At 44.9% G+C, this 144,179-nt stretch overlaps 1 protein-coding gene across 2 annotated transcripts; it reads right to left on the reverse strand.

Moving 5' to 3' along the window:
* Nucleotides 1-30,792: 30,792 nt before the first annotated feature.
* ZNF831 (zinc finger protein 831) lies at nt 30,793-100,944 on the reverse strand. Of its 2 annotated transcripts, XM_087445053.1 has the most exons (7): nt 97,216-100,944; nt 95,901-96,040; nt 74,965-75,116; nt 74,734-74,735; nt 73,063-73,180; nt 32,400-32,545; nt 30,793-31,638 (listed from the first exon to the last, which is right to left on the reverse strand). In XM_087445053.1, the coding sequence occupies exons 1-7, from the start codon at nt 100,942-100,944 to the stop codon at nt 30,793-30,795; spliced, it is 5,133 nt and encodes a 1,710-aa protein (XP_087301179.1). The 2 variants fall into 2 exon arrangements, with proteins under 2 accessions (XP_087301179.1, XP_087301180.1); XM_087445054.1 differs by lacking the exons at nt 73,063-73,180; nt 74,734-74,735 and having other exon boundaries at nt 32,388-32,545.
* Between the last annotated feature and the right edge of the window lie 43,235 nt (nt 100,945-144,179).

Genomic DNA, 144,179 nt, shown 5'->3' on the forward strand with positions numbered 1-144,179 from the left:
GGTAGTGCTTTTTACCTCTGATGAGGTTATGTGGACTTGGTGACTTTGTTCTGTCTCACAAGAGAGTTATGAAGAAGATTTTATGATTCGCAGTAGCATCAGACACCCTGGGAAGGAAGGCTTGGGTCTCATGAGAAAATACTTATATAAACCGAAAGGGAGGCCAGAGGTTGTCTAAATAAGCTTTGAGAAATAATAATTCTGAAATAAGCTGAGACCAACTCTGTGGTGTAATGAATGTTCAAAGCTGTCCAGATTCAACAGAGGAGACGACTGTGTTGTAGGGGGCATCTGCGCAGCATCAAAAGCCAATTAAAAAACTGAGGTGCTGAAGCGTTGGCCTACAAGGTCTGGTCCCCTCAGGCTAAAGGGAGTGGAAGCTTTGCTTTGCAAGGCCATTTCTGAGATTTTTCACACATTCAAACTGAAGGAAAGGAAAGCATGCATTCTAGTGACAGAATCCAATTAATTACAGGATCCGTTATAAACATTCAGCTGCATAACTTTGGCAGAAAGCAAATTTGTCATCTCAAGAGGAATTCGACGTTCTAAATAAATAAGTGCGATGAGGATGATAAGCAAACTTCTACCTACTTGAAACCCCTTTTCATTAACAAGAGAGAGACAGGGTGCAAATTCGAGCAAGACGGGAAGTGTTCAGCAAGGAATGAAGTGACTCCAAAACAGACCAGCCGGAGAACGGTGACTGGCGGCCTCGGGTGAATGAAACCAACTTATCTCCCAGAAGCTCCTGGAAAGTGAATGGCTTGGATCAGCTTCAGCATCTGCCTCTGAAGATGGTAAACCTCTTCTAAACTAAAAGGAACACAAGAAGCAAGATCTTGACTTTCATTTCATTCCACCTTATCTTATTTTATTTTTTGGTGTTCTCATCCAATCCATGTGGTACTTTTTATAGGACATGTTCAATAAATTCTTCAAAATGAGGTATTGCAGGTTTGTTTACATCAGTGGTTCTCAATGGGGGTGATTCCCACCTCCCCCGCCCCGGGGGGACACTTGGCAATATCTGGAGACATTTTTGATTGTCACAAGTTTTGGGAGGGGTTCAGCTACTGGTGTCTTGTGAGTGGAGCCCAGGGGTGCTGCTGAACATCCTACAAGGCACAGGAGGGCCCCCGTAAAGGAGCACCTGGCCCTACATGCCAATGTGCCAAGGTTGGGAGCCCGGGTCCACTGGACTGTACATTTTAAAGCATTCAGTCACTAAGAAAACAACCCCTTAGTGAGCATACATTTGCACTCCAGGCTCTGTGTTTAGAAATCAGAGAGGACACTTTAGATGACAAGAGACAAAACCCAACTTAAATATAAGCTCAGGCAGAACAGGGAATCCATTAGCTCTAGTAATTAAAATCTACGACTGGAACCTTTAATGAACTGAGTACAGCTGGTACCCTCACACAAACTCTGCTCGGCTGGACCAACACGTCTGCAGACAAAAATTCAGATATGCATGCGCTGTGTGTGCTTTATCCTTCTGAGGCCAGTGCCTGATCCAGGCAGAGCTTCTGTTGCTCATCAGTGGAAGGTGGTAGAAAAAAGGAGCCTAGAGCCCTTTGGTTTTCTATTATCTTGAAGACTTACTCTAGGACTGGTTGATATTTCTCTGGAGTTTGAACTTTTCCCTGGAAAATAGTGGCAAAAATAAATGCAATTTATACGCAGCATAAATTTAAAATTGCTGGAGCTTAATCACATACATTGTGCAATATGATGCCACTTCAAGATGTTTTGTGCAGCCTTGCCCAGTAGCACTGTGCTGAGAGGGTTTCTGGTAAGCTCTGGAGCATTTTTAAGTCCTAAGTGGATGGGCAGAGCATAGTACAAAACTAGCATCTTTCCTTTGCCCTCAAAAATAAAAAATAATTGGTTTTCCCTAGTATCCATTTTCACCCGTAATCCCAAATGTGCTGTGAGCTCTTTAACAATTAGGAGGATATAATTAAAATATTTCAGTCATTGCAAAGAGCAAAATGCAGATCACACACATGCTTATCACTGTTTCTTCTTCAGCCAAAAAAAATAAAAAATGATTTGAGTTCAATCGGACATTCACTGCAACTTCAGAACCCAGGAAAACCAGTGCTGGGAACTTTTTAGATGCTTCTCTGAAAACCATAAAGTTTGCTGAATTGAAACAAAGTTGCTGAACTGTTTCCTTTGAGATGATGGATTTGAGTTTCAGGGAGTCACACTCACCCTGTAGTGTCTTGGTGGAAAGCTTGTCATTTCTTGTAAAAAATGGAGATTTTTCCTCGTTATGCATGGCCAGCCACTGAGAGGCAGGGGAGCCTCCGCAGCACTGTTTTTCATATTCAAAGGCGATATTGGCAATGAGACCACCATGCTGGGGAGAAAGAATGACTGGAAAGACAGATGAGGCCCTCTCACCCTTTTATTCAAAACATCTTCCATTTGTATTGCACTTCCTATTTTAAAGCACTTTTTACATGTTTTGTACCTTTTGAGTCACAATATTCTGAATGAGCTTTTTGAGGACTGGGACTTTTTTTCTCTCTGTATCTATGTGTACCTAAAGCCTAATCAACTTTAATCGAAGAGAACCTGGTGAGACAGGCCAGTCGACTATTGCTGTCCCCATTTTGCGTACAAGGAAACCAACAAGGGGCCATTTCATAGGGATTCCTCCGAGGTTACTCTGGAGGTTAGTGAAGGAGCCACAGAGGATGTTCCTCTTGGCCATATGGTTCTCCTGAGAACTGTTTGGAAAGAATCTTCTCCCTTTTTGTGGCTCACTGTCGCCACTGCATGCTGAGCTGTCCCTCTGTAAGTCTCCATCCTTTTGTTCAACTGGACTGTTCATCCTTGGCCAGAAGTTGCTCTGTGGATTCATATTCTGGTTCCCACCCACCCCAGCTGCCAGCAGCCACAGTCTTAACTTGGAGGCAGCTGAATGAAGAAAGTGAACTAAGCATTACAGATGGGAGGTGGAGGTGGCTTTCTACCCTCCAGACTTCAGGGTCCTGGGGAGCAGGAATCAGGGCTGATTCATCTTTGTCTGAAACATACACACAACCTGACAACGTGAAAAATCCTCAGTAACCACTTGCTCAGTCAATCCATTTGTCTAATCCTCATGGACCTGCTATGGGCCAGGGGCTCCTCCTAGCATCCTACAAGCATGATATCACTGAATCCTCAAAATGACCCTCTATGAACAAGGTAAGTGATGGCAGGGACCCTTGATATGGTATGATGAGAAGGGAACTTCGTCTTTGTGGTCTTCCTCCCCAAAACCAGTATCCCAGCCTAATCATGAAGAAAACATCAGACAAATCCAAATGGAGAGACATTCCACAAAACACTTGCCCAGTCCTCCTCCACACTGTTAAGGTCATCAAAACCAAGGAAAGTCTGAGACACTGTCACAGCCCAGAAGAGCCTAAGGAGACATGACTAAATGCAATGTGGTGTCCTGGATGGGGTCTTGGACCCGAAAAGGGACATTAGGAGAAAATGAGTAAAATCTGAATAAACTGTGGAGTTTAGTGAATAATGACATACCAATGTTGGCTCTGTAGTTGTGACAAATGTCCTATAGAAATATAAAATGTTAGGGGCCGGCCCCGTGGCGTAGCGGTTAAGCGTGTGCGCTCCGCTGCTGGCGGCCTGGGTTTGGATCCCAGGTGTGCACCAATGCACCACTTGTCAGGCCATGCTGTGGTGGCGTCCCACATAAAGTAGAGGAAGATGGGCACGGATGTTAGCCCAGGGCCAGTCTTCCTCAGCAAAAAGAGGAGGATTGGTATGGATGTTAGCTCAGGGCTGATCATTCTCACAAAAAAAAAAAGAAATATAAAATGTTAAAAATAGAGGAAACTGGACGAAGGTTTTACAGAAATTCTCTGTACTATCTTTGCAACTTTTCTGTAAATCTAAAAGTATTTTAAAATAGAAAATTTATTTCAATTGAAAAACTTGCCAAAAAATAGAACCCTCTGGGGCCAGCCCAGTGGCATACTGGTTAAGTTCATATGCTCCACTTCGGCAGCCCAGGTTCGAGTCTCGGGTGTGGACCGAGGCACCGCTCATCAAGCCATACTGTGGTGGCGTCCCATGTAAAGTAGAGGAAGATGGGCATGGATGTTAGCCCAGGGCAGACCTTCCTCAGCAAAAAAGAGGAGGATTGGCAACGCATGTTAGCTCAGTGCTAATCTTCCACACACACACACACACGCACAATGGAACCCTCTAAGGTAGGCACTTTTAATGCCCCAGTTTCGTGGGTGAGGGGACTGTCCAGAGGAGTTAAGTCGTTGTCTCCTGGCCTGGTTATCGTTCTAGCAACTTCTCAGATCCTGGGCTAAGGCTCCTGCTTACACCACGGAGACCTTCGCAGGGCTTCTGAGACTTAGGTCATGAGAGGAGATCTCGAAGGGGTAATTTCTCTGCCTGGAAGCATGAGTGACCAGTGGCTCTGAGGGGAAGACAGTGAATGAGTCTGCAAGGCCTGGGTACTGGGAGCTTGCACAGTAACTGAAGCGTTTGAGCACAGGGGAAAACATCACAAGACTGATTTAGAGGGATGTCTGGAGACTTCCTCAGAACCCCTGTAAGTCTCGGATGTCTGAGTAGGTTGAAAAATGGTTCCAATTCAGTGGGTGGCAGGAAATCATCCAGAGTACCCTCTAACACCAATAAGGCACCAAACTTTCTGCCTCTCTGCAAAGTCAAAGGCCCACAGCTGCTTCCAATCAGGGAAAGCAAACTTCCCATCCAGAGCACCACGCTCTCACACCCCCACTGCTGGCTCTTCAAAGCATAGCTCCCTCGCCCTGGTGTAAGGAAGAAAACACACACCCTTTCAAGGTCCGGACCCAAGGTTCTCTCCTTCTCTCATCACTAACCTTGTTGCTTTTCTGAGTCCTCAGTGACCTCCAGCATTACCCACAAGGAATTCTCAGAAGGTACCCCTTCTTCTAGGACTTGCATCTGCCCGCTGAATTTCCCCCATAGCGTTCAGATCTATAAACTTCCAGTGCTGCACAAATATGCATGGACTGCAACGGAACCTGTTGGTACTACGTTCCCAGCCTCCATGCTCCCTTCTTCCCATAATAGCTTGGGCAATGCTCCATCCCCAGGGGGTGGCTCTAGTCCCGAAGGTTCTAATAGAAGAGGCCCCACCTCCCTGGTCCAGACCTGGCTTCATCACAGTCCCGGTGAATGAGGGGCTCAGGGAAAGGGACTCAGAGACCAGTGGGTTTGACTTGGGTTTTGTCTCTAGCACACGAGAGTCCCGCGTGCTCCTCGACAAGAAGGGAAGGCCCCTGTGATGTGCCCTAGATGGCTTGCCTGGCTTCAGGTCAGCACCTGCGGTGCAGGTTTAGCAAAGTGCCCTGTCTCTTTTGCTCTCAAAAGTGCCACACATTGGCCAATTACCTATATGACCACCTTACTCAGGATACCTCTTTCCCCTGAGAAGTCACCATCAACTGTTTGATACATATTCCTTTTACCACTTTCTTCTAAGCTTAACTCCCACCTGTTTATTGCTTCTTGCTTATTTTTACAAAAACGCAGGCATCCTATAAATACGGTTGCACACTTTTCTTTTAGGACATGGTCGCCTCCTCCTATCAAACTTATCAATCTACTCATTCTTTTTAATGCTGCAGAATATCCATTGAATGGATGTACTGTGGTTTATTTAACATTGACCTGTTGATGGGCATTTCGGTTGTTCCCACTATGTCAGTGCGACAAACAGTGCTGCATTCTTATAAAAATGTCTTGGTGCACTTGTAAACGTGTTTTTGTAGGACAAATGTCTAGAAGTGGACATGTTACTTGAAAGAGGAAATGTGCAATGACCACACCATGGAAGGACCTTGATGGCTCTACTATCGCTCACCTTGACCTTGGCTCTCTGTAGCCACCCCCCAATGGGACCTTGTGGCTTGTTCTGTGAAAACTGAGCAAAGAACTCACATTTAGTGAGCACCTTGTGTGTGGGGGAGCTCTGATGTGCCTTTTAGCATCTAGAACTTTATGTGCATTTAACTCTGTGAGGCAGGTTAATTACTCTCCCCATTTTACAGGTGAGAAAACTGACGCTTGGGAAAAGTAAGTAGTTTGTCCCAAATCATATAACTGATACATGAAAAAATACAAGTTAGCTCCAGTCCTGCCTAACTCTGGAGGCTGTGCTTGTCACCCTTCCCCTCTCCTCCCAGTGGCTGTGTGGCTTGGAGCTGGGTGCATTTTCATAGTCCACTCTGCCTCCTGAACTCTGTTAATGCCATTTCCACGATAATCGATTAGAAATCAGAGCAATTGGTATGGGGTTGGATATGAAGTTCTCTTCATCTGGTTTGAATTATTATGAAATCAGGATTACACTGATGTTTTTCATGCTACATCCCAGAGGATAGTGTTTATTTTCTTTTATTCATTTATTTTCTTTTTCCATCAGCTTCAGCTACTAAATCCCCCTCAGTATAACCTTCCGGATCTTCCCGAAATTGCACAGGATGAGGAGGCTTTACTGTGTCCTGAGCAAGTCAGCTCTGTAGGTTGGGTCAGGCGGCCTCACAGGCAGAGGCCACATCCAAGGTCTCTGCCTTTGGGCCTATTTTGTTCATAAACTTCTGGCTTCCGCAGGGAAAAAGCATTTTTCAACATCCCCATCTACAAACCTACATGAACTCTTTCACAATCAAAACACATCTGAAGTCAAATAAAAGCAAGTTGTGTCCTCCAAGGCTGTGGCTGCCATGTTCCTCAGCCACTCGTTTGACATACACGATGGGAAGCAGTGAAAGACTCTACAGACAACCTTAGCTTTACTATCTGCTCACTCTTGCTTCCCTCCCTCTGGCTTCCTCTAAAGACTTCTCTTAGAATTTCTGGGCTGCTGAGTGGCAGGCAAGATGATTGGGCCTCCCAGGAGTGACTGTGAGCTCACCACAGTCACCAGTGTCCCCTTAGTACAGCTAAGAGGAGGAGGTGAGTCAAATTAGGGGAATGAGGAGAGGAAGGTTCTACATCAAGAAAGGATGGCCACGGGCCGGCCCTGTGGCTTGGTGGTTAAGTGCGCGCGCTGCGATGCTGGTGGCCCGGGTTCGGATCCCGGGTGCGCATCGAGGCACCACTTCTCCGTTCATCCTGAGGCCGAGTCCCGCATACAGCAACTAGAAGGATGTGCAGCTACGACATACAACTATCCACTGGGGCTTTGGGGGGAAAAATAAAATAAATAAAATCTTTAAAAAAAAAAAAAAAAAAAAAGAAAGGATGGCCACATCTCCCAACAAATCCCTTGTCTCTCAAGAGGGAGGTACTGACAGATTTAGCAAAAGCATCAAGGATGTAACACATATAAAAGGTTCACTGTGTAACCCCCCTCCCCTGCCCCAGGGTTTAAAACTTGACCTTCTGATGTGTCGACAAACTGAGAAATCCAGCAGATTCCCGTGCACAAGCACACTGGAGAGATTCCCAACGCCATCAGTGGGAGTGAGGCAACCCAGAGAGTGGGCAGGGGTAAGCAAGCAGGGCAGTCCCAGTAAGTGTGATATATGCATTAGAAGTGATGGACAACTAGCAACATGGACAGAGCTTAACAACACAGGACTTAATGAAAAAATTAAGAAACAGGACAAGAAATATAACAAGACCATTTATGTGAATTGAAAATACATGCACAAAATTTGTCTATGGTAATTGTGGGAGATCAAGATTTGGCCACTCTGAAATATGTCTCTTTACCTTGATTGTTTTCTCTGACGGACATTTGACCTCCCCACTAACTGCCTAAAGAATTTAACATAGAAGACCTGTTCCAGAAAGGAGTTACTATCTGATGGCTATAATATAATATAAAATAGATATTACAATAGGAAAGGCACCAACAAGCCCATCTTATCAAAAATTCTGTCTCTTCCTGGCCACATTCTCTAGGTGGCCCTGCAAGGAGTTGCCAGACAAACATTTACATTTATAAGGGAAATCTCCATTTGTAAAGCTATGTCCCTCTCTCGGGGGAAGGGGAGATGGCCTCTCTAGAAACTTATCAGTGTGGAGGATAAGGCCTTAAATCTACATACCCTTGATAACTGTGATTTCTGTCTCCCTCACCACCCCCAACATCCTCCTTTGTCTTTAGCTGAAGATGGTTTTTAAGATGAGAATCTCTGCCATTGTGTTGAGAAACTCAGTTTCCCTGGTTTCTCCCATGTATACATGTTATTAAACTTAGTATTATTTTCTCCTGCTAATCTGTCTTTTAATTATTTGGCCAGACAGAAGAAGCTTAAGAGAAAAGGCGGAGGGGGATTCTCCATCTTCCTTGACATAATAAAGTCAGAATAGTGGTTACCTTGGCAGGGAGGCCAGTAATTGACTGAGAGTGCCTTCTGGGTGCTGGAGATCTTCTGTATCTTGATCTGGTGGTGGCTATGAGTATAGACATATGTGAGGTCCATTAAGCAATAGACTTAAGATTTGTATGTATATGTGTATATGTATACAAAGCAATAATACATATTTTGCAAAAATACAAACAAAATCATTGATACATTTGTATGGTGGTCAGTCGGGCCAAGGGGAAAGGGAGTGGAGTAGGGTGGTAAAAGGATGAGTGGATGGATGGATGGATGGATGGATGCATGGATGCATGGATAGATGGATGATGGATATATGGATAGATGGATGGATGGGTGGATTGAGAGAGAGAGAAAGGGATGGATGGATGGATGGATAGAGAGATGGATAAATTGTTAGAGAAAGCAAGTTGGTGGGGATGGATAATGTTACCATTCTTGATCCACCATAGTAGGCACATTTTAAGTTGCAGACATCAGAAGCTGACTCCAGCTAGCTTAAAGCATTGAAGGATTGATCAGAAGGACATTGGTTAGCTCACAGAACTGGCAAGAATGTTGATGAATTGGGCTCAGAAAGTAGGCCAATACAAAGGGAGCTGAGAAGCCACTGAGGTCTAGCTGCAGAGACCATGATCTTGACGCCACAGCTGGCCCTGCCTCTGCACGCAGAACTCCACTGCCGGGTCGTGAGTGGGCTCTAATTGTCCCAAAGTCTTTCTGTGTCTCCCTCAAGATTCAAAGCCCTGGGTGAGAGCATATGATTGACCAAGCGAGGACACATGCCTGAGCCAGAGTCACAGCGGGTGGGGAGAAGGCACCAGCATCCCCATTGCCCTCCGGCCCCTGTAGTGATGGAGGAAGGCCACACTAAGGGGGTTTCCCCAAAGAGAATGAGTGTTCCCGTGCCGAACACCCAGTCCAGCCTCACTGCTCTGACACAGCAGAGGAGGGGAGAGAGGAGGAGAGCACATGTCTGGGTTCAGGCTGTGAGGCCAGTCCTGGCCAGCAAGACCAAATGTGCTTGTGAAGCATTAAGCTCCAAGCAAGCAGCAGCCAGGAGCAAAACTGCAGAGATGAAGAAAAGGATGGTAGTAGACTCAAAGTGTGTGATGTTATCAGGGATTGTCAAATATAGGGTGACCAACTGTCCTCATTCACTCAGGACCAAGGGGGATTCCGGGACACTGGGCTTTCAGCACTAAAACTGGGCAGGTCCCAGGCAAACCGGGATAAGTTGGTCACTCCAGCAAATGGCTCCATCCAGTTAGGGATGGGAGAATGGAGCTCACGGAAAGCTCAAACTCGATCACTCTCCAAAGCTGGGTCGGGCCTCTTGATTCTTGAAGGGAAGTTCTAAAAAATTTTGATTGAGTTTGGGAATGTAATAAAAAAATGTTAAATATTAATGACTTTTTTCCCCTAGATGCTTCTGAATGAATCTAGAGTGTTTATCCATGATTTGGGGCGCGATGGTAATGAAGTAAAATCCCTGTGCTATCCCGCTAGCTCCACACAGGGCAAAAACTCCATTCCATGCAGCTATCAAAGTTAAATCCGTGGGGTATGTGCCAGGGCCTTGTAAATTGTGAAGCATTATGCAAATGTAAGTAAGAAATTATTATCATCCTGGTTTGTGAAGGTCCCTGTGGTATTGATGATTTTTTATATGACAAAGACCTATGCCTTTTCTATGCTGAATTAATAATTCACTTATGCTAATAAAACAAAGAAATTCAGTTGCCAGTGTCTCAAAAACAATCTCCATTTCTTCCCATGAATTCTAATGTGGCTGGTTTTTTTTCTTCTTTCTAACTGGCAAATGGGAATGGGTGAGTTGCGAAGTCTGAGGAGTAATTTGAGCCAAGGAGTAAATGGTCCACGGATTTAAAAAAAAAGGGGTGGGAGGAGTGAGAAATATTCCTCTCCTTTACGTGGCCTCCAAGCACACTCCCAGCTGCAAGGCATGTGAATCAACTACCCATCTTTTTGGCCTGAGTGTGAGAGAGCTGCCCTGATGGGATGTATCCGCCCCCTCCCTTAAACATCCCTGCTTCCTTTGTTCCCCACAAATGTGCCCGGTGGGTCGGCCCCACCACCAGGCAAATCAGGGGGAGATGGCTGCTCTGATGGCTAAAGGATTTCTAAAGTTTTCCAGGTGATCAGACAGACAGACAGACTCCTCCTCTGTGAGCAACTTCTAGTCGCTGGAGATGTTCTAGAAGGAGGACTTGGGTGATTAAACACTGTTCAGAATCTTAATGACTATTTTCCAAAGCCTTGTATCTTGATTCCAATGGGCTCTCTCAGTCCATCCCTCCCTCCGTGCATTTCTCTGAGCACTGAGATGAACTGGCCCTGGGGGATGGAGTGGGATCATCTGCACAGCAGAAGGATGTCATACTATTCATGGCTGTCCCAGCTGCTCACATTTACCAAGAGCATCCCGTATCCAGCACCGTTCTGGGTTTTCTGCATGAGAGGTGGTAGTGGGAAGACCCTGGGGGCAAACAGCTGAGTTTAAATGCCAGCTCTGCTGCTCTTAATTGTGTGGCCTCAGGCAAGTTCCTTAACCTTTCTGTGCCTCAATTTCCTCATCTGTAAAATGGGAATGAAAATAGTACTTATCGTGGAGGGTTGTAGTGAAGAACAGTGACTACCACAGTGGTGCTCATGGTGTGATTGGGGCACCCCAGATCCTTTCAAGGGTTTGACACCATTTTCACAATAATACTAAGGTGTTATTGGCCTTCTACACTCAGATTCTCTTAGGAGCACACAGTGGAATTTTCCAGAGACTATATGGAGTGTGATATTGCAACAGACATTAAAAGAGATGTGCAAATATGGAAAACAATGCCTTCTTTTCACTACATTTTTGGTTTGGAAAATATCACTTTTTTCTATAAAAAATATGTAATGGGTTTATTATCACTCTTTTAAAATGAATTAATAAGTTATTTAAAATGGTTTCAGTGTTAATTTGTAATATGACAAATACCTATGTCAACTTTGTGATAGGGGTTTGGTAACAAAAGCTCTTTTGGGCTCTCCATCGTTTTTCAGGGTGTCAAGGAGTCCTGAGACCAGAGCTGCTGATGGATTGATGTATAGCACTCATTTAATGCAGTAAATCTGAGAGGCAGGTATAATTGGCCCCATTTTACAGAAGGAGAAACAGAGACATGGAGAAGGCTCAAAGCCAGACAGAGATTCAGAGCAAAGGCAAACTCAAGCCTGGGTTTATCTGGTCCAAAACCTGTGGGTTTAGCCAGACATTGAACTTATAATCTCATTCAATCCTTCATTTTGTCTGGTGACTGGTTGACTATAACTCTGCATATGTTAGGCAATCTGGAAAGGCTTGCTGAGTGAGTGAATAAATGAATGAGTGTTCCAGCTTACACGATGTAATTGAATGCATTTTCTTTTGAACCTACCACGGGACAGACCCTGTACTGAGGCTGACATACGCTTCCCAAGAGCAGGGACAAGTCTGTCTTGATTGCTGAGTTTCGCATGTCCAGCACAGGTGGACTCACAGTAGCTACTCAATATGCAAACCAGCAAGCCCAGGTGAGTGTCGGGGGGGGTCTCTTCTCCATGAAAGCAAAAGACTTGCTTGCTAAAGGAAACCATCATGCGTTCTTGTAATCAGCCCCATCACAAAAACCTTATGTTTTGTTTGAATACCAGAGAAAAACTCTGGAAGTTTAATGGAAGAAGATCTTCCTACCTTGGATGCAAAAGAATTCAGAAAAGCCTTCCTATGCTATCGCTCATCTTATCTCGACATTTAGTGGACTCCTGAAATATCATTTGAAGCCAGACACAATCTGCCTTCTGTCTCTCTGATTTTCAGGGTAGAAAATGGCCGAGTACATCCAGAAGTATTTCATATTCAAGGCAGATCTGAAATCTGTTCAGGCCAGGGCTATTGCAAGGGCTTTGCAGGACAGAGAAAAACCCCTGCTCTAACAGAGAGCTGACACGGTGGGGGCCTTCAGATTGGGGCTTTACACCCCCACGGTGCTCACCCCCAATACTCCCCAATTGCATTGTTTGATGGGGTCGTGTGGTTCTGCTCAAGCGCATACACACACGGGTTGCAGTTCACCATCCACACGAATTCTTCTCTCTGGTACACCAGCTAGTCACTTGAAATTCATGTGTATGTAATTGAAAGCTACATTTCCTCCTGCTGCGCATGAAACCACCAAGCAGTGACCACAGTGGTGATTAATAATATAGCTTCCCCCAGCCCCAGCTCCTAGGTTTAGGGTAGAAGTCAATTAGATTTCCACCTTTAAGTTCCCTGCTGCTCCAAAGCATATTATTTTATTCAATCTGTCAGTAATTTCCAACAATCTGGTTATAAAACCGGAGTACAATCTGTAGGGTTTTTTTTCTCCATCCATCCCCCTATAGGCTCTTTCTCCTCCAGATAAAGTACTGATGAAATCTGCACAATGAAGTTCTGATCCTTTGTCATACGTTGTCTTTGCACGTTCCCATGTTTATGGGCTTCTCCTCGCAGAGGACTGTTACTTCTCCAGCTCTGCTAATGTTTTGGGGCAGACATGTCCCACAGGAGGGGACTGAAGCTTTACTTTCTTTGCCACTTGTGAAAATTGAGTTGTCACAGTACGAGGAGTTGAGGATCATTTCTAATGCCCCTTGCTGGGAAGCATTTAGCTTTGGGTCAGCTGCACAGGCCAAGGCTAGTACCAGGACAGCTGGGACAACAAGCCCATCTTTGTTACCCAGGGCCTTCATGCCGCCTTGACGCCGTCGGTGGTTTAAGATGATAAATGTTCTTCATTCTCAACAGTTTCCTTAATTAAAGACCAATATGCACCTTCTGTTCCCAGGCTTCCAGTCCTGAAGTGTTATCTTTTGACACTTTGAAGACAGTGCATTTTGAAGTGCTTTTTCTGATGCACTCCTCGTCGGATGTGGACCATTTTTATAAGTACCAAAAATAAAAGACGACTCATTTACACTGACCCAGGAATTGGTTTTTTAATTGGAAGATCTCTATGGGGGAGAGGTCAGCTACTAATTGATAGGTTAAGCTTTGCAAACTTTGAATCTCTGTTAAATAAGTTCTGAGAGTACTGAAGAAAACAGAGCAGCCGGTGGGTGAGGCGTTCTGAGTGAATCTGGAGCAGACCACAAATTGTCACAGCCTGTTCCTCAAGCCAAAAATAGGCTTGTTTTTCAAATGCTTCTCCATCATTCTCTCCGAATGGAGAGAGAATGAGGGAGAGAGAAAGAAAGACTCCAAATATGAGTCTGAGCTTCTGGAATTTTACCAGATCCCAATTCATTTAAATTCTGTTCCTATGTAAATCGGAAGAGAGACTTCTTACTCCATGAGTCCCGTAAGACACAACACTGGACAGCAGACATTTGGAATCTTCTGGATGTTACAGTGACTTTTTTCTTACATCTTTTCGTCCAGATAAATGCAAAAATTGCAAGGCGATTCAAGCCATCTACTCCTTCATTAGAGGGTTTATGGACTGCAGTTCTCAAGTCTTGTGGTTGACTGACTCTTTAAGTATTTTGTTTTATAGTTTAGATTATTCTATTTAGATGAGCTGTTGTGAAAATTACGATGGTCAGGTTAAACGGGATGCTGAGACAAAAAGCTAAAGGGGTCTGTACGGAGTTGTGTGCAGCTCTGAACGGCTCTCCTTGAACCACATTGAAAGAAGCTATTTTAGTCTTAGGTCCCTCCCATTCTTAAGAATGCTACAAACCTTGCAGGAAGGAGTCCCCATTTACATTTTAAGCCAATTTTCAGGTTTCCAGTCCCAGAAGAATCTCCTTCCTAGGTCTCCAAGCATGGTGTGGATTTCTTGGTCATAATGTTTAGGATAAAAGCATACTCCTTAAGTCCATCCATAAAATCCTCCAGATCTGATCCTTGTCCCCTGCGGTCTCACTTCCTGCTTATCCCCAGCCCACGCGTCCCACACTGTACCCCAGGGGCCGCACCATTGTCCTTTTGGTTCCTCCATCTCAAAGCTCCCTCCACCTGGAACATCGGTTTCCCGCTCTTCCTAATTCATTCCTCAGAGTTCAGGCTGAAGATTCTCCATTCTGTTGGTTTCCCCAGTTATTTTCTCTTTTCTCACCTGGTATGATCCCTTTTTAGCATTTCTCAAATTGTAAGTAAATAATGTGTAATATTGTGTTTAATGACATCTTCTCTACCAGGCTGTGCCTGGCAGATGGCAGATGCTCAATAAATATTTGTTGGATGCATGGAAGTAAGACAGGAAGGAAGGAAGGGAGGGAGGGAGGATAGATGCACCACAGTGGAGCCTCACTGTAGTGGATACTGTGAAGTGCCACCCAGATCCCCCTTAGTGAAGGATTGCTACCCCAGCTGCTAGAAGTGCGGTCAGCAGGCACTGTTGGTCCTCAGGGACTTCTCAGCTGCAGAGAGCTGCCTCTAGGTCACATCCCTTCTCCAGAGCATCTCATGGGCTGGTCAAGGCTGTGGTTGTCTGTATTGGAGCTCAACTTCTCCCTCTGCCCATTCTGCTTCTCTATTCTCCTTTGCACAGGTGTGGATCCCAACAACACTCCCTGGTAAACCTCTGACACGCTGAACTCTGTTGCCAAGTCTGCTTCAGGAAAAGACAACCTGAGACTCTCCTAAACCTCTCCTTGCAGATGGATGCCCCCCAAAGCCTAGGATGAACCAACCCCTAAAACTCAGGTTCCCAGGCTGGAAAACACCAAGTGATAGTCCCAGCGGCACCTCATAAGTTGCACCATACAGTTTTGGCAAAAACATTAGAAGAAATGGCCTTTCTGGAACCACTGTTGGAATCAGCAATGAGGCATCTAGAAGTTTCTTTCACGTCATTGAAAGTAATTTTATTTTTCATTTTTATTTTTTTTTTAATTTTTTGTTTATTGCAGTAACATTGGTTTACAACATTGTAAAAATTTCAGGTGTACATCATTGCACCTCCACCTCTGCACAGACTACATCATGCTCACCACCAAAACACCAACTACAACCCATCACCACACACATGTACCCAACCATCCCCCCCACCCTCCTCCCTCCCCCCCTCCCCTCCGCCAACCACCAGTCCAATCCCCGTCCCTATGTGTCTGTCTATTGTTGCTACTATCCACCACTCAATGAAGGAAACTATATGGTACTCGACCTTCTCCCTCCGACCCATTCCACCCTGCATCATGCCCTCAATGTCCATCCATGTTGTCACAAATGGCTGGATTTCATCGTTTCTTATGGCTGAGTAGTATTCCATTGTGTATATATACCACAGCTTTTTTATCCATTCGTCCCTTGATGGGCACTTAGGTTGCTTCCAAGTCTTGGCTATTGTGAATAAGGCTGCAATGAACACAGGGGTGCATGTACCTTTGCAAATTGGTGTTTTCAAGTTCTTTGGATAAATACCCAACAGTGGAATAGCTGGATCATATGGTAGTTCTATCGTTGATTTTTTGAGGAATCTCCATACTGTTTTCCATAGTGGCTGCACCAGTTTGCACTCCCACCAGCAGTGTATGAGAGTTCCCTTCTCTCCACAACCTCTCCAACACATGTTGTTTCCTGTCTTGTTAATTATAGCCCTTCTGACGGGCGTGAGGTGATATCTCATTGTAGTTTTGATTTGCATTTCCCTGATATTTAGTGGTTTTGAACATCTTTTCATGTGTCTGTTGGCCATCTGTATATCTTCTTTGGAGAAATGTCTGTTCAGGTCTTTTGCCCATTTTTTAATTGGGTTGGTAGTTTTTTTGTTGTTGAGATGCATGAGTTCTTTATATATTTTGGAGATTAAGCCCTTATCAGATGTATGGTTTGCAAATATCTTCTCCCAATTGTTAGGTTGTCTTTTCGTTTTGTTGATGGTTTCCTTTGCTGTGCAGAAGCTTTTTAGTTTGATGTAGTCCCATTTGTTTATTTTTTCTATTGTTTCTCTTGCCCGGTCAGATGTGGTGTTTGAAAAGATGTTGCTAAGACCGATGTCGAAGAGCGTACTGCCTATGTTTTCTTCTAGAACTTTCACAGTTTCAGGTCTTACATTCAAGTCTTTAATCCATTTGGAGTTAATTTTTGTGTATGGTGTAAGGTAAGAGTCTACTTTCATTTTTGCATATGGCTATCCAGTTTTCCCAACACCATTTGTTGAAGAGACTTTCTTTTCCCCATTGTATGTGCTTGGCTCCTTTGTCAAAGATTAGCTGTCCATAGATGTGTGGGTTTATTTCTGGGCTTTCGATTCTATTCCATTGATCTGTGTGTCTGTTTTTGTGCCAGTACCATGCTGTTTTGGTTACTATAGCTTTGTAGTATATTTTGAAATCAGGGAGTGTGATACCTCCAGCTTTGTTCTTTTTTCTCAGGATTCCTTTAGCTATTCGGGGTCTTTTGTTGTTCCATATAAATTTTAGGATTCTTTGTTCTATTTCTGTGAAAAATGTTGTTGGAACTTTGATAGGGATTGCATTGAATCTATAGATGGCTTTAGGAACTATGGACATCTTAACTATGTTAATTCTTCCAATCCAAGAGCACGGAATATCTTTCCATTTCTTTGTGTCTTCTTCAATTTCTTTCAGAAATGTTTTATAGTTTTCGGTGTACAGATCTTTCACCTCTTTGGTTAAGTTTATTCCTAGGTATTTTATTCTTTTGTTGCAATTGTAAATGGGATGGTATTCTTAATTTCTCTTTCTGCTACTTCGTTGTTAGTGTACAGAAATGCAACTGATTTTTGTATGTTGATTTTGTATCCTGCAACTTTACCATATTCGTTTATTACTTCTAAAAGTTTTCTGGTGGATTCTTTAGGGTTTTCTATATATAAAATCATGTCATCTGCAAATAGTGACAGTTTCACTTCTTCCTTTCCAATTTGGATCCCTTTTATTTCTTTCTCTTGCCTGATTGCTCTGGCTAGGACTTCCAATACTATGTTAAATAGGAGTGGTGACAGTGGGCATCCTTGTCTGGTTCCTGTTCTTAGAGGGATAGCTTTCAGTTTTTCACCATTGAAGATGATATTAGCTGTGGGTTTCTCATATATGGTCTTTATTATGTTGAGGTACTTTCCTTCTATACCCATTTTATTCAGAGTTTTTATCATAAATGGATGCTGGATCTTGTCAAATGCTTTCTCTGCATCTATTGAGATGATCATGTGATTTTTGTTCTTCATTTTATTAATGTGGTGTATTACGTTGATTGATTTGCGAATGTTAAACCATCCCTGCATACCTGGAATAAATCCCACTTGATCATGGTGTATAATCTTTTTAACGTATTGTTGTATGCGATTTGCTAGTATTTTGTTGAGGATTTTCGCATCGATGTTCATCAGTGATATTGGCCTGTAGTTTTCTTTTTTTGTGTTGTCCTTGTCTGGTTTTCGTATCAGGGTAATGTCAGCTTCGTAGAATGAGTTAGGGAGCTTCCCCCCCTCCTCAATTTTTTGGAAGAGTTTGAGAAGGATAGGTATTAAGTCTTCTTTGAATGTTTGGTAGAATTCACCAGGGAAGCCGTCTGGTCCTGGACTTTTATTTTTGGGGAGGTTTTTGATTACTGTTTCGATCTCCTTACTGGTGATTGGTCTATTCAAATTCTCTACTTCTTCTTGATCCAGTTTTGGAAGGTTGTATGATTCTAAGAATTTATCCATTTCTTCCAGATTGTCGAATTGGTTGGCATATAGTTTTTCATAGTATTCTCTTATAATCTTTTGTATTTCTGAGGTGTCTGTTGTAACCTCTCCTCTTTCATTTCTGATTTTACTTATTTGTGCCTTCTCTCTTTTTTTCTTGGTGAGTCTAGCTAAAGGTTTGTCTATTTTGTTGATCTTTTCAAAGAACCAGCTCTTGGTTTTATTAATTTTTCTATTGTTTTTTGGTCTCTATTTCATTTATTTCTGCTCTGATTTTTATTATTTCCCTTCTTCTACTGATTTTGGGCTTTGTTTGTTCTTCTTTTTCCAGTTCCTTTAGGTGCATTGTTAGATTGTTTATTTGAGATTTTTCTTGTTTGTTGAGATAGGCCTGTATTGCTATAAACTTCCCTCTTAGAACCGCTTTTGCTGTATCCCATAAATTCTGGTATGTCGTATTTTCATTTTCATTTGTCTCCAGGTATTTTTGATTTCTTCTTTGATTTCTTCATTAACCCAGTCGTTGTTCAGTAGCATTTTGTTTAATCTCCATGTATTTGTGGCTTTTCTGATTTTCTTCCTATAGTTGATTTCTAGTTTCATGCCTTTGTGGTCAGAAAAGATGCTTGGTATTATTTCAATCTTCTTAAATTTATGGAGACTTGTTTTGTGGCCTAATATGTGATCAATCCTGGAGAACGTTCCATGTGCATTTGAAAAGAACGTGTATTCTTCGGTTTTTGGATGGAATGCTCTGTATATATCTACTAGGTCCATCTGTTCTAGTGTGTCGTTTAAGGCCAATGTTTCCTTATTGATCTTCTGTTTGGATGATCTATCCGTTGGTGTAAGTGGAGTGTTAAAGTCCCCTACTATTATTGTGTTACTGTCTATTTCTGTTTTTATGTCTGTTAATAATTGCTTTATATATTTAGGTGCACCTACATTGGGTGCGTAGATATTTACAAGTGTTATATCCTCTTGTTGGATTGTTCCCTTGATCATTATGTAATGCCCTTCTTTGTCTCGTTTTACAGTTTTTGTTTTAAAGTCTATTTTGTCTGATATGAGTACTGCTACCCCAGCTTTCTTTTCATTGCCATTTGCGTGGAGTATCTTTTTCCATCCCTTCACTTTCAGTTTGTGAGTGTCTTTAGGTCTGAAGTGTGTCTCTTGTATGCAGCATATATATGGGTCTTGTTTTTTCATCCAGTCAGCCACCCTATGCCTTTTAATTGGAGCATTTAGTCCATTGACGTTTAAAGTAGCTATTGATAAGTATGTACTTACTGCCATTTTTTAACTTTTTTTTTTTTTCCTCAGTGTTTTAGTAGTCCTTCTCTGTTCCTTTCTTCTTCTATACAGAATTGATGGTCACTTTAGTTTGACCTCTGTCTGAAAGCTGTACTCTTTAACTACCCTCCTCCCTCCTTTTATGTTTTTGATATCATATCCAACCTCTTTTTTGTGCATTTGTATCCATTACGTTCTAATCGTGGAAATAGATAATTTTTCCTATTTGTGGTCTTCTCGTTTCCCCTTAAATCAGTCCCTTTAACATTTCTTGTAACACTGGTTTCTTGGTGACAAACTCCTTTAATTTTTGCTTATCTGGGAAAATTTTGATCTCTCCTTCCTTTTTGAACGATAACCTTGCCGGGTAGAGTATTCTTGGCTGTAAGTTTTTTCCTTTTAGCACTTTAAATATATCGTGCCATTCTCTTCTAGCCTGTAAGGTTTCTGCTGAGAAGTCAGCTGATAGCCTTATGGGGTTTCCTTTGTATGTAACTTGACATTCTCTTGCGGCTTTTAGGATTCTCTCTTTATCTTTAATTCTGGACATTCTGATTATGATGTGTCTTGGTGTGGGCCTCTTTGGGTTTATCTTGTTTGGGGCTCTCTGTGCCTCCTGTACCTGGATGTCTGTTTCCTTCCTTAGGTTAGGGAAGTTTTCATCTATTATTTCTTGAAATAGATTCTCTGCCCCCTTGTCTCGCTCTTCTCCTTCCGGGACACCTATAACACGGATGTTAGTGCGCTTGATGTTGTCCCAGAGGTCCCTTAGACTGTCCTCACTCTTTTTAATTCTTTTCTCTTTTACCTGTTCACCTTGGGTAATTTCTTCTAGTCTTTCTTCCAGCTCACGGATCCGTTCTTCTATCCTCTACTCTGCTTTTGAGTCCCTCTAATGAGTTTTTCATTTCCAGTATTGTATTCTTCATTTCTGATTGGTTCTTTTTTATATCTTCCATTTCTTTGTTGACATTCTCACTGAGTCCATCTATTCTTCTCCCCAGATCAGTGAGCATCCTTAACACTCTTAGTTTGAACTCTCTGTCGGGTAGGTTGCTCATTTCTGTTTCACTAAGTTCCTTTTCTGGGGTTTTGTCCTGTTCCCTTATTTGGAATGTATTCTTTTGCCTCTTCATTTTGCCTCTTTCCCTGTGCTTGTGTCTACGTATTAGGTAGGTCAGCTACATCTCCTGCTCTTGGATAGGTGACCTTATGTAAGTGATGGCTTAGGAGGCTTCCAGTGTGCTTCCCTCAGTTCTCAATGTTCCAGGGGTGACCCCTATGTGGGCTACGTGTATCCTTCTGCTGTGGCCTGTTTGCTCTCCCTGTAGGTGCCCAGGGAGGCTGAGTTATGCTCCTGGCCAGCTGTTGTAATGCTCAGCTGCTTGTAGTTGTTGTGGGCCCTTCAGTCTCTTTATCAGGTGTGGAGAGCCCCAGCACAGTTGGCTGCAAGTTCTAATACCACATTTGTGTTGCAGTATTTCTTTTAAGTGAGTAGGCCCCCACCGTGGCAGGTTGTTAGGCTCAGGGCCTTACAATTGCTGTAAGCCTCTAGCCTATTAGTCTCTTGTCAGCTCTCTGAGGATTGCAGCTGGGTGGGGCTGGCCTCAGGCACAGGAGCACCCAATTGTTTCAGGTTTTGGAAGGTGGAGCAAACCTCCTATGTGGGTCTTTGAGAAGTACAAGTCTTCTGTGGCTGAGAAGCCCTGCCGCCCACAGGTCCACACACACAGTCAACACAGTCCTGCCCGTGTGAGCGCCCGACCTCCCAAGTGGACCCAGTCTCTCCACGGCGGGAGCCCCACACACTCTGCCACCGCCCCACACTCTCCACCCGCTCCTTGTGCACACCCTGCCCCGCTCAAGTCAGCTCAGTTGCCAGGCTGCAGAGAATCCAGTCACCAATCTATGCAGGCCCACACGTTGCCTGAGGGCTTGTTGTTGGGTGGGGCTAGTCTCTAGGGTGGGCTGCCTGCCCTGGCTGAGCTGGATTAAATCGGTGCTCTAGCGGGTGGAGCTGACCCTGAGCTAGCAGGTCTCAGGGAGAACTCCAATGGCGTCTGTGTCAGCACGCTCACACCAGGCCACAACAATGGCCGCCGCCAATGTCCCAGTCCCTGGAGAGGTCTCACCCCTCACCGAGATGCACTCAGGGCCTATTAGGTGAGTCTCTTGTCACCGAAGCACTGTGCACCTTTCTTTCTGGTGATTTTAGGATGCTTTCTGGAACGGGTGAGTTTGTGCGCGGGCCCTTTAAGAGCCAGTTTTAGTTTCTTTGTGAACCGGGTTTTCTGGGGGTGCTACCCAATGCTTTAGTAGCAGGCAAAGTCAGATATTATGCTGCTGGTCTCAATTGTGCTGGGTCCACAAAATGCCCACAGCGGGGGCGCTCCCCGGCTCAGGTCCCCGCGCCTCCAGGGAGGGTGCATACCTGTGAGCTGCTCCCGGCGGCCGTGACGCTGGCGGCTTGTGAAGGCGGCGTTTTTCCTCTCCAGAAGGGAGTCTCTGCCTCTTCTACCCCAGTTAGGATTGTCCGTTGTTGCAGGAGTTCCTCTTATCCAGTTTTCAGTTCTGTCTCGGGGTAATTTTTCCACGAGTAGTTGTAAATTGGCTGTGTCCACAGGAGGAGGTGAGTTCAGAGTCTGCCTACGCCGCCATCTTGACTCCGCCCCCGAAAGTAATTTTAAAAGTAGAAAAATCGCAGAAAGTATAGCCTGGTGTCTGGCAATATACTAAATACCCCATAAATGTTTGTTGAGACAATGAGAGCTTCTTTTTTCCTTATTCTCTGTTTCTCGCCTAAGAATTCAAAACCAGAAAAAGATAATAAGACTAACACATTCAGCCCCATGCAGTTATTTTCTTCAAATCACTTGTTTTTAGCACAAAAGGGATAACTACTTGTGATGTGTTTTTCCATTATTTTCTTTGTGCAGGAGGTTTTTAAAATAATTTATTCTCTCTCTGCATCAGGTTGTCTTATAATTGAAGATGTGAAGTGTTTGTCTTCCAAAGGCTTTCTGGTGATGTCTTTTTTGCTGTTAACATCTTCTTTGTCTATTCTTGTGATCCCTGCCAAATAGCCCACGGGACAGCAAATCAGGTGTATAAATTATGAGACCACATCGGCATTGCTCACATCGATTTGAGACTAAATGTCTTAGGAGAGAAGTTTTCTTTTTGCAAAACAAACACCATCAAACCTTGATTAACCAGAACATTTGGGGAATAGGATAGTCTGGATAATTCAATTTTCTGGGTAATTTCCAGATAACCAGGAATCCATTGCTATTTTCAAACCCTGATGAAGAAAATCTTTATAAAATATATTGTTCTTTACGCTTCTTACACAGTAGTACATGATGGAAAATTCCGGAGGGAGAATGTGGTCATGTCATGGCAAGAATGTTGGTCTTTAGGGCTGAAGCACTGGTGTCAGTCACAGCTTTGCTTCTGACTCAAGCCAGGACAAAATCCTCTGGTTCTCAGTTTCCCTTGAAAACGAGAAGGTGCAAACCACAAACTGGATCATCCCAATCAAAGCAGAAAACTTTCTGCTGCCCAGCACCAGTATTCTTTCTATTTCACTCCACTTGGCTGTAGAGGTCAATGGAGACTATAGGGGAGTTTGGGTTGCATTTACCCTCATAGTAAAATCCTATCTTTTGATCTATAAATATTTCCTGAATGTCTACTCTATGTTCAAACATCTGTTCACATGGACTTACCTTCCTATGTCCTGGTTCTTTCCCCTCAAGTTGGAATGAAGAGTGAAAAAAAAAAAATGAGGTTAATTGAACCATAACCAATATATATTCTACTGTGTGTAGACTCTAGAAGCATGTCTTAATGCAACTGTGAAAGTTCCAGATGTGATGTTACGGAAAGCATACTGGACTTGGATATGGAGCCCACGCTCTCCTTCTGGTCTTGCCAAGGCAAGTCTTTCTCCCTACTCTAGTCCCATCATCAGTATGAGGACTGAGCTGTTCTAGGGTCTCTGATGCACTGTAACCTCATCTCCTTAGCCCAGGGTTTCTCAACCTCAGCACTATAGGCATTGTGGACTGGACATTTCTTTGTGGGGCTGTCCTGTGCATTGGAGGATATTGAGCGGCATCCCTGGTCTCCACCTACAGGTGCCAGTGGCACCCCTCACCCAAGATGTGAAATCAAAACTGTCTTCAGACATTGTCCAACATCCCCTGGGAGGTAAAATGCCCCCTTTTGAGAACCACTGCCTTTCAGGGTGATATCTTAACCTTTCCTGAGAAAAAGAATCCAGGATTGAGAACATCAAGGCGTCAAATAGTTGGTGGTTTCTCTTAAGGAAATGAGGTCTAAAATAGTGCCCACCTGAGTTTCTTTGCTACCGTGGGATCTAAGAGGCATTCATTTCCGACGTATTGAGGTCCCTGAAATCAGCATGTTAGTGCAGGTAGACCCAAGTTACCATGCTCAGGTGGAGGAAACACTTACTGACACCAACTCAAGCTACCAAGAGAGTAAGAAAAATTAAAAGCACAAACCTAGTGAGACATCATCCCACAACATTCTTTGCTTCATGTGAGAAGAATTGAGGTTGTTGGCGTGACGTGGAAGAGATGGATCTTAATGCATAGGATGATTTCTCCTTCTCTAGTGAGGACAATAAAAGAAAAATGTTTATTTGCGTTAAATGTTTTGAATTAGGGTAAGACAAACTTTCTAATATCCCCTTAGCTTTCTTAGCCCTTAGCACCATCTGATATTGTATTGTTCAGGTATTTGTTTGCCTGGTAGGTTCATGAATTGACACATCCTCCCCCAAGATAAAAGCTCCGTGGTCCCTGTATGTCTTTTTCATTTCTATCTCCTCATGTGCCTGCTACGTACTAAAGCACTCGATAAATACTGGTTGAACGAACGGGATGGAGTAAGTAATGGAAAATTGTTGCTAAATTCTGAAATTGGTGGACAGGAACTTCTCTAGATGCCTTTATTCATCTCTGATAATGAGGTAGATCTTCATGAGGAAAGGGATTGGCCTAAATTACTCATCTTAGAATCTTTCTTTCCTCTCCTTGACTCCCAGTGAGCCATTTCCATTCATTTACTTAGCAAATGTGCATTAATACCTGCTACGAGCCAAGCACTGTTCTAGCTGCTAAGAATATCATGATGAAGACACTATGGGCCCTGCCTCATCCCTTTTGGGCCATACATGTGGCTTTCTCATTTCCTAGCTATTGGCCCCATTCCATCCAGTTCTTTAACAAGAAGAGGACTTTTTGAGTAGGTCCTCAATGTATGGCCTGTGTGTGTGTGGACCTACACACCCTTAGAGCAAGCATTTCTGACTGGAACGCTAACATATAGAAAAAACCAGCGTGGATATCTGGCCTTTCATTTATGATGGAGTCAAGAGGATTCATTTCTGGTTAATGTGAACCCCATTTCACACAATGTATACGCAGAAGACAACCATACCTCCACTGCGGCCAGAGACAGGGCTGGATCAGGCTGTCCCAGATGCTGCACATACAAAACCATCAATTCTTTGTAGAAATTCATTCATGCATGCATTTATGCAGAAAAATAATTCACCTACTTCCAGGCAGAAATAGCATGAACTAATGCCCAGATGATCAATTGTAAAGAGTGTTGAATTTGCCTCTAGCAGAAGCTGAGGAAGACTGAAAGCAGACATCTATCACAGCTGGAGACAAAGGTCCTAGATGCCACAGAGCAGCCCAAAGATCAGCAGGCTCTCACCAAGCAGGAGACTGGAAAGTTGTTCTCCATGGTTGTTAGTGCAGCAAAATCCATTTGCTACAAATCCAAAAGTATAGAAGCAAGCCTTTCAGCAGAATTGATGGTAGTGCTTGTGGTTCAGTATGAATTCCTAACTATGCTTTCCTGTACATCATCTTGTACTCGCCAACGAACCAACCAACAAAATACCAAGACAGAAAAACAAAAATCATTTTTACAACAAGACATTATATGATTATTCCTTTGAGACTAAAAGATATGATAATCCTTTGACTTGGAATATTAATTATTCAACTATAAAATTTGACTAAAGAAACTTATCTGATAAACCTACAATTCTACTTGTGGTCACCAGTTCTACTGGCTTGGAGAAAAAATGAGGAGAGTACTGTGCTTAATAGGAACTAGAATAATTAGAGAAACTAACAATGCATGTACCTTTTAGATTCACTCAATGTTTCCCCAAGTGTGGGGGATGTACCACCAGTAGTATGAAGATGGTATTTAACTGGTACATGGATGAACAATTTTAATAGTTTTATTTTATTTTAATGCATATTAGAAAATATACATCACTTCTTTAAGTCAGAGATGATTTAAATGAAAGTATTAAGTAAATAATATACTCACATGTGGACATGTATAGCAAACAGCATTAAGATGGTTCTCAAATAACTGAAGTTTGGAAATAATGGATGAATTTATTACTATTAGAGTTTGATGAGTTAGCAAAAAAGCTATTAAGATCAATCAATTAGTATACCTGTTCCTTCCATATTCCCATTCCCATTTTTTTTCCCCAATGCATTGTGTCTTCATTGACTTCAAGTGGTTTCAAGAGGTATAGACATAAAAGATTAATATTGTGTTGGTATATAAAATAAGTCTTCTTATTCTTGCAGTGTACATGAATTATCTTCACAAGGAAAAATTGTTTTGAATTAAGGATGTTTTCTCTGTTAATGAATAATATTAAATATCCAAGAAACATCAATTCTAAAGGGAAAAGTTTTGGATTATTGCACTGTGGATAGTGCCCTCGTGTGGCTTCAAAGTTCAGCTACATTGAAGGACTTAAAAACACATGTCTAACTTATGAACTCTAAAATATGGCAGATAATGACAAATGAGACATGTTAGAAAAGGAAACAGCACAAGAAAATGTGATAATTTGCCATTACCTAATCCTTTTGTCTAATGGAATAGGATACCAATATGGCGGACAGGATGTCTGATCAACTGCTTGGGAATAATCATATATTCAATTCATACAGAATATCGCTTGTAGTAGTTTTGGGTAAAATGTTAACAAATCACAGAAGACATTTTCATTTTCAGTTTTATTTTTATCAAAACAAAATAATTTAACTATATAAAGAAGGAAATAAATTTCAACAAACAACCAAGAAGCCAATTGCTCCCATGATTTTGAACAATAGATAGAGTAGTAAGTTCTGAACAGTTGACTGCATATGTAAGACGTTGAGTCATCCTCTAGGACTCCAAGTGACAGAGGCTGACTATTTTCCCTGGCTCCTTTCCTTCCAATGGTGAAGCAATATGCTCAAATGTTTCTATACTTCTTCAGATTGAATTATATGTATTCCCACATAAGTACAAAGCATGGCTGAAAAGAATTGTCCAGGGTACAAATCTAGCACACAAGAGTTTCTGGGTCCTGACACCTATATTTAATGAGTTCTGAAAGATAAGGACAAGAAATTGTGCTTAGGTATCGAGAAATGTAGTGTAGTGTTTCAAAAGCCAAAGAGTCTCCCTCATATAAACTATGGGAATTACAACTGAAGTGAGGGAAAATACACAAGCCCTGTTTGCTGCAGTTGTAGAAATACGATCGCCATAGAGCCAGGCAGACCATTTTCTCCTCACCATATTAAATTATGTCTGGGGAGTTGAGCAGCAGCACATTCCCATAATGATGACAGTTTCCATAACTATAAAAATCTGCTGCACCAGGCAAATTTTGTGCAAAATGCAAATTTCTATGCTGGGGAAAAAAATGAATAATGTGATCATTCTAAGTAATGAATGTAAATGCGAGGAAATACTTTTTGGCATGAGGCTGCAAATCGTTCATCTTTCATGCCAAGAACTGTGGTCACAATGCATTTTTGCAAGGCTACTCTGGCCATCTGAGCTTTAGAGGAGGGATTTTAGGAAGAGAAGGTTTAACTTGCCCTCGGTTACCCACCGTGCTATTGGCTGGATTTTGATTAGAATCCAGAGGCACATTTCCCATCTTTTTTTATCTCTTGGCAAATGAACCGTCAGTTCTCCTGGGTTGTGAATCAAAGGGATGTTAGCTTCGTCCAGAATCTCAAAGGTTATACCTGACAGGAGGGATGAGTTGTTCTCCACCCTACCCTACAACAAGGATGATCAGGTTGTCCGTTAAAAACCATGTGACTTTAAGAATCACATAACAGTATAGGTTGCCGAGTGGGGAGGTGAAACCTCTTTCCTCCATACATCTTTAACAAGTGAGATCTGGCCAGGTGTAGGTACAGCTGGTAAGATAAACCTGGTGGTGAATCTTGAGCATCATGGCTTATGGTACTTATGTACCTCGCTCTGAGAGAATAGCAAAGAATTCCAAGTTGCTCTGATCTTAGTCCGTGCCAGCATCCCTGGAGCTATTCTCTGTGGAAGACGCTGAGGCATCAGTTCATTAAGACCCTTACTTGAAGTTACAATAAAATTAACAGCACTCGGGAAAGATCGGAATCCCTGATCTTTAAACTCTGTTTTGCCCTGTTCTAAAATAAATTTGTTTTCCCTTAACCATGGCAGAGTACACACTTGTAGAGTATAAAACTGCAGCAATTATCAATTGATAATACTGAAATTTTATTTTCAATAACCCAAATTGGGTTATAGGTCTCTGATGTTATCCTTAAAATATATCCCTATAATTGCATTCCGCTATAAGAAAGCCCAGAGGAAAAGTAAGATTTATAAAATCAGAGATTGTTTGTTGCTTTATAAAAGGATTCTTCTTTAAAAAAAAAAAGTCTTTACCTTCGGATGATTTTCAATAGCCAACTCGCCTAGGGTCATTCAAAATACATTTTTTATTTGTTTTTTTAAAAAGCCACTGAAATATAGCTTTTCACAAATGCATGTTGATATAAAGTAAGGTATGCTTGTAAACATCGTCACCCACTAGCTAAATGGCCAGCTGAGACAGGATGGTTTGGCAACCTGCTCATCTTTATAAGAGAGACACAGGGAGCTAGAGATGGAATCAATGTTCTGCCATATTTGACCTGAGTTGGGAGGTGGCAACAATGGCTCATAGAAGGACAGAGCTTCCACCACCATCCTGAGGTCAGTGCTATTTGGAGCTGTGACTTAACTGACTTAGGTCCAGTGATCCAGTTGACAGCTCAGTGGCAAAGGAAAGAAGGATCTGGAAGGTAGTGTTCTCCCCCTGACCAGTGCCTCCTAAGACAAAGTAGCCAATTCAGCCCACAGACATGTCTTCCACTCACATGGTAGTGTTCTGTTTTTGCTTTTAATTTTTGAATTATGAGCCCAAATTATAAACATGTATGACTGTACCCCCAAATCTGGAACTCTGGGAAAAAATTAGATAGAGCATCCCTGAGTCACGTTCTTCATGGCAGTAATTGGCTAAAGATATTTTTGCCTCAGTCGGCCATGGTCCCCACCCAAACTTCTTGCACACAGGACCTCTCCGTGTGGGGACCATCCCTGAACCACTGAGCCCTCGTATGTAAAGCAGAGGGCAGCTCCTCTGCTCTCACAGGGATCAGAGCCTGGAGACACATTCAGCTCATCCAGTCCGACTCTCTCCTTCTCAGTGAGAGAAACTGAGGCACAGACAGGGCACGTGTCTCAACCAAGATTTCCCAGCTGTTTAAGGACAAAGTCAGGCCTTCATTCTCTCTCCCTCCTGGACTCAGACCACTTTCTGAGATGGCCTCACTTATTACGGTGGCATGGATAATTCAAAGGGTAGATAATCACCACATCATTTTTGTTTGGCTTAAAAAGTACACAAAGTGAATGCCTAACATCCTTTTACCACCTTTCTAATGTTTTTCTTGACTGGGCTTGAAATCACTTGGATATTTATGAGTGCATATGAAATGACTAGAGACATATGCTGTCACTGGGAGAAGCTGATCTTGCATTGACGTTTTCTATGAATAACCCTAAAATTGGAAAATTCACATGAAGACACTTGAAATTTGACCATCCTGAGTCACGGCCAAGGACGTATTAAAGTATATTCATATGTGTGAGATGTTTTGCATTGCTGCCTTGCCTTTGAAGTACAAGATGTCATATGAACATCATCACATCAAAGTTAAGCCAAAAGAGCTCAGCTATAAATTCCAAATTGTACAAAATCATACCAAAAGCAAGTATAAAATTTTATTGAAATGCAGCAGTGTAAATCTCTTTAAGTTTTTCCTCTCCCATTTAAGGAGAAGAAGAGGAAAGCAGTAAATCTGAGCCTTCGCTCACGGAGTTGGCTGACGTAGATCAGCTATTTTCTTCTGCACAGGGGTGCACTGGCTTGGAATACTGGGGAATTTTATCCGTACTGCTCTGACTTGCACAATACAGAGGCTGATTTAGTTTGACAGCAAAGTAACACCAAGCCCCCAAAATAAAATTACTGAGATGTAAAACAGCGTCAAAACTCCAATTAGTTTTGTATCCTTGAAGCTTCTGGAGGAAATCTAAAAGGCTCCCGTCACGATGAGCAGGCATCAATTTAAGCTGTAGAGATTACTAAAATGTAACCCTCTAATTGAAATTGCTCAGAGCACAATATGACAGAAAGAATCAGAGGAAAATAAGTGAATTTTTCCCCCTCAAAAAATGACTCATTACAGAAACTGTTCTATTAACTTTTAACACAGCGTTCCTTTGCAAGAGCTGGAAAAACCAAGGGTTTCAGAGGTCTCAACAGAAAAGGCACCGGGAACAGGAGCGGTACATGCTTGTGTCACTGTGTCATACGTAAGCATCAACCATTTGTGCAACATTTAAAGATAATCAGCGTTTCACCAGATCATAGGCATTTTGAAGTATATTTACAACTTCCACCAAGGAGGCAAATTATTCTGATCAAACTTCAGTTTTTGAACGAATCTGGATTTTGTCTCCAGAATGAACAGAAGTATCTTGATGCCCAATTCACGCCCCATCTCCTTTGCAAGTTACCCCAATTATCCCAAGTATGCTCACCACCTTTGAAGGAAACCCTCAGCTTACTAATGGAGGAAGTCCATCACCTTGGCTCTGTGGGGTTCACTTGTTCATAAATGTGTCGATTGTGGCTCTCTTGGTTAATGCCATTTCACCACATGAGACAGTAGGGAACTGATGCAGAGGATATGGCTGGGAGTCAAGCCACAGTCATTGTGTGTTGAGCATTCTTAGACTTTGCTTCCTTGCCACCTTTGCCCTGCCTGGCACCACGTGATCACCAGAGGGGTGTGCCCCAAGGGATCTGGGGAATGGTGAGGCTAAGTTGGGGGTTCAGAGTTGGTTGGGGATATCTTGGAAAGAACCCAAAATGGCTTTCCTAATCTGCAGGTGCTTCATGGATAGAGTTCAGTTCTCCTGCCAGCTTGACGACATTTACCCGTGAAGCATCAGCAGTCTTGGACCATAGACGCCATATTTCTCTGGAAGCTTCATATTTCTATCACTAATCGGTCTTCGTCATCACTGCTGGTGTCGCTGAACTCCACTCGAGTTTGCTTTCTCATTCCTTCCAAACTCCTCTTCTTGATGGTTTTCAAAGGGGCTTCAGGGAGTTCTGTGTGTTGCCCTCGGTTAGAAGAAACCACACAATCCTTCAGAGTGATTAATCCAGATACTTGACATTTCCCACTGTCATTTCCTCCAAGAGGGCAGGGGACAACCACTTCTGCACACTCATATTGCCCCCTGGAAGGAAAAAATGTCTTGTGCTTCCCTTCCTCTTGATGTGAACTAGTTGACCCTGGTCCTGAAGCTGGTATTGCAAGATGAGTTTTTCCAGTTGACCCCAAGGGAACCGAACCTGAAATTCTTTGTCCAGATGAAGGTTTCCCTGGCAAGAGTGACGGTAATATGCCCTCTGCTCTAGCTTTTTTCTCTGGAGAGCTCTGTGTCAGAGTCTCCCCTGCAGCCCTGCCATGGTCTCGTCGCTCTGCATTGTGAATTCCCAGAGTTGTGTCACCTGCTCTTGCCCCCAGAGAAGTACAAGTGGCAGCTGCAGAGGTAGCAACGTCATAATAGGGAGGGGTTCCTTTGGACTCCAAAGAAGAAGGCTCTTGATCATCTGAGAAAATGCATGGTTTGGGATCTATTGAGACTTGCTCCTGGGAGGGCAGTAGCTGAGTCTCAAGCATTCTCACGTTGAGAACTTTGCCATGGACTAGAAGGCTCTCGTTAGCCACTGCCATGGAGGAGTCGGACTGCAGAGACAATCCTGACCCAACAGCAGTGTTCTGAGGATGACAGTCACCGTGCTCACCAGCAGATGGAGAAATATCCTACAACAAAGTGCAAAGGAAAATAAAAGAGGGGTAAAAAGGTTAATTGGTACAAAAAAACTTGTGGTCATAAATGTGATCCTCAATGAAAACAAGGTCTTGAGGTCATAATGATTCTTTACCTAGCGTGAACTTCAATATGATGTTCTCAATCAGTTTCCATTAATAACTAATTGATGCATTAACTTGAGTAAAGTTTCCTGTTGACACAAAATAGGTTACTGAGATTGCCATGTATTTTTACCTGGCTTTGTGCAAGACCAAACCACTCAATTTTCCAACCAGTCCTGGGCATCCAATTTTAAAGGTTGCCAATGCTCCTGAGGTGGATATGCTATTTTACAGTACCGTGCATTTAAGTTTTTCCAGATTAGCATTTTTCAAAATGTGGTCTGGATTAGCATTTTCATAGTTTTTGACATGCAGTCCCCCAATCTACCTGGCAGTGAGGTCATGTCACAGTGACATCTACAGCATGGCAGCATCTCTATTCTATTCAGGTATGAATTAATAACTTAGGATTTTTAATAATCCATCAGATCGTTCCAATGGTTTCACAGCCGGAGTTGCCTATTCTTTCAGCACAGAATGTTTGGAGGTATTTGTTTGCCTAATGGGCTTTCTGTGCCGGGAAATTTCAGTAGGTGGTCCGAGCAAGTTCTGCCACACTGGACACAAACAAGAAGAAAAGGAGAGGCATAAATCTAGACAACAGACAGGCAGGGACAACTCAGAGTCATAATTCCCACCTTCACGGTTACTTCGTTTGTTTCGCCGACAGTCCTTGAAGTTGCTCTAGGAGAGAACTTTCCTGAGGTTTTTCCGCCGTCATCCTTCTCCTCTCCGTTTCCACAACGAGGAGACAATTCTGAGATGGCATAAGATGGCTCCCCTTGCAGATTTAGACCTAAAAGGGGGGAGGCACATTTATATACACCTGAAATTATGAACTCAACAAATAGTAATTTCCTAGGCGTTTATCTGTGTCTTCATGACCAGTTCTGAGCTCATTGACCCTCATCTCACGTGGTGTGTACGAAAACTCAATTTACCTTGAATCAATTCACACAGTCAAATAAAAGGTCTCCACTTCTTCTAAGGAAAGAAATGGCAAAACCAATTCCCAAGGCAGAAAAATCCCTAAATGAAATATACTTAAAAAATATTTAATGTGGCTCTTGTTCATCAGAGTCATCTTCCTGGCCACATTTGTTTAGGTTCATTTTAGATTGGCTTGAATTCTCTAGCCATACAATGAGGAACTGAGAGTAGAAATTTCCCTCTATGTCTCTTATGGTGTCTTAGTCTCCATCAGAGCCGCGGGCAGCAGGAGGGGAGGTTGGTTTTTGTTTTGCTGCTGTTTGGGGGTGGTTATTGCTGTGATTTGTGTGGGGAAAGGGGCAGCAAAGTTGTGCCCTTGACAACAACCACAAAACAGCATCCCCCTTTCAAGGGAACAGCTGCCTTTCCCTCGTCCCTCATTCTTACTCTCTCCTCCATTTTATTATATTGGCCTAGGATACAGGTCAAACGGACCAAAGAATTTCAGAGACGGTAGATCCTACCATGGGATGAGATCAGAAAAACATTCTAGAAGGGCTGTGTCACCAGAGAAAAGCCTTAGACCCACTTTTAAATCTGCTTTTATTTCGATTAATGTTATGTATGCACAGCGTTGTAAAAGTCAAACCTTTCTGCTTATGAAGAAAAACAGCAACACCTGCCCACACACGCATCTCTTCCCACTTTAGATTCTTTTAATATTTATCTCCTTCACTCCTAATAACATGCTTACAGCACTACTGTTTGATTTCTTGTTTTCAGTTTGGAGGATAGCTTGTGACTTCCCATGAGCGGAGAGGAGGGTTGAGGATAAGCTCCCCTCATCCACAACCTTTATCGCCCCCACACATACGCACACTGCCCACCCCTCTGTCCTCTCAACAGTTATATAACTATGATGTCATAAGTTTGTTTAGAATATTCGATGTTTACATTATTATGTTCAGGAACATGCTTTTTGCCACTGAGCCGTGTAGTATACTATGATTACATTGTCTTTTTTGCCAACACTGTTTTCCTTGGAATTAATAATTACTTTGTTTTTATCTTTTGCTTAGTTTTCTACGGACTTACTACTAAAATCATCCTCCAACCTCTTTCCCAGTTTGCCTCATTTCCTTAGAAATATCTCTCTTGAAACTTTCTGCCCTGCTCCCTGGCCCAATCCGTGGCTGTGCCCCTGGATCTCCCTCCACCCCATCCTGGCAATTCTCTTCACCTTCTTGGTTCCCAGACCCCCACACTTCTTTTTCCTTGGTTGACTCTCCTGTTTTCCTAACACAAAGCCTCTGGTAGCTTCAGGAGAAAGGGTGTATGAAATAAAATTGTTTAGATTTTAATTGACCACTTGTCTGGGTATAATATTCTGAATTGGAATTCATTTTCCTTCAGAATTGAAGACGTGGCTCCACTGAGTTCTAGTTGTTGAGAAGTCTGGAGCCAACATGATTTATGATTCATGATCCTTTGAGTGCAATCTTTTTGTCTTTCTCTAGAAGCTCCTAGACTCCTCCTTGGTCCACTGTCACCAAGGTCCAGGGTCTGTTTTCATTCATTGTCTGAGCACTCGATGGGCCCTTTCAATCTGAATCATGTCCTTCAGTTTTGGAAAAATAGGTTATTTCTTTTCCTTATATTTTGTCTGTTCTGTCTTTCTAGAACTGCTCTTATTAGCTTATTGGACCTGCTAGCCTGATCCCCTGTTTTTCTTATCTTTTCTCTCCTATTTTCTATTCCTTTTCATTTTATTTTACTTTTGGGGGAATTTCTTCAACTTTATATTCAAAATGGTATCTTTCCATTTCTGCTATCAAGTTTTTAATTTCTAAGAGCCCATTATTATTTATTATTCCTTCTTTATAGCATCTTGTTATTATTTCATAGCTCTAACACCTTCTCTTACATCTCTGGCAATATGAATAATGATCTGCTGTTACTGTTGTTATTGCTGATGTCTGCTTCTCCCTACATAGTCTCTCTTCCTTCTAAGTTCCTTTGTTGCTGTTTGTTTTTATCTTTCTCTTTCATATAAAGGCTTTCCTGAGCTATCCAGCAATCTTATCTACCTGCCCATGTTTAAGCAATAGGCACTAAAACATTGGCTGAGCACTCTTCACAAGTGCGATTTGTCAACCAGGGGCCACCCTGCAGGGTGATCTGGTTGCCCTGTTCAAGTGGGAAATCCTGAAGTAATTCTCTTCAGGTCTCCACATGGACTGACTGCCTTCTACACAAGGAGTCCTCTGGTTTCCTACTGGGAAAGTATAAGCCAGGCTGCCAGCATTCTGGAGTTAAAATAGAGGTCGAGAGTTGGGGGCTCAATATGCAGTGTTAACGGTCGGGTTGAACCCTCTGTCTTCACTATAGGCCCCTCACTCCCTGCTGAACTAACCGTGCCTGGCGTCCCCCAGCATTTTGGACACTCTCCGGAGACTCAGCCCCTCGTATTCTGCGGGAAGAGAGCGAGGGAAATGACCATGCTCTGAGAAGTAGGAGATATGAAGGGTTTGACTGCTGCTTAGTCTTTCAAGCAATCTTCCTGTTTTCAGCCCCAACTGACAGCATGAATTTCTGCGTTTTTAGTGCTTTACCCACTGTTAAATCAGGATTAAGTTCTTGAGGGTCTGCTGAAGTGGTTGCCACTCCACCTCTGCACTCCAGCCTCCAAAATGAGGGCATCATTTCTTCTCCAGTCATTTTGTCCTTGCGGACCTGTGCATTACAAACATACTCCTCTACTAGCTTTCCCTGGGTTTCTAGAGGGAAGTGGAGGTAAATGAATGTGTTCTGTCCTCCATCTTGAATGGAAAGAACAGACCTACTCTTAGATCTCAGGGTAGGTTACTAGATCATCAAGTGCACTAATCCTGAGCAAAGGAACTTCGAAAATCTATCGAAAAGTGTAACAGTTTGGGAAAAGAAGCAAAGATTTTTCCATTAATAGAATATTCACTTTAGCACCTGCATGTTGGGATTGTCTAATGACACAGAGCCAGGCTTTTGGTATTCTATTCATTTGCTCAACAAATATGTCAAAGAACCAGGCACCATGCTCGACCCTGAGGAATTGGAGAAGAATAAGACACAGGTGATCTGGCCCTCAAGAGCTTTTGCTCCAATGGAGAAGAGAAAGAAAGATGAGAAAACTGGTAGATAAGATGATGTCAGGTTGTGACGGGGGTCAGGAAGGAAATAAACATATTGATCACAGAGTAAAGATAAATGAGGGTATTCCAGAGAGGGGTATTCCAGAAAGTAACAATAGGGGCACATTACAGCGAGTAGTGGGGGGTAACTGTTGTACACAATTGAGGAAGGTTTCTCTGAAGGTGACACCTGAAATGAGATCTTCTGGATGAGAAAGAACCTGCCCACAAAGGCCAATCTAGACAAAGGAGGAACAGGTGCAGAGGCCCTGAGGCGGGAAGAGCTTGGGGGGATTAAGGAACCTGTGGTGGCCAGCGTGGAAAGAGGGTGGTGAGCAGGGGTCAGGCGGCAGAATGAAAGTCAGGAAGCCAACAGGGGCTCCGGCCCAGTAGGGCGCAGGCAGCCGTGGGAAGGGGTTTAGATTTTATTCTGCATTCATGTGAAGCCAGTGTTTTCAGCAAGGCGTCTACATCTTTTAAAGATGATTGTTGCTACTATCTGGAGATGAAATTGGGGGAAGAGGGAGTAGAGGTGGGAAGACCAGTTACAAGGCTACCAGGGTCATCTGGGGACAGATGAGATGGCTTGGCTAGGGCAGTGGACGTAGAAATGGAGAAAATGGATGGATTCAAGATCTGTTTTCATTCTCACCCATGAAAAATCACCAAAAGATAATAACGATGATAAACGTTTCCAGAGCCTTGGAGTTTACCAAGCACAGGCGCCTCGCTCTAAGTGGATTAAGCTGTGTCCCCACGGTGACAAAACAACCAGGCAATTCATTCAATTCAATGAAGAAGTAAAACCAATTAGTATAGAGAAAATAATCAGATTGGCCAAATGTCTTCTCAGCAGGTTGTTTGGGTTTTTAAACTTAACGAAAGGCCATGTGTGCATTTGACCAATAACTTCTGACTCATCAGAGAAAGCCAGGCAAGAAAATCCATTGATTTAATTTGCTTTTGACCTACAGTCTACAGAGAAAAGTGAGTTATCTTTAATAATTGTGAAAAATGCCCAAATAATGTCACTGAAGTGTGTTAAACTAATTTGGATTATTGAAGAAGGATGCTAACTTGCTTTTAAATGAATGGGCCTTTTCAAAATGTAAGTCGTGCCCTGGCCGAATGTTAAAGCACAGAATGTGAGCTTGTTTAGGTTTTAGCATCACTGTATGAATCACTTCCTACCTCTTCAGAAATTACGATTCTGCCGTCTTAATGCAATCTTCAGAAATTTGACTGCTCTTACGAAATTATGTGAATCTTATTAGAGAAACCATCTCTCATCACAGCTCTGTGTGCTGTTCTGTTCTCTCTCTGATTAAAGCCTGTGTTTTTAATAATTTCCCTCAGAAATAATTGCCAAACCACATTTAGAGAGAGACTGCTGAAAGTGTTGCAGCAAATTTAAATTTAGCCATCTTGAAAAGGCTATAGGAAACTGTAAAATAATTAGAAAGAAAATGGAGGGAAGAAACAATATGATGAAACTTCCAACATAACCGTGGACATTTTTAATGCCATATCTTCTCCCGACTGTCTGATTCCCAGGCCTTATTAAAATGCTAATAGACATATTACTCAAATATCATTATCCGAAAATCTAAGTAATTGGATACATTTCGTTTGGTTGCCACCATACACCAAAAACTCCATTAATTTGGAGTCCAAAGACTCTGATTTATAAGGAGAGGGTAAAAATGAGTCTACCACATTGGCCTTCTAAGCAAGCTATAAGTGTAAACAGGAATGCAGGACACATCTCCTAGACTATTAATTGATCAGAGACGAAACTGTTTAGAAGCATCCCTGCCATTGAAGGATGCATAATGTGCTAGCAATTAAAATTTGCAATTCCTTCAGGGACACTGGGCAGAACTCTAAAAGTAATCACTATGTGGGCAGTTATTTGCTCATTTATTCAAATATTTGTTGAGTCCATTTTTTTTTTAGAAATACTGTTTTTTTTGTTTGTTTTAAGTTTTTTGTTTTTTTTTGGTGAGGAAGATCAGCCCTGAGCTAACATCCATTGCCAATCTTCCTCTTTTTGCTGAGGAAGACTGGCCCTGGGCTAACATACATGCCCATCTTCCTCCACTTTATATATGGGACGCCTGCCACAGCATGGCTTGACAAGTGACACATAGGTCTGTGCCTGGGATCCGAACCTGTGAACCCCAGGCCGCCGAAGCGAAGCATGCGAACTTAACCACTATGCCACTGGGCCAGCCCAAGTCCATTTTTTTGAGTCCCTATTTTTTAGCGCTTTTTTTTGTGTGTGTGAGGAAGATTAGTCCTGAGCTAACATCCATTGCCAATCCTCCTCTTGTTGCTGAGGAAGACCGGCCCTGAGCTAGCATCCATGCCCATCTTCCTCCACTTTATGTGGGATGCTGCCACAGCATGGCCTGACAAGCGGTGTGTTGGTGCACACCTGGGGTCCGAATCCGGGCCGCCAGCAGTGGAGAGCCCACATTATTGAGCCCATATTTATTGAGTACTGAGCACAGCCAATACGCTGTGCTGAACATAGGCAATTTATTCAGTGGCAAAAGAGGCAGACACGCCCTCATGGAAATTACAGTCTAATGGGGGAGAAATTCAGTCAGAAAATAATCACACAAAAAATTTCACCAAGCATGTGTAGTAAATACTATGAAGGAAAAAGCAGAAGGTGCTATGAGATGGCAAAACGGGGCCCTGACCCCACCAATACCTATATAGGTGAAAAGAGTAAAACCTCACATACTGTAAAATCGCTCCCACATGGCACCGTTTTGGCTGGTTTTCTCTCTCCTGAGTCTGAATCATTCATTCATGTAATTATTCAACCAATATTTTTTAAGTCTCTATTTCATGCCAGACATTGTACTAAAATTTTTTGCAAGTGAATTCATTTCTTTACACAATCCTATGACTATTTTTGTTTATAAAGCCTCTATAGAAGAATAAATATGTGGCTACAAATGAAGGAAGAAAGAGGCTTTCTTTCTCTCAGGCAGAGGCAAGGGGATATCCATCCTAATGAGAAAATGATCAGAAGGCGGTGGCGGTGAGGGTGGAGGAGGAGCCTCAGACTCGAGCTCCACAGGCAGAGAGGGACTCGCGAGAGGACCAGGAACCACATTTATCAAGCACAGCCTCTTTAAGGCACTTCTGCACTATCCTAATGCCGTCTTTTGCAAGTTTGCCTTTAAGTAATCACAAACAAATCTTTTATTTCAGAAACCACTTTTCTGAGTGGTTTTCATCTCTTTTTTATTTCTTTGATGAAAGGCAAGCAAGGCAGGAACTCTTCCCGCACAGAAATTCTTCACCTGAACCACGTTAGGGCAAAGTGGTGTCTAAAATCTCCCTTTCCGTTAAAAGTTTTATCGTGCCCACAGAACAAGAGCGTGACCCTAAAATACAGAGCAAAAACAGGCTTATGAAATCACGTCAGGAAAAAGATGATAAAGGAAATGCCGTTTGAAGGATTCAATGCCGAGACTGACCCTAGCAAATCGACCTTATGTATCATTATTTTCGAAGTTTCTAGTTGCTAAATGGAAATTGTCTATGCGGGTCTCTTCCCTGGGACGTAATTGATATACTCGCAGCGGCTTCTCATCTTTCCTCAAGATTTACACCCTAGAATGAAGGAGAAATTATTCTGTTGCAGCAATTTCAGAGCACTATGACTTAACTAATAGCTTTAGGGAAAGAATTAATACTTCTCTATTAATTCTAATGGGAAGAGATGTAGGAAAGTCATTAGCTCCTGTCAGAGAAGGAGAGAGACGGCAGAGGGGGAGAGGAGCCCTGGAGACCCCCTCCTCAACCTTCCAGATTCTTCCCGACGCTCTGGAAGGCGGCTGAGGAGAGCTGTGTGAGAACAGGGAGCGAGAGGGCCGCCGAGGCCGGGAGGAACTCACAAAGGAAACCGCTGAAGAGAACGGAGAAAACAAAGGCGACAGCCACCTCTATGCGGGGGATTTGTCCAAGCCTCTTCATATGGTCTTTAGAAATTGTCCCTTTTATGTGTGTGTAATTAGGTAAAGCTTTTACTGCAGAAACCACCTGTAATCACGGCCCTCTCTACAGTTCTCTTCCCGAGATGAAAGGAGAGTGTTTTGATCACTTTCTCCTCTCAGATATTTTCTCCAAACGCTGTGAATGGGGCTGGTTTGAAACATTTCTGTGATTTTAAAGCTTGGTCGTGTACAGAATTCAACAATGTTCCTTCATAAAGAGAAACGGAGGCTCACGAGAAATCACGAACACAGCTCAAGCACTTTTTGCTCGGAAAAGTTTATCGCAAAATCTGCAGAGGAAAACGGGTTTTGTGGATCTGTTTAAATCAGTGGTTCTCAAGCCGGGGGTGATGTCTGGGGACTTTGTGGTTGTCCTGACTTGGCAGGGGTGGGAAGTGTGGGCCGGGGATGCTGCTCAGCGCCCTGCAGTGCACAGGCCGGCCCACCTCCCAGAGCGACCCAGCTCCTAAGGACAGCAGGTCTGCAGTCGAGAAACCCTGGTTTAAACCAAGAATCACAAACGGAAATGCAACAAATAACCAGACAAATAACCTAAATGAGGGAAGTTGCCTGTGGTGAATGGAGGGCACATCCGGGCTCAAGGGCACGGCTGACCCTCAGCTCCTGTCGACTGAGACCGCCAAGGACCAAGGGTCCAGTTTTCCAAGAGAAATCTGGATTCCATGTGTTTTGTTTTGTTTTGTTTCTTAGTGAAGAAGATTGTCCCTGAGCTAACATCCATGACAATATTCCTCTATTTTTGTGTGTGGGGGACACTGCCACAGCATGGCCCGATGAGTGGTGTGTAGGTCCGGGCCCGGAATCCGAATCTGTGAACCCCAGCCCACCAAAGTGGAGGCTGTGAACTTGACCACTGTGCCACCGGGCCGGCCCCAGATTCCATGTGTTTTTAAACACTGATAACAAATTAATTTTCAAACAACAGCACTGTGCTAACCAACATACCTGTGGCCTGAATGTGGCTGAGGAGAGGCCACTTGTGACCCCTTGTTAGTTAAGAAGCTCGAGTGTGCCCAGTGTGAGGGCAAGACTTCAGGCTTCGCTCAGGCTTTGCTCTTTTGCTGAAGCAAAAGTTCTTTTAAAAAATACTGTTAAAAAACTATTTACAGGGACCGGCACCGTGGCTTAGTGGTTAAGTGCGCGCGCTCCACTACTGGCGGCCCCGGTTCAGATCCCGGGGGCGCACTGACACACCGCTTCTCCGGCCATGCTGAGGCCGCGTCCCACATACAGCAACTAGAAGGATGTGCAGCTATGACATACGACTATCTACTGGGGCTTTGGGGAGAAAAAGGGGGGAAAAAAAGGAGAAGGATTGGCAATAGATGTTAGCTCAGGACCAGTCTTCCTCAGCAAAAAGAGGAGGATTAGCATGGGTGTTAGCTCAGGGCTGATCTTCCTCACAAAAAAAAAAAAACTATTTACCAAAGAGTAAACCTGTTTCTGAAGGTAATTTGGTAGTATCTTAAAAAATGAAATATGTAATTATAAAACATGCGTGGATCCAGCAATTACTCTTTGGGAAATTGAGCAAGAACGTTTACTGCAGCAATAATTGTGGCAGGAAAAACAATAACAATCAAGAGGAACATCCATCCATAGGGGAAGGGTTGAATAAATCAGTTATGGTACAGCTATCCTGTGAGATTATATGGCATTATTGAAACAATCTATCTATGTATAATATAGGCCTAGTTATATATAAGATATGTAAGAAGAAAAGAGTTGCAGCTTACTACATATGGTATGATCTATTTGTGTAAAACAACAACAACAGAATAAAGTGTCTGTCCATATTTGCATTTACATGGAGAAAGGTGTGGAAGGGACATCAACCTAATTCTGGCAGCCTCAGGGGGCCGTGAGGCTGGGACTTGTTAAGCTCTCCTTGGATATGTCGGTGTTGCTTTCTTTGTTGCCACAGGCTTGGTATTGCTTTATTAGTTTGAAAGAAAGATAAGAGACAAATAACGACGTTGGCTCTAAAATTCAGACTGAAAATAATGAGGAAAAGCCCAGAATGTGCCCGAGCCGCTCATGCGAAGCCCAGGGTCAAGTCAGTCCAGTCAGAGCACACCGCTGACAGAGGGAGGTGGGTCCTCACACCCTCGTAACAAACGTGTAGCTTCTCAGCCAGAGAAAAGTTGAGAGACTCAAGAAAGGAAGAGAAAAATATAATTTTTCCATCTCTAACCAAATCTGGAGTATTTCTGTACTATCCTAATTTTTTTGAAATTACTCTACTGAGTAATCATTTTCCAATCTCTTTTTTCAGAAACCACTTTTCTCTATGGTTCGCATTTCTCTTCTCTTTCTTTGATGAAAGGCAATCAGTTTGAGAACACTTCACTTACCATTTTCTCCAAAAGAAACATATTTAATGGGCAAGTATGCTTAAAATCTTTTGGTAAGTTGAAACTTTAATCATGCTCAGACAATAAGTGAATGCACCCTGAATAAAGAGAGGACAAATTGTGGGGAAGAAGAAAAACTAAGTGAAGAACAAAAAATTGCTAATATTATTTGAATTATTTAGTGCCAAAATTGAATCAAGAGAACCTACTTTACGGATCATTACTTTCAAACTTTTAACTCTAAATGAAAATTGTAGAGAAAAAAGTTCAGGCTTTGGAATATAATTGATGTGTTTAAGCAATTGCCTCATCATTTCTTAAGATTTACATCCTGGAGAAGGAGGTGCTATCCTGTCTCAGCAATTCTGTAAGCAATATTACTTAACTAATGGCTTTAGGAAAAGAATATCGCCCCATTAATTCTGACAGGAAAAATAATGGTGCAGAGCCATTAGCTCTAGTCAGAGGAGCAGGGAGGGAGTTCATGGATGAGGAACCCTGGAGTTCAGGCTGCCATTTTGTTTCTCTTAGGAAAACATTATGAGGTGATTTGTGACAGAGAGAGCAGGGTATGAGCAACACCAAGTTAGCCTCCCCAGCCCCACCTCTCCCAGTCCACTCATGGCCAACTACAGAAATTTGAAGGCTAAAAAGAAAAAAAAAATTCTAATCCACTTAATTTCAGAGAATTACATCACCATCCTCACATAACGTTTAGCCAGTCTACCTCTCAACATGATCAGGTAAACCTTTTATCTCAGAAAGTACCTGTCAGAGATGTTCTCTTTACCTTTCTATTTTTTCAATGAAAGACAGCTGCTTTGCTAATGTTATCCCCAGAGGAATTTTCTCTAAACTGTGTGAGTGAAAAAAAAAAATCCAGTTAAAATATTTCAGTCACTTAAAAGCTTAGTTATGTACAGAATTCAAAAGAAGAGATTCCGGTGAGAAAGAAAGTAAATGAGACAAGGAGAAAGAATAGAATTGCCCTCCTCACCCTGGAATTAAATAAAGGTTTATTGTTAATGCTGTAAGAAGCTCAATTCTACCTAGTTGATGTAGTGTACATGTAGCTGACGAGAAGAAAATGAGGATATAACTGTACAATGATTGGTATTGTGGTAAATGTCACAAAGGAGATGGGTTATGAATCAGACTACAAGGACACCTAATCTGGCTGGAGAGTCAGAAGTGACTGGCCTGAGAAATCACTAACATGTCCCCTCACAAAACCGTCCAAGGAAAGCTGATATGATGAAGAAGTCTCAACCCGGTTCTTGAGAGAGAACACAGTCGAAGGACCCATCAGAGGGACTGAAAAGTACATATATCAAAATCTCACGACATGCCAGAGTATTTCTCTCTCCTAATGCAATTTTCTGAAAGTTTGTCTCTTAATATTTTATTTCAGAATCACCACACATTTTATTTCAGAGATGACTTTTCTTAGTGGTACCCATTTCTTTGCTATTTCTTTGATGAAAGGCAATCAATTTAAGATTTCCCTCTCAGAGAATTTTTTTCTCTCTGAAAGATGTTTAGTAGAAAGTCATGTTTAAATCAACCCTTAAGTTAAAAGTTTGTGCCCAGACCCTAAGTATGTACCTAAAATTTAGAGAGCAAATATGGACATGAGGTGAAAGGGAAAAAATACAACTATTGAAAATACCATTTGAAATCAATAATATCAAGATTGAAATCAACAGGATCTACTCTTTGAATTATTATTTTCAATGTTTTTCATTACTAAATGAGTCTGTAAAAAACAGTCTATTTCTCGAAATATGATTGAGGTATTTGAGAGAGTTCATTTTTCCTCAGGATTTGCATCCTTAAAAAGACGAAATTGATCCATTTCAATGATAATAGCTGGGAAGAAAGATCTTCCCTTTTCTCCTTCATTAATCCTGATAAGGGAAAAAATGGACTAATTTCAAATGGGAAACAAAGACAAGAAAGAAAATATTGGAGTTGGTCTCATCAATTTTGGTTTTCCAATCAATCTAGGAAAGAAAACATTGAGTCCAGTCTCTGGGAAAAGATCAATGTTCAGGGAGAACCTAGCTCTTACCTCAAACCTAAAGTATAGACTAGTAAAACTTAATCTGACAAGAAAGCCAGGCAAAGGGGATGAGGGAACACTTGTCTGTTTTCATAGCATGTTTAGATGCTCTACCCCGTGCGATACTCCGGTGCTTTCTTTTCCTCACCCAGGAACACCTGCCACCAAAGTTCTCTTTGCTTTCTGGAGGAAAGGCAAGTGCTTGGAAAGCTGAAAACTTTCTCCCACTCAGATATTCCTTCTAAACAGCATTAGTGGGAGAGCCAGTTTAAAGTATTTCAGTGACGTCAGATCTTGTACACGTACAGAATTCAATAGCATCTCTTAGATACTATTTAGGAGCAAGAGGACTGAAATAAAGGAAAAAGAATAAACGCGGCCCCAAAACACTCTTTAAAAACTTTCACACCAAAATTTACTCGAGTGGATGCTTTCTGGCTTATTTCATAAGTGCCGTTTTCTTCACAATAAAAGAAACTTGACTGGGTAGACTATGCTGTAATTGAAATACTTTCAACTGGGCTTCGTCTTTTCTCAAGATTTCTACCTCAAAAGAAAGAGTGCTTCTGTAACCGTAATCCTGAAGCAACGCGACTCGTGTAGTGAGTTTTGAGCAAAAGCCTCTGCGTGGTTTCTGTGGATCCAGATAGAAAATAAAGGAGGATGCTCATGAGTTCCTCCAGACCAAAGCAGGGAATAAAATATCAAGAGTTGGCTCTGCCCTGCTAGGAAGAGACCTCAGAGACTTGAACTTCAAGGCGATGAGTAACTCGGAAGCTGAGACGCGTAACAAAGGGGAGAAGAGGAATAATAGGAAGAGAGGGACCAAGTTCTTACAGAATTCGATGAAGTCACTCTTTTGTCTGCACACTGGCTTTATAAATCCTGTCTTTTATGATGTGAAACTTGAATTACAGGACTTTTTTCACTTCAGAAACTATCTGCTAGATTCAGAGCAGCACCCTTTATCTTCCTCTAAATTTAATCAGTCTGGTTAAAACGCACCGGAAATTTGAAAGTTCAGTTACACACACAACCAAAAACTTACTTGAAAATACAGGTAGGACCATCAATGCAACATTAAGGAAAGAGAGAGAATAAAAAAGAAAGAATACTTCCCCAGAAATAATTTTTAATCCTACCAAATTAACAAATCTGATTTCTGGATTTTTTTTAGAACAGCAATTGACATATTAGAACCATCTAGAAAGTCCACACTTTGAGGCATTTAAAAAATCTTTATACCTTTCCTGAAAATTTCTACTCCACCATCCACCAAAAGAGTCTGTTTTGCAATCCTAAAGCCATATAGGAAAAGAAATTCATGATCTGACAGAAAATGAGAGGTGCCCCTTAACTCTTGTCTGGAAAAGAGTATAAACAACATCATGCACCCAGAAAATTCCACCTGAAGAAAGAGTGGAGAAAGAAGCGGGAGATGCATCTTGAGGCAGATACACAATTCTGCACAAATGATATACAGAAGCTAAAGAGGTCGTGGAAAGAACAGAATTTAAAATATGCAAACCTTGCTAGAGGGAGAGAAGACAATCTTCAGAAACTCTTGCCTTCAAGCAGTTCCTGGAATCCTCCCTGGTGGTGGTCTCGGGCAGGGGTCAGGTGGGGGCATTGGTGCACCTTACACACAGCTGTCTGCTTGCTTTCTTGAATTTTCTTGAATGAAAGACAGTTAGGTCGATGAGATTACCTCTCTGAAATTTTCTCCCAAGAGAAGTCACAGGGTCTGTGTCAAATGTGTGCAGAAAGAAATGATAACTAAATCAAGTATATAAAACTACGGTCCAATAAAAAGAGATTAAAAGAGGGGAAAAAAACTGAACCTTAAGCAGTTGTCATCGAAAATTTATTGAGGAAATCTTTTTGACTTATCTTTAAAAATATGTTATTACTAAATTCAAATCAGAAAAAGAATACACAGCTTAAATTATCATGGAGTAAACTAACATAATGGCTTTGAAATAAAGTAGTTTACACTGTTTCTGGGAATGCTGTCAGAAAAATAATGAGAAAATTGCATGAACATCCATCAAAGAAAGAGAGCTGGAAGGCACCAAGAGCAGGTCCTGGGAGGCTTTCTCACGCAGACCTCTCGTGAAAGTCGAGAAAAAGTCAGTGTGGAGAAAGCAGAAGAAAAATACGAAGTGGGCTTGAAGGGTGCTGGTACACGGAAAGAGAAAACCGACGGCAGCCTGCCAGGGAGGGAAATAATAATAATTATAATATCCCACGTGCTTTCTATCACTTCAAGGAATTTTGAACTTCTCTATGCAAAAGCAACCTTCAAAACTTCTATTTTGAGAAATTATTAGTCTATTTTACCTCAAATATTTCTCTTCTACAGAGGAAAACAAGGCTATCCATTTTCCTTGCAGAATATCCTCCAATCCTGTATTCACCATGAGCAACTGCCAAGTACACTTCATTATTATGAAAGTTCTCTCAGGGACAGAAATCCATAGCCAGCCTCTAATAAATATGAAGGGGAGAGGATGAGAAGAGATGAAATAGCATGAGGTAGATAATAAAATTTAAAATAGGTTTTAGAGTAGAAATGCACCCTGTACATAAGATCACAGTTCCACTGATTACAGCTTCTGAGTGTATTTTCTGAGCAGAGTGGTACCGCTTTGATGCTTTCGCCCTCACGAATTTCAAAGAGAAGAGAAAATTAACCCCTTTCTTTCCATAGTTTAGCTTTGAAAAGAAAGTGAAGGTGGCCTTCTGTTATTGGTGAAACAGTGGGTGAACGCCCTGGAGGACCCCCACCTCCTTCCACCTACCTCTCCTCTGGTCGAGCTACCCCACAGAGAGGCCTCAGGCCCTGAGAAGGAAACCCCTTATTTGTGCCAAGCAACCCAGAAGGAAAAGACTAGCAGAGACACAAAGAGAAGTGAAGAGACAGAGAGAGAAAGAGAGATCAAAACGGACCGATTATAGGGGAAATTGGCAGGTCCCAGGGCCCAGGTGACCAGAACCAGCCTCCCACCCTTCTTGAGAAGTAATCACTTAAGAGTTTGAATAACAGACAGCCCAGAATCAACCCAATTGGAAGAAGGGCCCCAGGCAGCCTGGACAGGGATGAGCAGGAACCCCAGAACTAATCGGGATCGAAGTGAAATCCGATTTCCAAGGAAATTCAGGGTACCTTTTCAAACATGCCAGAAATGTGGTCTGAGGGCCTTAAGGAGGGGTTGCCAGATAAAATGGGGATGCCTGAAATTTGAATTTCAGGTCAACAATGAATTATTTTTAGCCTAAGTATGTCTTATACAATGTTTGGGGCATACTTATGCTAAAAAATATCTACTCATTGTTTAGCTGAAATTCAGCTTTAACCAGGTGCCCTGTATTTTCATTTGCTGACTTTGGCCATCTTGCCTTAGGGTGCAGGGAAAAGGGGGAACCGGCTGGGGACTGGTTGTCAGCAAAGCCTGATCGAAGATGCTAGGCTGGGCTCCAGACCCGGTACGCTGTGAATCCAGGGATGGCTGTGGGGTCTGGATGGATTTGGGATGAGTAATTATTATTAATAAAGACATCTCCATAATCTTGATGAAGAAAAAACCCATAGGGGCTCCAAAACACCCAGAAGTCAAACCCACAGGCAAAAGGCAAAGCAAACACAGGTGTCGAGAGAAAGAACCAGCATCCTGCAGCCCTTCCACTGTTTTTAAGAATTTTTCACCACAGGTTTGAAGGTTGAAAAAACAACCTTCAAAAAGTCTATTTTGAAAAATTATTAGTCTCTATGATCTCATAATTATTTCTCCCACTCCCATGTATACACAGACCCAAGGCTATCCATTTTCCTCCCCAAATGGTCCCCTAACCCATACCCGCTAGGCAAGACCATCCAGCACAGTTCATTATCATGAAGGTTTTTTTCTGGGTGAGAGACCTTGGCTAGCCTCTGATAACTGCGGGGTGGGGAAGGGGGAGGATGAGAAGAGCATCAGTGGCAGGAGGTAGATAATGCGCTGAAAAGGCCCATTATGTAGAAAAGCATTCTAGACGCCTGAATGCGCGGCCACACTCCAGCAACTGCAGGTTCGGACACATTTTCTAGATGAGAGTTTTGTTATGCTCATAACTTCTCCCTCAAGAATTTTAAAGCGAGGGGGGAGGGGAGAGGAAAAGAATAAACCCCTTTTCTTCTCTTTTTAAGCCGGAAGGGAAAAAGAGGGAAACTTTGGCTTTTATTGCTAAACTTGTCAATGGCATGTACTTCAGAAAAGGGCAAGAGTTGACTTTTTTCCAGCAGAAACAGCTCTTTCCCGTTCTCCTGAGGGCACAAGGCTCTTAGGAAGGCCCCCATCCGGAGGAGAGGACTCAGCCCTCAAGGCAGGGCACCCTGTAGGGACAAATCAAGCAGCCCAGGAAGATGTGTGTGCATTCATTTCCCCTTCTGCACGTGGAGAGGAGAGAGAAGGAAGCAGAGGGACAAACAGAATGTGTGGTCCAGCGGCCAGCTGGCCGGGCTGGAGGCAGACAGATATCCTCACTTTGGTGTTCATTGCATGGTTACACATCGTCAGAACAAGGTACAGCCACTTCATGAAAACGTCTTGATTCTGGAGGGATCTCCGACAGGTCCAGCAGGAGGAATAAATTCACAAGGAGTTCAAATGGACACAGGAGGACACAATATGGAAAGTAAAAGATTGACGGATGGTCAGGCTGAAAAATCAGAATCCTATATCTTTCCTGTCAGTTCAAGACAATCTTAACCCCACTGTGCAAAAACAGCCTTCAAAACTTCTATTTAAAAAATTGTTAGTCTATTTACCTCAGAAATATTTCTCCGCCATATATGAGAATCCAAGGCCACCCATTTTTCTCATTGAACATGGCCCTACCCTGCTACCTTGTGCTTGCTGGAAGAGAATTAGACGTGTGCTACATCATCATGAAGGTCTTCCGAGGGAGAGACGGCTATGCCCACCTGCCAACAAACTCAGGGAGAGGAGATGGGAGTCACTGAAACAGTATGGGGTAAACAGTAAGATTTAAAATAGGTCTCAGTGTGGAAATGTGCCCTATGGTTCTTTATTTTTTTATCGGTAACATCTCTCCTCCCATTATAGGTTCTGGGTGTATTTTCTCAGCGAGGATTTTAATGCAGTTCATATCACATATTTTCAAGGAAAATAAAGGTAATTTACTTTTCCAATAATGTTTTGGTTTGGGTAAAGACTATGGTGAACTTGGTCTCATGTAGCAGCTCCAGGTTATCCTCGCTCCAGAAACACGAATTACATCACCCATCACGGGAGACATGAATAGGCGGAGCGGGGAGACCCCTCAGGGCAGGGGGCAGAGTTTGCCAGGAAGGAAACCTCAGTAGAACAAGGAAACGGAGGCAGGTCCTGGACACTGCTGGTAGAGAGAAAAGGGATTCCTGTGGGTGAAAAGTCTAATGGCGGGAGCAGTTCTCAGGAAGGAACCCAAAAGCCCACAGAGGAACCAAAGTGACCAGAGGTAAGGAAAGCAGTGACAATGGGGGGTTCGTCTGGGTTGTTTTCTCTTTTATTCTTTTCCAGAAGGTGGGGGCAGGCTGGAGGAGGTGTTGGATACACACACACACACACACACACACACACACACACACACACAGGCACTTCCAGAGAGAGGGATGAACTCGTCAACGGTGGACACACAATGAGCGCAGCTGTCAGTTTTGATCCTCAGGAAAATTGGGAAGAACCTGAAAGAATTCCTCAAGGTCTCTGCCTGATTCCTGCCATGTGTTTGGGTCAAGGCAGAGGAGTGGCTTAGGTCTGACAGATGAAACTTTCACCCGACCGCAGTCCCCAGAGGGCCACCTGGTGTTCCGTGTTCATGGAATTGGACCTGCTCTGGACGGGGCAGAGGCACAGATGGCCACTCGTTTGCTCTTCTTCCTCTAAAATTATCATTTTTGAAAGTCTTGGCTTTGGTAGCATTTAAATTTGGGGCTATTTCCTGGTGAGATTGGGGTTGTTTGTTTGCTGGTGTTGTTGTGGGCTCTCCTATTGTCCAGTGTGGAAACAGAGGCGGCTGAGTCTCCCTTAGTTCTGGTGAGGCCGCCTGTGTCCTTGCTGCTCAAACTTCCCCTGTAGGAGGGGCCCAAAGGCAAACGCTGGGTGGGGATCCTTGGCCCAAATGGCGGCTTTGGGAGGCACGCGGCCACCTGGGGAGCTGGTTCAGCAGCCATTGCCACACACCCGGTGGGGTGGGAATCGACAGACGGTGAGTCCTGTACCTGTGAGTCATAGAGAAAACCTCACCTCCACGCACAGGCCGAGTGACCTGCAGGAGGCCCCTCCCTCTCTGGCCTCAGTGTCCTCATCTGTGCAAAGGGAGGAACCCCAGCCCTTCCTCCAGGGGCGGTTGAGGGAGTTCAGTGAGTTGACCCCACAAGCACCACACTCAGGACCCAGCTGTGTGTACAGTGCTCCACAAATGTGGGGCTGTTATTCCTGTTATTGGCACCACCTTCATCATCATCACTGTGTCGTTGTGTCATTTGTTTGTGATTTGTGGCCCATCTCCCCTCAGCTGGAACGTCACTCCACGAGTGGGGGACCTGGTCTGTCGTGCTCTTCAGTTTTTCCAGCACCTGAAACACTGAGTAGCATACAGCAGGTGCTCAATAAATATGCTGAATGCACTTGCCGAGTGGAAACTAGTCTGACTCCAAATCTCGCCCCATTCACTGCCTTTCCACCATTCCTCAAAATCGCAAATATAATCCCTGCCTAGAGATCTCCCCCTTCAATATGACTGTAGCTCCTGGGGGAGGGTCCTGAAAGGGTTAACCAAATGTCCACATCTCGGGGGTCCCAGGGCGGAGGAGTCACAGTTGGACAGGCTTTACAGAAAATCTCCTTTTCTGATTAATTCACAGCAGTTCTTCCCTCCCACCCCCACCAGTGAGATCAATAATGATTTGACTCTGCTCCACTATTCTCACTGATTATAATCATATTTAAAAACCCTGATGGTTTTTTTAAACTCCAGTTAATGTCAATTTGCATTCATCAAGGGTGTTTTTTTTCTTTAAAGGGGTAGTTCTCTTTAAAGGCTAAACGTGAATTGCGAAGGTAATAGGTCCTATGTCTGAAGGTAATTTGAAGAAGAAGATTAAAGGTGTCCATAATTTTCAGCCCTGTTCTGCAGGGAGCCTGGTTGTGAAGGGAAGCGCAGCATCCGGGTTACAAGCCACTCACGGTCGCCTGTTCCACAGAGTGTCTCTCGTCTCGGTGCCACACGATATTAATTTTCTTTTGGGGGATATCGGTATATCCACGAGCTCTCCCTGGGTGATCAGTGTGGGGACTGGGAAGGAACAGCACAATACACAGGAACAATAGACTCTCGTGCAGTTATGACAGTCTCATGCCTTGTTCTGTGTAAATAACAATAGCAAGGTGTTTTTACTACTGTTATTACTGTAGCTCACCATATAATTTGAGATTTCTTCGGTGGGCGACCGTGGAAAAGCAGCAGCAACTGAATGGAAGTGGCAAGGATAAACCAGCCACCAGCAGGTGCGATGCCTGGAATTATGCGGAAGAAAGAGGAAATTCTGTTCCTTGTTTTATAGTTGGTGGGGAGCACAGGCAAAGGGGTTCAAAACAGAAGTGTTTGAAAGCGGCAGAACATAGGAAATAAATGCACATCCCCAAGCTTGTAAACATCAACACGGCTGTTTGGCAACAAGACTCTTGAAATGGTATCACTTGCTTTCTGCAGATAAATGAACAAAAACATATTTTTCTCTAACTAGCATCTCGAAGTTCTATCTGTAATTTTTTTGTTAACTTGAATTTTTATTGTGATAGGTAGAACAATAAAGAATAAGATTTCACTACTCCCGGAAGACCCTCATAGTCAGGACACAAAGGGAAATCTTAGCATGTAAATAGTACCTGGAAAATGGCATTACTGGCATGAATATTAACTGAAATTTTGCTTTATAAGGAAAAACATGTTGGACTTTCACCCCAACCCGTCTCTAGCCGGTGTGGCAGAGCATGTGAGTGGCCTCCCTATTTCTGATCGTTTTTCTTAGTAATAAGAGCCCACTTTCTAGCTGGGGTGCTCTGCTGCTCTGCTAAAAGCTATATTTATTAGTTTTTATTGCAGCCAAGTAAGACCAGGTAACTAAGTTCTGGCCAAACAGATGTGAGAGGACATGATATATGCAATTTCCAAGGCATGCCCTTAAAGGGAGGGTGGGTACCCTCTCCTTCCTCTTATCTCCTTATAATTGGCTGGAATGCAGACCTAATGGCAGGAGCTGGAGCAGCCATCCTAGGCCACAAAAAAGGAAAACCTATGGTGAGGAGAGCAGAGTAGGAACCTGGATCCCCACCACACCACAGAGCCACCTTTCTAGACCGGCTACTTAAACCCCATGGTTATTTGTGAGAGAAACAAACTTTATGTATCTTTTTTAATCCATTGTTATTTTTAGTCTTTATGAGAGAAACCAAAGCTTTATCATACTTAATACCATGGTGATGAGAAATATTATAGTGCAAGAGTCTAAACTTTAGCCTATATGCTAAACCTTGGCTGTCCCCATACAACCTTGATGAATTTGCCATGTCTGCTGACTGCCAAGTATGAAGCCTTCACTATTTTGTCATATCTGCAAATTATCTGGACCAGGGACTAACAAACTACAGCCTGCAGACCAAATCTGGCCCTCCTCCTGTCTTTATAAATAAAGTTTTATTGAGACACAGCCAGCCCATTAATTTACCTGTTGTCTAGGCTGCTTTCCCCCTAAGAAGTCAGAGCCGAGTAGTTGCAACAAGACCTGTATGGCTAGCAAAGTCAAAAAAGTTTACAATCTGGCCTTTTACAGAGTTTGCCGACTCCTGATCTACACTATTAATTACATAAAAATGTTTAATTAACTCCCTTTTTTACTTAAAGATTATTTTTTAAAATAAACTTTATATTACTGCCTCAGATGGAACCCTGATATCACTTGCTGTGAGTTGCCGATCCACCATCATTTTCCTTCCTTCTCATCAAGAGAACCCCAAAGGTACTTAGTGCCCCTCTAGAATACTTCTTTCCCAGACTCCCCACAGGCAGGGGTGGCCTTGTGACCCAGCCCTAGACAAGGAGATAGAAGTAGGATTGCTGGAAGCCATCCAGAAGGCTTTGTAAAGGCATACCCCTTTGGGCCTTGGGCCTCTTCCCTGCCTGGAATGCATTCATGATGCCTGGAGGGGTGCAGCGATCATGCCACCCACCAAATAAAGGCAGAGGGTGAGGACGGTGGGGTAGGAAAATAGAAGGGTCCTGGGTCACCGGTTAGCTCCTTGACCAGCTGTACTAGTCCAGATTACCTTTCCCTGGCCTACTCGTTATATGAAAAGGTGAACCGCCTTTTTTTAAGAGCTCCTGACAAATGTATCCTAAATTGCTTCACATGTCCTAAATAGAAGATATGGCTGATTGATTACAAAAACGAACACACACACACAAAAACAGCCTCAATTATTCACCATTCCATATATCTACAGCCTTGGCAATGTGATTTTTAAGGTGTCCCATCAGGAGGTGGAGTCATTTCCCCACCCCTGAGTCTGGGCTGGTCTTGTGACTCTCCTTGGCCAGTAGAATGCAACAGAAGTGATGTTGTGCCAGTTCCAAACCTGGGTCTCAAGAGTTCTGTGTGTTCTGCTCTCTTTCTCTGAACCCATATTCTTCATTTACCTCCATTCGCCTTGCTGGCAGCCAACCAACTTCCCCACGTGGGAGTGAGGCCATCCTAGACCAGCCAGTCCCCTGCCAATCTGCCAGCAGTCCCCCAGCTGACCCCACAGATACAGGAGCAAACCCAACCAGATCAGCTGAGCCTGGCTCAAGTCAGCAGAAAGCCCAGCCAGCCCAAAGAACCTACCAGCATTAAGTTAGCTAATGCTGTACAGCAAATACATGTATTGATATTTGATATAAGATATACATATATATTTATGATGACTAATATGTTAATTTTTTGATAATTAAAATTCTTTCAGAATATTTCTTTATAAATCACAGAGGTAAATAATCTATACTTTGGGGCTTCCAATTATAACTCGTGAGGTTTGGAATGACCCGGGTCTGGGGTCAGGCTGCCTAGATTGGTAGCACTTGCTTGTGTGTACTCTCCGATCAGTCACTCAACCCCTCTATGTCTATCCTCATCAATAAAATGAGTATAATTATAGCACTTGTATTTCTGTCAAAAAGTTTAAGGGAGATGATATAGTGAGAATAGTGAGTAGCTCACGGTAAGTACCCATTGACATTAGCTAAGATTATTCTTATTAGATAATATAAGATATTACAAACAAATCCAATTAAAAGAACCGAAGTTTAAGAGTAAAGATGTTCATAATAAAGAAGGTTAAAATGAATGACTATTTAAAATAATGCATAAGAGGGCCAGCCCCGTGCCTTAGCGGTTAAGTGCGCGCGCTCTGCTGCTGGAGGCCCAGGTTAAGATCCTGGGCGCGCACCGACACACTGCTTCTCTGGCCATGCCGAGGCCACGTCCCACATACAGCAACTAGAAGGATGTGCAACTATGACACACAACTATCTACTGGGGCTTTGGGGGAAAAAAAATAAATAAAATTATTAAAAAATAAAATAATGCATAAGAAAATATAGTTGTTCCCAAATATCCCCATGTAATTGGATCATCATTTAGATATTGGGCCTTTTTCTACCTCTGTTTGTACTAAAATAAAGGAAGCATTCATTCTCCATGTCCTGCCAAATTTCATTTTACTTCCAGAATGTCACATCTGAGTCAGGCAAGACCAGTTGGTCCCATTTCAGCTCCTCTGCTGATCACTCAGAAGATGCGTTATGCTAAGGACCACATATGCCTGAGTCTAAGAGAGATTCCCCCCAAAATTTATCCCTCAGAAAATGAGGGGGTTGCCTTATAATGAAATCCTTACAAAGCCTCCCATTTTGTAGGGAACTCTCCCAATTACTCCATTTTGAATTACAAAATACTGTTTAGGAAGACACATATTAGCCTGAAACAATGCCAATCAATGCTGGTTTCGGTCACTCATGGTTATCACCTGACAAAATCGATGTGAAAAAGGTGATGGGAGGGAGGACTTGAACACAAATTTAGTCATCTTTCCTTGGCACTTGGGACACAATTATAAGCACTGGATGCCGTTGTAAACAAGTCTCTTGAAGAGTGCTTTGAAAAGCAAAATAGCACATGTTTATCTGGCGGAAATTGCAAAGAGACACCTACCTGAGAAATGAAAGCGCCTGTCCTAATGTCATGGAAATGGGTGCTTATGGCTGTGGATACATTTCTATGACAGTATTGTGCTCAGATTCTAAAAGGACTAAATCTCAAAGAACCAGGATGAAAGTGAAGACGCTGTGCTCTGAAAACTCTATTAGATGACCCAGACAAGTGGCTCTAGTGATGACAAAGGCCGCATCAAAGACGCGCTCTACGAGTTCAGCTAGAATGGCTTCCTGAAATGAGCAGAAACACAAGATCACTAAACCAATATTTTATGTGACGTGATTTAAAGGGGAATATGCAACTAGATTAATGCATTAAATATTGTAAGTAGAAATTTGCCTACTTCATCTGTATCTTCATGTTATATTTCAGGTTAGACCCAAAACCTTGTTTGATCTATGTGTTGAGAAAACAGGGGGCAGCCTTATATTGAGACATAAGTGATAAGTAGCGGCATTTCATGGCTTATAGATAATTGGTATCCTGGGTTCTTGGGTAAGTGATTTACTGGGGGGGGGGGGGGAGTGCTCCTGGGAGTAACTTGCAGGAAGTGGGAGAAGCCGGAAGAAGTTTGACAAAATTGTGATTTCTGGAGAAGTCTAGCTTCTGCCTGAGCCCACAGGGAGCTCCATAGTATGAACTGCATCACAAATCTGTCCCACAAGGGACAAAGGGCTGGGTGGTCACATTCCCCCATCAATCAGTCAGTGGCTGTGCACCACCCCCCAATGTCTGTGTGTGTGTTGAGAGCAAAGTGGTTCCCATCAGCCAAGAGCAGTGCTTTGGAGAAGAGCACAGATAAGAGACTTAAGCAGCAATACCCTCAACAGCTAGGACATGGAGGGGTAGGGGGCGGGGCTGGTGGGGCTGCCTGGCCTGAAAAGGGATCTGGGCAGGGCACCAACACCATCCACCATAACTGTTAACTTGTAGCACACAGCATGTGGAAGGTAACTGACTGCACAACTCTTTGATCTCCTCTACCTAGGAAGCAAGAGTAGGTTGTGAGCCACTCCTCTACCTTGCTTTCCTTCAGGGAACATCCCTTCTCAATATAAATCAGCTGGTTTATCATCAGCACCACCTCCCATCTCCAGGAGTGGGCATATTCTACTCGTCTGGCCAAACAGAAGGTTCCAGGCTAGGTATATGACCCAAACCTCACTAAAATAGTCAATACTGGGACTTCAATGAGAAACTTCCTCCAAAGAGAGACTTCTTCTCTTTCTACCACAAGGGTAAACAGGTCCCTGGGGCTACCACATCCTAGGGATGAAGGCCACCCAGAGGAAAGCCAACTCAGATAGGAAGAGAGATAAACAGAGCCCTGGAGACATCGTTTGAGTCCCTGGATCCAGCCAGGGCTTTTCATTACATGAGCAAACAAATTCCCTTCTGTGCTTAAACCTTTACGAGTTGGATTTTGGTCCCTTGCTATCAAAAATTGTATCCCATACCAGAACATTCTCCTGATTCTTACAGACATTACTTACTTTCCTTGTGCCCCAGAGGATGAGATGGGTGGGTGCCATGGATACCTGCTGCCCCCCTCCTTCCTAACCATATTAAAGGCAGGATTAAGAACTTACCTAATGTACCCTAATGACAGACTTAAAATTCAAATCTTGATTGTCTGCTCCCAGCCCCTAGAAAACCATCTAATGAGTCTGCTTATGAGACACCATCATGACTTTGATGAAAGAAGCCAGTCTCTTCTGTAAAGAGGCATTTCCAACAGACATTGATTAATCTACTTTCCCATTCTTCTCAGCAAAATAATAGAGAAATCATCATTTTCCTCCTTATCTAACTGCACAGATGACTGCTTCGTGACTTTTCAAATTTATTGAGTGGCAAAACTAGAAGCAAAGAGGAAATATGTCCTGTGTCCTCAGAAGCATTGAAAGCCTCCAGCTGTCTGGACCAAAGCAAGTCTTGCTAAAGCCAGCTGTGGAGAAGCCAAGGGGAGCTGGGAAGGTAAACACAGGATCAAAAAGAACCCCTGCCCCTCAAGGAGACTTCCCAAGTAAACCAGGTTAAGTGGGTTTTCTTCACTTTAATGCAGAATTACTTCAAACTCACTTAAAATGTTCCCCATTTCTTACTTTATAAAAAACAATATTTATGCATTGAATCTATAATGAAGTGCTACTTAAATGAATCCAAATTAATTGAAATTAAACACAACATAGAATTTAAAAGGTAAAGTAGATAGAGATTAATAAGTGAAAAATGAAGAGCTGTCCCCCTCCACGTAGCAGCAGACTTCAACCCCACAGAGTGAAAAGAGGAAAAAAAACCTGCAGACCCACGTGGCAGTTTTAAAAGGAAAATAATTGCTTTCACATTAAAACATACAAAACTAATTTTTTTAACCACTAATGTGTGGATTTTTAAAAATCAATATCATACTATTTTTAATCCATTTGGACGAAGATAAACGGGGACTCAGGTCTGGTTCTCAATAGTTTTCAATAGGATGCTTTTTGGAATCACCATAGCATGTAATTTCTGTTGTTTTCTCTATTAAACTTGGAGAAGCTTTAAGGTCTCAACGTTTTAGGAGATAGGAACTCAGTGAAATGTGTTTGATTTGCCGTTCAAGAAACCATTTCAAATGCATAGTAGACGCTCAGTGAAGAGCAGCTGAGTACAGGGATGATGGAATGAAGACGCCACCTCGCCCAGGGCTGGGCCATGTGCACGGAGCAGCCAGATTTATCAAAGAGACGGGGCCGTAAGAGTAGACGAGAAGTCACGTCCTCGGAGCATCAGGGCAGAAGGGCATGCCAATCAGAAGGGGACAGAGCAAATCTAGGATGGACTGGGCAGAAGGGGCAGCACCCCTTGGTCTCCTCTCCTGGTGCAGGAGTGTTGGCCCCAGAAACATATGAGAAGCCAGCCTGGAGGAGGATGCCACCAAACTGCAGACAGAAGCCAAGATGAGCCTGGAAGCACCAAGGCTGATAGAAATCTGGGCTGGTGACAAGCACACATTTGTCAGGAGGAGAGAGTAGAGTCTCCAGGGATAAGCAGAGAGAGTCCCCCCATGGTTGCCCACGGGCCATCACATTTCCACTGTGGCTTCTGAAGATTCCCTGGTGTTCGTGTACCCAAAGTGGGTCCCCTACCATATTCTCCCAGGGGGAGACGAGAAGGGTTCATTTCCCCAAAATCCATTCACCCCAAAAGAACTGTGACCACACTGGTTTCAGCATTTGGCTCAAGTGTCCTGGATGTGGGGGTGTGGATGACAGGGAGAGATGGCAGCCCAGCTCCCTCCTTCCTCCTCCCTTCTCTCCCCATTCTTCCTGGCAGCCTGTAAAGTAAAGGTCTCAAACTCCATGACTATATTTGGGGCCCAGATCAGTGTGTGTGTGTGTGTGTGTGTGTGTCTTTGAAAGGGAATTCATTACCATCATGTAAAAAGTGGGAGATATTGCTTAATGGAAAATTTTAGGTCTCTGCTTCTCTATAGAGATAGATCAGTAACAATGAGCTAGCATGCGCATCATACAGCATGCTGCTAAGCACTATTTTAAATTATCTATGATATAAATGGTATCTCAACAGCCCTACAAATGGATACTGTTATCATCACCCCCATGTTACGGATGGGGAAACTGAGGTATAGAGGAGCTAAGATACGTTCCCAGGACCACACAACTCCTGGTGGTAGAGCTCCGACTGGAACCAGAGCATCTTCCTCTTCAAGCCTGACCTCCTGTTGCTGTGCCACTGCTGCCTCTGCTGGGCAGGCTGCTGCAGGCTCTCTCCTCTCTGGCATCTCTATTTTAGAATATTTTCTTTTTAATACTTTTACGTGTGCTTTTCAAAAACATGGCCAGTTCTGAAAGAGAATCAGTGTGTTTCCAAGTTGGGAGTGGATAGAAACATCTCACATACTTGGCATAGAGAGATCTGGAAGTCCTGTTCAGTGTGCAAAGACTGGGAGCCTGAGTTTGCAGCACGTCCTGGATTCTGCATCACGTGCCTTGGGACAGGGAGCCCCGAAAAGGGTCCTGCAGCATCCGGTTTAGCACTTTCTTCCTTTTATCCCCATCTCCTCATCCTCCTCCTTTCTTCCCGTCTCTTTCCCTCCTGTCCTCAGTTGGGGCTTCGGCCTCTTCTCTTTCAGTAATCGTGTTTATTCTTGCACATCTGGGTGGTATTTATGTGAGAGCAATACAATAAAAAAACTACGTAAAACTACATTAAAAAGCTAGGGTCGCCTGCGTGCTGAGACGAGGCAAGAGTCGCTTCTTCAGCGGGGTCTTGCCTCTCTCAAAAAGCAGCAGGCTCTCGTACCAAAACTCTCCTCTCCCTTTTGGCTGCAGCCTCGCACATCCGTTCAGCCACCTGAACTCCACAGAACGTGAAATGAATTCGTGCCGAGGGGTGCCCTGCTATTCAGAGCAGCCCTCCCCCCCTCAGTGCACAGGGCCCCCAGGTGAGGCGAGGTCCAGGGCTTGGCCAGACACACACACCTGGGCGAGACCAGGGCCCCGCCGCGCAGGAGGCGAAGCGAGGGCCGCGGGGGCTCGGCCGGCGGCAGGGACTGCGCCGCCTGTTCCGCGGACCGACGCTAGGGGGCTCTCTTGAAGTTCGGAAGACAATTTCGCATCAAATAAAAAGTCATGCTTCGCTTTTTCCGGCTAATAAATTCACAGGACTTGTTTTTTAACCCCCACCAGGGTTAAAATAGTTTCATAAAAAGTTTTGGTAAATTCATGGGTAACTTTTGAGGTTATGTGAGGTTTTGTCAAAAAAAAAAAAAAAGCAAAAACACAGAGCCTGCCTCTGCTCCACTAAGACCAGAAGCACGAAGCCCGAGAGGGCGGAGGGAGGGGGGGCTTGGGGCTTTCGTGTTCTTTCTAGAAGGGGCCACGCAGAGACGTGGTTCTCAAGACCCTCTCATGCCCATCAGCGGGGGGCGGCGGGGACCCCCGGAGACCGCGGGCTCAGCCTGCGAGCTGCCTGCAGCCAGACTCCGCGATCAAAGGCTGCCCCCGCCGCCTTCCAGATCTTTCCACGGCTCCCACCCGCAGTCTGGGGCGAGTGCCGGCCGGGGCTTTCGCACTTCCTGGCAGGCAGTCAGGAATAAGGCAAAAGTTGCAGTCCCCGAGTAGGGGTTAAAAAGAACAAGAACTTGATGGGGTTGAGAGGAAAGGAGACAGGCGGCGGGAGCAACACGGCGCGGCTGAGGGAGGGGCGTCGCGCATCAACTATGATTCAGACTCAAATGCACCGAGTTCGTTTTTCAATCCGCCTTTAGCTAGGGGAAAAAAAATAAGGAAATTATAGAAAATTGAGAAACAAACATCTCCGAGAGTGCTTTGCACCCGGGGGTGCTTAATGAACACTTAATAATTTCACACGCTGGTACTTAGAAAAATGGCTTTTGTCCGTTCCCCGCACGCCAGGTGCCTCGCAGCAAAAAGGGAGAGCTGAAAATGACTGAAAATGATCACTAATGTCTACGTGGAGGGGGCACAAAAATTACTTTTTCATGTCTCTGGAAGTTAAGGAAACATGCAAGCCAAAACTTGAAGAGTTTTGGCAAAGGAAAAACCTTAGAATTAAACTCGCAGTTCTTTTCCTCAATGTATGAACTTGGGCAAGACTCCTAATCAGGACGGAGAACGGTCACAACATCCCTCCCCCCGCCCCCCACGGGGCCATATTGAAAATTAGATGAGGAAAAACATTAAGAGGAAACTCTCCAAATGCTGGAGCAGGAAAGCAGTGCTGTTGTTGGAGCAGATTCTCCATGCTCCCTGCCAGCATCCAACGTTGGGGTAAAGGCCAGGGTGAATGCATGCATTTAGCAGGAAGGCAGAGTCCCTAAGCAGAGCCCCTGGTTGCCAGGGAGGCCTGAGATGGGGTGGGGCGGGGGGTAGGGGGGGTGGGGCGTGGGGGGTGGGGGGTGGTATTCAGATCCTTTTGTCTTCTCTAGCTTTGGGGCCAGTTTCATCCCAGGGAGAGCACCATATGCATCCACGTGGTACAAGTTGAAGTGCCCGCAAATATCCTCCCAAATACCAACTGGCCCCCCATCTGAAGGTCACTGTTCCTTGACTCATTCCTTGGGCTAGCAGATGTCTTTTCCAGACCTGGGGTGGAAATTTAGTCCGAGGCACCCCCTGTCAGTCATGATAGCCACCACACCCACCAAGTCCTTCACAGTTCACACAGCCCCTTTCCACTCACCATCTCATGAGCTTCTCAACAATCTCACAGGACGATGAGTGGGATATTCCTAGACTGGCTTCATGGGGTTTTCAAGGGCCAGGTTAAGTGAATCAATGTAGGTGAACACCTCTGAAACCTATGGACTCAGAAACTGGACCCCCATTTTACAGATGAGGATCTGAGGCAAAGAGAAGGAATGACTCTTGCTCAAGGGAGTAGTAAGAGGTAAGGTCAGGAGTCAAAGTCTTCTGAATTCAAAACAAAATTTCTTCCCCTGCTTCCCTTTTAGCCTCACAGGAGACTGAGAGAGGGAGAGGGAATATTTGGCTTTCCAAGGTCTGTTGTAGGAAGGAGCTGGGGGAGATGGTTGAGAAGGCTTTGAGTTACCTGGCATAAGGTACCTGCAAAAATAAATACAATAAAAACAGAAGTGTTCTCAAATCTAGCTAGATGTTGAAACCTGACCTCTCTCTCTTCAAAAGGGAGATGACTAAAGGGTTAGCTAGGCAGGTGTTAAGGACATGTTAGCATCCAAATGAGACTTTCTCCATGATGGAATCGAGGGGCTTAAAAGGAAATTGAGAAGAGAATGACCTTCTCATTATGACTCAATGTATTTTAACGTTGGTCTATATATCATTTAAAGTTATTTCTCCTCTAGGCTCACCATTGGTGACACTGTTCTGCCTCACCTTGCCACTAACACTTTAGTTAGAATTAATCCTAAAGATTAATGTCTCCAAAACCAAAAAGGCCTTGCCCCCCTGAAGACCAGGTACCAGATGGAGGTGGGAGGGGAAAGACCCAACAAAGTGAGCTCTGAACTTTTCATAATTTTGTACCCCATCTGTAAGTTTGTTGAGCACCATACCTCAGATCGTCACTTCTCGTCCTGCCTCAACCTCTGATTCCCTTTAGCTACCAGCACTGCACCTAGAAAATTCTAGAGCAAGACCCAGCATCCTTTTGTGGGCTCTGCTGAGAAGAGGCTCTCCCAACTCAAAGGTGAGAAGGGTTTTTAGAAAGTCCCTCAAAAGCAGAACAGTCTCTATTTTGGGTTTGGCTTTGAAGGTATGCCCCTCTTTTTGTTTGTTTTTTAATTTTTAACATAAGCATTTATCCTTCAAATACCAATATTTCAACCTCTCTTTAGATGGCTGTATCGTCCTGCCCTCCCACCTCCCCACCGGAACCAGCCATGAGTGCACTGGCCGTTTTTGCCTTCCCACCTTCTGCCGGTGCAGAAATCAGAATTCAGAACATGTCGCTCCATTTCTACAGGAACCTGTTAGTGATTGCCCAGGGAAACACTTAGCATTTTAGATAAATCAGTAAATAGTAGTTAAGTGCTGTGTGTCTCCATTTCCAGCAGTTTAGTGTGTATGGCAAAAAGTCTTTATGATTCAAGGAGGGAAAAAGAATGACAGAGTGACAGCCTTTGGGCCCCCCGCATGCCGGCTCACTCCCTTCTGCAGTGGGGGCCCGGATGGAGGGGCCTTTGGGATGGGCGTCGGAAGCACGGCCCCCTCCTGGTTATGTTCCTGTTTATGCTAGCCCACTCTCGCTTCTCCGCTCCAGCCGGCCTTGTCAGGATCCCTCATTTGGAAGCTTAATCATATCAGCAAGCTTACCGCATTGCATTTGTAATGACTTGTTTACCAGTCTGCGTTGGCTCCCTCTGCCAGACTGGGCTCTCCCTAAGGACAAGGGCCGTGTCATGTTCTTATTTGCCTCTCTTCCTGCTCCCACACACTGCCTGGCACAGAGCAGGCCCCGGTAATTGCATGTGAACCTCAAGCTGTGAGACTCTAATCTATTTCCCAAAGGTGTCTCGGTCCACCAACCAGTCCCTAAGCTCCTTAAGAAGAGGACTCATGCCATCTTCTGCTTCTCTCCTCTCAAGGGGCATGAGGGGGCTCAAATGCTCACAAATGCACGCTGAATTGCGTTAAACCATGAGGAAGAGGTGGTTTGGACAACTGTGGGGCTTAACTGCCTGGTGCTCCCTTCTTTTGGGAAACCATCTCTCTACTCTGAACAGCTATAGCAGAGGTGGCCCCAACCCATCCCTCCATATGAGGACAGATGCATAACCCAGACTTGGCTGCTCAAATCTCCAGTGATGCATTCAGGAGAGACACATGGCCCCGACCAGGCCAACGAGATTCAGTTTGGGGCCTTGGGTTATGGAAAGGAGTCAAGCCAAAGTGAGTGTGGACTGGCTGGGCAGGCACCAGAAGAGCTGCTGCTGATGACCCGGAAGAAAGAGGAGCCAAGAGAAGCAGAGAAACTGAGTCCTGGTGACATCATTGGTACCTCTGGATTCAGCCAAGCCTGAAGCCATTGTCTCTATTACATTAAATAATGAATGCTTTTGTCCAGGTCAATTTAAATTGAGTCTCTTTTCTTCACAACCTAAAGAGTCCTTCCTAACACAGGCATGCAGAATTTAAATTTCTACCTCCAGTAGCAACATTTCAGAATAAGATAACCAGGGGATAATAAAACCTTGCAGAGAGAAACACGGCTATTGTATTGGCAGCCGCAGCCCTGTGAGCCTTCTCATTTTATTCCAGGAGTCTGGACTGTGGCCCCAAATCCCATAGTAAACCAGCAAGGGCTGAGAAATTCGTCTCTCTGGCTTCTGTTTATAATGAGGAATGAAGACGCTGCTCAGCCTTTGAAGCCTCACAGAGGCTGTTTGCTCTGTTGAGCTCCCGGGCGGCCTGGGCTTTCTGGCAGGGAGCTGAGTAACACTTAGGGCTCAGCCGCCTGCAAATCAATTAATCTCTTCTGCAAATTGCTAACCGGGTGTAATGAATTGGCTGGGCGCAAAGGAAGTCCTGCGTGGCTTTGTGTCCTTTGCAGTGACGGAGCAGACTGAGACGTCGTGCCTCGGCTAAGGAACAAATCTATTAATATTTGCAGAGAACATCAGATTGTACCCAGAGGACTTAAAGTTTGGTCAAGAGAAACTCACTTCTCTGTGATTTAAAAAAACAGTCTTATCATCCCTCCATGTTTGTTTCCACTGATGGTGCCTGCCTTCCTCACGGGTTGTGTGGGCAATGGACCCCCCAGTGGGGTGCAAGCTGGGGTGGCAAGGCCCTCCTGCCCACGGGCATCAAAGGGAGCGTCCTTTACCCACCTTAGGGATTTATAAAAAAGTTTGATAAGGTCAAGGAAAGAAGAGGTGCTCTAATATGGTGCTGGTGGGAATGTAAATTGGGAAGCAATTTGGACATACCTATTAAAAATGTGCAACATAACACTCGAAGACCAGCAATTCCTCTTCTCAGGTCTTCCCTGAGAAACTGTCTGCTTGGGCCAAGGAATTGCGAACAGCGTCCAAGGAGCATGATGCGGCAGTGAAGTACTGGAGATGACCACACTAGCCTCTCTTAGGAGAAGGCAACGTGAATGAGAGTGCCTCCTCTCGCGGGAGAGGCTCTGTCTCTATTCACGAGGTTGAGGTGGGTCTCTGTGTATTCACGGTGTGGAAAACCATGAAACGTTTTTGAGTACAAAAAAGCAAGCTGCACAATGGGATGTGCAGTGTGGTACCACTCATGTTACACACACACACACACACACACACAAGCGCAGAGATAACGATCTGGCGATGTGCTCCAAACTCCAAATACCAGTTTTCTCTGAGGAAGGGCTGGGAATGGATAGTTTTATCTGGTGGTGGGGGGGGGATCAGGAATGGGAGAGGGGTCAAAGGGAACATCAGCCTTGTTGCTGTCTCTTAATGCATTAAAAGCAGTATCATTAGGGGCCGGCCCGGTGGCACAAGCTGTTGAGTGTGCACGCTCTGCTGCGGCGGCCCGGGGTTCGCTGGTTCGGATCCCGGGCGCGTACCGACGCACCGCTTGTCACGTCATTCTGTGGCGGCCTCCCATATAAAGTGGAGGAAGATGGGCATGGATGTTAGCCCAGGGCCACTCTTCCTCAGCAAAAAAAGAGGAGGATTGGCAGATGTTAGCTCAGGGCCGATCTTCCTCACAAAAAAAAAAAAAAGTAGTATCATTCATGATTACATGTGTAATTAAAAACTAATAATTAACTTTCTTATTCCTCTAGGTGGATCATCACTTTTTCTAAGATCTTTTTAAACAAGAACTTGCTCAGCCTGCTTCAGGAACTTTCTAATCAGTCTCCCGATGTCCATTCTTTCCACCCCATCCTTGCTCCTCTCTGTGCCTGGAGTGATCTTTTTAAACCCAACATTGGATGGTCTCCCCCACCCCGCTTCCCTGCACCCAAATCCTTTAGTGGGTCCCCATTGTTCTCAGGAGAAAGATGAACCCCCCCACCAGTCTGCAAAGACCTGCAAATGTGGCAGTCCCTTCGCCTCCTCTCACTGCACCCTGAGCATTTCTCATTGTCCCTTCCTGCCACAGACAGCACTTCCACAGGGGGCTCCAGGTCAAAGTCTCAGAATCCTAGAAATGCAGAGTTTGAAGCTGCCTAGGAGGCCCCTGGCAGTCCCCATGTCCCCACCCCCAGGAGGCAGAGGGTCTTCAAGGAGGGTCTTTGCAGAACATCATCCCATGGGCTCTGCAGCCAACTCTGTTGAATGCAGAGTGCAAATCTATACAGGTCAAGGCCTTACAAAAGTTGAGGAAATACTAGATTAGACAATACAAGCCAGTAGGGATCCTATTGACAGAGAAAAGAGGATATGGCAGCATAAGAGTCCCAGGGAGGGGCTCAGACCCCCATGGGAGTGATTCACAAACTTAGAGTTAAATAAAACTGAATCGCACAGTGAGAAAGCTATTCTTTCTGTAATCCTCTGACTAAGGAAAGAAGAAAGTCTGTACTGGGTGCTAATATGTCTCCAACACAGCCCGGACACTTCCAAATCTCTTTTTAGCAAAGGCAGGATACCCAGGGCTCAGGGCCTTCTGCCCACTGCAGATTCTAGCTCGAATTTATGTACCAAAAATATTGTTCGTAGTGTTTTTATTCTGTAATTTTCTCTTAATGGCATGCGATACTGGCTTTCCATTTTCTGTGGTGACAGTTTCTCTTTAAAATGTATTTACGTTTTTTGTGAGTGAGCTTATAGGGTAACATAAGCAAATAATCGCATGGGTGACATGCAGAGGCAACAACATTTCTGAAGGTGGTACATGAATTATTTGAATTTAGAAAACACCGTTGACCACCAGACTCATCCTCTGGGTGGCCCTGGGCAAGTCACTGCCCGCCTTTCGGAGCCTCAGTTTCCCCATCTACAAAAAGAGAATCAGAGTCACTCATCACAGGTTTGTTGGGGGCATTAAATGTGGATGAGCCTTCTAAACTAAAAGTGCCTTCTGAGTTTAGTTGTTGGGAGATTTTCTGAAATCTCAGTTTGAAATGTAGCCCCGAACGTCACCGTGTTTACTGCTATAAGCCGTGCCAGCTGCAGGAAATTGCAAAACCATAAACTCGATGTAGTTCTTATCGTTCAATAAAACATCTCCCTCAATCAATATGACTTCAGATGTGTCATCCGGGCACAGGGCCATGCTCGGCTCCTCTTCAGTGTTCCAATTTTAGTCTGTGTACCGGCAGAAGCGGCACGACTTCCAGTGTGCCCAGCAAAAGCCCAAATAATTAACCTCAGCCACATCAATGTTCTCCATTCAGTTCCGCAAAATGCGTTTCTAAGGAAATATACAAGAACACTCTTTATACCACGGAATGTTTTAATGTATCCCAGCATCGGAGTAAATAGAACAGGTCTCAGTTAATGGACCAGGTCCTTTTAACACAAAGGATTTCTGTAATAAAAAAAGTAAAAGCTGATATGTTATCAGCTAGAGAGAAAGAGATGTGCGTATAAACACAAAAAAAGGGCAAACCTAATTATGAGATTCCTTTTTGCAGCCCAGGGTCAATAACTGTGATATTAGGAACTGTAATAAGGCTACATGCTGATGGGTTTTAAGCTCTCAGAGACTAGAAAGTCCCACTTGAAATGCAAACAGAATTCAATGATGTTGCGTTCATCCCCACTGCACCCCACGTTCTGAAAAGAAAAGTATTCATTTCGGAGCAGTGACCTCATCAGGAGAAACGCATCCGGAATTGTGTAACCACAACAAAAGAGAATCCGTACTACCTTTCGCTCAGATGGTGTCACCTACTTCATATGGACATGTGGGTTTTCCAATTGCTTTTTCTAATGGAAAAATAACACTTGAACACAAGCGCGTTTGCGCGCACTCACACATACCTGCAAAGCTTCTCTTCTTAAGTGAGACCCTAACTCAGGGAGTAAACACTAGAGAGACCATTTTCATAACAAGCCTTGGTGGTGAACTTCCCCTTAAGCTAGAAGCACTGGTCTTTTGCTGACCTACATTTGTTGGCTCAAGTTGGCACAGAGCAATTACCAAGTGCAGAACTGCCCCCCGCTTCCTGAGCCGGCACCAGAGAGACAGGTGTTCGGGTGAGATGAGGAACCACCCCAGCAGGGTCCCATCACACATCTAACCCAAATCCTGCCTTTTGAAACTCGCTGGCCCCTACACTGCCCAGAAGACACAACTCCAATATCTTAGTTCATCCCCACCACAGCAAACCAGTCCATTAAGATGTCCTAGCAGTTGTAGAGACTTAATGCCAAAACCAAACGGCATGCATGGCACAGCAAAGCAGGGACACTAAAGAATTTCTCACCCCCTCCTCAGTGGGAGTTTGCTGTTTATCTTCAGAGCAGCCCAGATGGACGGATTGCCTCTTTTCCTTCTTTCCTTTACCCCAGTGGTCCTCAAACATACTTGCATGAGAATTTCTGCTCAGAGTTGTAGATACCAATCATACTCTTATGATTGATTTGTAGAATTTTCAAAGGCAATTTTGACTACAGGTGGTTTTGTCTAAAGTGCTGGCTTTGGAAACTAATCCCCCACTTAAGATTTGGTCCCACTGGAGGGTCAGAGAGGATCCCAGGTTAAAAGACATCAAAGTGAACATCTTCAGGTTCAAAGTCACCATCTGTATCTTGCCAGAGCTTTCATCTGCAAAACTGGGGTGGCATTCGGCAGAGAATCCTTAAGGCTGAAGATGACAGTTCCACAAAATTGAGTCCAGCAAGGGGGTGGAGGAAGCTGGAAGTTTCTTTTTAGATGAAAAAGTCTCTTTTAGGCAGAAAAGAAAGATGAAGTTTCTTTTATGCTGGTTAGCACACTGCCATCCAGACTAGATACCCACTGGATTCTTCTGTTGTTGACACATCCCCAAAGCACTGTCAGAAACAAAACCTCCAGGCTACACACCCCCATCTTTGTTCTCAAAGAAGATTTGGGGATTGCTTTGATTGTCTTTTCAACTGAAGCTGAGCTTCAAGGAAGCTCAAGGTAAGAGATTTATCCTGCTTGTTCAGTTGTTCATTCAACATACACTTACTGAGGACCTGCTACCATGCTAGGCACCAGGGACAAAGGTGGAGATGACCTGTCAGCTTGGTAAACAGGGTTCTTATTAACTGAGATCATTGCCACTGGGGAAAGGTCAGCTAAAATGAATTTATTCACAATGGATCCAAAATTTCACAGGAAATAGTGGTGAATTAAGGACTTTGAGAATTTATCTTGAAAAACAATGAAACCAAAAGTTGTGAAACTAAGCTGATAAGCCTACAAAGATAAAATAAAAATAAACCTTCAGTTTGTGGGTTATAATGACAAATTCTGAGCTAACTGTTAAAATCAACAAAGCTTAATCAAGAGGTGACGGGGCAGAGTACATTTCTACACAAAATTGTGGGGCAGACCAATGGGCTATTCTTCACTTTATGTTTACTTTCATCGCAAGATCATCGAAAGGGACTGTTTCCCACCCAAAATATATTAGAGGCCTTCCTCAATTTTTCCAAGGGCTTCTCTTAAGTCTCTGACGTTCACGTCACTCTCTTGAAGTTGTCTTCATCAGTTTTCTCTTGTTCATTTGTCACCTGGTCTGATTCTGCCAATGGGTATGAATCAACCCAATGGTCACTTCCATGAAATCCATGAAATTCTAAGTCTTGAGCACGATTTGTGGTTTCACTTGGCAATCAATGTACATTATATTGTGAAAATTAACCTGAAGGGCAGGGTTGGGTGCTAATGGTAAAGAGAGAAGGAGAGTATGAGAGAGAGATGTTTGAGTGGGGTCTCCATTTATCAGCAATCAGTAAGTTTATCAAGGAAGGTTCTCACCCTGTGACAATCATTGCCTCCCCAGCCAACCCCTAACAGGGATGTCCCATACAGGATGTTTGAATTACAAGGTCTTTCCTCAAGTAGATGTTTGCTTCCCTTGGGATATTCAGTGACTTGATACCTAAGAATTTTCTTTTCACCAATCCCTTCAGTGAAGCAGCTCGAGTTTCTGAGATCAAATCCACTTAACACCGTATCTCAGCCCTGATCCTGAAGTGACTGTGGGTGAAGAAGAATGTTCTTCGTAATAGCGGTACTCCTGCCCATGGTGACACTTAGCCTGGGGTGTCTGGTAAGTCAGCTCTACCTGGTACCTAAAAAGAAACTTTCAGCTTCCCCCATCCCCTCGCTGGAAACTCGAATGGGATGGACCACTGAATTTAGGTTTAAAAAAAAAGACTCAGTTCTCAGGAGAGTCTCAAAGACTCCAATTACTACAAAATCTTATAAATTAGGTCTTTATCCTTCATAACTCCTCTGGCCTGCTGCTTGCAGATGACTTCACTGCCAAGCCATCTGTTAATTCTAATGATTAGCATCAAGCTATTGGAATAGTTTAAACGAGAGGGAAATTAAGCATCCTTTTAAAAATATTTTTCAAAAACATCCTCTGTCTCTCATCCTCATAAATTATTGACAGGAAGATTCTCCAAAAATAAAGAGAACAAAGAATCCGTTAGAACATCTTATTTCAGCCCCTGGACACAAGTATTCCTGACTACTTATTTTAAAATGTTTTACTGATTCTAGTTGGCCTACAAGGATCCAGGCCAACGGTTTTCCTTTCCTTTTCACTGGGAAATTCCTCCCACAAGTCATTCTCAATTTCTCTGTTGGATTTCATCAAGCTCCCCCAAGTACAGCTCCTCAGGTCACCCAAAAAGATCATCCTGTCACTGTACTGCCATGGAAAACAGGTCCTCCCCCCCAAAAAAATATACACACTTGCACTTACATGCACACGCACACACACAGACACGGTGAGGTCAGTCCCTCACTGAGAAGCCAGCTCTGATCTCTCCTTCCAGGACCTGCTAGGTCAAAGGAGACAAGAAAGTTGTTTGTAAGTGGTGGACGAACAAGGTCCATCTTTAGGTCACTTTGAAGTTATGGTACTTTGTCTTCAAACACCCAACACTCTCAGAGCACCTGTCACTCCACTGTGAAATATTGGTATTGGCAAGTGGTGGCAATAAAGTCCCCCATCTCCTTTGATTTCCAGGTGGTGTTTATTTTCATGCACTCCACCGCCCTCTGGCGCGATGGTGTCCATCGTGCTCTGTCCACGTCAGGCTTGCAGGTTCACCCAACCAGTCATCCCTGCTCCCACTCTGACACTTCAATGAGGAACAGGGGCCGATTAATATTCCCTGGGCCAGTGCTTAGGTCACGTCCCGCAGGCTCACACCTGCCCTTAGTGGACATCTTCCACGTCCTTTCTAATTGGGGGGGAGGGAACCCTTTGAAAATGGGCACCAGTGACCCAGGCCTCTGGCTCAACTCGCTGCTCGAATAATAAACATGAAAGTGTAGACATTTGTCACCACTCCAGGCCATTGCTGAGACATTATTACCTACGTGGGGGGCTGCACTCCCGGGGGGAGTTTGAACTATAGATGGCCTCTCATTTCTTCACTCCATGTTCAGATTTTATTTCTGATTTTTATTTTTTTTACTGTTTGGGCCTGGTTTTATCCACCATTCATTGGCACCCCCAGTTTGCTCTTAGGATTTTGGTATGAAAAGCTGATGTTGAGATCAGAAGTGTATGGAAGTGGGATTTCTCCCACCATGGAGGAAGTCTTAAGATCTCCACTGTTAGTCAGTGTGGGTGGGAGCAGAACCATTCCCTGAGGCTGAGAGAAGCTTTCAAAGGGAAAAAGGGGGTTAAAGGACGAGGAAATATCAGAGGCTTTCCAGCTGGCCTTTCCGCTTGCACTGGGGCCCCCAGGGTCACCATGAGCACAATAGGTACATGTGCAAATTAGGAGGAGGCACCCACTTCCATTGGAGGATGTATGGAAAGGTGCCCTCTGTAGGAGGAGGAGAGAGAAGCCGGGGCTCCTTGCTTTGGTCCAACACAGCCCTGTAGCCAGACCACAAGTTCAGACAAACAGGGTGGTGGCTTGATTTCAGTCCCTATTGGCACAATCCACACAGCCACACACGGAGGCCCTGCCCAGACCCCATCTGCCTGCCACCAGGCCTTCTTCCTAAAGAGAAGCCAATGGGTCCCACAGCCCAACACACCCATCTTGGACAACTCTTCCCCCAAGGATGGAACATGTTGTGCTGCTGGTGGACTGGATGATTCCATTTCAATGATTATATATTGATTTAGGTTTACAATAGATCTTTCCTACCAAAACTGTTCGCACACAATAAGAGCACAGATGATGCGCAGTTGTTCAGTGAATGTCCATATGTGCCACTGCCTTTTTCACTTAGAAACACATTTTAAGGTCACTTCTGTTGGGTCACAGATAGGGGGAAAATTGTAAAAGTGGTGTAGTGGTTGAATCTTGGCCCCCACAAAAATATGTCCAAGTCCTAATGCAGGGTACCTGTGACTAACCTTACTTAGAAAAAGCATCTTTGTAGAGGTAATTAAGCTACGAATCTCAAGATAAGATCATCCTGGATTTAGAGTGAGCCCTAAATCCAATGACAAGTGTCCTTATAGGGGAAAGACAGGGGGGATTTGATCCACAGAATCACAGGGGAGAAGCCATGTGAAGATGGAAGCAGAGATTGGAATGATGCAGCCACAAGCCAAGGATGCCTGGAGCCACCAGAAGTTGGAAGAGGCGAGGAAGGATCCTCCCTTTGAGCCTTTGGAGGAACTGCAATATTCCTGGCCTCCAGAACTTGGAGAGAATAAATTTTTGTTGTTTTAAGTCACCAGTTTGTGGCAATCTCTTCAGCAGCCCTAGGAAACTAGTATAGGTGGTACCAAACGAGAACACTGGGCTTCAGTGGCTCCCAGATCTTCCGCTGGGCCCAGTGCACACCAGCCCACCTGGACTCAACCTGCCCTCCCAGATTCCTGTTCTTGCCCCTGAGTCTTTACTCACCATTCCCCAGTCCAGAATACCTCCGTTCTGTTCTCCCTACATCTGGATCTCCTGGAGAAGCCCTCTCTCTCCCAAGAAAACTCCCCTTTTGGGTTCCTCCCCCAACACTGACCTCGTCCTCCGCGAAACAACACAAACACTTATTACCATGTGTCCCACTCTCATTTGGCACTCAGCATATGCCAGTTTTTATGCATGTTTGCTTCTTATGCTCAGTAGATAATAACAATCAGCATTTATCATCTGCTTTAGAGTCTGTAAAGCGCTTGCTGCCCTCAGTATCTCACTTCATTGTCACACTGAGCTGTTGGGTAGGTAAGACCTACATCCAAGGAGGAAGCTAACTGACCGGCCAATGTCATTCCCAATGTGATCTGAGCAAAGAGTGAACAGCTTGTTGGTCTGTCTGTTTTCACCCTGTACATTTATTGAGAGCAGAAATTTTCTTTTTTGCCCCCTCAGTGCCCAGCGCAGAGCTTAGGAACATAAACATGGAGGCCGATGTGAGTTTCCAGGGGCAGCTTGATTCAGCCCTCTTTAAGGTGCTGGGAAGAGAGCTGGTGGGAAAGTTCTACCATTTGGGCCAACTGGCAGAGTTCTGGTTGGTTCTGTTGGGTCCTATGGTGAGGGTGTTATCACCCAAGCACACCCCAATGGGCTATTCCATTGGCTGTATCTATTGGAGAAGGAGGAAAGCAATGGAGTTGAAGATGAGGGCCACAGAAAATGAAGAAAGGGCAAAGCTGTGTTCCCTGATGGCATTTCTGCCTACCCCCACCCTACCTCATCCCAGCCTCTCCCACACGATCTTAACCCTTGACGTTCCATATCAAAGACAATGCTTTTCCTTCCACAATTGGCCATCCAGTTGAGCAAATACCTACCTCGGTTTACATTCTCATGGAGAAACAAAAGACTAATCCTTGTCGTCGTCTACTGGGGCGGGCTTTGGGGGCTGTGTGGGGGGTGGTGGGAGGGGGAGAACGACAGTGCCATCTGCCTGCAGGGGGCACTGGAGCTACAGAAAGGTGGAGGGGGAAATGCCCAGGTCCTCCTGTCTGAGGGAGCGAATCATCAGTCAGACATCAGACAGAGCCCCAGGTCAGCCCTTGAGCCAAACAGACAACAACCAGCCACAAAAAGATGGTAATTCAGTCACCCCTGGCCAGATGGGACCCTGCAGCCTTCTCACAGATGGTCCTCATTTTTCCCAGTCAACACCCTGCAAGCATGCTGAGACTGGGTTCATTACTGCTGGGGACAGGGGAGAAATGGAGGGGAAATTGAGGTCCAGAGAAGTTAAGCGATTTGTCCTGGTTGCAACTTAAAATAGCCCTTTTTCCAGGAAGCAGTCTCCATTAGCTCATCCTTATTTATTTCCGAGCATGACGAAGGTGCACCTCTTACCGCTTCACATGTAAGCAACGTACCCTGAAGCTCTCGCACATAATAACTACTCAGATTGCTATCTCACGTTGACTTGCAAGCCCGTCCTGACCCATTTTAGCCTCACAATGGCCCTGTGGAAAGAATCAAGTGAACTTCCTTTGTAAAGACAGGGGAAGGGGGAGGCACGGAGAGTTCTGACTCATGTTTTCCAGGTCCTGGAGGGAAGCTGTACCTAGTACAGGGCCCAGCACGCGTGGCCAGTACTCAAGGATGTTTGTTGACTTCTCAATATTGGATTCTCAATATTCTCACCCAGTACCCTTACCACTAGTTTAGGGTCACGTTGATTATCCCACAATTGTCACTCTTTTGTCATCACCCGGCATGCATCTGTCCCCCACTGGACTTCAGGTCCCTGAGGGCAAGGATAGCCATCTCCTGCTCATCCGGCATCCCCAGCAGCCTGGTGCCTTTGTGTGCCCAGTCTGGATTCACCTCCAAGGAGAGAGTTACCTGCCATTTCCGAAGAAGCCTGCCTGAGGATCCTGCATGGCTCCAGCCCCTCGAATGCAGAAGGGGGGCAGTCTTTTCTCAGCACCCAGAGTGGCTTGCGCAGTCTACCCGCTCGCAGCTGAACACGGCTCTGCAAGAAATTCCCTTTGTACCTGTGGAACAGAGATGCACGTGTGCAGTAACCAGTCTTGAGAACAGGTGCCCAGAAGCTCATGCCCACAAAACATCTGAAAAGGCGATGCTCAGACAATAAAACCCAAGTCTCTGTGGGGAGCTGGGGAACACACGGGCTTGACCTCTAAGTAGCTTGTCAGCTCTTAGAAGCTCCTCGTCCCTCCCATCCTTATTTTCTCCTCCACGACATGGGGAGAATGACAGGACCTAACTCACGAGGCTGTGGTAGGGACTAAGTGAGACATTGCTTATGAAATGCTTCCTATGCTGCTTAGCACATAGCAAGTGCTTAATAAAGGCAGTTGCTGTAATTAAATACTGTAATTAAATACATGTGGTCTTGACTACTTAATAAACAGGCTGTCCAAAACACTTTCGGCAGTGATGGAAATGTTCTATCATCTGCATTGACCAATAGAGTAGCCAGTAACCACATGCAGCTATTGAGCATTTGGAATGGAGTTAGTGTGTCTGAGGAACTGAGTTTTATGTTTTATCTCATTTTAATGAATTTAAATAGCCACATGTTGCTACTGGCAGCCGTATTGGACAACACAGGTCTAAAGGGTCTCCTTTGAAAAAATGGGCATCACGGAATTTCCATCTAGAGAAGCCCTTCCAGACCATCTGGTCTAATCTCCAAAACAGAGTAGTCACATCTGGGAGAGCACAACAAGAGTAAAGAAAGAAAGTTCTGGAGCTTCTATTTATATTTATTTTCATCCTGGCTTTCTTATATTTATTGTTGCATGCCCTTTATAAAGTACATAATACGTTAGTAGAGTAGAACACATACATAATTTGTAAATGTACAATTATGCATTTATTAGAGTGCAGGCTCAAAATTTTTTACTAATAGAAGTGTGCAACCAAAACCAGACCAGCAAGCCAGTCTAGCGCCCCCACTTTGCAGGTGAAAGAACTGAGACAAAGAGCAGCTGCAGTGCACCCTAAGACACGCTGACTGTGTGGCCAAGTGGGAGCTGGACTCTTGACCCAGTGCTCTGTACCATTTGGCTGGAGGGCCCCATCAGTGGTCAGCTCTTTGGAAAGATCTTTGCACTGCTTCTAGCTGCCTGGTCGAGCCACAGGACTCCCTCGCTTTAGAAGCCTCAGTTTACAAGAACTCTACTCCCATGATGCTCTTCAGAACCACCTGGCTGGGAAGGACAGTGAGGCAACCTGCTTGGGCATTTTCCTTTCTCATTTGTCTGAGCCGCCGCCAACATCCAGCCGCAGTCCCCTAATCGCCAGGGCTGCTGGCAGAATTTTAAATAAGATCTGCGGAATGCAGTATCCTCTTGGGCACTGATTTTTACAGTAGCAACAATGAGAAAGTGACTTTTTATTCATCTTTTCTGGTGTCCATGTTGGAGAGAATCTCCACTTACATGGCCCTGTCGCCTCCCCTGCCTTGGGCAGGAGCTGTCATGCCCCATGGGTGCCTGCCTTGTTCTTTGAAGCAGTCCGTCCCTGCTCGTCAAGACCACAGGTTCCTAAAAGAGCTCTCTGAGCCAGGATGGGGAACGACAGGTCTGCCGTCTGCAGATCACAAACCCCTGAACCAGTCGGGGCTCCTGCTGGGCCGAGCGAGAGTGATTTCAAAGTGCAGAGACAAAGGGAGGAAGGAAGGTGGGGGGACGTGGGCTGAATTCTTCCTCTGAGTGCTGCAGCTCACCTTTGCCCCCAAGTCAGTGGGTGACTGCCACAAGCTTGCAAGTGTTAAGAATGGCACAGTTTGAACTGCAGGGAGGTTTTGCTTTTGGAGAATGGACAAGTGAGGGACTCCACTCGATGAAAATAACTAGAGGACTGCAGAAGAGTCCCAGCCCGACTTCAGGTCTCATTAACGTGGACTCTGGACCATTTCGCACTTAGGGGAGCCCAAGTTTAGTCATGGGCAGGGTCGATTTCTTTCTCTCCTGGGTTCTTCCGGAACATTCTGCGTGCAGCTCTCCTGGAGCAGCAACACCCTGGAACGAGCAGCCAGGGTGAGGCCGGGGCAGCGAGCTTGCCATCACAGTCGGGCAAGGCCTCTCGCACGCAGTTTAGCAGAGGCCATGAGGACCTCGTCCCCACCGCCTGCACCAGACTGCCATCCATGCCCCGCTGCTGGGAAGTTGGCTACAAATGACTCACATGTCCCCCTTTCTCAAGAGGATTGCTCTTGGCCGATGGGAGCCATGTTGCCTAGAGAGGCCCTCGGGGGCGGGGGGAGGCACGTGCCTGTTGCACACTCCCCTAGGAAAGGCCCCCCTAGCTATTGACTGTCCCAGAGTATGCCAGCTCAGTCCCTTTGCCTCTGAGCAGGACAACCTCTGGGGTGCATTTCACACTCCAGAGCTCCTCATAGGATCCGGCAGGACTGGACACCCCACACCACACCTTTGCTTGGTTCTTCCCTTGCCCTGTCTGAATCCCTCCCTCCCTCACAAGCCTCCTGAGAGCCCTCCCTCCGTGAATCACTTGTATAAGAATCCCTGTCTCAGGCTCCGCTTCAAGGGAACCCGACCTCATACACACGATTCTCATGTTTCCTCCTACTTCTGTCGTCCTCGCTCCCGTCCATCTGCTTTCCCCCAAGACACTCACTCAGGTATGTTTGACAAACATCCTTAAATATGCGTGTGTCCCTAAAAACACGTAGTATCCCTTTTGTGCATGATATTGTAGCACAGAGCCATTCTTTTTGTCACTTTATTTTTACTTGAGGCTATGTTTGTAAGATCAATCTAGATTTCTGTATTTATGTCTAATTTGCTGCTTTTAGCTGGCCTGTATACATTTTTTAAAATAAGCTGCCATTTAAGGTCCAGATTTTAAATTCTGATCCTACACTCAGCACACCCTCTGCTCTCTTGGTCTCTCTCTAGGTCTTCCTTTAAGAGCCTACATTATTGACACTTATGGAAGACCAACACAATTCCTTTGTTTATAGGCCTCACGGAAGACACATCAGAAAAAAGCCTTCTTACCCCACGGCAGCTCCAGCAGGGACACTGATGGCTGGTTGGTCAAGGTCGAGGGCTCAGGGGACACCAGTTTTGACGAGAGGAGGCAACGAGAGGTTTTTGCCATGTATCTTGGTGCTGGCTGAAAGCCACAGACCACTCTGCCCACTCCATCCCCACCTGCCCCCCACGCCCGCTGCCCCTTTCATAAGCCAAATCTGAGAGCAGGAAGGTAGGTCCAAGGAGCAGGTCTTGCAGATTTACACTGCCTACCTCGCACATGCTCAGCCTGGGGAGGGAATATGTGGTCTGTCCTTTGTTCCTCTCACCTTGCTCTCTGGATCCCACAGGGAAGAACAAAGCCAAGAGAAGTGGAGTGGAGGTATGGTGGACCCTCGCTATCCCACCGAGAAGGACTTGGGACTGTGGTCAAAGCTTCCAGTGCTGTGGAGAATGTGACAAAGGGTCTTGGCCACATGTAGTGGCGGCCACCACGTCTCCAGGTTTGTGTCTCCATCTCACTCCAGAGATCGTGCTGTCATTCTGAGGGCACTATCTCATGGAGTAAGCAAATTGTGTGACGACTAAAGGGAGCAGACGCAAGCCTCAGACAGACAGACACCGGCTTTATAAGGAAAAACATCGTCAATGAAGAGAATTACATTTCCAGTGCCCGGCTTTTCTTCTTTGCTCTCCCCTCAAGGCTGAATGTGTATTTTAGGGTTTACAGAGCGCCCTTCTCCCCTATAACTTCCAATCTCCTCCTCGCTCATTCCGAATCACTTGGGACTTCACAATTCATTGTCCCATTTGCTGGAAGCTTCCTAGAACAAGTGTCTGAGCATTTCATGCTTCCTACGGCACTATACACAGCTACAAATTAATCAGTGAAATCCGATTCCACGGTCCAGTGCTTGACTTGGGCCTGGCAGAGCTGTATCCTGCAAGCACTCTGAATCTCTATGCCTCTAGTTAATGTCAGGCCAATTAGACATCCAAGTACGAATTTTCTACATTTTTCCCCTTCCACTCTGAAAATGGATCCTGCATTTTCTAATCCCTCTCCTTTAACTCCCATCCTTTCATTAATGGAAACAGCCATTTTCATTTCAGGGCGGTATTTGGACTTGGCGACAAACAAAGAGATGAATGGAACAGAATGGAGGGCTGGAAGGAACTCCAAATATAAATGGGAAGTTAAAATATAGCAGATAAGTGAGAAAAAAGTGGATTAATCCAGGAGTCTGCAGGCTTTTGGTATAAAAGTCCAGATAATAAGTATTTTAGACTTTGCAGGCCACGTACAACCTCTGCCACGTATTCAAATGGAAAAACCACACCTCGCTCACTAGGGCGTACAAAAACAGGCCAAAAGCCAAATCTGACCCACGGTCCATAGTTTTCCTTATGGACAAAAATAAAAATAAATCCTTCCTTACGTTAATATAGAGAGAACATAAGAGAATATATTTTTGTATTGGTGATGTTGGGAGATTAAGAGTAAGGAAAGATTTCTTAGAAAAAAGGTAGCTCCATTTGACTACATCAAAATATATAACTTCTTGATGACAAAAGAATAATTAACAAGGTTAAAAAATAAGTCCATTTCCAACAGTACGGTGAACTAGTTACTCTGACTGACTACCAACCATACTTACTCTTATGCTGAAAACAACTAAAAATGTAGATTAAAATATAAAAATGTTTAAAACATATTTAAGGGCCGGTCCGGTTGCATAGTGGTTAAGTTCATGCATTCCGCTTTGGTGGCCCGGGGTTCACCAGTTCGGATCCTTGGTGCAGACCTACTCACCGCTCATCAAGCCATGCTGAGGCGGCATCCCACATAGAAAAGCTACGATTCTACAACTATCATACAAAACTATGTACTGGGTCTTTGGGGAGAAAAAAGAGAAAAGAGGAAGATTGGCAACAGATGTTAGCACAGGGCCAATCTTCCCCCCAAAAAGAAGGTAAGATATATTTAAAAATCAAAAACCAAGTGAAAACTAAAACCCAAAAAGGTAAGAGATCTTTCATTTTGAGGGCCTTTGCCACACCAGGTGAGCTTGATCTTCCTTCCATTTTCATGGTCTGGTGGGGTGCAGGGTACAGGACTCTAACCTAGAATCTACCCTTGGTGAGTCAAGTGACAGATGCAACCTCTGCTGTGCAAAGCTGAGACCTCAGAGGGTCAAATATATGGGAAATTAGAAATATACACTCTACCTCCACCACTTGCCCCGGGGACATTAAAAAACTCGAATCTTATCACTGAGTGAAAGAAGCAAAAGTCTCTCCTGTTAATTGCATAACAATAAGACAATCTTCTCATGGGTTCTAAACCTGAATTCACTCTACACAGTGATGTTAAATTACCTAAAACCAAGAATTTTATTTAAAATACCACCCAGCAGAAGCAAAACAAATCATTACCGGAGAAGCTCACCTCCACCCAAGTCTCAAAGTTCCAGAAATCTCAGCTCACCATCCAAAATCCAAAAACAAATAAGCAAACAAGTTATCATAAGTGAGAGCTAGTACATAAATCAGAGTCACACATGCCAAGACTTCCTGTGCTGGCATTATCATAAGCAAAATATTAAGTGTATTTTTTAAAAAGATTGAAAATAAGAGTAAAAATCACAGAGATAGTAAAGGCAATTTTAAATTCATATGGAACCACAAGAGACTCCAAATAACCAAAGCAATCTTAAGTAAGAAGAACAAAACAGGAAGCTCACTTCCTGATTTTAAAATATGTTACAAAGCCACAGTAATAAAAACAGTATGGTACTAACATAAAAACAGACATATGGACAAATGGAACAGAATAGAGAGCCCAGAAATAAACCTACATGTTTGTGATTAACTGATCTTCAACAAGGGAGCCAAGAATACACAACGGGGAAATGTTAGTTTCTTCAATAAACAGTGTTGGGAAAACTGGATAGCCACATGCAAAACAATGAAATTGGACCTTTATCTTACACCATACGCAAAAGTCAACTCAAAATGGATTAAAGACTTAAACATAAGACTCAAAACTACAAAACTCTTAGAAGAAAACACAGGGAAAGAACTTCTTAATATTGGCCTTGGCCGTGATTTCTTGGATATGATACCAAAAACACAGCACATAAAAGCAAAAATAAACAAGTGGGATGACATCAAACTAAAAATCTTCTGCACAGCAAAGGAAATAATCAACAAAATGAAAAGGCAACCTACAGAATGAGAGAAAATATTTGCAAACCATCTATGGAGTAAGGGGTTAAAATCCAAAATACATAAAGAACTCATACAACTCAATAGCAAAAAAAAACAAATAACCTAATTGTTTTAAATGGGCAGAAAATCTGAATAAACATTTCTTCCACAGAGGATATACAAATGGCCAACAAGTAAATGAAAAGGTGCTCAACATCACTGATCATCAGGGAAATACAGATCAAAACCACAATAGACTATTACCTCACACCTGTTAGGATGGCTATTATCAAAAATCAAAAGATAACAAGTGTGGGCAAGGATGTGGAAAAAAGGGAACTCGTACTCGGTTGGTGGGAATGTAAATTGGTGAATCCACTATGGAAAACAGTACGAAAGTTTCTCAAAAAATTAAAAATGGAACTACCATATGATCCAGCAATCCCACTTCTGGGTATATAGCCAAAAAAATTGAAATCAAGATCTTGAAGAGATATCTGCACACCTATGTTCATTGCAGCATTATTTACAATAGCCAAAATATGGAAACAACCCAAATGCCCATCAATGCATAAATGGATAAAGAAAATGTGGTATATATATCCAATGGACTATTACTCAGCCTTAAAAAAGAAGGACATTTTTCCATTTGCTACAACCTGGATGAACTTGGAAGACATTACGCTAAGTGAAATAAGACAGATACAGAAGAACAAATACTACATGATCTCACTTATATCAGGAATCTAACATAGTTAAATTCACAAATACAGAGAGTAGAATGGTGGTTACCAGGGGCTGGAGGGAGGGGGCATTGAGGAGGTGTTGATCAAAGGGTGCAAAGTTTCCCTTATGCAAAACAAATCAATCCTAGAGATCTATGGTACACTATAGCACACATAGTTAACAATACTGTACTGTATGCTTAAAAACTTAAGAGAGTAGATCTTATGTCAAATGTTCTTATTAAAAAAAAAAAAGGAAGGGAAAAAACCTGTAGAGATGATAGATAAGTTTAGGACATTGTGTGTACAAAGAAGGAAAATTACAGGCCAATATCACTGATGAACATAGATGCAAAAATCCTCAACAAAATATTGGCAAACTGAATACAGCAATACATTAAAAAGATCATACACCATGATCAAGTGGGATTTATACCAGGGATGCAGGGATGGTTCAACATCCACAAATCAATCAACATGATACACCACATCAACAAAACAAAGAATAAAAACCACATGGTCATCTCAATAGATGCAGAGAAGGCATTTGACAAGATACAACATCCATTTATGAAAAAAACTCTCAACAAAATGGGAATAGAAGGAAAGTACCTCAACGTAATAAAGGCTATTTATGACATACCCACAGCCAACATCATACTCAACGGGGAAAGACTGAAAGCCATTCCTCTGAGAACAGGAATGAGGCAGGGCTGCCCACTCTCACCACTCCTATTCAACATAGTAGTGGAGGTTTTGGCCAGAGCAATTAGGCAAGAAAAAGGAATAAAAGGAATCCAAATAGGCAACGAAGAAGTGAAACTCTCACTATTTGCAGATGACATGATTTTATATATAGAAAACCCTAAAGAATCCATTGGAACACTATTAGAAATAATCAACATCTGCAGCAAAGTCACAGGGTACAAAATCAGTCTACAAAAATCAGTTGCATTTCTGTATGCTAATAACGAACAAACAGAAAGAGAGCTCAAAAAGATAATACCATTTACAATTGCATTGAAAAGAATAAAATATCTAGGAATAAATCTTACCAAGGAGGTGAAAGACCTATACAATGAAAACTACAAGACATTATTGAAAGAAATCGATGATGACATAAAGAAATGGAAAGACATCCCATGCACATGGATTGGAAGAATAAACATAGTTAAAATGTCTATATTACCTAAAGCAATCTACAGATTCAATGCAATCCCAATCAGAATCCCAATGACATTCTTCACCGAAGTAGAAAAAAGAATACTAAAATTCATATGGGGCAACAAAAGACCCCGAATAGCTAAAGCAATCCTAAGAAAAAAGAACAAAGCAGGAGGCATCACAATCCCTGACTTCAAAATATACTACAAAGCAATAGTAATCAAAACAGCATGGTACTGGTACAAAAACAGACACATAGATCAATGGAACAGAACTGAAAGCCCAGAAATAAAACCACACATATACGGACAGCTAATTTTCGACAAAGGAGCTAAGAACATACAATGAAGAAAGGAAAGTCTCTTCAATAAATTGTGTTGGGAAAACTGGACAGCCACATGCAAAAGAATGAAAGTGGACCATCTGCTATCGCCATTCACAAAAATTAACTCAAAATGGATCAAAGACGTGAAGGTGAGACCTGAAACTATAAAACTCATAGAAGAAAATATAGGCAACACACTATTTGACATTGGTCATAAAGAAATCTTTTCAGATGACATGCCTACCCAGACTAGGGAAACTAAAGAAAAAATAAACAAGTGGGACTTTATCAGATTAAAGAGCTTCTACAAGACAAACAAAACCAGAATCAAGATGAATAGACAACCCACCAGCTGGGAGAGAATATTTGCAAAACATACATCTGACAAGGGGTTGATCTCCATAATATATAAAGAACTCACACAACTGAACAACAAAAAAACAAACAACCCGATCAAAAAATGGGCAGAGGAAATGAACAGACACTTCTCCAAAGAAGATATACAGATGGCCAATAGGCATATGAAAAGATGTTCAACATCACTAATCATCAGGGAAATGCAAATCAAAACAACACTGAGATATCACCTCATGCCCAATAGAACGGCTATAATCACCAAGACAAACAACAGCAAATGTTGGAGGGGATGTGGAGAAACGGGAACCCTCATACACAGCTGGTGGGAATGCAAACTGGTGCAGCCTCTATGGAAAACGGTACGGAGATTCCTCAAAGAATTAAAAATAGAGATGCCCTATGATCCAGCCATCCCACTACTGGGAATCTATCCAGCGAACCTGAAATCAACAATCCAAAGAGGCTTATGCACCCCTATGTTCACTGTAGCATTATTCACCATAGCCAAGAAGTGGAAGCAACCTAAGTGTCCTTCGACTGATGATTGGATCAAGAAAATGTGGTATATATATACAATGGAATACTACTCAGCCATAAATAGACAAAATCGTCCCATTTGCACCAACATGGATGGGCCTGGAGGGTATTATGTTAAGTGAAGTAAGCCAGAAAGAGAAAGACAAACACTGTATGATCTCACTCATATGTGGAATATAAACCAACACATGGACAGAGAAAACTGTATTGTGGTTACCAGGGGCAGTGGGGGGGGGGGGTGGGCACAAGGGGTGAAGGGAGACATATATATGGTGATGGACAAACAAAAATGTACAACCCAAAATTTCACAATGTTAAAAACTATTAAAACATCAATAAAAAATAAAAATAAATTTAAAAAAAGGAAGGGAAATAATCTATAGAGATGATAGATAAGTTTAGGACACTGTATGTGGTGATGGTTGCAGGGGTGTATACTTATCTTCAAGATGCATACATTAAATATATACAGCTTTTATGTATGTCATTCATAACTCAATTAACAAAAAAAAAAGAGAAGAGAGGCGCCAGCCTGGTGGCATAGTGGTTAATTTCATGCTCTCCACTTCAGCAGCCCGGGGTTCACAGGTTCGGATCCTGGGTGCGGACCTATGCACCGCTTATCAAGCCATACTGTGGCAGGCATCCCACAGGTAAAGTAGAGGAAGATGGGCACGGATGTTAGCCCAGGGCCAATCTTCCTCAGCAAAAAGAGGAAGATTAGCAGCTGATGATAGCTCAGGGCTAATCTTCCTCACCAAATAAAGAAAAAAAAAAGAAAGAAAGAAAAGAGAATAAAGAGCAAGAGACTATAAAAATGACCAAGCAGGTTTGAAAAATAATTACATGGGACTTTTTGGAAGTAAAATGTAATATACATTAACAATTAAATTTAAAACTCGACAGATCAGTAAAAGCAGAGGGACCAATTCAGAAGCCATTCCAATAGTCCAGGGACTTCTTCTTCAGTAACTAGATTTACCCTCCCAAATAAAAAACTGGACAAATGCATGAAACAATGGTTTTCAGGACGTTGGGCATCAAGCTATGAAAGCAGCAATCCCTGAGAAAAGAGAAACAAACGAGGTGAGCCTTGTGATGGCCTCAGCTCACTGGTGGAGAGTTCCAGGTCCAGCACTGTTGCTGAAAAGGCTATTTCCTTTGAACCTTTGTCAAAAAATCAATTGACAGTATACATGTGGTCAATTTCTGTATTCTTTATTCTGTTTCATTAATCTATTTGTCTGTTTTGATGTCTGTCTCGAATACTTTAGCTTTATAGTAAGTCTTCAAGTCAGGGAGTGTAATCAAGACAGTGTGGTATTTGCATCAAAACAGACAAATAGATGCACAAATGGTGCTGGAATAATTAAATATCTACATGCAAAAATAAGAACTTTGATTATCCATTGCACCATATACAAAAATTAAGCAAAAATGGATCATAGTCCTGAATGTTAAACCTAAAAGTATAAAACTTTGGAAGAAAACTTAGGAGAAAAATCTTTGTGTCTATGAGTTAGGCAAAGATTTTTCAGTTACGATACCAAAAGCACAATCCAAAGAAAACAATGATAATTGAACTTCATCAAAATTAAAAGTGTCTGCTCTTTAAAAGACACTCTTAAGAGTATAAAAAGACAACGCAGAGACTGGAATAAAATATTTGCAAATCACACATCCGATAAAGGACTTATAACCAGAATACATAAAGAACTCTCCAAACTCAATAATAAGAAAACAAACAACTCATTCTTTTTAATGGGCAAAAGATTTGAACAGATACTTCACCAAAGAAGATACATGAATGGCAAATAAGCACATGAAAAGATGCTCAATATCACCAGTTATTAGGTAAATGCTAACTCAAACTATTAGATACCACTGCACACCTATTAGAATGACTAAAATTAAAACTAATGGCCATACTAAGTGTCGGCAAGGATGTGGAGAAATTGGAACTCTTACACCTGCTGGTGGAAACCTAAAATGTACAACCACTTTGGAAAATAGTTTTGCAGCTTCTTAAAAAATTAATCATGCATCCACCATATGATCCAGTCATTCCACTTGTAGGTATTTACCCAAGAGAATTTAAAGCATATATCCATACAAAGACTTGTGTATAAATATTTATAGTAGTTTCTATTTGTAACAGCCCTAAACTGAAACAAACCAAATGTCTATCAACAAGTGAATACGCAAATTGTGACATATCCCCCTGATGGCCTACTCCTTAGCAATAAAAAGGAATGGATCACTGATACACACGGTATCATGAATGAATCTCAAAACAGTGATGGTGAGTGAAAAAAAGCCAGGCCAAAAAAACAAAAATCAAAGAACATATATTGTGTGATTTCATTTCTATAAAATTCTAGAAAAAGTCAACTAATGTATAGTGACAGACAGCACATCAGTGGTTACCTGGAGATAAGAGAGTGGCAGGGTGGGCAGGAGAGAGAAATTATAGAGGGACATATGGAAACATTGGGGATTATGGATAGATTCATTATCTTGATTGTGTTGTTGGTTTCACAGGTGTGTACATATGTCAAAACTTTTTAAATTGTACACTTTAAATATGCATAACATTCAAATTCAATATACCTCAATAGAGCTTTTCAAGAAAATAACTAGTGGATTAAGAAAACTAGTGAAATTTTAAAGAGAGATCTGAACAAAGTGTCTAGATGATAGCACAAAGATACAAAGTTACTGAAAACAGAGGCTAAAGGACATGAAAGAGAAGATCTAAGATACATTCTCTCAGTGTTCCAGAAAGAGAGGACAGAGCAAAGGAAAGAGGCAATGTTTGAAGAACATGAATCATAAAAGCCCAATGGATCCTAATGGAATAATAAAAGAAACGTGTACCTGTATACATCAAAGAAAAACTATGGAACACCAAAGATTAAAAGAAGATCTTAAAAGTAGCCAGAGATAAAAGAACTTCAAAAGAGAGATGAGTAGACTAATAGCTGACTTCTCCACTACAAAATGGAAGCCAAATAAAAGTCCCACAATAGCTTTGACGTGCTGAGAGAAAATAACTGTCAACCCAGGACTGCATACCCAACAAAAATATTTTTGAACAACAAGGATGAAATAAATGTATTGTCAGACTAATGAAAACTGAGATTGTTCTTCTCTAAAGGAAATCCTAAAGACTACGCTTCAGACAGAAGAACACAGTCCCAGAAGAAAGCTCTGATATGCAGAAAAAAATGAAGGGGCAAGATATTTGCAATTACGCGGGTAAATATAAATGAATGGACTTAGAAAGATGAATAATAGACGTGGAAAAATATTTGCAGTCTATATAACAGGCAGTGAATATATACAAATCTAGAATATATACAGAATCCTACAAATTCTGGATGGGCAAAACATTAAAAATCTGCTAATAACAGACATTAGTAAGAACACAGTAGCAGCTGGAGGAAATGTGCAACCATACACCCACTCTGGGAGGGATTTGGTGATAACTTGTAAAGTTAAAAATGTGACTATCTGTGGGTTTGTCATATATGGCCTTTTTATGTTGAGGTACTTTCCTTCTATACTCATTTTATTCAGAGTTTTTATCATAAATGGATGCTGTATCTTGTCAAATGCTTTCTCTGCATCTATTGAGATGATCATGTGATTTTTATTCTTCATTGTATTAATGTGGTGTATCACGTTGATTGATTTGCGAATGTTGAACCATCCCTGCATCCCTGGAATAAATCCCACTTGATCATGGTGTATAATCTTTTTAATATATTGTTGTATGCGATTTGCTAGTATTTTGTTGAGGATTTTTGCATCGATGTTCATCAGTGATATTGTCCTGTAGTTTTCTTTTTTTGTGTTGTCCTTGTCTGGTTTTGGTATCAGGGTAATGTCAGTTTCATAGAATGAGTTAGGGAGCTTCCCCCCTTCCTCAATTTTTTGGAAGAGTTTGAGAAGGATAGGTATTAAGTCTTCTTTGAATGTTTGGTAGAATTCACCAGGGAAGCCGTCTGGTCCTGGATTTTTATTTTTGGGGAGGTTTTTGATTACTGTTTCAATCTCCTTACTGGTGATTTGTCTATTCAAATTCTCTATTTCTTCTTGATCCAGTTTTGGAAGGTTGTCTGATTCTAGGAATTTATCCATTTCTTCCAGATTGTCTAGTTTGTTAGCATATAGCTTTTCATATCATTCTCTTCTAATCTTTTGTATTTCTGAGGTGTCCATTATAATTTCTCCTCTTTCACTTCTGATTTTACTTATTAGTGCCTTCTCTCTTTTTTTCTTGGTGAGTCTAGCTAAGGGTTTGTCAATTTTGTTTATCTTCTCAAAGAACCAGCTCTTGGTTTTATTAATTTTTTCTATTGTTTTTTTAGTCTCTATTTCATTTATTTCATGATTTTATATACAGAAGAGCCTAAAGAATCCACCAAAAAACTTTTAGAAGTAATAAATGAATACGGTAAAGTTTCAGGATATAAAATCAACATACAAAAATCAGTTGCATTTCTATACACTAACAGCAAAGTAGCAGAAAGAGAAATTAAGAATACCATCCCATTTACAATTGCAACAAAAAGAATAAAATACCTAGGAATAAACTTAACCAAAGAGGTGAAAGATCTGTACACTGAAAACTATAAAACACTGCTGAAAGAAATTGAAGAAGACACAAAGATATCAAAGATATTCTGTGCTCTTGGATTGGAGGAATTAACATAATTAAGATATCCATACCTCCTAAAGCAATCTATAGATTCAGTGCAATCCCTATCAAAGTTTCAACACATTTTTCACAGAAATGGAACAAAAAATCCTAAAATTTATATGGAACAACAAAAGACCCTGAATAGCTAAAGGAATCCTGAGAAAAAAGAACAAAGCTGGAGGTATCACACTCCCTGATTTCAAAATATACTACAAAGCTATAGTAACCAAAACAGCATGGTACTGGCACAAAAACAGACACACAGATCAATGGAATAGAATCGAAAGCCCAGAAATAAACCCACACATCTATGGACAGCTAATCTTCAACAGAGGAGCCAAGAACATACAATGGAGAAAGGAAAGTCTCTTCAACAAATGGTGTTGGGAAAACTGGACAGCCACATGCAAAAAAAATGAAAATAGACCATTACCTTACACCATACACAAAAATTAACTCAAAATGGATTAAAGACTTGAATGTAAGACCCAAAACCATGAAACTTCTAGAAGAAAACATAGGCAGTACACTCTTCGACGTCGGTCTTAGCAACATATTTTCAAGCACCATGTCTGACCGGGCAAGAGAAACAATAGAAAAAATAAACAAATGGGACTACATCAAACTAAAAAGCTTCTGCACAGCAAAGGAAACCATCAACAAAACGAAAAGACAACCTAACAACTGGGAGAAGTTATTTGCAAACCACACATCTGATAAGTGGTTAATCTCCAAAATATATAAAGAACTCATGCATCTCAACAACAAAAAAACTAACAACCCCATTACAAAACGGGCAAAAGACCTGAACAGACATTTCTCCAAAGAAGATACACAGATGGCCAACAGGCATATGAAAAGATGTTCAGCATCATTAATTATCAGGGAAATGCAAATCAAAACTATGATGAGATATCACCTCACGCCCCTCAGAATGGCTGTAATTAACAAGACAGGAAACAACAAGTGTTGGAGAGGATGTGGAGAGAAGGGAACTCTCATACACTGCTGGTGGGAGTGCAAACTGGTGCAGCCACTATGGAAAACAGTATGGAGAGTCCTCAAAAAATTAAGGATAGAACTACCATATGATTCAGCTGGAATTTACCCGAAGAACATGAAAACACCAATGCGTAAAGATACATGCACCCCTGTGTTCATTGCAGCATTAGTTATAATAGCCAAGACGTGGAAGCAACCTAAGAACCCATCAAGGGAAGAATGGATAAAGAAGATATGGTATTTATACACAATGGGATACTACTTAGCCATAAGAAGCGATGAAATCCAGCCATTTGTGACAACATGGATGGACACTGAGGGTATTACGCAAAGTGAAATAAGTCACAGGGAGAAGGTCAAATACCGTATAATCTCACTCATTAAGTAGTAGATAATAACAACAAACAAACACATAGAGACAGAGATTGGATTGGTAGTTACCAGAGGGGAAGGGGGGAGGGCGAAAGGGATAATTAGGCACATGTGTGCCCCGATGGATTGTAATTAGTATTTGGGTGGTGACCATGAGAACACGATGTAATCCATGCAGAAGTAGAAGTATAATGATGTACACCTGAAATTTATACAATGTTATAAACTAATGTTACTGCAATAAGCAAAATAAATAAATAAAGTTATATACCAAAAAAAAAAAAAAGTGACGATCTTTCAACCCAGTAATTGCACTTTTGGGTATGTGTCTTAGAAAACCTCTTGCATTGTGCCTAAGGAGGCATGTATAAGCATGTTCATTGCAAAGTTAGCCAAAAAAAACTAGAAACAATTTAAATGTCCATAAACAGAGGAATGGAAAATAAAACGTGTTATCCTCATGGGATGGAACTCTCTACCACAATTAAGATGAATGAATTTGATCTGTATGTACCGACATGGCTAGATCTTCAAAAACACAATACTGAGTCAAAAAATCAAACTGAAGAATGAAATTCAGAATGATATTTATATAAATAGTTTAAAGACACAAAACAATAGTATATATTATTAGTGGATACACTGATTTGCAAAGTATGAAAACATAGATTGAAACAATTAGTGCCAGATACATAAAACTACATAATTATCTTTTTGTTTATTTTATTTTATATAATATATACAATATAATAAAGTAACATTCTATTTGTTTTATTTTTTTAAAGGCTCAGAAGCAAATATGACAAAATGTTAATATTTGTTCATTCTGGATCATTATCCAGGAGTCTGTTATATGTTTTCTGAACTTTCCTGAATTTTTTCTTTTTCCCCAAAAAAAGAGAGAACACATACTCTGATACATGAGTTTTACCATTCTCTGTGAGCTAATGCCTATAGGGGAATCTTCGCTACAGTATTTCATGTTCTGTAAAATGTTAAGACAACTGAAGTGAAAATGGGAAAGTGAATCAAAAAATAGACCTCTTTCTTGAGGAGAGAACACACAAGTTGACAGGTGACAGAGATGCGTGCATACATACATACGTTAGCGGGTAGATGGATACATAAACTGATACATAGATGCATATATACGACCATACATACGTGGGTGGGTGGATGGATGGATAGATAGTGTGGTAGCCAGTAATGCACCCCCACAAAGTTTTCCACATCCTAATCCCCAGAACCTGTGACCATGTTACCTTCCACAGCAAAAGGGACTTTGCAGATGTGATTGAGGGTATGGACCTCAAGATGATGCGATTATCCTGGATTATCCAGGTGAGCCCAATTGGACCATGTTGAGTCCATAAAAATGAAAGAAGCAGCAGAAGATTGGGTTGGAGAGATGAGACTGAAGAACGAGGAGAGATTCGAAGTGTGAAAAGGACTCGACTCATCTTTACTGGTTTGGGATTTGGCTGAAGGGAGCCACAAGCCAACGAATGGAATTCGGCCAACAACCCGAGCGAGCAGGAAACAGGCGCTCCCTCAGAGCCTCCAGAAAGGAGCGCAGCCTGCGACACCTGCCTCTCGTCCAGTGAGACCCGTGCTGCATTTCTGACCTACAGAACTACAAAAGATTAAGTTTGTGTTGTTTACAACAACACACTAAGTTGGTAATTTGTTATAGCAGCAACAGAAAACTAATACAGACAGATGACAGGGGGAGAGAGAGAGAGAGAGATAGGTAGATGATAGACCCTTTACTTCATCAAATAGAAGTTTTTCTGTTTGGTTATCTGCAGAGCGAATATATGTAAAACAAACCCTATGTTACTATTGACTTCTGTTACAAATTGCTCATGAGTTACTATGTGGAAAATGGATGGATTTCAATATATAGAGCTGAAAACTTTTTAAGAGAAAAAAGAAGCTCTGTGTTTGGCCTCCTGAACAGTGAACTTGAGGCACTTTTTTAAAGCACTTTTCCACTAGACATCACCTTTCAGCATTTTCCCAACCCTGGCGCTCAGAATTGAGCACCAACTCCACATTTCTGAAGATGGACTGAATGTGAGAGAGAAATGGAGAGGACATTTCTCCAAGAAGCTCTATCATCTATCCATGCCACTCCACCGCCAGAAAATTAATTAAATTTGAGACTTCATGCGGGTCATATTGATAGAATGCTATAGAACCAGTGGCCTAATAGGAAATTTGCCTTTAAAGGGAAACTTTTCCTTATAAGCCCAGCATATTCCCTTACAAACACCTCCCTAAACACACGTCCCCATCATTAAAAGGACAAATCTTAGCAACGGCTCACCATGAGCAGTATGATGGGAAACATTGGGTCAGAAAACTCAAATGCAATCCTAATTCCACAGCTGGGTGAGCTGGGGAAGCCATTTCTGGCAGGCACACCCTAGGGTGACCCTGTGAGTCACACCTTTGTGTAATCCCCTCCCCTTGAGTGTGGTGGAAACTATGACTTGTTTCTAACTAATAAAATATGTTGCTAATGCAATTAAAATTCCTAATCAAAAGGTAGATCACCCTGGGTGGGCCTGACCTAATCAGGTGAGTCCTTTAGAAGAAAATCTAGAGGTCAGAGATTTGAGGCAGCAGAGACACATTCTCTCTCCATTGTTGGCTTTTAAGAAGCAAGTTGCCATGAATTCTCTGCCTCAAGAAAATGAATTCTGCCAACAGTCTGTGAAGGAAATAAAACTAGATGATGGATGGAGAACAAAAGGGGGAACCACTGAGTTACAGACGTCTGGGAAGTCCCTGCTGCCGTGCTGATGTCTTTGCTGGGACAAGGGGGAGCCAGTCATGTGAGAGGAGCCAGAGGTGGGGTGTGCAGATAGAGGTAGAGGGGTCTGCAAGTGGAATTAACTCAAAGGATGGTCGTGAGCTGATAAGGGCATAGATGGGGGTTGCCCAATAAACATTTGGTGGATATAAAAATTTCAGTGGTGTCATCCTCATTTCGCCCAGTCGGAGGCTCCAGGATAGAGTCGCTAAGTCTTATTTCAGACCCCTCCCTGTTCTACATGGGGCCCTCTGCCCCCTCACTTTCCCACCTGCAGGATCTCACTGAGGAGCTCGCCGACTGGGGAGGCAGTGTTTTGGCTCCCACAAGACCAGATGTTAAGACCAAGCTTTGCAAACTCAAATGCCTATAAGGGCCAGGCAGACAACACAACTGAGAGAGGCAGGCTGAACGGAAGGCAATAGGGAGAGGTAGGGACTGATGCAGGCTGGAGAGCACAGGCGCTGTCCACAAGGGGTGGCCACTACTCAGCTCCAGCCAGTTGCTGCCACGTAAGAAGGCAGGCCCAGTGTCTTCAGAGCTTCAGCTATTTCAAGAGAAGCTGGAAATCCAGATTTTTATGTGAAATCTCCTGATATTTATTATTTGGATACTAAGTGTCAAAACTTCTTAAAATGGTCCAGGCCCAACGAGATTCTTACATGGGACGTGTTTGTCCGTGGGCGGCTGGTGGGTTTGCAAGGCATCCTGGAGAGCTGTCTCCAGGCCTCTCGGAGCACAGCCTGGGACCATCTGTCGTGTTTGGGAAAGTTTCCCCGATGGCCTCCTAGAGGGTGCATGATGAACGTTTGTTGATTTAGTCAAGTGAAGCCTTGGGAAGGAGGGAGCTGTTAATGAGGCCCCCCCCCAACATCTCCGGGGACCCTGACTGATGCCTGGAGACTGCAGGCTTGTCAGCTGTCACTCAGATGTAATTAGTGCTTCCTCCATGTCAGTTCCTGTGTGAGAAGCTGCGGGGGGGCAAAGCCACACGCCAATGTCCCTGTGCTCCCAGAATCCCGTGAGCAGCTACTCTTTGGTCCGGCCGGCATTCATTCCCTTGCTCTGAGAAAGGTGCCCACGTTTTCCCTGCAGGGGCCATCCCTCCCCAGTCCCCACAGTTTAGGCTAGGGCTGGCTGTCCCTGTGACATAGGCAGTGGTCCTTTTGTGGTTCAGGCTACTTAGAGTTGTGCTTCTGTCACAAGATCCCTGAATGACCTGTGAAATAAAGAACATGTGCAAAAAAATGACGGGCGTTGGAAAGGACAGGATGTGGCTTGGGGCCCGGTAAAGCGTGGCTACTCCAAGCGTGCTCCGGGGCCAGCATCCTCAGCCCCATTGGATTCAACCCAGCGACACAAGAAAACTCCAGGCAGCTCTCAAGCCCATTACAGGCTGGGAGCACTGGGGCAAGCCGCTGATTGGCACACGGGCTCTGGAGTAAGATGTGCTGGATCAAATCCGGGTCTTGGGGAGGTCGCCTGATCTCTCTGTGTCTCAGTTTCCTCGTGAGAAAAATGAGAAGTCATTGTACAGTGCCTGGGGCACAGCGTGCCCTCAGTGACATCCGCTCTGGAGACCTGGTCCTGGCAGACAACTGGAACAGGGACGGGGGCCTCAGAAAAGGGTGCCATCTGCAGCCACTGAGGGTCTGAGTGGCTCTAGGGAGCCGCTCCTGAAGAATACCTGTGCAGCTTCCTGAAGAATATCTAGGCTGCAGATCCAATATTGACAGTCGGGGGAGCAGGGGAGGGTGTGCAGGGCCGAGGTGTGGAGTGGGACTGCAGGGCAGCATCAGGGACCTGGGTTTGGAGCGGGAATTAGAGAATGAGAGAGGCAGAGACAGCGCGAAGTCATGCTGAGTGGCAGAGGAGGAGAGTGTGGGAAAATGAGCCAGAAAAGCTTTGTTGGGGGCCGAGAGGGGGTGGGAGCTGGTTAAAGAATTTTCTTTTTAACTTGTACGCAGTGGGCAGCCTGAAGGGTTTTGAGCAAAGGAGCAAGACAACCAAAGAAAGAGACGATGAGAGAGTGGTATTAAAATCCACATGTCCTCCCATTTGTTGTGGGGAGGTTACGTGCATGCACGTGTCACAGAGAAAAGTCCAGAAGGGCATGCACATAAATGTCAGCAGTGATTATCTCTGCGTGCTGAGATTACTAGGATGTTTCATTGTCTTCTCTTTGCTTGTCTGTATTTTCTAATTTTTCTGCAAAAGACATGCATTGCTTGCATAATTAAAAAAGCAATAAAAGCTGTAAATAATTAACACGCTCTCTCTTCAGGACTTAAGCTGGATGGATGTGTTTTCAACTCAGTTATTTCAAATATTTGCTGGATTCCTGGCCTTAGAAAGGCTCCATTGAAAACACACAGCCAGTGAGGCTGTGCCTGGTGGGCTGACGGGGAAACAGATTGAGGCCTTTAATCGTGAGACTCCAGACCCCAGCTCCTACACAGGAACTCTTTCTCTGGAGCACAGAGATGCCTTTTGAGTCCCAGGTGATATTTTTCTTGGGGGTTTAGGGAAACCGCAATTTGCACTTCCTGACAGTATGGGCACACGTGGAAATGACAGAGGTGGCCACACACCCTACCTTTTGGAGTTGAGGCTCAGTTTTTTCTGCTTGCTACTCCCACGAGACATCTTCGTCCTCCTACGAGGCAGTCCTTTCTTCCATTCCGGCTCAGACACCCAGTCCTGGGATGTCATCCCTGGGGCCATTGGGTAGGAGAGCTGAAAATACCAGGCATGTTGACATTTTATTGCTCAAAGCCCTCACGGTAGGAACAACACAGAGGGTTCTCTCTCTGCAGACAGGATGCCTGTCTGGGGAAATCAAGGCATGGAAATACTGCATTGCCAAATGGTCTGAGCATTCCTGAGTGGAACCTTCTGGAACCCTGCTGGGGCTGGATCTACAAAGGAAAGCCCAGACCTTTGGTGTTACCTGGAGGCCTAGGGAACATCATGACCAGCTCTTTTCCCTGCCCCCCTACCTTTCCAGGAACCCCCACGCCCAATACCTAATTGCCTTTTAGAAGAAGGAGGGCTACGTTGGGCATTGGACTCCCCCTCTCTCAGACCCAATGCATTCTTTATTAACGTACTACTCTCAGGATGAAGGACATGCTACCACTCCCTCAGGCTCTGCCTGAGAGAAGAACAGCCTGCAAGGCTCTGGAGTCCACTCCCTGTCGTTGTTCCATACTGTTAAATTAGAACTGAGATCCGGGGCCCTCTTCAGTTGCTCAGGCCCAAGACGTTCCAGAGCAGGACTATGCCCTCAATTATAAAATCCAGATGCATGGACTTGCTCTCAAGATGGGACTATAAATGTATCATTTAATCACCAAGTGAAAACTCTCTAGAGTACCCATCTCCTTTCCCTTTTGGCCACTGCTCCCAGGAAACTCAGAGGGAAGTTGAATCTGATCATAGTAATTATTTCTCCAGAGTCCCTGGTACAATAATTCTCTCCTTTTAAGAGATAGTTTTTTGCCTGGAGTCTCTCTCTTTCTCAATAAGAGTTTCTGGTTTATAATCTTAGATTACCCAGAGAGCTCTCCTGGGCAGCATCTCATTTCACTTTTTGCCTCTGTTACCAGGAAGCTCAAAGTTAAGTTTTATGTCTAGTTATGAAAAATATTTCACCCAGAGTTTTGGGTACAATAATTCTTTCTTTTGAAATTCATTTTTTTGTGGTTTTCTTTTGTTTTGCATCTTGGGTCTTTATTCTCTCCTGCCCTGTGTATGGTAGCCCCACTTCCCTCAGGCTGAGAAGACTTTATAATGGACAGCAGAAGCTACAAGGGATGGCTTCATGCTTTCTCTCCATCATTACAAGCCCTGCCTGCTGTGTGCTCCCTCAGCCCCCAGGGCCCCAGGGCCCCAGGGCAAAGCTGGGTTACCTTCAATGTCTGCGCCTGCCTTCCCTCTCCTGGGTTTGTCCTGGTCCATCCTCCCGACACAGCCTTGCTCACCAGCCGGGCGTCTAGACCCTTGTCCGGGGGGGTGCCACCAGGGAAGTGCAGCATTGAGTACACGGAAGCAGCCTTCTCCTTCTGCTCCATGGGCAGAGGGAGGCTGCGGCTCAAGCAACACCATGTGAGCTGGGGCTCGGCCTTCAGCGTGGGGAAAGGGCTCTGGGCCCTGCAGCTCCCAGGAGTCTCTGAGTGGGTACACGAGGCCAGCTCAGGCCAGCCCGGGGGCGTACGGGCCAAGAGGAAGGTGCTGGGCTGGAGGGAGCAGCAGGGACTGGGCCCTGCCAGGGCCCCAGAAGGAAGGTCTTCTGGGTCATTCTTGGGAGGACCACTTAGCAACCTGTTGGGTGCCCAGGGATCCAGGACACCCCCAGAGGGCCTGGCCCTCGCCAAAGCACTGCTCGTGCAGAGGTGTCGGGTGTCACGGGTCTCCTTCCTCGGGTAGTCACACGTTGGGGTAGACAGGAAGGATGCTGACTTCCTGGGGGCTCCGGCGGCCGGGCCCGGAGACTCTCCGGCTGCCGGGGTGCTAGTGTCCAAGTCTCCTTTCTCCTCTCCCTGCACCCCCTTTCTCCAGTCCCACGGCCTGGACCAGCTGGGGTCCTCCTGGCAGCTGTCTGCTCCACTGGGGGCCAGGCCTGAGGCTGGGCTGGGAGGCAGGATGGCCCGCAGTCCCGACTCAACAAAGGATGCCCGCTCCTCCGGACACCTTCTCCCACAGAGAGGGTCCTGGCCTCGCCCCGTCCCTGGGGGGACGAGCAGTGGGGGGTGGGCCTCTCCCTGAGGTAACCTGAGGAGGTACTGAGGAGGAAAGGCAGTGTCCGCCAGGGCAGCAAGGACGCCGGGAGCGGGAGGCTGGGCAGCCAGCGGGGAGTGGCTCCTGGCTACTGCAGCTGCAGGGCGCAGCGAGGGCTCCTTGTCCCTCAGCGCTGCCTGCCACAGGGCCACTGAAGACCCAGCAGAGGAGGTGCCGGAGGTCTCCAGGGGCTCGCCCAGCTGTCCAGCCCTGCCCCTTGCCGTGCAGTCGCCGCTCCCTTGCAGCCCTCCTGGCTTGTCCCCGGGCCCACTGTCCTGGTTCTGAGATGGTAGGGAGGTAGCCTGCACGCGGCCCCCAGGAGCCTCTCCTCCTGCTCCCAGGGACTCCGATTGCTCCTGGCCGCTCAGCTCCTCCACCTTCAGCTTCTTGCTCTCCGAGGGGAGCTGGTCCTCCGCAAGCTGCGGCTCCCCAGAGCTACCACTGGGCCGCCTCGGGATGGCTGGGGCCCGCTGACAGGTCCTTGCGTCCCCACCACTGCGGGTGCCTCCTTCCAGTTTGGGATCTGGTGAAACCAGCCTGGGAGCCTCTAGGTCACTTCCTTTGAGGAGACCAGGTGGTGGGGGCAGCTGACACCCTAGCTCCAGCCTCCCATTTGTAGGAATCAGAGGGCTCTTGCTGCCCAAACAGGGGGGATCTCTGCAGCTGAGAGTAGGGTGCGAGATGGCCCTGTTCACCCCAGGCTGGTCACTGCCTCCTGCTTTGGCCACCGTCTCCCTCTGCCTGGGGGGCTCAGTCACCAAGAAGCCCTCTGGAGCTGGCGGACTTCCCCGAGGCCCTGGCTTGGCCCCCACAGAAATGTCCCCATAGACAGGGGTCCTCCCATCCTGGGCCAGGGCTGTGCCCTTGCCCCCTGCCTCTTCCTGCAAAGGAAGGTCCAATCCTGTCCCACTGCCTGCTGTCACCTCCCTCGCCTTCTTGCCTCCGGGGTGGCTGGGTCTCATTTTCTGGTAGATTCTCTTGAACGTCTCACTCCCGTACACCTGCCACTTCTCCTGGGAGAACATCTTCAGCTTCCTCTGGCTGCATTTCTTACTGGCCGCTCTGCCCTGACCGGCCACCCCCTCCCCTACAGCAGTTCTCTTTCCACCCGGGTCATCTACAGGAGCAGGGGTGTCTCCAGCGGGGGGACACGGCAGGTCCTCCACTGCGGCCTGTCTGACCAGGGCCCGGGGGTGACCGCTGGGGACGCCCACCAGTCGGGCAGGGGCAGGCCTGGGGCTCATAGGCTTCTGCCTCCTGGGGAAGGCGTCCCGGGGGTCCGGCGGCTCCTGCCACATCCTGGTGCCCTCGACGAAGGGCAGCGAGTTGCTTCTGGTGACGGGCACACACTCCACGGTGGTGGAGAGCTGAGTGGGGACCGAGTGAAAGAAGAGGGGCCGTGTCTTGTCCAGGGGGCTGAAGCTGGAGCGGGCCGAGCAGAGGGCGGCCTGCCTCCTCCGGCCGGGCTCCAGGGCCCGGAGGTCGAAGTGGAAGGAGTCCTTGTAGGTGTAAGGCATGGGCAGGTCGATGCTGCCCTGCTTGGACAGGACCGTCTTGCGGGGCCGCACGTGGTCCAGCTGGGGGTCGTCCACCACGGCCTGGTTGTGCGAGATGAGCCTGGCGATGCGCTCCTCCAGCTGCTTCTTCTCCAGCTCCAAGCTGGGCCTCCGCCCCGCCGGCTGGGCCCTGGCTCCCCCCGGCCCCGGGGCGCCCTCCCCCTCGGACTCAGCGCTGTGCTCGGACAGGCTGTGCAGGGGGCTGGCGGGGGCCAGCGGCTGCTCCGCACTGTCCGAACGGGACAGGTAGCCCGAGTCGGTGCTCTCACACTTCCTCAGCCGGCCCTCCGAGGCCTTGGGGTCCCCGGGCTTCTCTGAGGACGTGGCCTGCTGCAGGGAGCACCCGCTGGCGGTCGGCGGCTTCTGTTCCAGGAGCTTACGCCGCGGCTGTGCACCGGCCAGCGGGAGCCCGGGGGGCGCTGTGTGGGTGCGGGCCAAAGGGGCCTCGCTGTCAGCAAATGTGGACCCTGGACAGGCAACCGCTTCCAACCTCAGATCCAGGTTCTCTGCCACAGGAAGATGTGTGGTGGGCACTGGGCAGAGTCCAGCGCCCTGGGCGGCTGGAGAAAGGGGTCTTTCTGATTGGGCCCCGTCGCCCCCTCTCTGGCTCCAGCTGTCCCCCCTGCCATCTGCTCTGGAGGTCCCTCCAGCCTTGTCCCCCTCCTCCAGGAGGCTGCCTCCACCGCCATCGGACTCCGAGGACAGCCGAGAGTTGCTGAGGTGCGTCTGGGTGCGCCTGTGCTTATACAGGTTGCTCTGGGTCTTGAAGGCGATGCCGCAGGTGGCACACGGGAAGGGCCTCTCACCGGTGTGGGACCGGATGTGCTTCTCCAGAACGCTGGGCTTCAGGCAGTCCCGGCCGCAGTGTGGGCACAGGTACTTGCCGGCGTTCCGCACCTTGCCTGGGCTGCCCAGCGTGGGCCCCAGGCCCGGCGACAGGACAGGCAGAGTGCCCACGATGTTCACGGTGAGCGCTGGGGCCGCTGGCTTCCCCATCTGGGTGGGGCCAGGTCCTTCAGGCTGCAGCAGGGGGCTGAGAATGAAGGGCACGCTGCCCCCGTCCAGGCTGCCTGTCACGAGGGGGGCCCGCGGCTGGAGGCCCCCGGGAGGCACTGTGTGGTACAGTGGGATGGGCAGGGCCTTCAGGAACACGGCGGGGGCCAGGCCCTGCTCTGGCGGCAGGATGACAGGGCCCAAGGTCAGGTGAGGTGAGGCCTGCCCACCTGGGGCCCCTGGGGGGCCAGGAGCAGGAGCTGGCTGGTCCCTGGCAGGTGAGGCAGCGCGGGTGAGTTCTGGCACCTCCATCCCACATCATCTGGGCGGCCCAGGATGCCAGGCAACCTGTGGGCAACAACCAGACTTTACCATGCATACTTCTTTTCTCTCATCATACCCTAAACTCTTCCCTGCCCCCACCAGGCATTTCATCACCCCACTGAAGCCTGACAACAATCCCCCAAGAAAAGTGCCCTTGTCTCCATGTGAGGAAAGGAGAAACTGAGGCTCAGAGAGTGGAAGTGACTTGTCATGCAGCCAATACACGGCAGAGCAGGATTTGGACCCAGGTCTGTCTGAATCCTGCCTCTTATTTAACACGTCCAAAGGGAACTCTTGAGTCTGGCCTTCTACACAGGTGCATGGAAGCCTTGTCACGGTCATCCCCTGACACCCAGAACAGTTCCCATGCGGAGGAGACACCCAGAAAATGTGCTGACTTCATGAAAAAGAAAAGTTGTGTAGCTCAGCTTAGTGAAGTCCCCAAAGTTCACCATGATTCCAGGCACTAGGGCCAGTCCCTTTCCTTATCAGGGGCTGGGTTTCCAGATCTGTAAAACGGGCAGAGAATCAGCACCTCCCCAGGTCCCTTCCCACTCAGGAGTTCTGAGTCTCTGCTGTTGGATGAGGGCAATAAAGAAGAAAACTGACCTGAGGGGAAGCTTACCAGATTTAGCAAATGAAAATACAGGACTCCCAGCTAAACTTGAACTTCAGATAAATAATACTTAATTTTTTAGTATAAGTATGTCCCAAATCTTGCATGGGTCATGCTTATACTAAAAAATTGTGCATTACTTACCTGATATCCACATGTAACTGGGCACCCTGTATTTTATCTGGCCACCCTACCAGGAAAAAGAGCACTTCCCCAGTCTCAGGGTCAGGCTTGCTCTCTGCTCCAAGGTGGGGCTTCCAAAACCCCCCCAGATCCAGCTGGAACACAGTTGGCTCCCTCTCAGCCAGGGGAACAGCAGGGCAAATTTTTGGCAAGGGAGCAAGAGACTCAACCATGCTCTCTGAACCATGGGACAGCAAGCCAGATGCAATGGGAAAATGAGAGATAGGCCCATGGCTAGAGGATTGGGGGTCTCCAGATCCTTCTTCCTCAGACACCCATCCCCCAGGAGCTCCATGAGCACACTTCAACCATCCCCCAACTCAGCTCCTCAAGAAAAACAAATCCAAGTTCCAGCCTTCAGCAGCAAGACTGTTTAAGCAGGGTGCAGTGGAAGTAGTGGCATGCTGGCGCCAGCTCAGACCAGCTCATACTGGCTCGTACCAGCTCACGCTGGCTTAACGAGAGCTGACTGTCAAATTTTCAGGAATTTTGCAAGCCAGTTGTTAAACATGACCATAATTAAAAGTTAAATTATATAAACTTACAGTTGAATAACTTATATTAAAAACCACAGTATTACAACTGTATACTCATATGTAAAAGAATGAAGTTGAACCCCTACCTCACACCATACCCAAAAATTAACTCAAAATTGTTGAGCAAGAGCTAAATGTAAGAGCTAAAACTACAAAACTCTTAGAAGAAAACATAGGAGTAAATCATCATGACCTTGGATTTAGCAATGGATTCTTAGATATGACACCAAAAGCACAAGCAATTTTAAAAAAAAAGATAAATTGGACTGCTTCAAAATTAAAAACTTTTGTGTATCAAAGGACATTATCAAAAAAGTGAAAAAACTCACAGACTGGGGGGAAATATTTTCAAATCATGTACCTGATATATCCGGAATATATAAAGAACACTTATAACTCAATAACAAAAAAACAAACAATTCAATTAAAAAATGAGCAAAGGACTTGAATACACATTTCTCCAAGGAAGATATACAAATGGCCAAAAGTACATGTAAAGATACTCAATATCATTAGTCATTAGAAAATGTAAACCAAAACCACAATGAGATACGACTTCACATCAACTAGCATGGCTAGAGTAATAGTAAGACTGAACTGAAAATAACCAGTGTTTTTGAGTACATGGAGAAATTGGAACCTTTAAACACTGCTAGTGGGAATATAAAATGGTGCAGCCACTGTGGAAAACAGTTTGGCAGCTCCTCAAAAAGTTAAACATAGAACCACCATGTGACCCAGCAATTCCACTCCTAAGTATACACCTTTCAAAAGAATTGAAAATAGGCGTTCAAATAAAAACTTGTACATAGTTTATTATTATTAATAGCTGCACAATTCAAAATAGTCAAAAGGTGGAAACAACCCATAAGTTCATCAACTGATGAATGGATAAACAAAATGTAGTGTATCTGTACAATGGGATATGATTCAGCCATGACAAGCAATGAAGCACTGACACATGATACGACATGGATGAACCTTGAAAACATTACACTAAATGAAAGAAGCCAGACTCAAAAGGTTACATATTCGATAATTCCATTTTTATGAAAAATCCAGAATAGGCAAATTTATAGACACAGAAAACAGATTATAGTGGTTGCCATGGGAGGAGAAGGAGAATGAGGAGTGACTGCTTAATTGGGTACAGGGCTTCCTTTTGGAGTGATGAAAATGTTCTGGAACTAGATAGAGGTGGTGGTGGCACAACATTATGGATATACTAAATGCCACTGAATCGTTCACTTTAAAAGTTAAGGTAGTTAAAATGGTGAATTTAATGATATTTAATGAATTTTACCTCAATAAAAAAGGTTCTAAATACTCAAAGCTCATCACTTACTAATTGTTTTATTACATCCTACCATGATCAGCGCTCTTGAGGTTATTTATGTTGATTGCATTGGTACAGTGGAAATACCATATAATGGTGTGGCACTCCACAGCTCCATCTCTTCCCAACTTCGGGGTCAGTAAGGTCAAGTTCATAGTTTGGAACTGGCCATGGTGAGAATATTACACCACAGGACTTGGTCAGTCCTGTTTTTCAATCCTGAGACATCTCTCTCACTCTCTGTTCCTCATAAACCCGTCTAACATTATGGAGCTCACAGCATCATGCCTCCTGCCTCAAAAAATTTGAGACCTTATAATTTTTTAAAGAAAGATTTAAAGACAGAAATTTTTGGAAATTAGTAGGTGGCTGAGGTGAATTCCTCAGCGCTGATGTAAGTGGAAGACGATGGCTGACCTCAAGGCGCTGCATCCTCTCTGCTAGCTGAGGGATTGCAAGATGCTTCCCAGGAGAATCGTCAGACCTGAGTTCCTGTCCCTGCTTACCCAGCTTGCTGGTGAATATCCCTGAGACTCTGTTCCCTCAGCTCTGAGAACATGTCACTCCAGTGGAGCTACTGGGAGGATCAGATGAAACAGTAACTGAGTGTAGTGCCAGGCACGGAGTAAGTGCTGCACTCATTTGAGTTTTCAATGATGCGCCATCATATTTTGAGCTGTTAACTAGCGATTCCTCCTCGTCCTATCTTTCCTCCTACCCCTCTTCTCTTCCGCATCAGTCAGCGCGGCAGGCTCCCTTCACCGCCTCTGGGAAAGGATGCTGTCTCAGATTGGGTTCACAAAATAAGGATGTCATAACAGGGATTTTATTTGGGAGGTGACCCCAGGAAACACTCGTAGAGGAGTGGGAAAGGTGAGGTGATGGAAGCTGTCAAGTGTGTCATTGAGCAAGTCCCCGCTGTGGGCAGCAGGAGCTCAGCTGGGCTGAGGAAGGCGAAGGGATCATATAGAAGACATGCCTCAGTTACCCCACCCGGGGGTGAGGCAGCTGTCCTGATCGAGGGTCGCTCTTGGGAGCAATGATATGCTGGCGTGTCCAGCTGGCCAAGTGGATGCACCGAGCCAGCTCTGGTGGCCCCAGAAAGCCGTCAGGCACAGCAGTGCTGCCCGCAGCTGGCTCCAAAATGGTAAATGCGGAGGGACATAGCCGGGCAGGGCTTCTGTTGGAGCTGCTGTGGCAGAAACAGGGTACAGACTCCTGAATTCCAAAGCCTAAGCCCTAAGGGGAAATCTCAGGAGGATGAGCCAGTTTTCCCAATCCTCGGGTGATAGTCCCCGGTTGGGAGGATGTGAGAGGCAGGAGAGTCAGGACGGAGGGGAGGAGACCCTCCAGCTTTGGCTTCAGTGGGCAGTTGGGTGGAGGGGTGGCCTGGACTCCATTCCCTAGAGCCACAGGGAGAGGCCCCAGGACACAGAGCAGCCACAGCCCACGGCACATGTCCAGGTCCAGGGGAGGGACAGAGGAAGCCCTCAGGATTCCTGCACCCGAAGCCGGGCAGCCCCAGAATAAATTCCAGAGAACCCAGGAGGGGCCCAGAGTGACCAGGAAAAAGGTTCAGAACCAAGGGCAAAGCTGCGCGAGGGGGGTCTCCATGGGGGCCTGCTTGGGTTGCTAAGCCCTGAGTGCCACCTGTCCCCCGGAATAAGACCAACCAGGGGCAGAGAGAAATGAAGCCCAGAATTGACTGCCTTGAGTGGGAGGAATGGGCCTTCAAAATAGAAATTCCAGAAAAAGCGCGTCACACTTCTGACACACCTGCCACGATTATTATTTTGCTCTCTCTACAGCCTGTTCTGTGATCACAGCAAAATCGACGGCTTTTCATAGCAGCTGATCCCTGCCAGCGAGATAACAAGCCAACTAACACCTTCCCCGAGGAGACGGCACTCTTCTCAGGAGAACCTCAAAGGGCCACCGCTAATTCCTCTCACTCTGAATCAAGGAGGTGCCGGTCACATTATCCCCGCTGAACTGACGGGGAAACTGAGGAATGGGGCTGGGAAGGTGGGTGTGCCAAGGAAGGCTCTGGGAAGACCACCTCGTCAGTTAGACTCATTGTCAAGTGCTCAACCCAGTTGCCTTCCTGAGGGTCCACCACGCAGAGAGCTGGAGGGAGCCCTCGCTTCGTCTGTTCTGCCACCTATGCGGCTCCCCACCTCTCCCGAGCTCCCCAAGCCAGTCATATTCCTTGGAGCGAGTACACAGCTTTACCGAGAGGTGAACAGAGGTGGGAGAAACTGGAGGGGAAGAAGTGACTGTTTCCAAAGCCCGCTTTTTCAGAAACAACCCATAAATTGGCCTGGGCAAAGAAAGAACATGGAAATGCCAAGAAGAGGTTTTAAAAAGTCATGTGTGGGGCCCTTGAAAGAGAAGCCCATAGAAAAACATACTAAATGCGTTACACAGATTGAAATTTTCGGAAAGAACCTGAGGCTGAAACTATTGTTTTAGTCCGTCCTGCACCTCCATCACCTGCTGTGCCGTGTGTGGGGACGACTCAGGCCATTACTTCCGCCCCAGCCCTGGGTACCCAGGGTCTGTTTTGCTGGAATACCATTACTTCCAAAGGGAACTGTGTGCACAGCAATGTGAATGTACTCAGGGCCACTGAACTGCACACTGAAAAATGGTTAAAATGATAAATTTTACGTTATGTATATTTTACAACAATTTTTATAAAGTGAGAAAAAGGAGAGAGGAGGAAACTATATCATTATCCAATGAGCCAAAAACTTGTATTCATTCAAAAACCTGCACACGGATGTTTATAGCAGCTTTATTCACAGTTGCTAAAACTGGAAGAAGCCAAGATGAGCCAAGATGTCCTTCAGTGAATGAGTGGATAAACAGACTGTGGTACATCCAGACAATGGAATATTATTGAGTGCTAACAAGAAATGAGCTCTCAAGCCATGAAAAGACTCAGAGGAACCTTAAATGCATATTCCTAACCGACAGAAGCCAACCTGAAAAGACTAAACACTTTATGATTCCAACTATATGACATTCCGGAAAAGGCAAAACTATGGAGACAGTAAAAAGATCAGTGGTGGCCAGGGGCTAGGAAGAGATGAATAGGCAAAGCACAGAGGATTTTTAGGGCAGTGAAACTATTCTGTGTGATATTATAATGGTGGATACATGTCATTATGCATTGTACATACATTATATATATATACGTATACATATAGGTCAAAACCTACAGAATGTTCACCACCAAGAGCCATCCTAATGTAAACTGTGGACTTCAGTTAGTAATAATGTATCAATATTGGCTCATCTATTGTAACAAAAACACCATAATGCAAGATGTTAATAACAAAGGAAACTCTATGGGGGGTGGGGGTGAGGCGGTATATGGGAACTCTCTGTACTTTCCTCTCACTTTCCTATAAACGTAAAACTGCTCTATAAAAATTGTCTATTAATTTTAAAAATTAAAGACATCAAAACAATTTTTAAAAAAGACATGTAAAAAGATGCTTATCCTCACTAGCCAAGAAATGCAAGGTGTATACCATGATGCCATGCTTTGCCCATCAGAGTGAAAAAAAACCAACCAACAAATAAATACTTGTAATAACTGGAGCAAAACGGGGGGAGGACTGTATCATTGCCAAAAAGAGAAGATTATTATTTTTTCTAAGAACTATTAAAATAAATATATACATTTATTTATATATATTTATGTAAATAAATATATATGTTTATAAGATTGATATAGCTATCAATCTTGTAAAATGTCTATCTGTGGGCCCCTCATATGATCTTGCACACCCAAGTGGTATGGCCCCATACCTTGGGGAATGTGCCTCTAATTTAAGATCTTGACCTGGGACACCTTCAGGCTGGGCCCTCCGGATAGATCCGATCTTTCCCTCTGCCCTGGGCCCCCGAGGTTGTGGCCATGGGCTCCCTGGTCCCCTGATGTCCACTCCCAGCAGGTCAGAGCGACGAGGGAGGACAGCAGGCCAGGGCTGGTTCCGAGGTTCTCTGTCCCTCTACTGAAGGCTACACTTCTGCAGGTGTTGTCTCGAGGTCCCAATTACGGGTTCCCCCTCTGGCCTCTGGGGAAACAGCACCCACTGCTGCCAGCCCTCGCCCCCCTCGTCAAACTCCCCTCCATTACCCACTCGTGTGCATCCAGGCCTGCCAGGACCCAAAGTGAAATTACAACTTGAATTATATGCATGGGCCGGCCCCGTGGCTTAGTGGTTAAGTGCGCACGCTCCACTACTGGCGGCCCGGGTTCGGATCCCGGGCGCGCACCGACGCACGGCTTCTCCGGCCATGCTGAGGCCGTGTCCCACATACAGCAACTAGAAGGATGTGCAACTATGACACACAACTATCTACTGGGGCTTTGGGGAAAAAAAAAAAAAAAAGGAAGAGGATTGGCAATAGATGTTAGCTCAGAGCCGGTCTTCCTCAGCAAAAAAAAAAAGAGGAGGATTAGCATGGATGTTAGCTCAGGGCTGATCTTCCTCACAAAAAAAAAAAAAAAATTATGTGCATGGGTGACTTTTCCCAGAAAGCGAGAGCATCTCTGACCTTTCTCAGATTCTGGAGCAGTCTAGAAGGGTCTACGAGAGTGGGACTGCCTGGTTCAGATCACCACCTCTCTAAAAGTAGGATCTCTCCCCCAAGGCTCCTCCAGGACCCAACAGGGCCACTACAGTTCTCACTACAACTTCACCCAAATAATTCTGCTTGGTGACAAAACGTATTTTGCTTAAACAAATTGAAATAACTGAGCAGGCCAAAAGAGAATTGACAAACAAAAACACGATGTGCAGAAGGCTTGTGCAAATCAAAGAAGAAGAGGGGCCCCTGCAATTGGCTAATTTTCATACACAAATTACATGGCTTCCCTGTAGATGGTCAACAGGTTTCAGATGTTTGGAGGAAAAAGTCTGATGTCAGAGTGGCTGTGGCAAGATGGGGGCTGCCGTCTCTGCTCAGCTGCCCTGAGGCCTGGGTGCCTCAGTTGAAGAAGGAACCCCCTCCCAGGTTCACGGCCAGTTTTGCCACTTACCCACTGTGTGACTTCAGCAAGTTCCTTTAACTTCAGGATTCTCATTTGTAAAATGGAGATGAAACCGGAGGATTAAACAGGTCCTATCTACATGCACTCATCACAGTGTAAGCGCAAAATGGGAGCAATCTGCTGACATTATTAATACACTTTTCTCATTTTTCATTTTCCAAGTCAATCCGTTTTACCTTGGTCAGTCTGAGGAATCTATCTGCCTAAAGCAAGATGAGGATTGTTACAGATGTGCAGCATATATGGCTGAGCCTCGTACAGTGCCTACCAGACGTCAGTCAGTGGGCCATGTGCTCTCCCATGTACTAAGTCACCCGAACCACAGGATAACCCCATCAGGTAGGTGCTGTTGTTGTCCCAGTGGTAGGAAGAAAACCCCTGAGAGACAGAGAGAATTGCCCAAGGTCAAGTTGTCGGGAAGTATGTTCCTTCCTAAAGAAGGAAGACAGACAGAAAGAACAAGGTAAGAGTCAGCTTCCAGCAAGAAAATAAGATTTCTGGTAAGATAATCATCTTGACAGCAGACATTGTTGTAGAGAGTTAAAGGTTTCTCGAAACTACCTTCTTTCTTTCTTTGACGTTTCTGGCTCCAAGGTGGGAGGACCTGTGCCCGGAGTTCTCCTACAGTATAGAGAAGGTGGCCCTTCTAACAGTGACACAGCAAAGATACGGGGCTAGCTGCTCGGTGGTTAAAGGAAGCTGTCATGTAAGGGAAATATAGTGGGTTGAATTGTGACCCCCAAAAGCATATGCCCACGTCCTAATCCCTGCTACCTATTAATGTGACCTTATTTGGAAATAGAGTCTTTGCAGATGTAATTAAGGATCTCAAGAGGAGCTCATGGCAGATTTAGGGCAGGCCCCAAATCCAGTGACTGCTGTGCTTATAAGAAAAGAGGATGAAGAGGTACAAGAGAGAAGGCCATGTGAAGACCCACATGACCACAGAGGAAGAGATTGGAGTGATGCAGCCACAAGCCAAGGATGCCCGGAGCCATCAGAAGCTGGAAGATGCAGGAAGGATCCGTCCCTAGAGCCTTCAAAGGGAGTACAGCCCTCTCCACACCTTGATTTTGGACTTCTAGCCTCTAGATCTGTGAGAGAATATGTTTCTGTTGTTTTAAGCCTCCCAGTTTGTGGGACTTTGTTATGGCAGCCAGAGGAACCTAATACAGGACATAAAAGAAAATGCTGCCATTTTCCTAGCCCTGGAAGATGGTGACAAGCGGATGGCCCAGATGAGGAAGGCAGACAGGAGAGTCAGGTTTCAACTAAGACAGGAGAAGACGTAAGTCAGGGCAACACCAGGGCTGCTGCCCAGTTCCCCATTGAAGGAGCTTGGACAGAGGGAGCCCTCCAGGGCTGAGCAGCATGGCTTGGAGTTCACGGAGTGCTGGGAAGGGGCACCTGACAGGAAGAACAGCTCTGTAATAAGAGCCCCCAGTGGACCAGGTGGACTGGCAGGTGCCATCTTGAAGACAGGGGCTGGGGGAGGGGTAAAAGAACATGAAATGTGGGGACACTAAGGAAACTGGACATTGATTTAATTTGCTTGCAGAGCAGTTATGAGAGAGGGCTCTGGAGGCAGGGTCCATATCCTGCCCTGCACTTATGAGCGCTGTGACCTCAGATGACCTGCACAACCTTCTTGTGACTCAGTTTCCTCATCTGTAAAAGGGAGAAATAGTAACACCTCCCATAGGGTCGTGTGAGAGTTGAATGAATTATAAACGTGCCTGGCCCAGAGCACCAGTGCAAGAGAGTTGATAAATATGTATTAGGTTTTTCAATTTCCTCCCACTAGCCAGGGAGTAGGGCTTTAGAGAAGATCCAGTCAGCTACAGGAAAGGAAAAGAACATTTTCTCTTCATGTATCCAAGATGTAGAGTGAGTTACGTTTTTTCACGCCATGGAACTGTATCTGAATCATTACATTAAATGGCTGCATAATGTCAATCATTGGCCCAGGATGGCCCAGTGTCCTGAACACTGCCGGCCAGATAGTAGGTGTTCAACAAATATTTGTTGAATAAACGAAATGCAGCCTTAGAGAAGACTATCAAGATGGGGCCTAACTGAGAGGAAGAGCTGTGTCAGCCCATGGCAGGCTCAGTGAGGTCTTATGGGTCAGAGCTCAGTCCAAGACCCACCCAGTGACTACCCACCCCACCCACCCAAAACAGAAGAGGTCACCTGCAAGCAACACCCCAGGGAAAGCACAGGAGGAAGCTCCTGGCTCCTGCCTCCTCAGTTGTCATATTTGAGGAGCAGCTAAGACTTATTTCCATGAAACTCCAGTCTGTCTAAAGAGATTCCTCATTTAATGTGGGCCAACCTATGCTGCTCTGGTCTTTGATTTTTCAGAAACTCCCAAAGGTTCATACAGTGGGGCCCTCAACATGCAGTGAGGTTGAATTCAACCTCACGCGTTGGACAAAAAAGAAAATAATTTCAACCACTTGGCAACGCCCCTAGCCGTCAACTCAGTAAGCAAATACCTGGTTAAAATGACGAGATTCATGGGGCTGGCCCGGTGGCGTAGTGGTTGGGTTTGTGCGCTCTGCTTTGGCAGTCTGGGGATCGCAGGTTCGGATCCCGGGCGCAGACCTACACTGCTCATCAAGCCGTGCTGTGGTGGCATCCCACATACAAAGTGGAGGAGGGTTGGCATGAATGTTAACTCAGGGACCATCTTCCTCAAACAAAAAGAGGAAGATTGGCAACAGATTTTAGTTTAGGGCCAATCTCCCTCACCAAAAAAAAAACAAGGTGGGGGGGAGACTTGAAGCCTTGATGGGCTCAGCCCCCTTGGCCTTCACACCATGAGCATGTCACTGCTGAGTGCAGTTCCAGTGTTTGCAGTATTCTGGGTACAATGTACACCAAATATACATCCCCCCTACGGCATTTGTTACTTAAAAAAGGAAACAAGACAAGTTTCAACAACAAAGTTAAAACTGGCTAAGTTGGAGATACTGAGAAATACTGTTAGTAGGTTGCAAATAATGGCCTCAATCCTTCACACCTCCCTGTTTCCACAGGCTTTGCAACGGGACTTTGCTGCACTTCCCATCCAGAGCTGGAAACTTTTTATCCACCCCTGGACTCTAGGTAATAGAATGGCATTAGTGATGGTGAGCTGGTTCCCAGCCTAGGGCTCCAGAACACTGCCTGCTTCAGCTCTGCCTCAGCCATGAGAACAAGCCCAGGTTGGCCGACTGGAGGACGAGAGACCATGTGGAGCTGAGACAAGCCCTCCCGGGGACCCTTCTATCCCAGCCAGTCCCCAGTGAACCTGGCTGCTGCCCACAGACACGTGAGTAAGCCCAGCCGAGACAAGAAGAAACACTCAACCCGGCACAGCCTAAAATACCAACCCACAGCTAAATAAATGGTGGTCGTTTTAAGCCACTATGTTTTGGGCTGATTTGTTAGATAGCAAGAGCTAACTGAACAAATAGTGTGACTTTAACAAGCGCCTGACTAAAGAATTTCAAGGGTGATTTTGACCAGTGGTGACTTTTGCCTTACCACATCCCTCATGGGCTGTGACTCCACTGATAGCCCACATTTCCCAGGGCACATTGCTGGGATAGATAACTGCACCAGCGCTGAAAGGGGTCATTATTGATTAACCCCTCCGGAAATGGCATTGTGCTTTCCATTTTCTTCAAATATCACAAGGTCTTGACACGCCTCAGACCTGAGTTTCTCCAGCTTCCCTTTTTCGACGATCAGTCACCCTTCCAGGCTAACTTGGTGACGATGATGGCCTCTGTGTCTCTGACCTTTACCCTGTTTTCTCACCTGTTTCTTTGAAGGGCCTTGACAGCACATAAATTAGCATTTTAACATCCAGCAGATTATCCTCCTTTGTTTCTTGGGGCAATCCAGCTCAAGCACTTGCATACTTTTTGATATCCATTTTAGGTCAAAACGTTTGCTGGAATGCAAAACAAACAGTGGGAGAGAAGCCACAGGGCACACAGCAGAGCTCTGAGTGGCCAAGAGAGTTGGCAGCTTGGAGCTCCACTCTCCTTAACCAGAGAGCACTGTGTGGTCTGCCATGCTGGGTCTCATCAGCTAGGAGCAGTGCAAGAATGTTTGGGGCTCTCACGTTAGTAAAGCACTAGGCTGACTTGGTAAAATATTTTAAACAGAAAGTGGTAGAATGAATTAGCACACTTCAGGATGACATTAAATGGAGTGTATGACCATTCCAGTTTAGTTTCCACCTGTTGAAAATTCATCTTTTCGTCATTCAGATGTCTATGGAGCACGTCCTCTGTGTCAGGGGCTGTTTTGTGCTTTTGTCTCCCTCAGGGTACACCATAAACAAAAGAGCTTATGGAACCTACATTCTAGTTAGAGAGATAGATAGGCAAGTTTTTAAAAATAAATTATATAATGTGTCAGAACATGATAAGTGTTATGGAAAAAACAGAGCATGGTAAGGAAGGATAGGCGGGTGGTGGAGAGAATGGGGGAGGGGCGAGCAAGGAGGGAGGGTTGCCATTTTAAATGGGATGGGTCAGGTGAGCCTCACCAAGGAGGTGATGTCTGAACAAACACAGGAAGCTAGTGATGGAGGGAGGCATGCTGGTATCCGGGGAAGAGTATTTCAGGCAGAGGGAACAACAAGTGCAAAAGCCCTGAGGTGGGAATGTGCCTGGCATGCTCGAGACATGACATGCTACATCTAAAAGAAATGCACTCACAGATGCCAGCCTGCCCAACAATTTTTTGTGATTCTTTCTGAGAAAATCTTCTATTTCCCTGGGCCTTTGTTTCCTCAACTGCAAAATGGGGAGAAAAATATCTGGGTACAAAAAGACCTGAAATTGTAGATATAGAGGCACCGTTCTTAGTTAAATGACAAGTAAGAGGCTTGTCTTTATTACTGTTGGGACTATGACTCTCCTCTAAGGCAGATGGAGAAAGCATAGCTTAAAGGTGTGTTGTTGGCTGAAAGACAGGGCTATCAGAAAGATGAGAGCGATCATCCAGGACCACTCCCCTTTCTCCGTGGAACACGACTTTGAAGGTGGCCTTTGCTAGCCATCATGCATCCCAAGAGCAGCTCTTCCCACTATGGGCCTGGCCATGCTGGGGGGTTATCATGATCCCTTCAAGCTTAGAACTCATAAAATGAAATGGTACATAACACCACAATTCGCAATTGCCTGGCAGGCTGTAAACATATTTGTTTGTGCATAATGTGAAATAACATAATTCAGAGTATTGTTCTGAATTCATAATTCAGAATAGAATTAATTACATTAACTCACCAGGAAAAAAGCAAACAGATACAATGCTGAGTTTAAGGCAGGGTAGGAAAAAGGGTCCCAAATTCAGATGGGATTCAGAGGATTACAAGAGTTAACCCCTACATATTAAACTGCCCACTTTGGAAATACAATGTATGGATAGGCGCTCTTTGTAAATACACACAGTGTGCACACTAAGTCCAATGCACAAATACACATTACAGGGCACCTGTGGGTCTTACTCATAAAAGTATGTCAATTAGGACCTGCCAAGATGATCTTCCGGCTGCAGACTCACAGTTGACAAGAGATCATCCTCCTCAAACTTCCCCATCTTTCAGTAGTGCCACCTTGCACTGAGCTTTGTTTTTTTAATTAAGGCACAATTTATGTACAGTACTATTCATGCTTTTTAGTGTATAATTCTATGAATTTTGATAAATAGATATCGTTGTGTAACCACCAACAGAATCAAGATACAGAAGAACGCCTTTCCCCCACAAATTGCCTCATACTTCTTTTGGTCAGCTCCTTCCTCCACCCCAGCCCCTGGCAACCACAGATCTATTTCTGCCCCTATAGTTTTGCCTGTTACAGAAAGTCATATAAATAGAGTCACACACTATGTAGCTTTTTCAGTCTAGCTTCTTTTGCTTAGCATAATGCCTTTGAGATACACCCAAGTTGTTTTATGTTTCAGTAGTTCATTCTTTTTTATTGCTGAGTAGTATTCCAGTATGTGAGTGTGCTGAAGTTTGTTTATCCACTTCCCCTCCCTGCTGGGTGGTATTCTGAGGAGATCTGGGTGGAGAGTTAGGACATTCACCACCACCCAGTGAGGCCCCCCTTGCCCATGGTGTCAGTGGAAGCCATGTGGGGAGCAATAACAAGGCATCCTAACTCTCCCAGGCATTCCTATCTCCCAGGAAGATATCCAGTGACAGCCTAGTGAGCAGGCACAACTACCACCCTTACAAAGCAGTAATGAGAGGTTCCCACTTGGGGGTCAACAGAGACTGAGCGGGCAACCTGGGCTTCTATCCACCCTCTTCCCTTGCTGAACAGTATCAAAGGAAGCCAGCTAAAACAGAAGGTTTAATCAGTCCAGACTCTCACAATACAGTACCCAAAACGTCCAAGTTCCAATCAAAATTCATTTGTCATGCCAAGAACCAGGAAGGTCTCAAAACAAATGATAAAAGACAATCCATAGATGCCAACACCAAGATACAAGAGATATTGGAATTATCTGACAAAGAGTTTAGAGCAGCCATCATAAAAATGTCTCAGTGAACATTTACAAATATGTTTGAAACAAATAAAAAATAGAAAGTCTCTTCAAAGAAATAGAAAATAAAAGAGCAACCCAATGAAAATTTTAGAAAAACAGAAAAATACTATAACCAAAATTTTAAAAACTCAGCAGATAGGCTCAACAGCAGAATAGGGGGCATAGAAAAAAGAATTAATGAACTTGAACATAGGACAATAGAAATCTCCCAATCTGAACACCAGAGAGAAAATAGACTGAAAAAATGAACAGAGCCTCAGGAACCTGTGGGACTAACAAAAGATATAACATTCATGTCATCAGAGTCCTGGGAGGAGAGGAGAAACAGGACTGGGATAAAACAGTATTCAGAGATAACAGCTGAAAACTTCAATCTGGCAAAAGACGTAAACCTATGGATTCAGGAAGCTAATGAACCCCAAACAGGATAAACTCAAAGAAATGATCACAACACACATCATAGTCAAACTCCTGAACTCTAAAGACAAAGAAAAAATTCTTGAAAACCCTGATAAAGAAATGACATCTTACTACAGGGGAAAAACAATTCTAATGATAGCAGGTTTCTCATTAGCAACTTGGAGGCCAGAAGGAAGTGGCACAACATTTTTCAAGGGCTGAAAGAAAAGAACTGTCAAGCCAAAATTCTATATCCAGCAAAAAGATCCTTCGTGTGTGTGTGTGTGTGTGTGTGTGTGTGTGTGTGTGTGTCTCTGTGTGAGGAAGATCAGCGCTGAGCTAACATCCATGCCAAGCCTCCTCTTTTTGCTGAGGAAGACCGGCTCTGAGCTAACACCTATTGCCAATCCTCCTCCGTTTTTTCCCCAAAGCCCCAGTAGATAGTTGTATGTCATAGTTGCACATCCTTCTAGTTGCTGTATGTGGGATGATGCCTCAGCACGGCCGGACAAGCAGTGCGTCAGTGCGTGCCCTGATCCGAACCCGGGCCGCCAGTAGCGGAGAATGCACACTTAACCGCTAAGTCATGGGGCTGGCCCCAAAAAGATCCTTCTTGAGTGGAGGGAAATCAAGACCTTCTCAAATAAAGGAAAACAAAGAGGATTTGTCACCAGCAGACTTACCTTATAGGAATGGCTAAATGAAGTTCTCTAAACAGAAAGGAAATACTAAGAGGAAGACACTTGGAACATCAAGAAGGATAAAGAACAATGGAAAGAGTAAAAATATAGGTAAATATGATATTTTCTTTTGAATTTTCTAAGTGATGTTTGATGGTAGACACAAAAATAATATTGTCTGATATGGTTCTAAATGTGTGCAGAGAGAGCCAGCCCTGATGGCCTAGTGGTTAAATTCAGCATGCTCTGCTTCAGTGGCCCGGGTTCAGTTCCCAGGGGCAAAACCACACCACTTGTCTGTCAGTAGCCATGCTGTGGCAGCGGCTCACATAGAAGAACCAGAAGAACACACAACTATGCGCAACTATGTACTGGGGCTTTGGAGGGGGAAAAGGAAGAAAAAAGGAGGAAGACTGGCAACAGATGTTAGCTTAGGGTGAATCTTCCCCAGCAAAAAAATAAAATAAATGTATGAAGAGAAAATATTTAAGACAACTATAAATGCAGGAGAGTAAAGGAAGGTAAAGTTTCTACATTTCACTCCAACCAGTAAAATAGCGACACCAATGGACTGTGGTGAGTTCCAGATCTATAATATAATACCTACAGCCACCACATAATCAATATGAGGATATCCCGTGGAACCTGCCTGAACCACAGGCCAGAAATGTGATCCCCCTGCAACCACACAGCCTCAGATTGCAGATGATGTGTCTGCAGCCTCCTTGACTGTGAAACGGGGGCCCTGTGCCACCAAAGCACAATCCCCCTTGGCTGGGGGTCCACATAGAGTGGCAGCTCCCTCTGCAAGCCCTACCTCCCTCCACACGGCCCATGAGCTCTGAAGGCCTCTGTCCCCACTGATGTCCAGACTCCCGATGTACACCCATGTCTCCTGTTGTCCACTGCCTGCTTCCTGCCTGCACTCCAGAGTGTTGCCTGCTGTTTGCCCAGCAACTCCAAACAAGCTCCCATCTGGCTAAACCAGCCAACTTCTGTGCTGTTTGATGGCTAAACCACAGCTTCTCCAGTGAGGTCTGAACCCCTTCCAAGTCTGCCCTTTCTTGACTGCTCTCTCTCAATCCTAGGCACCATATAGAGTTTCCTTACATCTTAGAGTTATTCTTTTATTACAGGTAACCATTCTCATGGTAAACTTCCCAGTGTGACCTACTTTGTGATTTCTATCTCCTGATTAGATACAGACTACCACAGAGTTGGTACTGGGAGTGGTCCCAAGAGCTAGATCCCTAAAGATGGGATCTGGGGATTGATTTGGTCACGCCCTTGGATTTGAGTGCGATGCTGAGCTCCTTGCCAACAAGAAATGCGATGCCTGCAACCCGTGACGTGCAGTGGTATCACAATTAACCAAGCTATCACCTGTGGCTGACTGCGATAAAGTGCCGAGTGGAGTACGTGCTTTGGGAACTCAAGTGGCTTCTGCTCTTCCGGCACAGCAGTAATGTGGACCATAAGGGCTGTGGTGTGAGAGGAATTGTTTTGAGTGCCTTTGAGTGCTTATAGAGAGAAAATGACAAGCTTGGGTCCGTTAATTCCCACCTCAAGTCACGGTCTGAGGATCACACAGCTTCCATGACAGCCCTAAAAGAATCTCTTATTCCTTATAGCCTCAGGGCTGACATTGCTGAAAATCAAACACAGAATTTAATGGTGCAAGTTGCTGAATTAAAATAGCAGCTGGATTCAGAGTCTCACCAAGTTTCTCTTGTGAAAACTAGGGCATTAATCTGGTAAGAAAGAGATCCTGAAGCTTGGAATAAGGGCATCTTGTTGGACGTAGCTAGAGAAGCTGACACTGTTGACCTCCAAGTCATTCTGAGCCTCTCTAACCAGTAGCAGTAGCTGTCCCTCCAGTGACCTAGAAGACTAGTCCTCCTCAGCTTGAAGACCTTGTGATACCCTCACTTGGGGTAGATGCTTTGAAGGAGGATGCTCATTCTTCTCAGAACCCACCACAGCCTCCCCCATCACCAGCAGAATCATAACTAGAGTTAAGTCTCAACATGATCCAGGGGCACAGGTACACACTATCACCCAGGAGGAAACAGCTTAGACTCCAAAAATGTCGGAGGCCCTTGCTAATAAAAATCAGCAGAAACCTTGGGAACAAGTGTGTGGGAATGGATTCTAAGGGTGTTACACCAAGAAGGGCAGAATAAAACACCAGTGATCGGGCCAAATTCATCAATATGAGTGTACTTACTAGAGATCCTCACTTTAATGTACTAGTTGTACAGCTGTATATGGCTTTACAAGCTTACTTGGTTGGCTGTCTGAAACCTGGACATAATGGTGACCTACACTTAATGAGATGCCAGAGCTTCCCTGGCGTGATGTGGAGGAAGGAGTCCAAAGGCTTAGGGAAATACGAGTGCTGGACTAGAAGCTTCAGGTGCATCCTTCAAACTCACCCACTCACCCCCTAACTACAATCCTCAGAAGGCTCTCCCTTCTCTAGGGCATTGAGAAATACACTAGTGAGGGGGCACGTGCATCCCTGATAACCTCTGTGGTTGCTCTTTTTGTAGGCCAAGTATAAGTGTAAGGGATGCCACCCTTAGGATGGGCTCCTTGATTTCAATGGGATGATGGAATCCCAGGATATCAGAAGCAAGTGGCAGTGCTTAACTGTCAAAGGAAAAGTGAGCATGTCAACCACAGGACAATAGGGACAGGCCAGTAGTCACAATTCTTTGGGTCGCAGAGATCTTTAGCCGTAGCTGACTGGTGATGGGGTCCCTAGGAGTGAAATAGGTGGTCAACCTACTAGGATATTGCTTGATCCATATGACAAAAAACACTTTAAGTGTGGTAGCCAGTACTCTGACTTGAGTCACCACAGAGAGAGTCACAGCCTGTCATCCAGTTTTCAGACCTAAGTTCACAGACCCAGAGGCCCTTGATTGAAGGGAAGCCTGGGTCCCCTTAAAAAAGGACCCCGTACTGTTACTGCCATAAAGACACACTAAATCTTCCTCCTAGCCTTCCCCAAAGGGACCTATGGCCACACACTGGAGTGACTGTGATTTGGGAAAAAAGTAAATGCTCAAACTTTTCAGGGATTACTAGATACTCCAAGAGATAAAGAACCCAGAGCAGGTGAAGAACCCAGAGGTTCTACCCTGAGGGCAAGGGAAATATGGAATGGGCAGTTGAAGAGGAAAGTCAAGACATGAACTACAATCTCGTGGCCAGTTACAGAGATTAATCACACTAGCTTTGTGTACGATCTCCAGGCACGGTATATGATGCATTCATTCACTTATACTAATCATTCTCTAATTCTTTCTCCTTCTTCATATTTCTAAATTTTATACATGAGTTATTGGAGGTTAACTTTACAACTTAACCTCCAGGGAACAGAATGCTCAGCGATCCCTTGACTAGGTTTGAGGAGTAATTAACATAACCCTTGATGGATACAATGACTGGGTCTTCTCGTTTTTGAAGGGTGAGAACTTCATTTGCAGGAAGGATAGATGTCCCTTGCTGGGTAGAGACATAGAGTTGTCTTGTTGTTTTAAGGAAGTCCTGATGTATATACACGGGCGCATATGGAAGATGAGTAGTCAAAGGGATCGACCGTGTCAGTTATTAACTTATTGCCTTTCAGCTCCAAAAGCACCTTTCAACACATGCTGTATGATAAACAGTGCAATTCCTTTAAGATTTTCCCCTTTAAAGTGGGCACAATACTGTTTTCTCAATAGATGATGCTGGAGAGACACTCCAAGAAGGAAAGTCTTCCTGCAGTTTCCAGCAGGGGCCAGGGAGAGGGTCAATGGTATGGGTGTGAGAACACTTGCTGGAGCCTACTCCTACCAATGTCCCCCGACACACTCCCTGCACAACCTCACAGCCTCAGGCTGGCACTAACTGGTCTGCAGTCCCCACACATGGAAACCAAAGTTCCTGCTCAGTCTGCACACAGCCTGCCTGTGGGCCAGAGAGTCCACATGGATGTACAGCTCCTTCTGCCACCCCGTGCAGCCCGCACACAGCCCACAAGTGGCCATGGTGTCCACAGAGAATCAGTCCACCTCCCATCCATGCAGCCCATGAGCTCCAATGGCCTCTGTCCCCACTGCTGCCCAGACTCTCAGTACACACCCGCATCTCCTATTCTCTATCATCTGCTTCCTGCCCGCACTCCAGAGTGTTACCTGCTGTTTGCCCAGCAATTCCAGACAAGCTCCTGTCTCGCTAAACCGGCCAACTCCTTTGCTGTTTCATGGCCAAACCACAGCTTCTCCAATGAAGTCTGAACGCTTTTCAAGTCTGCCCTTCCTCTCAGTCATGGAGTACAGAGTTCTCTTGCATCTTATAGTCACTCTTTTTAGAGTTAATAATTCATATTGTGAACTTCTCTTGTTGTATGTAGCTTCTACTTCCTTTTGGACCGAGACTGCTACACCAAGATAGATCATATCCTGGACCATAAAACATATCTCAGCAAATTTAAAGAATTGAAATCATATGGAATGTGTTCTCTGACCATAACGGAATCAAACTGGAAATCAATAACAGAAAGATGACAAGAAAATCTCCGAACACTTGGAAACTAAACAACACACCACTAAATAACCCACATGTCAAAGAGGAAATGTCAAGGGTAAACAAAAAATACATTGAATGAGTGAAAATGAAAAAAAAAACATCTCAGAATTTGTGGGACACAGCTAACGCAGTGCTCAGAGGGAAATTTATAGCATGAAATGCTTACATTAGAAAAGCGAGTCTCAATCAATAATCTAAGTTCCTACCTCAATAATCTAGTAAAAGAAAAGTGTAATAAACTAAAAGCACACCAAAGGAAGGACATAATAAAGAAAAGAGAAGAAAACAAAAAATTGGGACAGAAAAATAACAGAGAAAGTCAATGAAGAAAAATCTCATTCTTTAATAAGATCAATAAAATTGATCTTTAGAATGTCTACAAAGATTAAGAAAGGAAAAATGAGAGAAGACACAAATTACCAATATCAGAAATGAAACAGGGCTATCACTACAGACCCGCAGGTATCAAAAGGGCAATAGAGGAACTCTGTGAATAACTCTATTCACATAAATTTGACTACCTAGATGAGAGGGACCAATTCCTCCAAAAGCACAAACTACCAGACTTCACCAAATATGAAATAGATAATTTGAATAGCACTATAACAATTAAGCAGACTGAATTTATAATTTTAAAACTCCCAAAAAAGAACTCTTCAGGTCCTGATGGTTTCACTGAAGAATTCTATCTAATGTTTAAAGAAGAATTAACGCCAATTCTACAAAACCTCTTCCAGGAAATAGAAGAAAAGAGAATGCTTCCCAATTAATTTTATGAAGCTATGTACTATCCTGACACCAAAACCAGACAAAGATAATACAAAAAAGAAAACTGCAGAGAAATATCTTTTATGAATATAGACACAAAGTCTTTCACAAAATATTAGCAAATAGATTCTGCAATATAAAAAGAATTATACACCATGGCCGAGGATTCCAGAGATGCATCAGTGTAATCCACCATATTAAAGTAAAGAAGAAAAATCACATGATTATAACAATTAATGTAGGAAAAGCTTTTGACAAAAGTCAACACCTATTCATCATAAAGTCTCTCAGAAAATAAAAATAGAGGGAAGGCTTCTCAACTTATGAAGAACATCTACAAAACATTTACAGCTAACGCTATACTCAATGGTGAAAAACTGAAAACTACCTTCCTAAGATCAGAAACAAGACAAAGATGCCCCTCTTATCACTCTTATTCAACATAGTACTAGAAGTTCTAGCCAGTGTGATAAAGCAAGAAAGGAAATAAAAGACATACAGCTAGGAAAGGAAGAAATAAAACTGTTCCTATTTGCAGATGACATGATTGCCTACATAGAAATCCCAAGAAATCTACAAAAAACTTCCTAGAACCATTAAGTAAGTTGAGCCAAGTCAGAGGATCCAAGATCAACATACAAAAATCAACTCTACTTCTACATGCTAGTATGAACAGTTGGAAACCAAAATTAAAAATACAATGCCATTTATAATCACTCAAAAAATGAAATGCAAGGTATAAGTCTAACAAAACACATACAGGACCTATATGCTGGAAACCACAAAACACTGATGAAAGAACTCAAAGAAAATCCAAATAAATAAACAGACATGTTGTGTTCATGGATTGGAAGACTGAACATAGTAAAGATGTCGATTCTCCCCAAACTGATATACAGGCTTAATTCAATTCCTATCAAAATCCCAGTAAGATTTTTTGTGAGCATAAATAAGATTATTCTAAAATTTATATACAAATGTAAAGGAACTAGAATAACTCAATTTAGAAAAAGGAAAATAAAATGGGAAGAATCAGTCTACCTGATTTGAAAACTTATCATATAGCTGCAGTTAAGACCGTGTCATGCTGGCAGAGGTATAGACACGTAGATCAATAGAACAGAATTTAAAAAAAAAAAAAAAAAAACAGAAATAGACCCATATGAATATACCCAACTGATTTTTAACAACTGTTCAAAAGCAATTTATTGGAGGGAGTATAACCTTTTCAATAAATGGTGCTGGAGTAATTGACATGAACAGGCAAAAAGATAAACCTCACACCTTAAACGAAAATTAACTCAAAATGTAAAACAGACTTAAACATAAAATGTAAAACTAGAAAGCTTCAGAACAAAAACATACGAGAAAATCTTCAGGATGTAGGACACAGGAAAGAGTTCTTAGACTTGACACCAAAAGCATAAGCCATAAAAGGAACAATTGATAAATGGGACCTCAACAAAATTAAAAAGATTTGCTCTTTGACAGCCCCTGCTTTTAAGAAGATGAAAACACCAGCCACAGAGCAGGAGAAAATATTTGCAAACCACATATCTGACAAAGAACTCATATCTAGAAGATATAAAGAACTCTGAAAACTGAACATTAAAAAAGTCCAACAACAATCAAATTAGAAAATGAGCAAAAGACGTGAAGAGATGTATCGCCAAAGAAAATATACAGATGGAAACAAGCTCACAAAAAGATGTTCAACATCATTAGCCATTTGAGAAATGCAAATTAAAACCACATGAGATATCACCGCACACCTATCGGAGTGGCAAAGATAAAAAATGATGACAACACCAAACGCAGGTGAGGATGTGGAAAAACTACATACATTGCTGGTGTGAATATGAAGTGGTACAACCATTCTGGACAAGAGTTTGGCAGTTTCTTAAAAAAAATTAAACATGCAATACCATTCAACCCAGGAATTGCACTCCTGGGCATTGATCCCAGAGAAATGAAAACTTATGTTCACACAGAAGCCGAATGTTCATAGCAGCTTTATTTGTAAGAGCCAAAAACTGGAATCCGCCTAGATGTCCTTCAACACGTGAACGTTTAAACCAATTGTGGTACATCCGTGTCATAGAATATTACTCAGCAATAAAAAGGAGGTAACTATTACATGGAACAATTTGGTTGAATCTCCAGACAATTATGCTAAGTGAAAAAGCCAATCACAAAGGCCACTCACTGTATGATTCCATTTATATAACACCCTTGAAATGACAAATGATGGAACCGGAGAACATGAATGGTTCCCAGGGGTGAAGAGGAGGGGAGCAGGAGGGAAATGAGTGTGGCCACAAAGGATCTTTGTGATGATGGAAATGGTCTGTATCTGACAGTATCAATGTTAATATCGTGGTTGTGATTTGTAAGATGTTACCATCGAGGGCAACTGGGTAATAGGTACACAGAATCTCTCCGGATTATTTCTTACAACTGCACGCCAATCTACAATTACGTTCAAATGAAAATGCTAATTTATAAAAATAATAAATGGTAAATCAATAAATAAAAAGAGAGAGAATTGAAACAGGAACAAACTTCCCAGCATGTGAGTCAATGTTATTTAATGCAGCATCTATACTTTACCTAAACCATGTCCCTAGCCCTGAGGGCCACAAAGCTACCCTTGGAGAAACATTGACTCAACATATATCATTTTCCTTGACATAGTTTTCTTTGTATCAACTCACTTTTCCTTATATACCCTTACATTCAGAGGACATTTTACATCACTACTATATATGGAAAAGCTCTACCATTGCTCTGAATACACATCATAATGAAACTAGAACTAAAGCAACGAAAACCTGCAAACACCTCTCAATCGGTTGCAAGAAAGCAGAGAAAAGGATTCCCCAAATGAGCTCTGCAGAAATTCCTAAATTTGACCAATCCAGGGGAGCTCAGCCATCATTAGGTCCTTTTGGGGTGACTCTGCTCAGGTGGGTCAACAGCTTCTCCTCCTTCACAACCATCCCCCTCTCCAGACTTCCAGGTCAAAGTGCAACTGAGGAAGCAAATCTTCATCCCCTGGCTTCTCAGAATCTTCCCACAGCCCCCAAGATTGCAGCAAAAAATAAACACTTGCTCTAATTAGTATTAGCCTTTGTGATCCCAAATGCTTGCTCTTAGGGGTAATATTAGGGTGGTTAAAAGGCACATTATTTTAAACCGGCCCTGACATTTATTCTGTTTTTCCCAGTCAACCGATGTTATCGTTTTTCTAAGTTGCATCCTGTCCCCCGTTGCATTTTGTCAGATAACATCTCTGGTTTCATTCTTACAGAAAGATTTGCTACGGGAACCGAGGAGCCCGTTACCTCTCAGAGCATGGGTTCCATGGCTTATCTGACAGACTCTCCAGTTCTTTGCTATTTTGGATACTGGGAAGCCAAATCTGTGCATAAATACATGCTCCAGGGTCCATGGTCCCTTGTAAATCTCATTGAAAAATGCTACCCTTGGGTGGTTGATCAGCAGAACTGCTATAAATAGGACCTCTATCAAATATCTTGATATTTAGATTATACTGTACATTTTGTTTTTCAAACTCTTGGGCTAATATAACTGATGTTTCTAACTAATTCACGTCATCTTCGGTTTAAATAGGTCCATCATTAAAAAAAACTGCTTACAAAGCAACGAATTTCTTTATAGGTTGGTTTTATGTTTAGCAGAACATGGATTGTGGACCTGTTTCTGACAGCCATTATGAATTGCAGTAAATATTTTGACAAAAGCAACAGTGGTGGTAAGCCCACAAGAGAATTACTGAACTGGGTCAGACCCAGTTTTACGTAGCATTTTCTTTTTAATTGTGTGCCTGAAGATAAATATATCATTAAGAACAGAGGGTAAAAAAAGAGCTGCTTGTTTTAAAAGTGACATCCTCTATACGCTTATCTCGTGGAGCATGTTACATACCTGTACGAAGAGTGATGTATTTCCAGCCAATGATGCTCCGATTCAAACACAAATGACCCGGCCTGAAACTGAGAAGACATCCACAGCTCCAGAAAAGACACCTGGGCTGGCCACCCAGAGGAAAGAGGCGCTCACAAGCCCTCCTCCCACTCCGTGGAGGGAGTTTGCGACTCTTTGCTGAGAAGGCGTCTTAGGATCCTCTGCCAGTGCCCACTCTGCAAGCGGCATCACAGAGGACAGAGACATGCTCCCTGCGTCTTAGAAAATAAAATAAAAGAGGATGGCCTCCCATTGCTTGGCCTTTGAGTCAACTCTGTGTTTCACTGAGAAAAGCACCATTTTGAGCAACCTAGAGGAGATTCAAGCAGAGATGAAACTTGGGCTGGCTCAGAAATAGGAAGTAAATTATTTTCATACATTACTTAATGTCACAGAAGCAACCCTTAGAAAACAGGAAGAGAGAGACACAGAGAGGGAAAAAAATAGAGCCACAACTCACGTTTTTAGTAATTGTGACTATTGATCTAACAACCCATAAACAGAGACTGCTGCCTGGAAGTGGAGGCGTGCAACCCATTGCATTAGAGATGGGGTCATTCTGTGCAGGCTAGTGAGAATCAGAGCCAGTGTGGTTGTTGTCCTAGATATGGGTTGGAGCATCTGCAGAGCCTCCACGGGTAAGCCTGGAGGTTTCCGCAGGCCCAGAATGAGCAGGTACGATGGCAAGAGGCCTCACAAGGATCTCTGTGATGCTGTCTTTATTTAAAATTTGATATTACATTCAACATGGAATTGTTTGCATTCTTTTTTATTTTTAAGATATTGTACTAAAACATTGTCTTCATGGCTGAGTTTTGGGTACCCCTTAAATTCTGTACCCACAGTAAGATCCTCTCCCTCCCCACCCTAGTGCCTGCCCTGCTCTCTGACTTTGAAAGGAGCAAATACAGGAGTGATGGAGGGTGAAGAACACAATTATTCTAAATGGTGGAGGCTGAAAGGCAAAATGGATCTCTAAACCAGGATATGAGCTAACGGAAAGAGATGCATTTGAGGGTGAGACAGGGCAGACCAGATGCAAAATTGGCCACGCAGAGTGGTGGTGTGTCAGCCCCTTTAGGCGGTTTCCCGTTGCTTTGAAATGTGCCATTTTTTCGCTGGGGAGAGGGATGCTTTCTTGTTCTACTTTGCCGTCAATAATATCCAGCTGGTCTTGTATCCAAGCCTCATGTTTAGCTAGATTGGATTTGGGGGGCAATTTCATCTGGTCATCTGAGCTGGGCTTTGGAAGAACCAAATTATGTGGATTCTCATGATTTCCACTCCCCCTACCCCCAGCATCAATGCTCAGGCACCTCGCCGGCTGTGCAAGCCACTATGCATGCGACAGGCCACAGGGAGCGTGCGGTTGAGAATGAGAAAGAGACCGACGCAGAGCCAGGAGCAATGCGACTCGTCCATGCGAGCAGGCCTCAACTCGGCTGGCACGTGTACACAGCTACCCCTCCAGTGTCCCTTCCCCTCCCGCCGGACCCCAGACATTCCCAGAACCCAGCAACCAGAGAGTAAATGCCTGCCTGGCACTGACACCAGCATTCGTTCTGATTTATTGGTACTCGCACATGTCCCACTGTTAAATATCGTAAGAGCCACCCCTGGTCTCAACAGACATATAAACAAAGCATTATGGGAGCCCAGGGGAAGAAGGTTTGGGGAGTCTTCCTGGAGGAAATGACCGATGAGCTGGGCATTGCGTGATGCATAAGAGTTTGATGGGGAGAAGCAGCAGCAAGAGGCCAGCTGGGCAGGCCTGAAAATGCACAGAGGTTGAAGACTTGGGAGTGCTCCTCTGCCCCTGACAGAGGGCAACGGGCAGCCATGGATGGGGAGAGGAAGAGGAGGAGCTGGAAATTGAGCTGGTGCCAGCCAACGAAACACCCAAACTCTCATGCTGAAGAGATGGGCCTTCCCTGGGGTAGGGGAGATCTCCCAGAAGCTTGAAGAAAGCTTGGGAGCAGAGAGCTGTGGAAAAGGAGAGACTGGAGGAGGGAGGGTGAGCCAGGCTCCCTAGGCAGTGCCATGCCCACTCTCTGGGGTCTGGGCCAGATGTTGCCCCAGACTAATCAAGGAAGTCCTCAGGAACGAATCTGTCTCTATATCCCAAAAGCACTTCGATTTGCATTTTTCCTCCAAAGTTACAGTCTGAATGCACTTCAATAAAATAAATTAATGAAAAGATTTCCTGTACAAAAGTTGCTTAAAACACACACACCTTTGGAGATGATTGAAAATAAATATATCAGTGGATGAATGGATAAACAAAATGGGGCATGTCCGTCAATGAACTGTCATTAGGGAATAAAAAGAGAGAGGAGCGCTGACACCCGCTACAACGCGGATGAACCTTGAGGACGTGGTGCTGAGTGAAAGAAGCCACACACAACAGGCCACATGTTGTAGGATTTCATTGATGTGAAATGTCCACAATAGGCAACTCTGTAGGGACAGAAAGTAGATTAGTGGTTGCCTGGGGCTGGGGAGGGAGGTGAGTGACTGCTAATGGGTGCAGAGTTTATTTTGGGGGTGCTGAAAATGTTCTAGAATTAGATAATCATGATGACTGCACAATTTTGTGAACATACTAAAAACCACTAAATCATACACTTTAGAAGGGTGAGTTTTAAGATCTATGAGTTATATCTCAATATAATAAATAAACAATCACTCCCCTTCCAGTTTATCTAAGCACCATAATGTAATTCAACTCTCCAGAGCTTGCGACAGATAACCAATGAACTAAGCATGTGGCAATAGTCACCAAAGAAAAAGAAAAATGATTTCCAAAGAATGGTGAACTTGCTTTCTCGGGTCTCTTTTTCCCAAGGAAACAAACAAAAAAGATATATCACCCCCTTGCCAAGAGCCGGGCTCATTTGGCAAAATTGCAGTCTTCAACGACTGTTCTTTAAAACAAAGCTATCTCATGCAGAGAAAAGAACAAGCAGCAAAACCAGACGTGGTCAGACATCCTGGATCTCCAAGTGACACCAGGCAGGACCAGGGTGATGCCTCGTTGTGCCTCCACATCCTCGACACACACTCCCGTCGAGAAGCCGTGGAGGGGGAGCAGAATGGTCCCCTGCCTTTGGGGCTGGGTCGCTCCCCAGTCTCCACACGTGTAGCCACTTGGCAGAAAGCCACAGGGAGGGGGCTGGCTGCAGCTGGCCACCCTCTTGCAACTCTGAGTGCAGCCACCTGGCTCACCCAGGGCTGAGTGGTGAGGATGAGTCGGAGCAGGAAAGCTGGGGCCTGGGACCTGGCCCAGTCTCGTCTGCAAGCAGGGTGCTAAGAGGCGCTTCGCAGTGCCTCGGGTGAGTCAAATCAATAGTGACGATGAGACAAGTCTCTCAGGCTCATCCCCAGGTGCTGTCTGTCCCCCACATCCTGCTGTCTGCCTTTCTCTCCCCCACCTGCAGTGGCCCTCTTCAAAGCACTGAGCTGGCCTAGAACAGCGTCCCACACAGCATCGTGGTCCCAGAAGTACGTGTTAAAGAAATGAATGGGAAGGGATGAATATGTTTGTTTGTTTGTTTCAACACTCTTGTACAGACCACGGAACACAACTTATGAAGAACTACCCGAGACAGACCAAATCCCTTCCTCTCCAGAGACTGTCCCAGGACGGACACTCAACACATCTCTTGTTTTGTGTGTCTGCCCCTTCTCAGGGTCCCAAGTGTCATAAGTGATCCTTCGGGCATTCCCCTCTGTCCCCACCAGGCCCTTGCGCACACCCTAGTGCACACTGGGCCAGGTGCAGACGCAGAGTCAGCCCTCAGTCAACGCTGCAGAATGACAAACCCCATCAACTCCCTCACTTCCTGAGCCAAACTCAGACCTTGCACTGAGAGACCTACAAACTTACAAACCAGGGAGGACCTGCCTGATGTGGGAAACCTCAAAGGCTCCTTACAGTCTCTGATCGAATGCAGCGGGCTTCTCGCAGGGGCAGTGGGACATGCCCGCTCTGGGGCTCCACAGCCCCATACCTTGGGAACACACACACCGGGATTTTCACGTAAGCCCGTTCTCTCTTTGGGTTCAGTTCCCCTTAGGGTCCTCCACACAGCTCTCATTGTCAAAAGAAGCTTGTAATCACAGTCCACGTGTGATGAGAAATGGAGTTGTACCTGTTGAGTCCCTTTGGAAAGGAGCCCTCCACAGATGTGTGACATTGTGCTGATGGCTATTGTTCTCGTTTCTGGGCAGAGGGAAAAGTGCCTCCCCCTGAAGCGTAATTGCACGAGTGCCCCATGCAATTATCTGTCTGCACGTCCTCAGGGCCACTTAAACAATGTTTTTATTTAAAACATGATGCATCCAGCCAGTTTTTGATTATCCATGGTAATAGGGGTCAAGGATCAGCTGAATAATTGAAATGGAAACTTTATTCCCAGCAAGTTTCCCTCTCCTCCACCTCCTTCCTTCCTTCCGCCCAGGAGAGAGGCGCTGTTGGATTGTGGAAGGGGCGCTGGGCTGAAGTCTCCATCCTGCCCGGCCAGGGCTCTGTGACTGGCTTTCTGGGGGATGCTGAACAGCGCCCTTCCCTTCAGGGGGGCTGTGAAGGGAAAGGGCTGGACCACAGCCTGCCTTGTTCCTCATCACCAAGCTGCCTGTCATCTTCATTTATATTTATAACATATTTCTTCAAATTAACTTACTTTTATCATGTAATTTGTCCCAAGCTGTCATCATAGTTGATGTGAATATAGTTTTGTAATATCCATTAAAATAACTCCCAAAGGATTACACTTTTTAAAAAAAGATCTATCAAAAGATACCACCTGACCCTGGCTTGGATCCTAGAACAGAAAGACAACATTCACAGAAAGACTGTTGAAATCCTCATGAATTCTGGAGTTCAGTTCCAGTCATGTGCCAAAGTCTGCTTCTCAGGCATGACAGATGCCCCAGGCACCTGTAAGATGCTCACAAGGGGGAACCTGGGGTGAAGGAGGGCGGGAACTCCCTGTGCTAACTTCACAACTTTTCTGCAAACCTAAAATGATTCCAAAATGAAAAGATTATTAAAAAGAAAAAAAAAATGTTGCACGTAAAGTTAAAGAAGTTAAGAAGTTAAAAAAAAAAAGTACACCCAGGGTCTGCATAGCAGTCTTTGGGAAAGGCCAAACCAGACTGTGTGTTGGCCATTCCAACTCTGAGTTTTCTGATACCAGGGATGGGTTTGGGTGGGTTTCTCTAGCCCAAATTCCCCCTGGGGAGGGCTGAGTGAGGAAGCAGAAGGATGCCCATTACCAGAACCAGTGGCTCAGTGGGCAGAGGGCAGAAGTTGGCCAAGACAATGTCCTTCTGACTTGCAAGAGAGTTCCCCCCAAACTGTCCTAGTTCCCTCTTCCTGTGCAGCAGAGGCTGTTTGGGGACAAATGCCCCCCTTCCCCGACCCTTTCCGGAACAGCTCCCATCTCGCTGATGGAGATGACTCCATCAAGCTGGCTCCCGGCTCGCACTGGGCGGTGATTGCAGCGCGTAGGGGGAAAGGTACAAGCCTCCCAGGGCCCATTACACCCGATGTTCTCGCCATAATTACCTGCTGCGGTTAATTTGACCAAACCATCGCCCCTGGCTGCACTCTTGCAGAGTCACGCATAATGAAAGGGCCTGAGTGGCAGAAAAAAAGCGAGGGGAAGGCAGGGCATTTAGGTTCCCTACAAATTGTATCCCTATTTAGGACAACGTGATGTGGCTCCTGAGCACTTGGCGATCAGACTTTTAATCATAGAGTGTAAAAGGGAAATCATTTTCAGCACCTGAAGTGATTTTCTTGGCGTCACCCACTGTTTCTGTAGATTAATTTTTTACTCCAGAAAGAAAAAGCCTCACATTTCAGCTATAACAAGAAAAATTGGTTCCCCCCTCCTCTCACTCTCAAAAGTTTCTGATGTAAGGAGATTGTTTTCTTATTTTTTTCTAAGGGGAAGAGTTCACTGGTCCAGATGGGGAACAAAATGGCGGGGCTAAGACCCCACCCCACCCCACCACTTGGGAGATTGGCTAATCAGTGTCTTTGGGATGTATTTACAAAAAAACAATATGTTTAAACATTCAAATAAACAGATTAAAACGCAGATTTGTATATTAGCCTCTGCCAGCTGCTTCTCCAAGCCAACACCCCTTTTGTCCTTGTGAAACCAAATGATGATTGCTCCTCGAATCCAAGTCCTGGCCTGAGAGACCCTGGCCCTTCCTGGAGATGTGGTTTTCTCCTCCTCTTGGTGGCCTCTGCTCTCACACTCCGGCTTTACTTCCCACTGTCCTATCCTCTGCACGCGTTCTTACTGTGAGTTCTCCCAAATCCGTTTTCGAAGGAAGCAGAGCTCAAATTGTAAGCCACCCCATTTCCCTCCAAAGCCAGAGTTCAGAGTCCCATCTGCACCCAGAGAGAAGAGCTAGCATGACCTCGGCGTCACTGTTCCCACAGTACAGGGGCCACCAGCTCCAGCTCCCAGCAGGACTTGTTTTTAAGTGCTGGGAATTTCAGCGTCTTTAGTTGAGCACCAGGGAAAACACACAACTCATCCAGACTTGCTTTAGGTTGCCCATCACTTCGTACCTCCAGGAGAGGTTTGCCAGCACATCTCTCAAGGCCAGACTCGGACGATGGTCTTCCCAATGTGGGAGAATTCGCCCTTTCACTCAGGGTCCCCCACCCATCTCTTACCATTCCCAAAGGATGAAGGCTCCTGGAAGTTAGAGCTAAAGGTACTTCAGGGATCGCCTAACCCAGTAATGCCAAGTACAGGTGCACGTGTCCCCCTCTCTTCCGACACCCATGGTGACTTGGTCACAGCACTCTTCCCACAGAGCTGGGCATCAGAAGCCTCTTTTCCTAGACCTCCAGGAAATCATTCCCAGTAAGATGCAGCATCTGAGCTAAAACCAATTTGCCACCCCCTCATCTTACAGATCATAGAGGTGGGACCAGGACCCACCTCTCCTCAGTGTCCATGCCATTACCCACACCACCAAATACTGGCTGCCACTGTTTGTGTCATTGCGTTGTATGCTTGCACATGCAAATGCGGACACATACACAGGCGTGTGCAGACAAGAACATTGATGCATGCGTGTGCCCAGGCTTGCCTTCCTGTCCTCTGAAAGGTGTTCTGGCTTTGTGCAATCTCTTCCTTCACTTCCCACTGCCTGGAGAGGGTTTTGTCTTCACTAGACTGCTCTTTAGTCTTTTATGTAATTCATAATCAAGATAATTGGGAAGAAAATGAGGACAAAAGCCAAACAGGCAGATACTAACAAAAAAAGCAATGAAAGAAGAAGACATTACCCCTCCCAGGTGTCAGGGAAATTGCGTTCGACAGCTACTCACTCACCAAATAGCTCCTGAGTTCCAGCCAGGTTCCAAGCTCTATTCAAGGTGAAAGGATCAGGGGAGAATAAGATGGAGAAGGTCCTTGCCCTCGGGGGGCTAACATTCTAGTGAGAGAAATAACCATGACTAAGAAAACCTAGAAATGAGTGAGATAACTTCAGGTAGAGATAAGTGCGATGAAAAAAGAAAAATGGGGTGGTATGGCGAGTCGTGATGGAAAGGGAAGGAGGGGCACCCCTGAGGAGAGACCAGGAAGATGAGAAGGATTCAGCTGTGGGGAAATCCGAGGGCAAAGGCTTCCAGACAGAGGGAGTGTTAAGTGCAAAGGCCCTGGGGTGAGCGCACACTTGGCAAGTTAAAACCAACAGAAGACAATGGGTGTGCAGAGTAATAGCAAGAAGAAAATGCCAGAAGATGAGGCCAGAGGGTGTGCAGAGGACAAACAATGAAGAGCTTTCTAGGCCACGGGAGAAATTTTATTTCAAGTAGCATAAGACTTGGCATGGAGGTGAGGAAAGCAACTGAGAAAAATGTGAGGGCCAGAACAGAGGAAGGAACTTCTCACCGAGTTTGAAGAAGAAGGACATTGGAGTTGCCACAGAATGAGAGCGAGTGGATGGAAAAGAAGAAACTTTACAAGTAGTGCTGTGGATCACGTGTCTACTTCCAAGTGCCCCAGGAACGCAGGCAAAGAACTTGCTGTTTGCTGCACTGAGTCTGGTGCTCATACAGCTGCTCCGAGACTGGACCACACAGTCCCCGTCCCAAAGGGTTATATCTGCGTTCTATGGAATTTACCAGTGTGTGTGAATATGCATGTATGCGTCCTTGGAGGTGTCCCAGTTCTGGATGCATGTTTCCCCATCCTTGAGGTGGGAAAATCTGCTCCAGACTGTTTCAGTATTCCATCCTCTAGGAGGCGTGACCCGACTCGCCCAGGAGCGGGAACCTCCTCCACCTCCAGGTCCCGTGGCAGCTTGCGCCTTCTCATCGGTGCACTCGGGACAGAGTATTGTCATGACTGCTTTATACGTCAGTTTCTCTCACTAGACCATGCGCTCCTTGAAGATGTGGACAAGAATTGAGCTTTCTTGGCCTAGCTCCAAGTAGGTACTTGGGAAGCAACTGTGGAAGGAAGCCTCTCAGCTGTGTTGGGAGAGCAAAAGTAGCTTGTGGCTTTTTCAAAAACAGAGTTCACTCCCGCACGAAGCAGCACTGCAGCCGTTCCCTCTCGGAGGCCATGCTGGCCAAGGCATCGTCCTGCCAAGTCCATGGCCCTCTGCAGCTCAGCATGGCTGCGGCGCCCTCCCTCTGACTCGCCCTTCTGAGGGTGGGCTGGTGGGCCTTTGGGACAGTCAAATATGTTCGTCCAGCCTCCCAATCAGGCCTTGGCAGCCAGGACACCAGGCTGCCTGGGCCACAGCCAGCGCAATTAAGCACTTCACCTTGTGGGCCTTGGAGCGCGCTCTCTTGGTGAAGCAATCGGTCCCTCCTGCCAAGCCTTCTGCTCCTCGGGAAAGCCAGCCCTGAAGATGCGCCCGGCTCAGCGAGGAGGGCCAAACCAAAATCAGGCCGTGACCTTCTCAAAAGTCAGGCAGTGGTTCTCAGGCATGCTTAATATCTCGTTGACTCCTTCCTGTTCTCTTTGGGTCCAGTTGTGCAGAATTTGGCTCAGAGAGGAAGAACTCCGAGAGTGTGGGATAGGAGCCAGTGCACATGTTCTCCGAAGGAAGGTGGTGGGGAAGCCAAGCTGGGGGGTGAACTCGGAACAGGGTCTGCATGAGACACCATTCCAGGGGCTAAACAGTGAGCCACTCAGCCTGTTGGGCTGGGGATGGTGGCACCAGCCAAGCGGGATTTTGATTGAATTGTGCGGACCACAGCTGGCTAAAGTCCAGTTACCTACCTTGACCCTTTCCCCTCACAAATCCATGCTCTGCTCCATAACCAGAGGGATGTTTTTCAAACACAAAATTACTCCACACATCCTCACTCTAGTCACAACCCCTCAGCGGCCCCGTTGTTCTTGGGATTAAGCCATCTCCTCTGCCTGCAAGGGCCTGTGAGCCCCAGCCTCTGCTCACTTCCCAGCCCCATCTCCAGCCCCACGTCTGGTGTCTGCACCCCAGCTACACACCGGCCTTTCAGCTCCTTCCGTTCCCGCCTGAGCCAGGGCCCCCGCAGGAGCCTCACTCGTGGCCTGAAGTATTCTTTCCTGTTCTTTCCATCTCATGGCCTCCCATTAAAACTTCATATCTTAGCTCAGTTCTCTGGTCCTCAGGGAAGCCTTCTTAGATGCCTGCTCCCGACCAGGTCTGATTCCCCTATGCTCATCACAATGATAATTAAACAATCAAGGTACCTTCTTAACGATGCAAAACCCATCGGGCAGGGACCTTTCTACCTTGTGGCCTGGCAGGGGTGGATGAGTGGACGAACTCTCTACCCCAACTGAACAGCTCACAGATCCCCCTCCTCACTCCTTCTCTCGCTCTTCCTTCAGCCTGGAGCTCCCCTCCTGCCCGAGGGCCACATGCCCAAAGCTACCGTCCATCACCGTGGATCCAAACGCGGCCTCCTCGACAATGGCCTCCGGGTCTTCCCAGCTAGAAGTGACCCCCCTGTCCTGAACCTCAGCAGCACATTCTCTGTGGCCCTTTTTGGGGTGCATCTTTACCAACCTCCCCTTGCAAGGGATTTGGCTTGGTTTCCTGGGTTCTACGATCTTCAAGGTAGAGCCACACCTTGTGTTTTACTGGAGCTCTTAACGCCTAAGGTGGTGCCTGGCACACGGCACTGACTAATAAAAGCCTAAACTGATAGGGAAACAGGCCAGGGAGACCTCAGAGCCCTGCCGTGAGCAGGGCAGTCAGTACACACACCACTTCCCTTCAGAGGAGGGAAAGGGAGATTGTCCAGGGGAGGCAACTTGCCCCCAACCGCTCAGCCAGTAATCAGCACAGACCCTATTTGGATGCAGGCTACCTGGCCCCAGCCCAGCAGGCTTTGCCATTAAACCAAGCTGCCTTCCTTGGCAGACAAGAGAGAGGGGCCAGGGGCAGCCCCCTCCCCATCAGTGTTCCCTGGGCTCAGCTCCTCTCTTATAGAACATCTCCCAACACATGGGGTCAGCTGGCACCAACATTTGAGACCAACCCAATTAACTCTAAGAGCACAAATCCCAAACCAGCTCTGTTAAAACTGTTGTGAATCTCCATCAAGAACTTTTCAAAATAGTGCTCCCTCCTCAGACAGTCTGTGCCCAGGATCCAGACTTTATACTCTCTTCTGCTCACTTGGCAGTGATCCACCTGGCCAGATCGCAGAGCGAGGGAGTGAGTGGCACCTGGGGGTGCACCTTGGCTCAGTGTCCCACTAGTTGTGGCGAGTGACTTTATCTTTCAAAGCCTCCCTGTATTCATCCATGGAGCAGGGACAATAATAACACCAGGGGCTCGTGAGAATTAAGTACGAAGTGCTCACACAGGCCAGGTGGACCTCCAACAGCCATTGAATGCTAACATAGTATGATTGTTGTGATTATTCTCGTCAACAGTCTCCAATCCTGGGCATCTCAGCAGGAAGACGCCCAGGGAAAGGGGCTGCCTCCTCCTCTCCAGAGAGAGATGCCAGAGAAGCCTCCGGAGAGGTTATCCCAGGAGACAGGAGCCATGTGGCTTGCTAGGAGCTCACAGATCAAGGTGGCAAGTCACGCACACATCAACATGCTCCCCCAGCCTCACGCCTCCACCTCCACACCAGCCCCCTCGCATCCTCATCAACGCCGCGAGAGCACGTGCGTGCACTCGCTCACACACACACACACACGCCTCCCACCACAGCCCACGTGCACCCTGGGAAAGTGGACCTCTCCAGGGGCCCAGCAGTGCTCAGCCTGGTACACCTGCCCTGCCAGAAACCCGGGGTGGCAGGAGGCCATGCCCATGGGTCTCCCATCCATGTAGGTGAGACTGTCAGGCGGGCCAAGAGTATTTGCATATAATTTGCATGTGTTGACACAGTGTTCCCATCTCTGCACAGAGCTCTTCCAAGCTAACCTGTTATTACTGCTCCTCCGAAGCCTGGTGCTCCTCAGTGCTCACGCTGCTCCCCCACCCACTGCCGGCAAGTACTGTGAAGTGAGACAGGAGGGAGCTGACTGAGTGCCCGGCAAGTCACACTAGCCTCCCTGGGCCTCAGTTTCTCCCCTGGACAATGAATAACAGCACTCCTCTATTGGGCAGACCCAGGAAGACCTTTCCCCACACGCGTTAGCGTGTGCCCGGAGCTGAGCCCCCGCTGGAGGGCAGTAGGCCGCTCTATTATTATCAGAGGACCAGGAGGCAAGTCTCACAGAGAAGCTGGCCCCATATGTCCCAGATGAAGTTTCTGAGTCTCACCTGGTGGGTCCACTATGCTACAGTTACTAGTTGTAGCAAATATGTAAAAATACAGGATGCCCAGTTAAATTTGAATTTCAAAGAAACAATGAGTACCATGTTAGAATAAGTATGTCCTGTGCAATATTGGAGGCAAGCTTATGCTAAGAAAGTATCTGTTGTGTACCTGGAATTCAAATTTTAACTGTATTTTATCTGACACCCCTACCTGGGGCCTGAGCCCCATTGGCTTCGATGATTACTAATATCCTGTTTTCTCACAGCTTCTACTGAAGTCCAGAGGAACATGGACTTTATTTCCTACATGTCCAGCTTCCCAATGTGGGGTAGGAAGGGAGGGCAGAGGTTACATGGGAGGTAAACTGAGAATTGCTGAGGGGGGGAGAGAGAGAGAGGGAGGGAGGGAGGGAGAACATGTGTTTCCTAATTTAGTTAAAAATCTAAAATCTGTTCCTCTCTGGTTTCAGTGAGGAGCCTGATGCTTATCACTGTGAACGTGAGGCCATGTTTCCTGTGGCAGAGGGTACGTGTGTTTGCATCAACAGGGCCCGTTTCTAGGGCTCCTCTCAGGATGTGAGGCCCACGGCAGGTCACAGAGGAAGAGGAGTGGCAGGCAGGGGGGCTCCTGGGGGCAGGGGCCGCTTGGGAGTGAGGGTCTAGCTCTGGGGCATCCCTGGAGAGCTCCAGCCCACGTGAGATAGGAGCCTCCCCTGCAGCTCTCAGCCCAGCTTCCCCATCGCGTGCCAGTCAACTGGGACCCTCCGCAGACACAGAGGTGATAATGTGTCCAATTCCTTACTTATGCTGGGGGGCCTGAGCAAGGAAGCACAGACTCAGGGGGCTCCACCCTTCACTGGGAGTCATGATCAAATGCAGAAGGCTCATGCAAAAACATGTACGGAGACCTCTGTACTCGGGGCTCTGCAGTATGTCCCTCCAATGGGCCGAGCTCAGGCTTTTTCAGCTGGGGCACCTGTTCTTCCAGAATGGACAGAGTACCACAGGGGTGCCATCTATTGATGCTACAGTTAAACATGTGCCTCATCTGTTGACCTATAGGTCAACTGATGCTGCAGGTAAACATGTGCCTCACTCAGGAGTGACAATTTTCCTTCAAGATTTTTTTGTAGGGGGAAGTGTTATTTTATAGTAAAATCAATGGACATACTATGGAGTGCAATGCAAAATTTTTGTATTTTTAAAATAAAACGCAAAAAATAAAACATGTAAGGCTCAGTTTCCTCCTTCATAAAGTGGTGATGGGGACCGTACCAACCTCGCAGGGCCGTTGCAAGGATTAAATGAAGAACTGCCGGTAAAGCCCTTCACCAGCAGCACATCAGGCCATAGTAAGACCTTCTCTAACTAGAACCTTGATTACCACTGAGACAGGGGTCAATGATGAAGATTCCCTCATCTGCTCTTGCATATCAGACCACCCTGTAGATAAAGAAATCACAAAGCAGATAAAGGACTCTAGGTTTTGGGGACCAGATAAAGCTTTCACTTGATTTCCTGATGGCATCCTCTGGTCAGGTCTCAAACAGAGGACAAGAGCCCAAAACCTACCTGCCTTGTCTGACATGCCAAGATGGAAACGCATCTTGTGCATTTCTGGCCGCAGACATGGCTGGCCTGGAATGTGCCAGAGATCCTCGATACCAATGGAGAGACCGTCCACTGGCTCCACCTCATGGCCTCTTGTCAAGGCTGAACACAGGTGTTGCCAGCCCAGAACTGTGCCTGCTGAAAACGCCAGGCGGAAGATGCCCTGGTGAAGGATGTAACCAGCAATATTCAAGGAGGGTGGTGTAGTCAGGAGGGCAGGACTCATCCAGACGCACATAGCTAAGATGAGTGGGCTCAGGTTCTCTGAATCAGCTGTCTGGGCAAAAGGACAGAATTAAGCCTCATAGCATGAGACCCAAGATCAACTGCCTTGCTTGCTCACACCCTCTGGGTTCTGACCCTTCTTAAAAACTTCAGAAATTCAGTGGTGGTAATGCTTCTTGAGGACCTAAAAACTAACTTTGCCAACAGTCATCAGAGATCATCTACACTCTGTATTTCTCCAATCAATAGAGAGGCCACCCACGTAGCATGGGAACTCTCCCAGCCTACTCTGAAGAGATTGTCCATGCCCCTGTCTTGGATGGATCAACCATAAATGACTTATGAACTAAATGAAGACTACACATAGGCCTTGAAAAATGGCGCTAAACAACTAGTAGTCAATGACACATTCTGACTCTAGGATAGTAGGAGAATATTCCAAATAATTTAACAGAGTATAAGGGATGTCTCTTCTAATTAGGGGCCATGATGTCTTCACATTTTCTTGTGTTGACCTAATAATTGTTGCAAATGTATGAAAACAATTGTCCCAACATTTCACCTCCCACTTGGACTTCCATTGCTCATTCTTGCCTCTTGCTCAAGCTGGCTGTTACCCTGTTATCACCTCAGAAACTGGGGTGCCATGCTCATAATAACTCCTGCATTTAAATTGCTCTTCAGATTTACAGCCTTCGCTCTGAAATAGGGATAGGCTTTTTGGGGGTAATTAGCCTCACACACAATTTCAGCCAACATCCAATCAACCCCAGCCCCATAGTTAGGTCCCGCTCAGATATGACACTCTGCCTACACTACATAGGAGGATATTCTCCCTTCGTGAAATCTACTTTGTCAAAATAAGCCTTGTTTGGAGATTGAGGGACCTCATTCTTCTTCTTTGTGGTGGTAGAGCTGCCCCTAAAGCCATTTTTTTTTATTTCAAGCCATGATCCAACATCTTTTTTTTTTTTTTTCAATTTCAGCTTGTACAGCTTTTCCTTTTTGAAAAACAAAGCATAACAATTACAATTCTTCCTTGGCCAGTGGCCAGACATCGAAGAGCTAGCGCCAGGAGATGAACGGATACACCCGGAGAGGGCAAGGTCAGAGAGCAGAACATTCTGGACACGTTTGCATCGGACATCAGACTCTGAAGGACCAGAGAGCACCCATACGTGAGGCTCGACGCCTCTGTTTGAATGACACGCTAAGGCCCTTCAAAACCCGTGGATGAAACATGACTTTGACATTAATTAATGCCAGGCAAAATGTAACAGCAGATCTTGGAAACTAAAAATAGACCTATGCCAACTGATTCATCCCCTGACTACACAGAATTCAGAGCTTTGTTATCTGCTTCTCTTCTGCATGTATGTTACATTATGGCCTTTTTTCCTTCCCTCCATCTTTGTTGTTCTTCTTTTATTTTTCTCCTTCTTGTCGAAAGGTTTAAACCTTCCAGAAGAGATGTCCCCACTCGGCTACCCTCCGACCCACAAACATGCTTAATAAGCAAGGAAATCATTTCTTTTCCTGGCTCACATGGTTGTGAGCTATGTAATTTGTACTTAATATTTTCCATGCGGATGTTTCTGCCTGTTGCATCACACACAGAACTCTATAGCTTCGTTTCCGATTACAGTCCCTTCTATTTTAAACTTTGTTGATTTCTACTGGGAAGGAAGCCTATTTCATACAGATTAGCTGGACAGCTGGGTCTGATTGCTTCTGATTACCGGGCTTGGGGCCACTGGGGAAACAGGTTTCCCAAAGCCCCTTGGATGGAGAACCAGTCCATATGGCCCCAAAAGAATGGGTCAGTGCTCGCTCGAGGGAGGCAGGGTCAGCAGCCTCAGTTGGAAAGCAACAGGTCAAGCCAAAGGCAGGATCAGACCTTAATCCACATCTCAGACTTAGGAGGCTGTGCTGAAAGGTGGAGGAGCAGGGATTAGAAGCCCCCTGCTTCAAAAGCTCTCACAGGGACCTGAGTGGGGGCTTGTGTCAGAGATAACTGCGTGTGCTTGGAAGGAAGCATCCATCATGCTTGCCTCATATAATCACTCGGGAGGCAACAGACAAGGCTCAATGATTAAGGTCCCTTCATCTGGCCTTGCATCCCAGACCTCCAGGTGCATAAAGAAATCACAAAGACCTCTCTCACCTTTAAGTGGTCAGTCCACAGGCAGGTGGGGGCTGCTGCGCTCTCCCGAAAACCGGTGGCTCCGATGAGGCAGGAGTATTCTCCCTGCTCGTCCCATCTCTGCCTTTGCTTCTCTTTATGCCTTCTCTAGAGAAAACCGAGTGCTGGAAATTTTTTTTAAAAACTTGTGTGTGTGGAGGGTGGTGGGTGTCGGGGGGTGCTGGGGTGGTGGGGGGTTGGCAGAGGGACAGCGGGGGGTAGGTGTGCAGCCTGCCCTGGTGTGGGTTCGGGTTTAATGGCCGGCGCTGGTGATATGGTTTGCCTGCTGAAGCTCATTGCCACTGCAGCTCTGTGTGTGGGCGGCGGCAGCTACACGGCTGGGTTTCAAACCATTACACTGAACATTTGCAAACAGATAAAAAAACAAAACCATCCAGTACAAATGGAAACTTCTGTTTTCCTTTCTCTTTCTGCACTCTCCGCCCTTTCACCTCTCCTTTTCGGTTTCGGAGGAGGAGGGCAAGGGTGGGCATTTCTCCCTCTGAGCTCCCCCCGCCCCATGACTTCCAGCCACAAGGCCCACCCCCGTGGTGACCAACATGGACAGGTCAGTCAGATCATCAGGACGAACCCCACAGCTTTGGGGATGCCCAGATTTTGAGAGAGATTTCCTCTTCGCCAGCATCTTGCTCAGAATCCAGCCACTGAGAGCCATCACACCCAAGGAGGGCTTGGGCTTCCACATTTGGACATCTCTCGTGCTTTCCAGTTTCAAAGCTACCTTAGAACCAGCCAATGAAGCGGGCTGAGGTGCACTTTCATATCTCAGTGACACTTTTCCCAAGGAATATTCTGTGAAGGGTAGCATGAGATACTCCATGAAGAGAAAAAGTCAAATTACTGTGGTCAAATTGCTCTGGGAACTGTTGCATCCTGTATTGCTCTGGGATAATCACAGACCACAGGAGCAGGTTAAGGCTCTGAGAAGTCCTGCAATAAAGAATCCTAGTTAACTTCATTTAATCCAACATTTCCAAATTGTGTAAGACCTAAGACGAAAGAATCCTGTCTCCTTGAACACCATCGTTACCAGTGACAACACACACACACATATGTGTACTCGCATGAACTCCTCCAGTGGTGGCTTGACCCAAATCAACTCTTTCATCCAGAGAGCAAGAGAGGCAGACAAAGACAGATACTGGGAACCAGGCAGGTCAGAATTCACTGCCTCAGGACACTCTCAGCTTGGTATTAACACGGGTGCCCCAAATGGTTATCAATGAACTTGAGATTGTGGTTCTGGCAGCACAGGGAACATAAAGGATGCAGAGGATTCCTCAGGACCATAGGGTGCTATCAGTGCATCTTCTCTCCCACCCCAGTGGGTCCACTCCTCAGTTCTCCAGGCTGAGGGGATGGGCAGCCTGTGGCCAGGAGCTGACCAAGCTCCCAGGGTCACTGAGGGGCAGATTCCCTGAAGGAGTTTTATAGCGTCCTGCCCACAGGCCTCTGCTGGACACTAGAAAGTTCAAATGAGATGTCTGAGCTGTCTTCTAGAGGGTGCAACTTAGGGGGCAGAAGAGCAGAAGCAGAAACACATAAACTCAGAGAAATAAGTGTGCTGAACAGAGGCATTCGTGTTGGAAATGACTAGGACAGGAGAACAGGCACGGAAGTTGAACAGGGGATGGGAGGGGAATAATGGTGCACTCTACTGGATTTGGGGGCTACTGTGGTCCATACGCGCCAGCAGATTCCAGCTCTACAGCTCCCACAGATAGGGCCTTGGGCAAGCCCTTTGAGCCTTGGCCTCCTCATCTGAAAACTATTTTCAACTAGGGGTGATTTTGCACCCCCCCCAGGGGACATTTGGCAACATCTGGGGACATTTTTGATTGTCACATCTAAGGGACAGTGCTATTGGAATCCAGTGGGTAGAGGCCAGGGATGCTGCTAAACAGTCTACAGTGCCCAAGACAGCCCAGCAACAGAGGATGATCCAGCCCAAATGTCAATAGTGCAGCAGAAGTAGAAAACTGGGTCTAGGCAGATCCTCAAAGCCCCCTCGTTGGACTCAAAGGAGACAACGCATGTGAGGATTCTGAGTAAACCAGAAGGCAATTATGTTATACTGGGTAAGAAAGAGCCTTCCATATCACTTCGATGGCATTTAATTTCTTATTGGGTGACAAGATGGAAACAGATGGAAAGTGGAGGAAAACCTCTCTGCTTCAGACCAAAAAGAGAGAAGACGCGCCTGCCTTATAAACACTCCAAATTACATGATTAAAAAAAAATAAGGAAAAGAAAGAAAACAAATGCCTCCTCTTGCTTAAGTACACCATAGAACTTGAACTCTGTGTGAGCAAAGTGAAATGGGTGTAGAAAAGCTTTAAAAAGCTTGCAAGCGCTTCGGCAGATAATCATTGGTAATTAGAGCATTTTATAGAATCCATTAAAGAGGCTTTAAACAAAGCTGAAATTATTTGTTGACCTTTCCTCTGAAGGAGGGTAACGGTCGTGCTGACAACACTAATGCGTCCGGCCTGGTTGGGGGTTTTCTTTTAAGGAAATCTTCAGCCGGGCTTGCAATACTACCCTTGGCAAATTATTAGAGGCCAAAAAAAAGAGAAAGTGAAATTAAAGTTCAGGCTCATGTTCCAGCTGACTGCCCACCCTCAAAGAAGAAAAGCTGGCCATCTCACTCTGCACCTCGACTCTGGTAGGACCCCCCAGGGCAGGACCCAGTGCAGGCACAGGAAAGTT

This window comes from Ceratotherium simum, chromosome 21 (assembly GCF_057802395.1).
Source record: "Ceratotherium simum simum isolate JZ-2026a chromosome 21, ASM5780239v1, whole genome shotgun sequence".
In the NCBI taxonomy this organism is placed as follows: domain Eukaryota; kingdom Metazoa; phylum Chordata; class Mammalia; order Perissodactyla; family Rhinocerotidae; genus Ceratotherium; species Ceratotherium simum.

Coding starts and splice junctions, on each gene's coding strand:
- ZNF831 (XM_087445053.1), bottom strand. CDS start 100,944: ATGGAGGTGCCAGAACTCACCCGCGCTGCCTCACCTGCCAGGGACCAG. Junction 96,041..97,215: donor GGCAGGCGCAGACATTGAAG/GTAACCCAGCTT, acceptor TGGTATTTTCAG/CTCTCCTACCCAATGGCCCC. Junction 32,546..73,062: donor GTATTCTGGACTGGGGAATG/GTGAGTAAAGAC, acceptor CCCCCCTTTTAG/GTCTAAATCTGCAAGGGGAG.